At 45.6% G+C, this 144,179-nt stretch overlaps 1 protein-coding gene and 1 long non-coding RNA gene across 3 annotated transcripts; one reads left to right on the top strand and one right to left on the bottom strand.

The window, feature by feature from the left end:
• Positions 1-10,307: 10,307 nt before the first annotated feature.
• Positions 10,308-15,043, bottom strand: LOC138430210 (uncharacterized). Its single transcript, XR_011253065.1, has 2 exons — positions 14,487-15,043; positions 10,308-12,039 (listed from the first exon to the last, which is right to left on the bottom strand). It is a non-coding gene; the product is annotated as an uncharacterized lncRNA (long non-coding RNA).
• Positions 14,791-95,214, top strand: SH2D4B (SH2 domain containing 4B). Of its 2 annotated transcripts, XM_069572241.1 has the most exons (9): positions 15,880-15,968; positions 16,080-17,113; positions 37,399-37,558; positions 39,141-39,288; positions 52,977-53,124; positions 68,547-68,763; positions 72,326-72,450; positions 88,906-89,126; positions 92,360-95,214. In XM_069572241.1, exons 2-9 carry the CDS (start codon positions 16,834-16,836, stop codon positions 92,450-92,452), a joined length of 1,392 nt encoding a protein of 463 aa, XP_069428342.1. In that variant the 5' UTR covers positions 15,880-15,968; positions 16,080-16,833; the 3' UTR covers positions 92,453-95,214. The 2 variants fall into 2 exon arrangements, with proteins under 2 accessions (XP_069428343.1, XP_069428342.1); XM_069572242.1 differs by having other exon boundaries at positions 14,791-17,113; positions 88,906-88,973; positions 92,360-92,834.
• The last annotated feature ends 48,965 nt before the right edge of the window (positions 95,215-144,179 follow it).

The raw sequence follows: 144,179 nt of genomic DNA on the forward strand, positions 1-144,179 counted from the left end.
GGGTAGAAAAGAAATGCAGGCTAAGGAGTGCTGACATGGCATCTCCAACGCTCTGGACTCTCCGCAGAGCCACAGTGCAACCTCCCGACATAGGCCAGGCTGTGCCTCTGGGTGTCCCCTCCTGCACTCCCCTCCGCCCCCACCCCCCCGACTCTTGCTTGAAAGTTTCAAGGTCTTTGCTTATCCTTCCTGTGACTCTCCTGTCCACCTCCTCCTCCTGGAACTGCCACGCTATTATCTTTCCCACTTGCTGTCCTTCTTGTCCCATCCCACATATCCACCTCCCAGAAAGCTTGCCTACCAGCTCTGTGCTGCCCCGCTCCAGCTCTCCTTCCCAGGAAGCTGCTTGTCTGGCTCTGTCCACCTCCCGCCACTACCCACTGCTTTTCTCACTTGCCTGGAAGCCGCTCAGCCCAGTCACCAGACTCAGTGCCTCTCTCTTGGCCCCTGCGGCTCCTGATGCCCCGGACCACCCCATCCTCAAAGTCCTCTGCTTCTGCCGCCCAAGCTCCCAGGTGCCTGGCCCTCCTGCCCACCCTGTCCCACCTCTCAGCACCCGTCACACTCAGCAGTCTCCTTGGGCTCCTCCGACCCTCGGGCAGGGCGTGGGCGGGGCAGGAAAGCCATCTGTGCTGGTGCTTGGCTGGACTAGGTTTCCCCACATGAATAACAATAAAAATGAATGGATCCAGACCTTCCTGGAACAAAGGAAGTACTCAGAGTACCTAACAGTTAAAAGCTGATTGAGTCCCCAGATCAGCTCTGGAGGAGCCATTTTTGTGTCCAAAACACAAGAAAGGTAAGTTACCAGTTGACATTGGAAGAGGTGGATTGAAACTCTGGGAGCCTTGCCCTTGAAGGAGATTTGGTGCCTGTGAGCCTTGCTTCTGAACCACTGATTGGTGACTGCTGAGGAAAACCAGCACCAAGGGCAAGGCTGTGAGAAGTATCAGTTTCCTGACGATGATCCAGTTACTGAGCTCTGTGGCAGGTTGACAACCATCTGGAGAAAGTCAGTGAAGATCCCCAGCTCTGTACCTGGATCTGGGTGCCTGGTTGAGTTTGGGGGGCCTTTGGGAGAGCATGACATCATCCCAAAGGACCTCTGTCCCACCCTGGGCTAGAGGCCCTGGTTTTGAGCAGTAGCTCACTCCCTTTCATAACCAGAGCTGCCATCTGGGCAGCTTCCTTACCTTCTTGAGCAGCAGCCTCACTCCCCTCCATGACCAGAGCGAGCCTGGTGGGCAGTGAGGAATCGGGCATCGCTTTCTCTCCCAGAGATACTACTTGGGGCTGCTACTGGGGCAGTAATGGGCATGTCTGGGAGTGTAGGCCACTGCAATCTCAGGGACCCAGGAGGAGAGAGCTCCTCAGAACAGGAGACTGGGTCAGAGCCAGCGGAGGAGGGATTGAGTCTCAGCAGTGGGAACCACCTAATTGCCTCTTGGCTGGCAAGCTCAGTGTGGACTGCAAAAAAGGGGGAGGAGATATTGCAGTGGTCCCAGGACATCCTTCTGCCCAGGTGTCCGGAGCTCAGCCAGGTCACCTCTGGGTCCATTGCCCTCAGCTGTCCTGGGTGAGTGGAGTGGCTGTTTGACCTTGGGTGGGTGTTTTCTAGCTCTAGGGTCATCCACAGGGTTTGTAGGCTGTCTGCCCCCAAACTGGTAGCCTGTCCCCAGGGACCCACCTTGGTACAAGCCCTTGCATGTGCTCATCTGCCATCCAAGAGGATGCTGCCCAGCCTTCCACGGCAGACTGGGCCTCCTGCAGCACTGTTCTTTATCTGGGCGCTCTCTCCAAAGATTCAGAGAACTGTATACTGTTAGTGCCTGTAAACTCAGCAAGACCTGGTTTATCCTCCTCAGATTAAACCCAGGTCTCCTGCATTGTAGGTGGATTCTTTAACATCTGAGCCACCAGAGAAGCCTTCAAAGACTACAGTAAAGATATATTCATTCTCAGAATGCTTTTAGGGTCTCCAGGGCACCTCAGGACAACCTGACATGGGCAATATAATACAGCGACTGTGATACATCTTTGGGATTCAAATGGATACTGTTGTGATGACCTCGCCAGTTTTAGAGATTCCAGTTTTGGAGAAGGAGGAAGTCTGCCTCTCACAGGTCTCGGAGAGTTCTCTCTTCCTCTGTTTTCTTGCCATGCTCTGCATTTTGTATGTCAGCAGGGGCTTCAAAAGCATGGTTTAATAACTACCAAATTATCACCTAAGATTCTAATCCTATCACCTCAAATGACTTTTAAACTAATCTTTCTCTATTTTTTCAGTATAAGTCGAGACAGTCCAAGCATAAAGCAAGTGTGTGCTCTGTTCCCCAGTGACATCCACCATAAAGTACCCTCCTCAGAAATGTGCATGCATGTTCAAGTATCTTTTCCACACAAACGAGAATTGTGTTTTGCAATGAGTTCTACTTACTATATCTCAGAAATATTTCTCTGTGGCTGAGTACCCATCCGCAATGCATTATCACAGTCCACTGCAGGACTGCCATGAGTGAATGAACCTAGTTTTAGAATGGGGATTGTGTTTACAGTCACAGGTAACAGAAAACCCAATTCAAACTGACCGAAACAATGAAGGGAGGTTTTTGGCTCCTGAACCTGGAAAGTCCAGAGGCGGGTGAGTTTCAGGGTTAGGTCTGAGTGACTCAGTGATGCCAGCACTGAGGATCTTGTTTCCTTTCCTGTCTGCCCCACCTGTCACGGTGTTCCTATCACCCAAGGCAGAGGGAGGCAAGACCTCACCATGAACCACCTGGAGCCTCTGAAGAGGGTGGCATGGTGGTAAAGCCATTGAGGGGATCCCCCCCACCAGCCCCCTGTTTTTGTTCATCCCACTGAAGTGCCGTGGTGGGGGAACCAGACTCCTGTAGAGGAAACGGACATGGGAAAGGCTGCCAGTCACCCCTATTACACTCCTATGGATAAACATTTTGGTTACAGGGTGTTTTGTTCTTACAAGGGCTATTAAGAACCCCACTGTATCTTATTATTAGAATTACTTCCAAGAAGGTTTTTGTATGGAAAACATATTTTAAAGAAATTCTCCAGGGAGGTGGGCTGCTGTCGTAATGAGCGGCTACTCAGGGCTGGGGTGTGCCTGTGCTGCCTGGCTGTTGAGTGGTGCTGGTGGCCTGAGCACCTGGGATATACGGGCTAGTTCTGGAGTGAGGGCTGGTGGGCAGGGGATGGGTGATGTGTCCTCCAGGAGCCTGTGGCCTGCGACAGCACAGCTTCCACAGGGAGGCTGAGCAGGGTGGCCCTGCAATCCACCTTTGCCTTCGGAGACAGCTGGTCCTGTGAGAAAGCAGTGGTTTGAATGGCATCCTTGTGTACAGATGAGGACATGTGCGCTGGAGATCCAGGGCCGCCCTGAGGTTGCCAGGGAGGGAGCTGCAGAGCCCGGCAGACCAGCCTGCGATGGGGCTTTGGGGTCCAGGTGGCTCGCTGCCTGCCTGCTGGGTTGACCCCTCCTGGAGAAGAGCAGATCACCCTGATGGGCTCAGCCTATTGGTTTGGCCACTTCACCAGACAGGTAGCTATGTGCCAGAGGCAAAACTAGATAGTGAGCCCAGGGTAGGTGGGGAAGCGGGGGCGGTCTTGGCTCTGAGGGTGTATTCCCGCGGAGACCGAGTGGGGTCGCCATTGCTTGGCTTCCTTTGTATTACTAGGCTCTCTGCTCTAGATTAAGGCCTGTGCTTCAGTGAGCTCGGGCTTGAAAACAAACACCCCAAACACACACGTACATACAAACCCCAAACACCTCAGTGCCTCAGCTTCTTCATTTCTCAGGTGGAAATCATTTGAGGTCTTGATTTCACAAGGTTTCTGGGAGAAACTGATGAGTTTGTGTAGAGGAGAGAGCGAGGTAAACTTGAAGGGTGTTATCAGATGCCCAGCCACCTACTACTCATGAGCCTTGTAGCCTTTGGCCAGTTATTTAACCACTTTGGGTGTTTTTTGTGAAAAACACCTCCAACATGAGGTTGTTTCAAGGTTTAAATGAGATGAGGTGGTCATCTAAGCATTTTAACATAGGTTTAGATGGATTACTTAGTAGGCACCCCTCACAACTGCTAATGCAATCACTGAGTTATATCTAACTAGCAGTGTTCTTGCCTGGAGAATCCCAGGGACAGCAGAGCCTGGTGGGCTGCTGTCTATGGAGTCGCACAGTCGGACACGACTGACGTGACTTAGCAGCAGCAGTAGTCCCCACCAAGCTCAGCTGCCGGGTTATGGGAAACACAGCTCAAGCTCCCAGCCAGGCTGAAGTGACAAGCCCCACTTCCTTGTCCTTTTAAGAACAAGGCTTAGGTCTGTTGGGGGCTCGGCTGGTATTTGGGGTTCAAGGTCTGTTTGCTTTCTGTGTCATGGTGGTGGGGAGGCAGAAGACTGGGTTTCTTCTTGCCGGTAGTGTGGATCCTCCAGAAACCAACACAGCCTGAGACGTAGCTCCTGAAGCCCCCAGAGGAAGCAGTGTTCCTCTCAGGCCAAGGGGCCCAGCAGAGGGCCACAGCCTGCCTGCAAGAGCTCTTGAAGGGATGATCTGGGGGAGACCGGCGAAGGAGCCTGGGGTAAATGAGCTTGGACGAAAAAGAAGAACCTGAATAGATGCTCTGAAACTAGCAGGATGACATGTTTGGATAGGATGGGAAGGCTCCTGTGGTTGGAGACCGTATTTGGTTCCATTCCAGGCAGGGAGAACAGAGATGAGAGAAGTGTTGGGACCCACTCTAGGCCTCAGAGTGAGGGGCTGAGTCCAGCAGGGGGGCCTGGAGCAGGCCTGAAGCCAAGGCCAGGAGGTGGTCCGTGCACCTCCCACCTTGACAAGTGAGTGTGTCCAACCCAGACGCAGGATGGCCGCGGCAGGACTGGAGGCACTCGTGTGTGTGTGTGTGTGTGTGTGTGTGTGTGTGTGTGTGTAAGACATGCATGGAGTCCTGGAGGCATGTGTGTGTATGTGTGTAAGACATGTGCATGCAGTTCCTCTGTACTAGCCCAGGTCCCCAGGAGGAAATCTTCATTTCCAAGACCTTCTGGATTTTATTTATAGCCCTAAGGTCAGGAGGGCAGCCAGTTAACAGTGTCTTAAGACTGTTCTAAGGCACATGAGCCCAGCAGTCTCACCTTCGGGCTCCACCTCGTGGCGGCACCTTCTTCTGGGCCACACCATCCCCTCTCTCCTAGTCCTCACCGCCCAGCCATTTCAGCCTTACTGTGCCTTTGCAGGGAGCCCGGGGTTGCAAGCTTTGTTTGTAGGTGATTTTGAGGGTCCAAGCAGTCCTTATCAGCTGGGGCTGGGAGGAGGGCTGTGTTTTCTTTTTAGTTTTAGATCTGTTCTTGCTTTGTTCTACTTTTAAAAGTCAGCACAGCTATGATCATACATGTGGAGAACTGACCTTTGGGAGGGACTGAGCACCCTGTTGCTAGAGGTAGGCAAACCCAGGCTGGACACCTCCTGTTGGGGGTGATATGGGTGGGGCTGCCGGGGGGGTTGCCCTGCATGGCAACTCTTCTCATTCCTGAGAGGCCTTCTTTCCTGTGTATTTTGTCAGATTATTTTTTTTGAATGCGGCATCACTCATCTAAATGTTAAACATGCACGTGTGAAAGATTTAACTCATTAATTAATCGATGGATCTGGTAAGATTAACAAGCAATTCAAAGGAGAAATTGCAGTGGACTGTAAATCTATACAGAGTAAAGGAATGTTGAGACTGGCCTTTTTTCAGGGGGAAAATGTCAATGGTCATTCCCTTTTCCTGAAGGATCATTCAAATATACTATATGCATGTCCATAAACAAGAAGTATTTTGCATTAACTACAACTTAAAGAGTTGCAAAACAGCTCAAAGGCAGTGAAATTTGAGAATCAGGATCAGATAACTGAAGGCTGTGCTCTAAACCAGGCAGAGGTTTCCACCCACGATCTCCTGCTTATTCCAAATTTCCTTCCACTTCTTGTTTCTCTGGCAGAGTTCACTTTTTAAAAAATAGGACCCATTCAGGAAGTCCAAAGGAGCCAACTTCTCACTGTGAAGTGGAGCCAGGGGATGAGGGTGTCTCCTGGGTGCCCTTGGTCAGGGCCAGCCACTATCAGAGGGGTCCTAAGGGAACTGGCTGCCTTCTCAGTGGGGACTGGATGGCTCCGGTCGTCTGCTGCCCAGAGAGCCCACTGTCAGCAAAGCCGCTTTAGACCCATGGGGTCACCTACTCCTGCAGACATGTAGAATTTGTCTTCTGTTCCTCCAATTGTAAATCTCAGTCATATCCCAAGTTACCCCTTCCAGTCTCGCCCATCTAAGCTCAGGGGACCACTATTGCCCGTTGGCTAAATCCAGGCCACAGCCTGGATTTGAGGGCTCCTTGAGGGATGATCCAGGAGTGTGGGATCACCAGGGCCCTGAGAATGAAATTGGCTCCTCCACAGTCAACAGAACATCTGGTCACCTCTTCTAAAAGTTAGACATCTCACGTGCATCTGAATCTCTTTCCAAGCATAACTGCATTTTGAAGTGAGCTTACCTCCCCTCTCTGTGGATCTTAAAACCATTCTTGGAAGCTGCAGGGGGTGGGGGTGTCTTGCAGGATTCTCATATAAAAGAGAATCTATAAGGATGTTCTAAGAAACTGGGGAGTGGGGGCCCAGTCCCCGGCTGGTGAACTCCCCTCCTTCCTCCGGGCAACACAATTCTTACCCCTGGCCAAGGTGTGTGTTAAAAGTTTTCAACTGTGTTTTTGTCTCTTTCTATATCCCACCCCCCACCTTCCTCCACCCCAACACTGTACGGGGACAAATGTCAGTCACTGGCCTTGGAGGCAGCAATACCGGTGAACGTCCACGTGGTTCTCAGGAATGAGGCTGGAATGGGCTCATCTAGGACCAATATTCGTTCCTTCTGTTCCAAGTATCTGCTGCTCAAGGGCAACAGTCAGATAGCCTCACTAAAAGACCTACTTTGGGCAACACTGCTGGGCAGGTGAGGGTATGTTTGGCGTTAGAGGAAGCTGAACATGTGGGTGCCGCGCATGCTGAGTAGCAGAACTGGGTTGATAGCCCAGGATGTCTACTCCAAGGACTGTTCCCACCCTGGCTGAAGACCCCAACTCACAGGACACAATCTGTGAGCAGAGAAGGGGCAGATGTGGGGGGCCACACACGGATGTGGCCTAGTGTGGAGGCAGCACAGTGGCAGTGAAACAGACAGGGACTGGGGACCATTTCCTCTGTAAAGTGGCGATACGGATTATAACACTGCAGCTTCAGCAATGGTGCGATGATTCTCTACGTGTGACCCCCTAGACCAGCAGCTGTGGTGTCACTTGGGAACTCGTTAAACATGCAAATTTTGTGGTCCCGCTCTGGGCCTGTGGTATCAGAAACTCAGGAATAGAGCTCAGCAGTCACTGTTGTAACCAGCCCTTTGGTGGTTCTGGGGCATCCCCGATGACTCAGACGGTAAAGAATCTGCCTGCAATGCAGGAGACCCAGGTTTGATCCCTGAGTCAGGAAGATCCCCTGGAGAAGGGAATGGCTACCCACCCCAGTATTCTTGCCTGGAGAAATCCATGGACAGGGGGGTTGCAAAGAGTCGGACGTGACTGAGCAACTAACACTTTCACTTCCACTTGGTGATTCTAACACAGGTTCAAGTTAAAAGACCACTGCATTAGAGTCAGGATAGACTAACCATTATGGCAAATATCCCCTAAACCTTGATGGCTTTAAAAAATACATGTTTTTTGCTCATGTCACAGTCTCTGGTGGAGGGCCGAGGGGTTGGGGTGGCAAATACTCTGCTCCACACAGTCTTTCAGGGACCCGGACTCCTTCCATCTTGTGACCCCACCCTCCGATAGGGCTTTGAAGGCTCTAGTCTAGTCAGCTGGTGGCTGGAGAGGGGAAGAGGGTGAGGACCCAGTGAGGGAGAATCTTAGGAAAGAGGCCTGGATGCTTGCACATCACTCGTGCCCAAAGCCACGTTAAGCTGCCAGGTCAAGGTCTCTGTATGCCCAGGAAGAAGAGGCAAGGCTAGATATTGAAGGACACCAGCCATCTCTACTCTAAGTCCCACAGCTTGGGGAAGTGAGGATTGGGGCTGGAATCCCCCTTTGTAGGGAACTGAGGACCCAGCCTGTGGGAGGCTGTTTGCCTAGCTCACAGCCTCTGCTCAGCCTTCTCACTGCTCCCAAAAGCAGCCTGGAGGTGGCAGTCGCTTCTTCAAGCTGAATGGCATGTGGGATCCCACAGGGACAGATGTGGTCTGTGGGCAGATGGTGGCAAGGAGCAGGAGGCACATGTATTTTTGTCCATACCCAGCAGGAGTGACCACTGGGGAGGTGAGACACCACTGCATGGCCCCAGAAGGACTGTTCAGCTCAGAACAAGAACCCAGAGGGTGGAGGTGGAGGATGAAAGGGCAGAACCTGTTAGGGCTCACTAAGACTTAGGTTTAGGTCCTGGATCATTAGCAGCTGTCAACTTTGACAACAAAATTGACCTTTGAATAATAAAACTGTCTGCCTCATAATCTTATTCTAAAAATTAAAGAAGTTAGGAGAAGAAAGGCCTTATCACAGTGCCTGTGGCCTCATGGTGGGCATGCAGGAAGTATTGGGAGTGATCTCTGCTCGCTCTTCTGGGCCCAGATAGGAGCCCAGGGCTCCCTGGAGTTCTCAGGTACTTATAGGGTGGGGGCAGTGCTGCTCCTCTCCACTGGGCGGGACAGGCTAGGGGCCTGGTGGGGCCAGGCCTGTGGTTTGGAGGTGACTCTGCAGCTGAGAGAGGCAGCAGGCAGGCCTGGCCGACATGCGGTCTTTAGTCAGGGGACCTGGGGAGGGCTGTGTGGGCGACTGCCCATAGCACAAGCCTGTTTGCCATCTGCGGCCTCAGAGTCGCCTCCTGCCCTTTGAGTTAATAAGAATCAGTCCTGGACTGACACTGAGTCAATCTGTTATACTTGTGCTGAGTGGCCTGGTTCCAGGGGGATTTGGATGGAGTCAAGCGTTTTCTAATTAGCAGGACTAGGGCTCCTGGAGAGGTTTAGGGAGCGGGAGTGCAGATGAGCGTAGGTTGTCTGTGATGGAGAGGGGGCAGCCCGCTCAATATTCCCTCCACCTGAGGACCCAGAGCTCCCTGCTATACGAGCGGTGTGCAGCCCAAAGGACTCGGCATCCAGTGAGCCAAGGATCATTTCTGGAAACTACCTTTTTTTTGCTGTGTCACTGGCTTTCTGGGGGAGGTGATGGAAGGGGGGCTGGGCAGCAAGGAGGTGGGATGGCTGCCATCAAAGAGAGAGCAGATCCCAGGAGGGACCTCCAGTGGTAAATGGGCCATCAGAAACAGCCCTTAGAGAGGGTCTGGCCCAGGTCCTTGGTGTCATGTCCAGTCCACCCCTGTGGCATCCTTGGCAAGACAACTGCAGGACCAGCCAAGTAACTGGTCGTAATGACCTTAACGGAGAGGAGGTGAAGCGGAAGGGGACTCTGATAACAGGGAGGGTGGGGTAGTCTCAGAGAGGCATGGGGCCGTGGGGATATGACCAGACTTCACACTGCCCCGTGTTTTCTCTCCATCAGTGTCTCCACCTCTTGGAATGCTGGTGCATTCCTGGACTCCCCGAGTGCTGGCAGCCACAAGTTCAAACTGTAGTAGAAAATCAGCTGATTTCTGCTTGTTTCGTGTATCAGTCCCAGGCTCAGGAAACACGCCTGTGTAGGATTTAGGACTTCCTGTAAACCAGAAGGAACCTGGGGACATAGAATTAGCTCCCAACACCCACCACCCCCGCCTAGTATGTTGATTCACCAAGTTAGTGAGGAACTCAGTCCCATATTAAGGAGCAGGAAACAACTCCCCTTGCCACCTACTGTGAACCTGGCCACATGGCTCTGACATAACTTACCGCACCCACTGAACGCTGATCAAAGCCTTGTGCAGAGACCTGATTACCCAAGAAGCTCTGCGCCACTGGAAGGTCAGGTCTGGCTGGCTGCAACCCTGGGCTCTGAAGCTATAATCACAAATGTGTGTGCCTGTGCTTTTTATTTAACATCAGCATTGGTATTCTCAACCTGTACTCCACCGTGTACTCCGACCCCAGCAATTCCATGGTGGGGAAAGCCCCAGGCTCTGCTCATGAACTCTGCTAATACCTGGCACTCGCGCCCACATGCCTTCCACTACTATGTCCCTTAATGGTTCCTTTTTGTCCCTCCTCTGCCCTGGCAGAGTTAAAGTTCACTTTTTTTTTTTCTTTTTTAAATAAACCTCACAACAAGCGTTTTATGAGTTAAATCATTTTGATGAAGATCTGGGGCAGAGTGGCCCGCCGTCTCAGGTGTGTGGCCGTCGCTTTGCTTCTCCCCCTGCCTCCTGTGGGCTCAGAGATCCTGGTTTTCAGTCCTGGAGCAAGTCAGCTCACCACAGCTTGGCCTCCCAAATGTGCATATCTAAACCTAGCATGGTTTCCAGAAGTTCATGGGCCGCTCCTTTTTTTTTTTTTTTCAGGATTTACTTATTTATTTTTGTATGTGCAGGATTTTCGCTGCTGTGCGGGCACTTCCTCTAGCTGTGGAGAGCGGAAGCTGCTCTCTAGCTGTGGTCCCCGGGTTTCTCACTGCTTTCTTATTTCTCTTGTTGCAGAGCATAGGCTCTAGGCACGTCCGCTTCACTAGTTGTGGCTCATGTGCTTAGTTGCCTGCGGCATGTGGGATCCCAGTTTCTGGACCAGGGATCAAACCCATGTCCCCTGCATGGGCAGGTGAATTTTTAACAACGGGAGCACTAGGCAAGACTCTGTGCCTTTCCTTTTATTAGGACCTGTCTACTCTCTTTAGAAGGCACTGGGGGTTAAAATACTCTTTATCCTGATACAGTAGGCTGGGAGCACCCTACACATGATTTTCCTAGTAATATATCACGATTACCCTTTTATGCCAACAGATATGCTCAACGTCAGTTCTAATGTCTGTATAGGATTTCATTCTATAGACTCACCATGATTTATTAATCTAAGCTCCTTTTATTGAATCCACCTGTTATTTTGAAGTTTCCCACGATTATGACTAATTACGCAGTAGTTATTCTTTTGCATGTCACAGAAGCCCTAAGGTCATGACCCTTGAGGGCTATCCTGGTACAATCACAGGTACCAAGCAAGGATCTGGCTAATTGTCCCAGCTCTGTTTATTGAATAAATAGCCATCCTCTCCTTCACCCTGTTATTAGGTGTCAGTTGGGTCACATTCTAATTATATACGTATTTGGATCTGAGTATGGGCTGTCTCAGGTTTCCCTGCTGGCTCAGTGGTAAAGAATCCGCCTGCAATGCAGGAGACTGGTTTGATCCCTGGGTTGGGAAGACCCCCTGGAGAAGGAAATGGCAACCCAGTCTGGTATTCCTGCCTGGAAAATCCCATGGACAGAAGAACCTGGCAGGCTGCAGTTCATGGGGTTGCAAAAGAGTCAGACGCAGCTTAGTGATTAAACAGCAACAACTGGGCTTTCTTATTTCAATCTATCTGTTTTTGTGTGTGTGTGTCAGGACTGAAATGTTTGTTTTAGAAGTCTGAATACTGGCAGTAGAGAGTTCAACATTCCACTGTATTTTCTAGACCGTTCTCATCTGTTCATTCATTTGGCTAACTTGGGAAACACTTTACCAAAGTGTCTTGCCCACATACCAGTTAAATTTCAGGTTTGGCTTGAAACTGTAGAAATAGATGAATTATTTGGGATTGTATTAGTTATGCTTCGCTGCAGGACACATTATCCCAAAGTTCAGCAGCTTGAAATAGCACTTATCCATCTCACACCCTGTCTGAGGGTCAGGAAACTAGGAACAGCGTGGCTGGGGGATGCTAGCTCAGGATCTCTCGTTAGGTTGCAGTGAAACTGTTGGCTGCGGCTGCAGTCTTATCTGACCAGATCCTCCGCCACTCACGTAACTCTTGGCAGGAGACTTCAGTTCCTTGACATGTAGGTTTTGTAATGCGGTCTCCCCAGAGTGAATGCTGAGAGAGAGAAGAAAAGAGAGAGAGGAAGGGAGAGAACCCGAGGAGGAAGCAGAAAAATCTTTTATAACCTAATCTCAGAAGTGACAGATGGTCACTTCTGGTGCATGCCATTATTGATCACACAGACGACCCTGGTATGTGTGAGAGAGGCCACCCGAAGTCACGGATACCAGGTGTCCGGGATCATCAAGAACCATCTTGAGGTGAATACAGAGGTGAACTGAACATGCTACGCCACTGCAGCTGTTCAACTGTGAACGCGGTTTGTCCCTACACCAACTCGAATCCTCGGTGTGCTCTCAGCGAGGATTTTTACTTTTTTTCACATAGGTCCACACAATGTTTGTTAAATTTATTCGCAGTGTTTCATATCTGGTTCCTATTGTGAACTGGATGTCTTTCATATTGTATTTTCTAAGTGGCTGTTGCACTCATACAGGGACACTATTGATTTTTATGGCCATGATTTTTCAGGGGAGCTTAAGGGGTAACAAAGCAGAAACTCCTCTAGACTGTCACTGAGCCTTTGGATCACAAAACAGAGACCAGATAAGATCCTAAATGTGCTCTTGGGACCAGTTTCCCCAAGTGACTGCGTGCCAGGGAGGTGGGAGGAGAATGTAGGGAAGGTCCTCCTGCAGTCTGTCTTTACGTGGTGCTCAGGGCTGCCTGAAGTCAAGATGATGGGGTTCTCTGACCATGACTTGACTCTGCCTTTAAGGAAGCCCTGTGGTCAGGGCCTGGGGGGAAAGCCAGGGCAAGTGGCCAGTCCACCTAATGCCCCAGAGACTTAGCCCATCTGCCCACGACTTCCAGGTATGAATCTCCAATAGCATCTCCCCAGAGCCCTGTTCTGCAGCGTTTACACAGCCTCTGGTCAATTCCCACATGAATGTTCCATCATCCATTCTCATTTCTAGTAGCTACAGTGTTTATCCAGCACCTGCTGCACACCCAACAGACCTCTCAGCACTGGGGATCAGCAAAGCAAGTGCCCTTGTGATGCTTGTTACAAGTAGGGAGAGAGAGACAACACCAAACCAACTGTAAAATAGTCTTTAACAGAGTAAGTGATATGGGAATAGATAGAGCAGAATAAGGGAGGCTTCCCCGGTGGCTAAGCAGTAAAGTTTCCACCTGCAGTGGAGGAGATACAGTAGACACTGGTTCAGTCTTTGGGTTGGGAAGACCTCCTGGAGGAGGAAGTGGCAATCCACTCCAGTATTGTCAACTGGGAAATCTCATGGACAGAGGAGCCTGGTAGGCTACAGTCCACGGGGTCACAAAGAGTCGGACATGACTGAGCGTACGCGCAACCAAGGAAGGGTCGGGAATATAGACGAGCTGAAAGTTTGAGCAAAGACTTGAAGCGGGTGAAGGAGCTAGCTGGGGCCTGGGCAGAGGGAACAGCCAGTATAAGGGAGGGAGTGTGTATTTGCGGAAAGCTGAGAATGGGGGTGCTGGGTAACAGGGACTTTGGGAGGGGTGTAGCTGGGAGGAGGCAGATTCTGTAAGCCTTGGACTTCGAGTGAAACAGGAGCCACTGCAGGGTTTCAAGTAGAGGAATGATGTGATCTACATTTTAAAATGGTTTTAGATGTAAGCAGATGCCTGATAGGAAACTCTGGGCCCTTGGTCCCCACTGGCCATGCTGCTACAGTCCTCATCACCCCCCTCATAGCCTTTGGCCAGAGTCCGCTGACTTCTCCCAACCTCCTGCTCTTCTGTCTCAGAGAAATGTCTCCAAGCCCTTATGCAGTTCAGGAACCTCTGGTGACAGGAAGGATTATCCCTGCCAAGGTTCTGGCCTTCCTGCTAGGACGGTCTAGCTTTGTCAGCATGTCCCTCTTTGAGGGTGGGTGCCAGTGTGGGCAAGAGTGTGCATGTCCTGTCCTGTGTCCAGAGGCCAGTTTTCTTGGGGCACATTCCAGCACTTCTCAAATATATTTATTTCACTCATAGTTATTATATATCTTACTCACTGTATAAAGCAATACAGAACGGTCTAAAGTGGGCTTCCACCCCCTTCCAACAAGAAGGCAAGGAACCATGTGCGTCTTCTTTCATATTCTTCCTTTGTTTACACGAAAACAATCAAACATAGAATTTTAAACATGGATTGCACCATGCACAATAGTCTGAGTGTCACCTTTCCATTTTTCTGCCCTGGACATTTTCCTCGGCCAAAGCAGACATATAGACTCCATTCTTTGTGACAAGAGTCGGTGTTCCTCATTAGGCCACTCCCCACCCCACTGAGGGACATTCGGGTGGTTTCCAGTTACTTTCGTAAGAACATTGCCTACGTGCACCCTGCCCCCAGAGGGAACTGCGTTAGTATGCAAAGTTAAACACATCACATCAGCCGATGAAAAATGAAAACAAAATAAAACCAGTTGGAAGGCGGTAAAGGGCCAAGTGTAAATACCCCTGGGACTCCTCACCTGGTTCGTTTCCAGTCGCTGGGCGCTGTCTCGGCGGGAACTGCCACGGGCTCCTTTGGTCTGCGCTGCCGCCGCCTTAGCGTCCGGGCTCTGGACCGCCGTGGTGAACTAGAGCAGCGCGCCAGCGGCGGGAAGGGGTCCACCGGCGCGCAGACCCGGGGCCGTCCCGGCGCGCTTGGCCGGCGCTAGCTGCTTGCTCTCCTGTCTGGCTCTCCCACGGGCAGGCGCGCCCACTCCGACTGGCCGTCAGGGGGCGCTCCAGGCCGAGTCTAGTGGCCTCCTTCGCCCGGGGACCGCGACCGGCGGGCGGAAGCCAGGCCAGAGGTGGAGCGCGGAGCGGGGCCAGGCAACTCCCACCCGCGCGGGCCCTAGCACGTCTTTCCGGAAACCCGATCCAGCCCGCGCCCTGGCCGCGTTCCACGCTCGGCCTCCTGCCCCATTGACCTGGGATTGCCAGGGAGCTCTTTGCCCGCTGGGGCACAAAACGGGGCGCTAGCGTCGTCCTTCCCATTTGGCTACCACCCACCCGCTCTCAAACATATCACCACCACAAGGATGACACTATCACCGCTCTGGCCGGAGGACCAGACCGCATGCCGACGGCAACCGGCCCGTCCCAGCAGCCCTGTGCTGTGCCCACTCTCTGCCCTCCCTGAGTGGGGAGGAGAGAGAAGAGGGTGGGTGGCCTCCAGGACTGCAGCGCTGCATGGCAGGAGCCTCTGTGTGGGGCCTCCATGGTCTGGGTCACACTGGGACAGGCCAGCCAGACCTGGGGAGGGGCAGCCTGGCCCTCATACTTCTTGTGACGCCCTGGGCATAAAGAGCACCCGCTCACACCTGGGTGCCATCACTCTGGGGTGCCTGACCCACCTTTAGTCCTCTTGGGGAGCGAAGAGGATGTGAAGGTTACCATCCCTCCCAGGCCATAGTGTCAAACTCTGTTTTCTCCTGCTCAGGCTACAAACCATCAAAATCTTCATAGTATCTGCTGCTGCTGCTGCTGCTGCTAAGTCACTTCAGTCATGTCTGACTCTTTGCGACCCCATAGACGGCAGCCCACCAGGCTCGCCCATCCCTGGGATTCTCCAGGCAAGAACACTGGAGTGGGTTGCCATTTCCTTCTCCGATGCAGAGAAGTAAAAAGTGAAAGTGAAGTCGCTCAGTCGAGTCCGACTCTTCCAGACCCCATGGACTGCAGCCTACCAGGCTCCTCCGTCCATGGGATTTTCCAGGCAAGAGTACTGGAGTGGGGTGCCATTGCCTTCTCCGTCATAGTATCTGGTGGATGTCAAATTTGAAAATTAGATGAAGTCCCCAGATGGCAGCCTGTGGAGCGGGTAGCCAGAGGCAAGTATCTTACCTTCTCTGAACCCATTTCCTTGTCTAAATACAGGGGCAGCTGGGAGTAGCTCTGAGTGCCTTTTAGGGTGAACTTTTGATCTCAGCATGAGCAACATTACCCATCCTCATGGCCAAAGACAGGTGAGTTCCCTCCAAGCAGAAAGCAACATCCCCCCTCTGTCCAGGATGCTTCACATCAGGGCATGGCGAGGATGGAGAAAACACACTTGTATTGTTTGTGATCATGTCCAGATACTTGCAACAACAACAACAAAAAATGATCAGCAGCGACCACAATTGACCCCAGACTGAGCCAGCCCATTACAGGAGAAAGGGAGAGGATATCTGCTTCCTTCACGTCCTTGAATCCTGTGATCGAGCCCCACGGGTGTCCCTACTGATTCCATTTTGCTTTCTTCCTTAACTGCAAGCCAGAAAGAAGGGTAGATCTCTTTTCCTCCAAGGCAGAGTGTTAGAAGCTTTATCTCAGTCGGCCAACGTCCTGGAAAAGAGGTAGACTGCCAATGATGGAGCAACTAAAGCAAAAGACTGCGCAACCTAGAAGCTCCTGGCTGGCTCCTCTGGCCTGTTTGATGTTGACTCAGAAGACATGGAATTCATGGGCAAACCTGCCTCCTCCTCCTCCTCTTACCTTTGGAGGAAAGATCGGTTCCTGGTTGGCTGGGGCAGTGTCATTGATACAGCTGGTGTCATCGTTACCTTCCACTAACAGATCACTCGACACCTGCTGGGCCAGGCAGGGCCAGGCCTGGGCATTGCCTGCAGAGCTGGAGGCTTTGGCTCTTCCATCATCTGAGAGCCCAGGGGAGGCCACGACCCAGCCTCTTGGGGACCCAACAGAAGGACTAGACTGTTCCAGGTGCCGGATCGCCATTGCAGGTCTTGGCTGCCTCTTTCCTTCCAGCTGCCTGATCCCTGTTGTTGTCCCGAGCAGAGGAAATGAGTTCGTCGTCAGCTGGGAGCTGTGGCAGAGTAACAATGCTGCATGAAGAAGGGGCTCTGGGAGTGGCTGTGGCATGAGGAGCCCCGGGTGAGGAGTGGCCTGGGGTGTCCTGCTGGCGAGTGCATCCCAGGTGGCGCCATGCTTCAGCAGATCCTGCATGACATGTACATCGACCCCGAGCTCCTCGCTGAGCTCAGTGATGTGCAGAAGCACATCCTCTTCTACAAAATGCGCGAGGAGCAGCTGAGACGCTGGAGGGAGCGTGAGGCTTGGGAGGCCCTGGCCCAGGTCGAGGGCCTCAGGCCCCCCAAGGTCAAGCGAGGTAGGTGGCTGGGAGTAACCCAAGGCCTGAGCCCTGGCCTCCTGGGAGACGGAAAAGTTGAGAATATCAGGCTGCGTTCTTTAAACTGTGTACTGATGTGATGAGGGTCAGGGGCTTGAAACCCTTGTTCTGTGAGCATCCTATCCCATTAGCCTGGGAGTCTATCTTTTATGCAGGGCTCCAAGGCTGCACAGGGGACTGCCTGGGGACCCTGACGGCATGGACAGAGGGCAGGCTGCAATGGAGACACACCGTTCCTTGCTCCCTTGCAAGTGCAGCTCAGTGGCTCCAGCACGGTGCCCCGTGGCCCTCCTCCCTGTCCTTGTGTGAGAGGATGCCTTGGGTTGTGCTGGAGCCCCACTGGGCCTCTGGACCTGCATTAACAGTGAGTAGCCCCAAAGGTAGTAGCAACTGCAGATGAGAAGCAAGGCTTCATCCCACATCTCAGGTATTACCATGCAGTGAGGTGCCAGTCACGGCTATGGAGCCTGTGAGCGAGGGCTCATCTGAAGCAGGCAGGCTGCTGAGGTGTGCGGTACTCGAGACCCTGCTGGGGAGGGCCACTGCACGTGGCTGCTGCACTTTACCATTCACAAACCCGTTCGTCTTCGCTCTCATTGGCTGCCCACAGCAGCCCTCCTCTCAGCCTCTATACTGTTGACCAGAGTGAGGTGTAGACTCGATCAATTTGTGAGTTTTCAGTCTAGGATAAGGTTCTGCCTCTCGATAGACATACAGGCCCCTCGGTGACCTGGCTCCCTCTCTTCACTCCAGGCTCACCATTAGCCCCTGCCGTGTTCTGCAGGCCACACACACCTGCACCCATCTGGCCATCTTGCTGTGGCCTCTCTCTTTACACACTCGATTCTTCTCTTGGGGAATGTTCTCCTGCCTTTATCCTCCTGACAGACTCCTGCCTCTTGCAGTCTCTCGGGGATGCTCCTGGCACAGAGAAGTCCTTGCTCCTTGGTGACTGCTTGGACCCATCCCTGCCCTAGCACTGGCCACACTGTCAGTGTCTTTGGTGTTCTGCTTGCCTGGCTTTCCCAGGAGACTCAGAGCTCCGGGAGTGAGATCATTCTCCATTCAGTCTTCCACCCTTGGGTCTGACACAGAGTTGTCACAGGGTATGAAATCCCCATTTTGAGCAAGACATGGTAGGACCCCCAGGAGGCAAAGCTATGAATTGGCTGCCTGTGGCTCGTGCCAAGGCTGGGAATGCACTGGCAGCTTCATCACTGCTGGTGAAAAAGACAGGCCACCTTCCTGCCCCACCCGCCCAGAGCCCTGGGGTCGCATGTTATCGATACTGTGACTCTTCTGGGAGGAAGACAGATGCCTAAAACTTTAACTACAAAAATATTTTTACTACGATTTGTCACACGTTGACATCTACATTTTTGTGCATAAATTATACATTAAGCTCATTTGGTTTCTGGTGCAGAAGACTCTTTTCCAGATAGTTAATTTTCTGATTTATAAAGAATGGAGACAAGGAGGAGTGTGTGTATTCCAGGTCAAGATCCCACTCAGATCTCAGCTCTTTTCTGCAGTCCCAGAGCTATCTGGGAAAACCTCCGGGAAGCCCTGGGGGCAGGCTCAGCCCCAGAGGCTGAAGAGCTTCTTAGTCTGGGTCTGGGAGCACATTGTCTGCTTCTCGTCCTGGAATCTTGAAAAAGGGTTGCAACAACCACCCCACCTGTCCGAGACCTTTAGTATTTACCATGTGTTTGCCCTCACTGAATGCCCCCATAGCCCTGTGACCCAGTCTCAGATGAGGAAGCCACAGCCCAGTCCTCCAAAGTCACCTAGCTGCTAAGAATGGAGTCGGGATGAATATCCTGCGACTTTGACCTTGGTCCAGTGACTGATGTTTTCCTATTCATTCACTCCTGAACTCAGTGCTTCAATTCAATGGATGATCTGTGCATATATTCATTTGTTCATTCATACCTTTAGCCAGCATCACTAAGCTCTGATCTTGGTGAACGTGGATTCAGCTCTTGAATCCATGGGTAAACAGATCAGATCCAAGAGGGCATACCCACTGGAGTGTCAGGAGTGAGACTTGGGAAAGAAGCAGCCATGGGGTGGCTCAGGGCAGGGTGTGTGGGCACAGGCTCTATCAGCTGGATCTTTTCCTTCCTTTTACAGACACTTCCTTCCCAGCTGGTGCCTCCCTCCCTCCAGTCTGTCCTGAAGGAAGCACCTGCTGCGTCCTGCTGTGTGTGCCAGACTCTTGGGATTCCTGAGCACAGCTTAGTTCCCGTCAGCCTGGAATGACCTCGTACCTCCTCCTGCCCATTGATCCCCCAAGCCCCATTGGTCCCTGGAGAACTCCATCCCACCCTCTCTCTTCTGAAGACACTGCTCAGCTCCTAGCAGGCCTGACCTCACTGTCCCTAGGACTCAGGCAGGGCAAGGTGCATCCTGACCCTGAGAACGTCTCTGCTTTCCCATTGCGCCTGCAGAGGGTAGGGATAAACACTGGTGATATGGATTATTCCGGTTTACAGAAACTCGGTAGTTGTTCTGGTCCTGGGAGGGTCCACAGAAGTGAGCTGGGCTGGAAGAGGATGGTCATGGCTGGGCTCATCTCACCCCCCGATCATGCAGGTGTATCTTTTTGGTTTTGCTTTGTACTTTGCTGAGACACTTCTGGTATTCTGCCCTGTTGTAGAAGATATAGACCCTTAGCCTACGATGTTTTCCCATCTCCCATCATATTTACTAGTTTTTCACGTTTCTGGCAAAATTTGATGTCTGATGGAAATTTGTGTTGTTTGTTGAGACTCTGGGAAGGCATGTTATGACATTATATTCTTCTAGATTTAAGCCACGGCCATCAAGCATGATGGTGACTGCAGAGGCTCACATGTGATGTGGGTTCTTGCAGCTTTCACAACCTCATGTTCGCTTCTGGGTTTTCTTGGGGCTGGAGCTGTGTGTCACCTGGGACACAGGACTCGGGACACGTGTTCCTACCGCTGCAATCACACAGGAAGCCTCTCCACCTGGTCTTGCTGGTTCTGGCCACAGTTGGCAGTTCCTGTCAGTGTTAAATTGGTTCCTCCGTGACCATCTCCTTATCTGTCTGGACATCCTCTTCCTGGGGTCCAGACCTCTTCCCCCACTCTCCTCCCTGCTCTTTCCTTTCACATGGCTGACACTGGCCACACTGCAAGCCAGATCTGCGGCTTCACAGAAGTGCTTTATTCTCGCCCACACAGCCAGCCTCGTGCCTGCCCCTCAGTCCAGCCTATGGGAGACTGTAAGTCTGGCTGTCCAGCCCGTACTGCTTCCATTCCCCAAGGGTCAAGAGGCGACTCCCACCTCCCAGGCCCACCTCTCTCTGTCCTCCCATCCTATGCCACTTTTACAAGCAGCCCTGACCTGGGGCTAGAAGGAGACACCCGATCCAGCATCCCGTCTCAGCTCTCAGCCATTCCCACTGCGCATCTACCCTGGACTTGGTGCCCAGGTGGGCCTGGTCCATGCTCTAATGAAACCTGTGGGACACAGTCTTTCTCCCTGGGCATCCACCTTGTCTCTGTTTCCTGGGAACCTTCCAGTAACCATGGCAACCTCCCCTGCTGGGCCTAGACCCTCCTAGCTTCAGTGTGTCCCCTTTCCAGGCATGGGAACCTGTACTAGCCTGCAGACATTCCCAAAGCATCCGTCTTCTCAGTGGTCACCCTGTCTCAGGCTCATGCCCTATGACCTTTCTCTGCAGAGCAGCCAAAGTGCCCTTTCAACACATTAAGCTCAGTGATCTCCCTGCCCCAGTGGCTTCTACTGCACTCAAAGGAACACAAATGCTTCTTGAGGGCCTCTACTCATTCTCCAACCCAGTTTCTACCCCTTTTGTGTCCCTCTGCATGGAATGCTCTTTTCCCAAATCCTCATGAGCCTGGGTTCTCCTCTTCGTTCATCTCTCAGTTAAATGTTGAGCTCTTCACTGTCTCCTTGCCCTCAAGGAGCCCCACCCTTGTCTTTCTTAGAACATCCAGTCTGACTTCCCTTAAAGCACTTTACCTCATCTGAAAATACCGTTATTTTTTTTTTGGTGGTAAAATATACACAACATAACGGAGAAGGCAATGGCACCCCACTCCAGTACTCTTGCCTGGGAAATCCCATGGATGAAGGAACCTAGTGGGCTGTAGTCCATGGGGTCGCTAGGAGTCGGACACGACTGAGCAACTTCACTTCCACTTTTCAGTTTCATGCATTGCAGAAGGAAATGGCAACCCACTCCAGTGTTCTTGCCTGGAGAATCCCAGGAACGGTGGAGTCTGGTTGACTGCCATCTATGGGGTCACACAGAATCGGACATGACTGACGCGACTTAGCAGCAGCAGCAGCATACACAACATAAAGGTTACTGTTTTAACCATTTTAAAGTGTGCAGTTCAGTGACATTTAGAATATTGTGCATCACGTACATCACCCCAGAGGAAAGCCCGTATCCATTACTCGGTCATCCCCCATCCTTCCCTCCCACAGCCCCTGGCAAGCACCAGTCTGCTTTCTGTCCCTATGAATCCGCCTTTGTCGTCATCGTCTTCTTTTTCTCTCACGTCTGTTTGCTTGTGTGTGGTCTGTCTCCTCCATTAGCCTGCGTGCGCCGTGCCAGCATGGCTGTGGCTGCGTCGTGCCCGTCCTAGCGAGTGAAGCAAACCTGAGGCTCATGGTCGGGGCCAGCTGCGGGCGGGGGCTGCTGGGGCCCTGCTGTGCCTGGCGTGTCAGAGGGGCTTGACTGAGGAGACGGGTATTACAGGATTTCTCTTTTGAGTAGAAGGCTGTGAGCTGTGGGATTCCCAGGTGACTCACTGATAAAGAATCTGGCTGCCACACAGGAGGCATGGGCTTGATCCCTGGGTTGGGAAGATCGCCTGGAGAAGGAAATGGCACGCCATTCCAGGATTCTTGCCTAGGAAATCCCATGGACAGAGGAGCCTGGTGGACTATAGTCTGCGGGGTCACACAGAGTCGGACATAACTGAGCAACTGAGCAAGCACACCCACGTTGTGAGCTGTGCAGTGTGACCTCTTCCCTAGATGTTGAAAATCTTCAGTAAAAGTCCAACAGTCTCAGTGTACTTGTGTTTTGTGATATATATTGTAGAAGCTGAACCGCAGTCTGTAATATATGGAAAGTGTTAGTCACTCAGTCATGTCTGACTCTTTGTGACCCCGTGGACGGTAACCCATCAGGCTCCTCTGTTCCTGTAATTCTCCAGGCAAGAATGCTGGAGAGGGTAGCCATCCCCTTACCCAGGGATCTTCCCCGCCGAGGGACTGAAGCCCAGTCTCCTCCGTTACCTGTGAATCCTTTACCACCTGAGCCGCCCTTTTCACTCGTACTTACAACTCATTTCCTTCTCATTTCTTTTTTTTTTTTACCATACAATTCACCATTTTATTTTTTAAATTCCTTTTAGGCTCTACATTTTGGGTCTATGATCCATAATGAGTTAATTATGATTAATCTGAGTTAATCTTTGTGTGTGGTGCAAGATGTGACCGGTTGTTGTTGCTGTAATTTTGCATAGAGGTATTCAAGTTTTCTAGCCCCGTTGGTTGTTCTGTACCGCACACCTTGTGGGATCTTAGCTCGCCAACCGGGGGTCAAACCCACACCGCTTGCATTGGAAGGCGGAGTCTTAACCACTGGACGCTGGGTAAGTCCTTCCTTCTCATTTCTTTTATTAGGATTTTGACTTCGATTTTTAGGTTGACTGACTCTGCTTTTTTCTCTTGTATCTGCCTAATGTTCATTTCCTTGTATCTTTTCTTTCCCCCCTCCTTTGATATTATCACTTTTTTTAAAGGGGGTCGATTGAAAAGTGTATATTAAATAGCATATATTCATTTAAAGCTTTAAAAATATATATTTGAGCCCATTTTATCTTTATCAGGAATGAAATGTTATAGATTGAAGATGAGAAACAAGGATATTTTAATATCCCTCTCCATGGTTTTGTTGGTATAATCAAGAATTTTAGATTGATTTTGCTTAGTTGTCTTTCAAGACTCATTTTTTTATGCCAATAGTGGTTTTATAATCAAGTCATAACAACAATAATTACTTGGACACTAACTCCACTTTGTACTGCCAGTTCTCCACATTTTTTCCTCTGAGGGGAAAGTGATAAATATTTTATCCCCTCTCTGACCCCTTGTACAAATGATTTGGCCAACCCAGTAGCACACCACTCACTGTTTGGATTCTCAGCACGTCACACAGAAGTTATTAAACATCAAGGGAAATCCATGTTTGAAGCTGTCTCCTGCCCCATCCCTGTTCTTGCTGTCATATTGCAGTGGGCATGCTGATTTTCTTAAACTCCCTTTTAAAATTTCTCTATTAGTTCCAAAAGTTTTCCAGTAGCTCCACTTAGAGGACAGTGAGTATGTAGGAATGCTGGGAAATCAAGGGCAGGGAAGCCCTGGATTTGGAGACTGTAACTCTTTGGGGGTGTCATTCTGCTTCCCTTCATCTGGGGTGATGCAGGGGCTTTCTGGGTGGCGGTGGGGCTGAAGTGCGCAAAGCTCTCATGCTGGCCCTGGCCGGGGGCCTCTGGAGCCCCCTGGCTCTCTCCCTGTCCTCCTGGCCTTCCCTGAGCCCAGTCCAGGGTTCTGACTGAGGCAGCTCTGCCAGAGCCCTCGGCTCCCTGTCTCCAGCATTTGCAGAAGCTGCAAACCCACAGACTCGCCAGGTGGGGAGTGGGAGGAGCCAGGCAGAAGCTGCTGTGGGAAGATGTGGGGGCGCTGCCTTAATCACTTCTGGTGCCCAGCACGTGTGGGTGTCCCCATGGGTGAGGGTGCAGTCTTGTTGAATGTGGACAGAGATCAGCCTTAGACAGAGCCCTCAACTGTCAGCTCTGAGCGTCCTGGATCTGGCAGACAACTGAAGGTATGACCTTGTCCCATTGAAGGTTTTAGAGAAGGGGTCCTGAAGGGGTTTCTGGAATGGAGGCTCAGGTTCTGGAGGCTGAGGAGGAAGGGCCACGATTGCAGGAAGAATGAGGCCTCAGAGCAGCTGCTTTCTCTGGAATGAAGGTGAACTCACCCAGATGGAACGTCTCACCTGTCCTGGGCCCATGAAGTGCCTATTTATCTCACCCCCTTAGGGACCTGAGATTGGGTCCTTTGTGTTTCATGAAATCTAAGATGGGCAATTGAAGAGTTACAGCCCCCAAATCCAGGGCTTCCAAGCCCCTAATTCCCCAATGTTCCTACAAACTCATTGCCTTCGAAGTTGAACCTAACAGAGAAATCTAAAAAGGGAGTTGAAGAAAATCAGCATACCCACCTTAGATTCATGAAATCTAAGATGCCGGAGCTTGAAAGACACTATTTTTATATACTACTAAGAAAGCTGTAAGTGAAACCATGATACACCATTGTTTCTAAGACACATCCTGATTTCAGAAACTTTAAGATGTGTGTCATCAAATTAACAAAATAGGTTATTATCTCCGTTTGAGTTGAGGTAGAGTTAGAATCCAGGTCCAGGCTTGTTGGGGCTCCAGGTCCCCACACTTCAGTGCACAGCATCTTCCTCCTTCTCACAGCTACTCTTATGGTGAAATGACATATTCCAGGTGACTAAAGACCAATGCAGAAAAAGCAAAACAAAATTCTAGAAGTAATCAAAGGAAAAATGAGAGCATATTGGGGAGAGTGAAGGCTTTCTTAGAATAAGACACAGCAAGAAAAATAAGGAAAATAAAGATAAATATGACTAAATTTAAAAAAATCTTAATAAAAGGTACCAAACTGAGTTTAAAAAGAAAACAAAACAGGTGAGATAAATGAGAGGAAAATATTTGCAACATTTGTAACAGGCAAAAGACTTGTATCCAGAGATGAAAGAAACTTCCCCAATCAGCAAAAGAAAAATAGTAGAAAAATGGAGGAAAGATATGAACAAGCCATTCACAAGAGTGCAATTTCAAATCCACAATGACCATGTGGAAAGGTCTTCAGCCTCACTAGTAAAGTATGTCATTGCCAATTAAAACAATAATACTGGCAAAAGTTAAGAAGTTTGATAGTAGTAATGTTGATGGGGATCCTCCTACAAGGCTAAAGAGGGACATATAAAGAGGCAGAGAGCTTCTGCAAGTACCCAAAGAGCTTGGCCCATGGGGATGGGATTATCCTGCCTGCCTACCCCTCACCATTTTCCTGGATGCTGCCAAGCGTCCATGGGCTGTATATTTTTTTCTCTAGTTAAAAAAAATTTTTTTTTGGAGTGTAGATGATTTACAGTGCTGTGTTAATTTCAGGTGTACCACAAAGTGAATCAGTTACGCATACACATGTATCCACTTTTTTGTAAGATTCTTTTCCCAGATAGGGCATTACAGAGTGTTGAGTAGAGGTCCCTGTGCTATACGATAGATCCTTATTAGTTATCCATTTTATATGTAGTAATGTGTGTATGTCAATTCCAGTCTCCCAGTTTACCCCACCCCCTCTTTCCTCCCTGGTGACTGTAAGTTTGTTTCCTGCAGCCCAGGGACTGATTAAACAGATGGAGTTTTGCTCAACTCTGGCCTCTCCTGCCTGTTGCAGGACCCCAGCTGGGCATGCCAGGCTGAGCTGCTCGGGTTGTGTTTTCTCCCCTCGCTTGAGAGGTGTTCATGCCTGCCACCTCCCTTCTTCCCTATCCACCTCACTGCTTCCTCCTCTGCCTGGAGGTCAGCAGGGGCAGTTTCTGAGAAAGGCCACCACCTGGTTATCTCGTGACTCCCTGTAACCTGACGCCAGGTCTCAACTCTCCTTAGTGGAGTCATGCTGAAGTAGCAGGTTGCAGGCAGCTGCCGGCCCCTCTGTTATCTCTCGGAGTGGCTAGTAGCATCACTGCTTTCCAGGTTTTCTCACATTAAAAATTAGCAAAGCTTCCTAGGATTCTCTCATTTGAAACCAGATTTTGCATTTAGCTTTGGGGTTTAAATTCTTCAGGTGCATTTCCGCACCTGTTTCCCACCTGTCCTTTCAAAATGACATGATTTGGGGTCTCAGGGAGCATTTATTTTTATCTTATCATCGCATGGATATGCTTATTATCTGGCCACCATGGTTGGGTTCCCTATACATTCCATAAATGATTTCAAACGTTTAAAACTTGTTGTTTCTTTTATAATGGCGGAGAATGTAGTCTATCCAGGTGAGTGCTCTGTGAAAGAGCACTCACTCTTGGAAGAAAGTGTTCCAATATAGTGTGGACTGTTTTACAGATGTCGGTTAGGTTAAGTTTGTCCATATCTTGTTTAGACTTCTGTACCTTAACTAATTTTTAAAATTACCTTATCAAATAATTACCAGGAGAGTTTTTTCTTGTTGTTGTTGTCCAGAACAGCTTTACTGAGACATAACTCGTAAACCATACAAGTCGCCTGTTTAAAGTGTACACAAGTTTCCCATTTAATGTGTACAACTAAGTGGTTTTTAGTGTATTCACAGAGATGTGCAGCCCTCACCACAGTCAATTTTAGAATATTTTCATCCCTCAAGAAAACCCATAGACTTTAACTAGTACCCTCCAGGCCCCTCTCTCCCCGCTCCAGCCTTTAGTAACCACTAATCTTCTTTAGAATGGGCTTCCCTAGTGGCTCAGAGGATAAAGCGTCTGCCTGCAATGCAGGAGACCTGGGTTCGATCCCTGGGTTGGGAAGATCCCCTGGAGAAGGAAATGGCAACCCACTCCAGTATTCTTGCCTGGAGAATCCCATGGACAGGGGAGCCTGGCGGGCTTCCCAGGTGGTGCTAGCGGTAAAGAACTTGGCTGCCGGAGCAGGAGACATAAGACACACAGGTCCGATCCCTGGGTTGGGAAGATCCCCTGGAGGAGGGCATGGCAACCCACTCCAGTATTCTTGCCTGGAGAAGCCCATGGACAGAGGAGCCTGGCGGGCTACAATCTATAGGGCTGCAAAGAGTCGGACACGACTGAAGCGACTTAGCCTGCAGTCTTATTTAGGTCTCTGGATTTCCCTATTCTGGACTTTCATATGGATGGAATGATATAATATGTGGACTTTTGTAACTGGCTGCTTGCACTTAGCATAATGTTTTCAAGGTCCATCCACAATGTAGCGTATATCCGTATGTCATTCTTTTTATGGCTGAATAAAGATTCCGTTATATAAGATTCCATTATATGAATGTATCACATTTTGTTTATCCATTCATCTCTTAAAGGATATTTGGGTTTTCACTTTTGACTATTATGAATAATGCTTCTGTAAACACTCACGTGCCAGTTTTCGTGTGGAGGTATGTTTTTATTTCTCTTGGGTGTGTATCTATGAGTGGGGTTGCCAGATCTTTTGATAACTTTATGTTTAATAACTTGGGGAACTGGTAGATTGTTTTCCAAAACAGTTGCACCGTTTTAATTTTCCACAAGCAGTGGATAAGAGTTCCAGTTTCTCCACACCCTCACCAATACTCATTATCATTTATGTTTTTGGTTAAATCCATCCTGGGAGGTGTGAAGTGTTATGTCATTGTGGTTTTGATTTGTATTTTCCTGATGAGTAAAGATGTTGAGCATCTTTTCTTGTGCATGTTGGACAACTGTATATCTTCTTTAGAGAAATGTCTAGATCCTTTGCCCATTTTTTGACTGAATTGTCCTTTTATTATTGAGTTGTAAGAATTTTTATGTACTCCAGACACAAGTTCTTTATCAGATATATGATCTGCAAATATTTACTCCCACTCTTTGAGCTGCCTTTTTACTTTCTTGATGGCATCCTTTGAAACACAAAAGTTTTAAGTATCAAATTTTGATGAAGTCCAAATCGTATATATATCTTTTGTTGCTATGCTTTTGCTGTCGTATCTAAGAAACCATTGTCTAATTTAAGATTATGACGATTTATGCCTATATCTATATTTTCAAATTTGTTAATACAGAATAGTATATGATATTCTCTTTTATTTATTTATTTGGTTTGAGCTGTACTGGGTCTTTGTTGCTGCACGCCAGCTTTCTCTAGTTGCAGAGAGTGGGGCTCCTCCTTGTTGTGGTTGGCAGGCTCTCAATGTGGTGGTTTCTCTTGTTTCAGAGCACAGGCTCCAGGGTGTGGAGGCTCCATGGTACAGGGGCTTAATTGCTCCGTGGCATGTGGAATCTTCTGGGTCAGGGATCAAACCCCTGTCCCCCGCGCTGGCAGGCGAATTCTCACTCACTGTACCACCAGGGAAGTCCTTGAGACTCTCTTTTAATCCGTTCTTGTTTTACACTCTCTTTTTTAATTCCTAATTCCATATATATATTATATATACACATATATAATATATGTATAATATATATATTTATATATATATGTTTTAACTTAATTTAAGCATGCTGGGTGGTTTCCTAGCATATTACATTTTTGAAAGAACAAATGTTTGGTTGTATTTATAATATATATGCTGTATATTCACTAATATTAGTTTTTTCTTTGGTAATTCTTTTCTTTTTATTTTCTTTTATTAATGTCTTAGATTGAGAACTTAGTTTATTCATATTTCATCTTTTTTAAAAAAGGAAAGCCTTAAAAATTCTCACTGTAAAATATTTAAACATATAGACAAAAATAGTAAGTAGTGTAATATGTACTTATGGACCCATATTACTAATGGTTAACATGGTGCCTTCTTTGTTTAAAAAAAAATTCTTTATTTGGCTGTGCCGGGTCTTAGCTGCAGCATGTGACATAAATTTAGTTCCTTGAACAGGGGTCAAACCCAACCTTCTACTCTGGGAGTGCAGAGTCTTAGCTACAGGACCACTAGGGAAGTCCTACCTTCTTCGTTTTTGTTAAAATATATGTCACACTTTAATATCTTTCTAAAATTTCACTCCTCATCACTCTCCCCATATGCAAGTCTATTATAAATACAAAATGTATCATCCTTATATCTTTTCTGTACTTTAATATATATTTTGTAAGCAGTATGTTGCTTAATCATTATATGAATGACATTATATTATATGCAGTCTGAATTTAATTTATTGGTTCTGCATTTTTTTAAGAGATATGTCTGTGGTGTTCAAACCTATTTATTTTTCTTGCTATGGAGTACTGCATTATAAAAACATACCGAAATGTATTTATCTGTTTTTCTTTACTGGTCATTTATGTTGTTTCTGATTTTTAATATTTTGGACAATGTTTCCATGAACCTTCTTATTCAGGTTTTTCTGGGCACATGTTACTTGGAAGTGCTTTGTAATAATGTGTAGCATGTTTAACATTACTAAATATTTGCTGAATATCATCAAAGTGATTGTATCAGTACCTTCTACCATCAGCAATTTATAAGAATTATTGTTGTTCCATATCTTTTCCAACAAGCAGACTTTTTCATCAGACATTTTTATTCTTTCCAGTCTTGTAGGAGTGAAATGGTTGTATTTTTTCATCATCATATACTCACAGTAAAATTGATGGTGGTTTCACTCCTTGATGAAACAGTAAACCTTATTGTTTTATTGTGTGACAAACTGGAAGGCTGCATAAACCATTTCTGCTGCATACTGAAGTATGATGGCTGTCCTGAGGAAAAGCAGTATGTGATTTTTTGAGTTATGTGCTGAACTAGCCTCTTTTTTCATGGAATGCTATTTTTATTTGAAAGAAGAATGACAAACTATGTCTTTTTTCAAACTTGGATATTTGAAAATTAATAAGGTGACTCTGTCACTTCAAAGAAAACAACTGATAAAATTTAAGGCAGTGATAAAATTCCAGCTTTCAAGCAAAAATTAGAATTTTTGGAAAACTTATATCAGCCACAATGGGCTTATTAGATTTCCAATATGTAGAGGCTTTTCTTTGAGGTTTGAAGTGATATTAACAGACATGATTTTATGATATTGTAAAATAAAACAGGTCCACATATGGAAGATTTGCTTGACTCAGTGGATCAGTGTTTTCCAAATGAACAAAAAAGTTGCTAAATCACGCATGAGTGAAAAATCCTGTCAAAGTGCAACATAAACCAATAGATTTTAATTTTCTTTTGCTTAAAAAATTTTAATTTTTAATTTTGAAGTAACCTTAGACCTATAGAAGTTGTTCAGAGAATTTCCCTTATACTCTGCATCTAGCTTCCACTAATGGTGACAGCTTATGTCACCATGATACACTGACCAAAACTAGGAGATGAACATGACCTATGAATTTTAATAGGACAAAGTACAATAAATTTACTGATATTGTTTCAGGTTTCACATCACAACAAACATTTAAGAAACTACCACTTTAGTTTTGGTGTGGTATAATAAAAGATTATCTATAATAGATGAAAAGGCATGGATTTTTCTCTTTTCTTCTGTCTCCTATTATATATCTGTGTGAAGTCAATTATTTTTCATATGCTTCAACTAAAATTATGTATTACAACGGAGTTCAGCTGCTTTCTATTAAGCTGGACATTCAAAGGATTTGCAAAAATGGAAAATGAAACCGCTCTCCCAATTAAATATTTTTTATTTTAGAATATATAGCTATTTTTTAATAAAAAGTATTGTATATGTTATTAGGTAATGGATTTGCTATTATTTTATCTTTTTTTGATCATGCCCGGCAGCATGTGGGATCTTAGTTCCTAACCAGGGATTGAATCCCTGCTTCCTGCAGTGGAAGCACAGAGTTTTAACCACTGGACACTAAGGAAGTCCTGATATGTTATTATTTTAAACAAATATATATTACAATTTTCTGTTTTAATTTTGAATATGCTAAATATTGATAGGTATAAGCCACATAAACAAAAATTCTTTGAGATGCTCAATATTTTTAAAGAATATAAAGGGGTCTTGAGAGCAAATTATTTGACAATAGTTGCTTGAAAGGATGCATAGTATGTAATGAGTTGACTTTTCTACAATGCACCTAGACTGCTCCTATCTATATACCATTCTTAGGGAACTGAGAAAAAAATCACCATTCAAATTATGTTTTATAGGGCTTATTTCTCTCACAGGACTCTGGTAAAGAAAGATTGTTCTAGACATTAATAAGTTAATACATGTAAAATATGTTGAACTGTGAATAGCATATAAGCCTTCAGTATATGTTAACTGTTATTATTGCTTTTATTAATTGGTGCAGTTATTTGACAGTTGTGCACACTCCAGTATCTTCTCTCAGTTGGTTGCTGATTTTTAATTGTCTTTGCGGTATTTTTTTGCATGAGAAAATTTTAAGCCTGAATATGTATTCAAATACATCAACATTATCTCATATTCTTTTTATGTTTCATAGAAGAAATTCTTTCCTTCCCCAAAGTAATATTGATACACTTTTATATTTTCCTCTATAGGTTTCTAAATGTTCCCTTTCACAGAGTCGTGAAATCACCTTTGTCAAGGTCATTGGTGATCTCCATGTTGTTGAATCCAGTGGTCAGTTCTGTCTTCATCCTGATGACCCATCAGTAGCCTTTGACACACTTGACCTCTCTTTAATCCCCGAAATGCTTTCTCCTTTGGTTTCTGTGATACTGGGCTCTTTCTGTTGTTCTCCTGCCTCACAGGCTTCTTTGTCCTCATCTCCTTAGGGGTCCTTCTCCTACCTACATATTGGAATGTGCTGGACTTCTGCCTTCCACCTCTTCTAGTTCCTTCCTATACTCACTCTTTATCTGCTCTCATCCAGCCTTACGGCTTTAAATATCTATACAGTGATGCCTGTAAAAAATTATATTTTAGTTCTAGTCTCTCCTCTGAACTCTTTTGTTCGATTGCCTGTAGGATCTCTAATAGACATCTCAAACTTAACTTGGCCCAAACAGAAGTGTTGATTTATCCAAGCTATTTCTTTCATGTTGTTCCTCTCAGTAACACCACCTTTCACTCCATTACTTAAGTGGAAACATTGGAGGTTTCTCGTTCTCTTTCACAACTCATATCCCAAATTTAAGCAAATATTGCTCTTTGCTCCAGAATATATCCTAAATCTTAACCACATTATACTTCTTCCACCAGGATCATCTTAGTCCAAGAAATGATTACCTAGCCCCTGGACTATTACCGATGCTCACTGTGCTACCGGGTTTCCTTGTCCCCTGGCTTCCACATAACGGGGAGAGTAAGCATTTGAACTATCGATGAGATTATGTCAGTTTCCCCACTTTCCACTTGTCATGACTTCCCATCCCACTTAGCACAAAATCCAGAGTCCTTACCAGGGTCAACAGTGTCCAATGCGAGGGTCGCCGAATGAACTGAAGCTGATGCTTCTCCAACTGCATTTGCGATTTCCCTTCTTGCTCCCTCTGCTTGCAGCCATTGTCACCTCCTTGCTGCCCGTCGAGCTTGCCGAGCACATCACCAGCACCTGATTTGAATCCTCCTCCGGCCCCTGTCTCACCTGGAGAACTTTGATTCCCCTCTACCCTGTAGGAGTCACATTCCTGGTGACCACCATCTCCTTCCGGAACCACATGGGAGCTGAGGCTTCCACCCTGCAGACTGCTTCACTTCTGTTTAGTATGAGTCTATGGAGGTATCTCTTGTATTCCTATACATTTGTTCTCGTCATTTTGCTTCTATACTGTTATGTGTTTGGACAAGAGAGTTTTTTTCTTAAACTTTTTTTCAAATTTTAACTTTTATTATTTTGGTTGTACCACGTGGTTTGTAGGATCTTAGTTCCCAGACCAGGGATTAAATCTGGGCCCTCGGCAGTGAAAGGGCAGAGTCCTAACTATCGGACAGTGAAGGAATGTGTGGAGAAGAAAGTTTTATCTTCACTGGGACATCAAAAAGAAAAGGCTTTAAACCTATAATTTTTCTTTTGAGCTTACTGTTACTTGTACTCATTTTTTTTTTTGCTACAACTTTTCCCCTTGATAATGTATAATTTCAGTTTTCATTTGCCCTAAGATCCATGAGTTCTCTAGGAGTATTTTCTTGATGGCTATGTCCCCTCATTGATTTCTAAATTTTGTGTCATTATTAGAGAATATGGCCTATAACATTTTTCTCACAGATTGCAAGATCAGAAGAATAAAAGTGTATTCTTAAACTTTAAGGAGGTAAAGTTCTATAGTTGCTAAGTAGGATTTATTGACTATATTACTCAAAAACTTCATATTATTAATCTTTAAAAGCTATTTGACTTGCCAGCTTCTGAAATAAATATTGTAGAACTCTCCACTATGGCTATATACACATTTTCAAATTCTCTTTGAGTTGTTAGGAGTTTCTGTTTTATGCAGTCGTCTCCTATGTTGTTTGTTGTATAAAGTTTTATGACTGTTACAGCTTCTTTGTGGGTTGCCTCTTTTATTATCACATCATATTCTTTGCCTTGTCTGAATGTTTGTCCTTGAATTTGCTTTGTCTGACATTGGCACTTCTGCTTCCTTTTTGCTTGCCTTTGCACGGTCTATTGCTGACTATTTTTAACCTTTTTTTTTTTTTTACGTGTGTGTTATATTTAAATAGTACAGGATTGGATTTTACTGTTTTTTTTTTTTTTGCTTGGGAGAAGCAAGGATTTATTATTACTTGCAGCCAGTAAGGAGAATACTTGGCGTTTCCCAAAGCAGTGTCTGGATTTTACTTTTTATTTACATCTAACAGTCTCAGATTTTTATAGAGAGATTAATTCTGTTCCCCTTTTTGTGTTAATGAGTATACTTAGGGTTTAGGGCTTCTGTGTTATTTTTCATTGCTCTCTGTATCAGTTGGGAATGTGCTTGGCCGTAAGTAACAGAATGCACCATTAATAGTTGCCTGATTAAATAAATCTTTCATATTTGTATTACCACATTTCATTTAATAATTAAAGAACTTTATTGCTTGGAGTTCGTCATTTTTCCTAAACGATAAGAAGTCTGGAGGTGTACTGCAGTGGATAGATTAGTTTAGCTTTTCAGTCAGATCGTCAAGGCCTCATCTCCTCTCACATTTCTGCTTACTCATCTCTGGCATGTGGCTTTCTTCCTCATGGCTGAAAAAGCCCTCCAGCAGCTCCTGACATCACTTCTTCATTCCAGCCAGGAAGAAGGAGGGGAGGCAAATGAGCAAAGAGTGAACCCATTTCTCCTAAGAAGTCTTCACCTTTTGTTTAGAACAAGAAAGCCTTTCACTGGGACATCTGCCCACATCTTCTTGGTCAAAAGTGGGGATGACTGGTCACTCCTAGGTCGCCTACTTGCCAATGAGAATATTACATGATGGGTTTAGACCAGTTTCATTTGTCCTTTGAGGCTGGAGTAGAAACTTGCCTTTCCTGAAACGAAGGGATCTCTGTTACTTCCCAAACAAATTGGGGTTTTTCGTAAGGGAGGAAGGTGGCTGGGGTGGATGGTGAGGAGGAAACTGGTAGTGTCTGCTATGATAGCTACTCATTTTCTGCTGGTTTCTCTTTTCCTTGTAAGTATTTTTACAGGATCGACAGGCCTATTATCACGTACCTTTGCCCACGGTTAATTTGGAAGTTCTGCAGTTCTAGCCGTAGTTGCCTCCTTGCTTCTATCAGTCATAATTAAACTGGCATTCCTCTAGTACTGCACTGCTTTTAACATACTAAAAAGATAACAATGCCTTTATATATCAGCCAGGGGAATTAATGCTGCCGTCTGCAATAGATAAATTCTGAAATTTCAGTGAGTTACTATAATGGGGGTCTAGTTCTGATTACATCACAGCTTGATGTGGATTGGGTAGCTGTGGCATGGCTCGCCTTTGAGCACTGACTCATGGATCAGGCCGCTTTTCTCTCCACCATCTTGGAGTCGTCAGTTTCCTGCTGGGTGGGTGGGAAAGAGAATGTGGGAAAAGGCGCACTGACTGCAAACAGCCTTGGCCCGAAAGTGGCACAAGTTACTTCCCCTGACGTTTCATAGACTATAGCCATGTGGCCCCATGGAATTGAAGGGGACCTGAGGAAAGTGGTCACCTGCTGGGCTCAGGGAGAGGCGGTGGCGTGCTAGACACAGTGTGGTCACTGTCCCAGACTGTCATTCTAGTCATCCCTGCATTTGTTTTTCTCTGCATAGATACACTCACTGCCTCCGTAACAGGGGCGCCTGCAAGCCTCACCTGGTCACTGCATCAGCCCAGCGTCCACAGTCTGCATGTGTACGGCATTAAGCTCTCTAAGGTCCTGATGGGGCTCAAAAGGCACGTCATCCTCACACCCTCGAGACAGGATACACAGTGGGGAGAGCAGAGTCAGAATGTCCACTGTGGAAATGGCGGGAGTATAAGCCCCACTTAGTCACTAGCCTATAGCATCGTGAGGTCCTCCAGGTCAGACTCTGTGAGGACCCCCTGCCCTGGCAGTGAAGGGATGACCTTGAGTGGACACTGACGGTACTCTGGAGGCTCCTCCTTGTTCATTATTCCCCTTGGCTGCATCCGAAGTGAGTATAGGGGATCTCATCCTCCTTGGACCATATAGATGGTCCTTTGAAACCTGCCTCCTGGTCACCGAGGTTGGGTGCCCAAGGGTTGTTTAAGTCATTAAGTCCAGACTCAGAGACTTAGTAGGCTTCTGATCTCTTTGCTTCCATGTGTCAGGAGCAACAGCTAAGATTCTTCTCTGGACAAATTTCAAAAATTGCCTGTTTTCCTTTGCCTCTTTACCCTATGCCTCTACTTTTCAACTGAAGGTCATCTCCATTTAGGCTCTTTGAAAAATAAGTGTGAAAGACTGCACCCTTCGTGTCTTGTTTCAGCCTGGTTCCTCTCAGGAGCGGAGACAAGGGTGGGAGACAATCATACAAGAGTTTATTCAGGAAACACCTGTGAGGGAAAAAGGGCCGGGAGCTGGAGGAAGCTGGGAGAGCCATGGCGCTGTAGTCAGCGCAGGCATGACATTGAGTGAAGGAGAGGGGAGGGAAGGGTGGGTGGAGGTGTTCCAGGCTGTGTCCAGGGAAGGTTTGTTACGGCCTCTGAGGAGTTGTCCTTCACAGGAGTCTCATGTCTCCCAGGAACCAGCCTGCTGTGCTCAGCTGAAGGCTGGGAGCATGACCTTGGGCTCAATTCTTTCTGTTTTTTAAACACTTAAATAAAAAAAATTATTAAAAAAAAATTTTGGCTGCACCACCCAGCAGGTGGAATCTTAGTTCCCTGACCAGGGACTGAACCCGCGCCCCCTACAGTGGAGTCCCAACCACTGGATTGCCAGGGAAGTCTCCTCAATTCTTTCTTGAACTCATTTCTTTCCCTTAACATCTGGCCAAACACAGCACCTAGCAACTAACGCACACTCCCAGTGCTGTGTTTTCCAACCTCCCTTCTTAGAGGGACAAGTTCAGAAGGCATGAGGGTCTTCCTTTTAAGTTATAGTGTCTGACAGCTTTACCAGTTGCTTTGTTCCTGCATCACATGAATCTTCAGCCAACCACCCTGCTAAACACCACTACTAAAGCACTGATAATCAGTTGATATTCCTGTTGCAGCCAGTACCCCACTTAGGGGTAGATCTCCATTTTAGTCATGGTTACCAATGGAATCTATTAGAACTGGCAGACTGAAAAATCTCAGTGACTTAATCCAACACAAATTTATTTCTTGCTCAGGTTATGGGCTGGTCAGGGAGACTCAGAGGCTAGCTGCTTCCTTTTGCAACACCACCGTCTCCAATTTTTGCTTCCAGTCAACAGACAGGGAAGATGATAGATAGAGATGAGAAATGAGAGAGAGAGAAGACTCAGAAGATGCTTTGCTCCGAAGTGCCTTGGCTTGTATGAAAGTGTTAGTTGCTCAGAATTGTCCAACTCTTTGCAACTCCATGAACTGTGGCCCACCAGGCTCCTTTGTCCATGGAATTCTCCAGGCAAGAATACTGGAATGGGTAGCCATTCCCTTCTCCAGAGGGTCTTTCCCACTCAGGGATCAAATTCAGGTCTCCTGCATTGCAAGCAGCTTCTTTACCATCTGAGCCACCAGGGAAGCCTTGGCTTGGAAGTGACACAAGTCTTCCTTCAGTGAGTCACCTGATGTCCGCTCTGCTGAAGATTTCAGGGTCTCTGGGCTTTGGACACCAGTTCCAGCCCTGAACACCTGCACCAGCAGGCTGACCTGGCTTCCATATTGCTCCCTAGAAGGGATGGGAGGGGGAGATGGCTGTGGAGCTGCACTCAGGTCAATCTCTGTCTGGCATCCTCTTTGCAGATGACAAGGTTTTGTAGGGTGATGTGATGGTTGCGTACCCCTGGTCAGCCCAGGTCATTCCTCACTCATTACAACCCTGATCTTTTTTTTTTTTTTTTTCCTCCTCTTCCCTCTCCTTCTTCCTCCTGTTGTGAGGCAGCGAGTGACAAGCACATCCAGTGGCTGCTGGGTGCAGATGGTGAGGTCTGGGTCTGGATCATGGGAGAAGGTCCCGGCGACAAGCCCTATGAAGAGATCTCTGAGGAGCTGATTGCAGAGAGAGCGCGGCTGCAGGCGCAGCAGGAAGCCGAGGAACTCTGGTGAGAGGTGCCAGTGGGTGTTGAGGCGGAGGGGGGGTGGTGGTGCTGGTGCCTGAACACGGAGGCTTGGGGTGGGCTCAAATGAAGGATAATAGATTATGGGTGGGAAGGAGAAGGCAGTGCCAGGCAGCTGGCAGGCTGTTTGCAGCTGTGCTAAGATTAGGTGGCCGAAGAACCAGTCTTACATCAGGTCGATGTTGTGATTCAAGGAGGTGATTTGAGGCCTCAGTTTTCTACATCTATGGTTTGGGGACCACAACACCTTTCTTATATAGTTGGATTTATTGAGATAATACATTTGATATTCTTTCGCCTCTTCCCTCGCTGAGTTGTCCCTAGGACAGCAGGGCAATTTGAATATCACTCTTAAAGTCTGTTTGGTCCTCTTTGTGTTACCTCTGTTTTTCACACAAGATGGACACTGAAGCCTCTACTGATACTGGGAGGGTCAGACTTCTTTCATAAACAACCTAAGACGTATTTTTTGCTGAACTTGGATGTTTGTATGAGGTTGGTGCCAACATTTTCCCCACAAGTTTTAATCACGGTGTTTTTGTTGTTGGTTTTGACTGCACTGGGTCTTCTGTCCTGTATGCAAGATTTCTCTACTTGCGGCGAGAGGACTTCTCATTGCGGTGGCTTCTTTCATTGCGGAATGCAGGCTCCAGAGCCCAGGCTCCGCAGAAGGCAAGGGTCTCTGGGGTCGCACAGAGTCGGACACGACTGAAGCGACTTAGCAGCAGCAGCAGCAGCAGCAGAGCCCGGGCTCAGTGTTTGTGGCGCATGGGCTTAGCTGTCCCTTGCATGTGGGATCTGTCTGGACCAGGGATTGAACCCTAGTACCCTGCATTGACAGGCAGATTCCTAACCACTGGACCACCAGGGAACTCCAATGACAATGTTCTAATAATAAAATTGTGATGTATATTCATGTTGAGGTTTGACAGAAAACAGCAAAATTCTGTAAAGCAATTGTCCTTCAATAAAAATAAATTTAAAAATTGTGACATATGACCAATATTGAAAACTATAAAGAATTAATTAAAGAACTACTCAATACCTATCACCAAAGATAAGCATGATGAGTATCAGGGCAATACCTGCTCTGTAAAGTGCTTTATTCACACCTTGATAAACTGGTCACTGTAGGTCCATAGCATTATTCAAGGTAACTGTGTAGTATCCCATTACATGAGGAACCCAACTTATTGGTCCTGTTGAGGGACATTTGTGCTGTTTGCCATTTTTTTTTAAATGTTATAAAAATCCTCTGATGTACATCTCCCTACACCTTTGTAAACTCAAGCAAGAAATGGGATTCCTGAGATTCCGCCACCCCCCCACCCCCCCCCCACCCCCCCCCCCCCCCGCCCGCCCGGCTTCCAGAGCAGTTCTGCTGATTTACACTCCTCTACGGGAGAGGAACTGTTTTTTCCCACCTTTTCCAACATTTGTGAACCTCAGCTACTTGGCATTCTGATAGACCAAGAATGACTGGGCGTGGTTTTTGTTTGAAATGCTGTTGGCACGTGGTCCCTTCTTTTCCCATGCCTCCTGATATCTGCTGGTGTTCTCTTGAAAGGAGACAGAAGGAGGCGGAGATCACCAAAAAGTTCCGGGATGCTCTGGCCAATGAGAAAGCCCGGATCCTGGCAGAGAAGTGGAAGGTGGAGATGGAGGACCGCAAGGCTGCCAAAGTCCTGGAGGAGCGCATCCATGAGGAGTTCAAGGTGGGCCAGCGCCTGGGTGTCAGTGTGAGGCCACCTGTTGCAACCCCCAGGCTGATCTCTGGTTGGACCAGTCCTTGGCCAATGCGTGCTTTATAAGAATAGAAATCAGACATGTCTGAGTAGGAAGGAATTTGACATACCATCTTGGCTAATTCACTTCACCTTGTACAGATGAGGAAACTGAGGGTCAGATAGGGAAGAGATTGTGTGTAGTGGTGATTGGTTTGAGGACAGAGCCAGGATCAGAACTCAGCCCTCTGCATCCCAAACCAAGGGTCCTGAAATGGGGCCTGAAGAGAGCTGAATCTGTGGTCAGACCAGCCTGGGATCCAGCTCCAACTCTACTGCTCACTGCTGTGTGACCTTGGGAAGCTTGCTGAACTTCTCTGAGCTTCTTGTTTGTAATATTCATAATAACAACACTCTCCTTGAGATTTTTGGAGGATTCAAGGAGATGAAAAATGTAAATTTTTCTGCCCAGGGTAGGACATTGTTTGTAAGTTTGCATATCTGCTCATTCTGAGACTCAGAGTTTGGAGCTGGTAAAGGAGCTTTACAGTCCTGTAGCAAGAAACTTAAGTTTCCTAAAAATAAAACTTAGGTTAATATTTTTTCTTCTGGTTCCTATTTTGAGATTTTTTTTTTTTTGGCTATGTAGGAATAATATATTTTTGAGGGGGTAGAAAACTCAGAAAATACTGTAAACAAAAAGAAAAAAAAACAAGAATTATGCTGAATCTCAGCAGTTGTATATTTTTGTGAATTGTATATTAATGGCATTTGCCCATTTTTGAATTTTTAAAAAATGTTCCCCCATAATGGTTAGATAAAGGGGACATTGGCCTTTTAATATCATTTCTGTTGTAAATATTTTTTCTCAGTGTTGTTGCAGTTTTCTTAATTTTGGTTATAGTGGTTCATGATGTACAGAAGGTTAAAATTTTTATTAGCCAACTATATGAATCTTGTTCTCTATTAGTTGTTTTATGCATACAAAGGCCATCACAAGCTTATAAAAATACTAATCTACATTGCTTTATATGTCTTTCCAGAACTCATTTCTTTGAACTCAATTTTCCTTCACTTTACTGTGTGGTATGATATATGGTCCTCACTTTATTTTATTCCAAATGGCTAGCCCATTATGCTAGCATCATTTACTATGTAAATCATCCTCTCTCCTCTCATTGGATTTCCTGCCTTGATTCTTACTTCTTACTTACTTTTGGATCCTTTTGTGGATTTTTCTTCTTTGACTGATTATTCCTGAGCCAGATGTAATTGTTTAATTATATGTAACGTTAACATAAATTTTACCATCTATTAAAGTTAGAGTGTATCATTATTCTTCATTTCTAAAATGTCCTTGGCTAATCTCATCCATTTTTTCCCCATTAGAGCTACTTTTGAATTATTTTCTCAGTATCCTCTTCTCCCCTAATATCCAAAAAATCCATGTGGTGGTTTTCGTTGAATTGCATCAGTACTACTGCTGTATTGGTGGAAGATGAACATTTTTTATAATATTGAATCACTAAATCTTACTCAGGAATGTGGTAAGTTCTTCCTATTATCCAAAGTTTCTTTTTTTATCCTTGATATAGTTTTTTTTTTTTTTTTTAATACCTGTAAATGCACTGGCCACCCAATCCTAAACATTCTCAGTGACGTATGTTCTTGTGGGCTTCTATTTTTTGGACTTGGGTAAAATTTATTTTTTTCTTTAGGTGCTCTATGTTTCTTTTCTTTTAAATTTTATGTTTAATATTTTTATTGCTGTTGTGATTGTACTCATTACTTTTAAGCCTACTGCAACTGCTACCTGTATATTTACATTGTTATTGGTCTCCTTATTTAACTTTCCCATGAGTTGCCCTTTTTTTCCTAGGAGAATCTTTTGCATTTTTAAGTGAAGGAATATTTACTCTCAAGACACTTCATTTAAAAAAAAATTCAAACTTGGAGAAAAGTGGAGAGGAAATGACATGAGTACTCGTATATTAATATTATCCACCTACCTTTACCAATTGTTAATATTTTGCCTCGATTTCATGCTCTTTGCTTCTCTCTTTCTCCATCCATACACGCATACCCACAGGCGCACACACAGTCACATATACATACTTGCGCTTTCTTGTTGCTATCAAACAGTTTGAGAGAAAATTGCAGACATAGTGCTTTCTAACCCAGGAGCCGGCAAACTATTTTCTGTAGAGGAGCAGATAGTCAATATTTTAAACTCTGTGGGTCATGCTGTCTCTGTCACAACTACTCAACTAGGACACCATGGCACAAAAGCAGCCACCGACAACATGTGAACACAAGAGTGAGACTGTGGTCCCACAAGGTTTTCAAATAATGCCTGTCATTGGCCTGCGAGCTTCCTGATCAAACCTTAATCCTTAATCTCCCTGATCAAACCTTAATCCTTCAGTGTGCATGTCCCACAAAGAAGGACATTTCCTGTCATAGCCACAGTAATCACTGTCACATTGATTGAAATTAACAATGTAATTCCGTAGTAGTGACTCACATCCCATCCACACTGGAGAGATACTTAGTTTGTATTGCTGGATTTTGCATAGGAGCCTGGTGGGCCGTGGTCCATAGGGTCGCAAAAGAGTCCAATGTGACTTAGCAACTAAACAATAACAATTTAAGTCTGCTGGGGAAGAAAACCAGAACTTTTCACATGTCTCCAGCTGTGAGCATCACCTGTTCCAATCCCTAGCCTCCCTCCTCCCCAGAGGTGGGCTGAGTCCCAGATGCTGAGAGGGTAGCTTGGTGGAGCTGGAGTCTTGGGGCTCGGTTCCCAGCAGAGATTCTCTGATGTTCTCCTTGAGGACCTCAGTGATTGAGGGATAGAAATTGTATGCTGGCTCTGTGTTGGGGTTTATGGAGGAATCAGTAAAGCCATGTGGCCAGGCCCCATGTTCACTGAGGAACCCAAATGCAGGCTTTTGTGTTATTTCCAAAGGTTATCATTTGTGTGTGTGTGTGTGTGTGTTTTGTATGTGTTTTTTTCTGTGTGAACACATATAAATGTGTTATATGTGTTTAATATACCTAGTAAGTGTGTCTGCTTTGAGGAGTCTCAGCAGTGCAAGTAGCATCTTTGAGGCCTTGGAAGGCTCATTAAGGAACATCAGAGCACACATTGGGGCTGGACGGTCCTTGTTGATGAGCTGAGATATTTTCTGTCAGTGTGTCCATGCTTAGTTGCTAAATCATACCCGACTCTTTGCTACATGCCTGTAGCCTGCCAGGCTCCTCTGTCCATGGGATTCTCCAGGCAAGAATACTGGAGTGGGTTGCCATTTCCTTCTTCAGGGAATCTTCCCCACCCAGGGATAGAACCCGTGTCTCCTGCTTCTCCTGCCTCAGCAGGCAGATTCGTCACCACTGAGCCACCTGGGAGGCCCCATTTTCTGGCAGAGCTGTCTGTAAATGAGCTATCCTTGTATTGTGACAGGCTCTCCATGACAGGAAGTGGTTACGTGTAGGCTGAAACAGTACCTGAGAAGGTTTCATAGGTGGATTAAATATGCCTGGCAGCAAATTCTTGGCCTCTCCTCCCTTTGAGAGGAGGGGTCTGGTTCCCTACCCCTGAGCCTCTGTGACCTTGTGGCTAGCCTTGGTCTGTAGGGTGCAGGAGAAATGACTGTGTGTAAATTCTGAGGATGGATAAGAGCAGATTGCGCCCTCTGGCAAGGCTCACTTTTGGAAGCTGCCTCACAAGAAGCCTTCCTGCCCTAGGCTCCCAGGCTATCTGCAAGGGCACCCAGGCTAGCTAAAGAGAGGCTATGTGAAGGAGCACCTAGGCACCGCACATGTGAATGAAGCCTTTGTGGTTCTTCCAGTCAGTGACCTCAGCCAAGTAATCGACCATGACTGACATAATGTGGAGCTGAAAGGCCACCCAGCCAGGCCCGGCCCGAACTAGTATCTACAGAATCTCAAGCACATAAAACGTTTGTGTTTTAAGCCACTAAATTTTGCGGATAGCTTGTTGTTATAATACTTAGCAATAGATAACTGCAACAGCTTTGCCAAAGGGATTTACGCAACGGGTTAGAGATTGGTTTAGATAATTTTTATTGTGTCTTCCTACATCAAGATGCTAACATAATACGAGTCTTGCATGCAGCGAGGCACCGATAACATTCGTCTAATGTAATACTCTTTCCCCCTGAGACCAGAAGTGGAGGTTGTTTGGAGGAGGGTAGTGGTGGTAGTAATAAACTCCCTGTTCTCACAAAGCTTACAAGGTGCCAGGGAAGAGATAATTCTGAGCAGCCACTCAGCCCCAACTGTGACCGGAGGCACCTTAGAGGGCAGAGGTCCTTCTAGGAACCCTGCACAAACAAAGACAGAAAATGGAAAGGAGATAAATGGGGTGAGAAATGATCTGCTGGGGGAGAGAAAAAAAGGACATGATGGGTGGAGACAGACAAAAACCTGGAAAGACTGGCTGTGAAGCCCTTGAATGCTATGCTAAGGAGGTGGGCTATTTTCTGTGGACAAAGCAGACTCGCACGTATTCAGAGGGCCACGTTTGATCATGTTTTACAAGGAAACCTGGTGGTGTGATTCAAGTGATGAACATTTAGGGTGAGGGTGAGCCAATTAGGAGATCTTTGCAATGGTCAAAATAGGAAGTGACGAGGGTCTGGACAGAGTCTGGGACTATGAAGAGAAAGGGGATGGACAAAGAAACGCTGGTGGTGAAATCAACCATCAGTTAGATGTTGGTAGGTGGTGCTAGTGGTAAAGAGCCCACCTGCCAATGCAGGAGACCTAAGAGGCATTACTGACTCAATGGACCTGTGTTTGAGTAGAGACCCAGAGTAGGTGACGGACAGGGAGGCCTGATGTGCTGCAGTCCATGGGGTTGCAGAGTCAGACACAACTGAGGTTTGATCCCGGGGTCAGGAAGATGCCCTGGAGGAGGGCATGGCAACTCACTCCAGTTTTCTTGTCTGGGAAATCCTGTGGACAGAGGAGCCTGGCAGGAGGACAGAGGAGCCTACTGTCCATGGAATCGCGAAGAGTTGGGCATCACTGAAGCGCCTTAGCACACGAGGGAAAGCAGGGAGCAAGGCATCTGAGCCCCAGGTGGAGGGATGGCTAGATGGCACCAGCCTCTCGCGTGGGGAGCTGGGAAGGAGGCTCATGCTTGGAGGAGAGAGAATGTGCTTGAGATGGTCGTGCTGAGGTTGGTGTTACAAAAAGGACTATGCCTTCCAGAAAAAGCACGTGTCTTCGTGACATTTTCCGTTGGGGTGAGACGGACTGGGCATCTGTGGGTTCCTGTGGTGTGCTGTTACTGATGTGTTATCAGGAGAAAGAGGACTGAATCAGCTGGACAGCTCAGAGGGCTTTGGGCTTGCCAGAAAAAGGCAGTCGACTCCTAAGGTGGAAGGCGAGTGTTTGCCTATCTGCCATTTGGCTGTATTGGCCTTTTACTGCTAACCCAAAGAAAAATGGCCTTTTCTTCAGTGATCACAGATGGGCCAAAGGATTCTGAAAGTATCTTAAAGAGAGTTTTCAGGCAATTTCAGCTGTAAAGGTTGAGCATTTTTGCAAAACCAGGGTGAGGATGGTGCCATGCTCTTCTATTTGTGGTGGAAAATGTCTTCTTTTATCAGTTCATTTGTGTGAAGAGCTTACCTTTGCCACAGTAAGTGACTGGTCATGTTCCTTTGGAGGTTGATGCAGGTTTCTGGCTCTCTTTTTAAAGTATTTCTTTGTATCTTTCTTTACTTATTTGATCTTTAGTTATGGCATGGGAACTGTGAGTTGTGGCACATGAGATCTAATTCTCTGACCAAGGACGGAACCCAGTCCCCCTGCTTGGGAGCAGTGAGTCTTAGCCGCTGGACCACGAGGGAAGTCTGAGGTTTCTGGTGTTGTCCCATTCTCAGGAGAAAAGAATTGAATGAACTGTGGAACTACCATCCATTCATCTGTCTCTTTATTTATTTATTGGTAGTAAATCTTCCTCCATCTTTATTGAGGTGTGATTGACAAATCAAAATTGTATGAGTTTAAGGCGTACAACGTAACATTTTGATATACATATACATTACGAAATGGTGACGCAATCAAGCTGACTAACATATCCATCACCTCACCGGCTCTTTTTGTGTGATGAGAGCATTAGTTTGCTGAAACCCACGTCCATTAAGTACAGTAGTCATCTACAGTCTTCCTGCTGTACGTTAGATCTCCAGAACTTTCTCATTCTGTATAACCGAAGCTTTGTGCCTTTTCGCCACACGGCTAAAGTTTCTATAGATATATTTTTAAAAGTAGGTGGCGCATGTATGTGTGTATGCGGCGAAATATTATGCAGTCTTAGAAGGAAATCCTGACATTTGTGACAGCACAGATGAGCCTGGAGAACATTATGCTAAGTGAAATAAGCTAGCACAGAAGGCCAAATGCTGCATGACCTTACTTAAGTGTGGAGTCTAACAGAGTTGAGCTTGTAGAAGCACGGAGTGGAACGGAAGTCGTGGAGTTGGGGTAGGAGTGGGTGGGGAGGGAAGTGGGCACTGCCGTTGACCATGCTGCTTCCTGTTGCCGCAGCTGGTTGGAGTAGGAGCACTCTATTTAATTTGAGGTGGTTGGTCAAATGCCATTTACCTATGGTACGCCAGTCATAACCCTTTTCTAGGGGTGCTAAGCCTCCTTGTTATGGTAAATTATGTCCAGTTAAAATACATATGTTGAACTCCCAACCCTAGGGTCTCAGGATGTAACTGTATTTGGACCTAAACGTCTTAATAGAGGAAATTAAGTTAAAATGAGATTTTTAGGGCAGGCCCTAAATCAGTGGCTTCCCAGGTGGCTCAGATGGTAAAGAATCTGCCTGCAGTGCAGGAGACCTGGGTTTGATCCCTGGGTTGGGAAGATCTGGAGAAGGGAATGGCAGCCCTCTCTAATATTCTTGCTTTGAGAATTCCATGGACCGAGGAGCCTGGCGGGCTACAGTCCAAGCTAAATCAATATGATTGTTGCCCTTAAAAGAAGAGGAAATTTGGACAGAGACATGCGTGAACACAGAGGAAAGACCATGTGCTGCTTATAAGCCAAGGAGAGAGGGCTCAGAAAGAAATCGACCCTGCTGACACTTTGGTCTTGGACTTCTGGCCTCCAGAACTGCGAGGCAATAAATGTCTGTTGTTTAAGCCTACCTGCCCCCGTCTATGGTGCTCTGTTACGGCAGGCAGGAAAACTAGTATCCTCACAAGGAAGTAAGACTGGGGGGTTGCAAGCCCTCTGGCTCTGACGCGGCTCAACTGTCTGTGATTTCCCTGAGATCACTCCTGTTTGGAAGACTTCTGTGGGTGGATGATAGATCTATAGTCCCTGGTGGAAGCTCTCTTGGTTAGTGCGCTGTGTATTGAGCAATACGGTGACCACAATCTGATTAAGGATTCCTGGGGGAGGAATGGGAAACCCACTTTGTAAAGTGTGAAGTGCCGTGCCAGTGTGACGCTTCATTTTTATGCTCCTGAGATGCTAGTGACTGATGAAAGCGAAATACAACTTTGGGGTAAAATTCGGTTTTTTCTGCTTTGGAGGCAGACAGACTTTGGTTCCAGTTTTGCATCCGTCATTAACTCTCTGCTCTAGTACTTCGCAAGTTGAAAACAACCAACTCACCTTCCCTTTTCTGGCTTAACCCCACAGCCCCCTCTGGCTGCTGCTTCCTGTCTCTGCTCATTTTTAACAGGAAATGTCTTGAAAGGGGTTGTCTGTGGTCACTTCCTCTCTCTCCCCCATGCTGCCTGGATGGCTGCCCGTCCACTCCGCCAGGGCTGCTGTTGACAAGAGCTCACGTCACGTGGTCCCGAGACCACGTTCTGCGGCCCCTTGGTGCTTCTCTGTCATCTCTCGTGGTGTCTCAGCAGCCTGCAGCTCGGCTCACCACCCCCTTTTTCCTCTCAGCTTCTCCTACAGACATAGCCCCCTCTGGGTTTTTATCTTACCCCTTGGTCTCCCTTCTCAGTCTCACTTTCTGGCTCCAACTCTTTCTCTCAACTTATAAACGGCTCAGTGCCCCAAGGCATTCTGGCTGTTTTCTCTGATCTCCTTTCTTTCTCTCACTGATAACATCAAGTCTGCAGCTAAGAAACATCACCCCCATGCAGAGGGCCTCTCACTCAACCTCTGCAGCCTGAGCTTAAGTCCCTGGGACCCTTACGTCCCAGGTTTATGCATCCCACTACCCACAGCAGGTGTCTTGGATGTCAGATGGCATCTCAGACGCATTAAAGATACAATTTTGACTTGTTTTCCTTCCAGCTGTAGTGGATAATTCCCTACTCAAACATGCCAAACCCATTTCCAATGCTGGGGCCATTGTGCCCATGGTTCCCTCTCTCTAGAAGTTTCTTCTCCCTGAGACTCACTCACCAACCCTCTTATTATTTAGGTCGCAGAGCAGCCCCTTCTGAGACGATTCTGGTCACTCTGTCTAAAGTAGCTGCCTAGACTCTATCACTTACCCTGTTTTAATTCTCTGTATACTTTATTATATAATATGGCATGTTGTATAGTATGTTATATAAATATTATATGTAATATGATATATTACATAGTATGATATATAATATAATACTTCTGATATTCTGATATATTTTTTATTTTACCGGATGAGTGTTTTTCTGTCATTGGAAGGCAAGCTCTGAGAGAGTGGGGCTAAGTGGGGCCTTTTTCACGGCTATGTCCCCAGTGCCTGGAGCAGGCAGAGTCTCCTAGGTGCTCAATAAGGATTTGGTGAATGACTGGAGAAGCCACTTAACATCTTTATCCCTTAATTGCTAACTCCTACAGAGTGGGTCATTAAGAATTTGTCTTTTTTTTAGAATTTAAAAACGTGATTGTTGAATTGGAGAAAAATTCTCAATCTGTGTCATTGCAGAAGCGACAAAATCCTTGTTTTGTTTTTTTTTTAGACGAGGGGCTCAAAACTCAATTCCCATCTTCTTTGTTTTTTCTTCTTGATCCATTAAACTATCAGTGGACTGAAAAAATTATAAGCCGCAAAAACAGAAAATAAGAGGAGGGGAGAGCAGATGAAAATAATGCCCAAAGAAATTTGGTTTCTGGAAGACAGAGGGAGAGTGATGGGAGGTTAGCGGGGCACCTGCAGGAAGGGGCTGGTGGTCCTGAATCAGCTCAGCCGAGAGACCCCACAGGCTCGAGACTTGGGGACAGCGGGTTCAGTGAAGGACGGCGCTGAGAATGAGGGACTGGTGGCACACTCCTGCGTGGAGTGGCTGGACCTTTAGTTCCCTGCTTTCACCTATTTCTTCAGGCTACTTCATCCCTCCCTCTGCCCAGGACCTGAAAGGACACCACTGGGGCTCAGCGTATCAGGACAAGTGGAGAGAACAGGTCGGGGCAGGTCGGAATCAGGGGCAACAAGCACAGGTTTGAACTCTGAACCATGGAACCTACTGTCAGGTTGCCTGTAGGGTGTACAGAACTGGTAACATTTTTTTTTTTTTGGATGGTGTTTTTGTCTATAGCAAGTTAATTTGAACTACATAAACTCAGCCTATTAACTCTATTCTGGTGGCCCAATCTCAGGTGATCCTATGATAAAAATATTCTGTTGTCCAGGAACATTCATCTGCTTGCTGGGCTACCCTTCTGGAACCAGGGCTTGGCCACTGGACTTGTGAATGACTCGGTAGTTATGAATGCTGGAGCTCCATAGGGCACTTGGTTAACCCTTTGCATGGAGGAAAGGGTCAGAGAGTACTCTGAAGGGCTGAATGGAACCTGGTCTGGGTTTGGGGTATCTTACCTGAACCTACTGCTGCCCCTGCCTGTCCTGGGGTACTATTTCTGGGAAACTTGCAGGGACAATTTGCAAAAAGGTACCTCAAAGCATTGGTTTCTCATGAATCATGGGGCTCAGGTTCGGGGTCCTGCTTGCTTGAGTCTAAGGGCTGACCTACCTGTAGCCTGCCTCCTATGCAGACTCCTGGGATGTTGGTGGTCAGGCACCACACGGGTGGACACAGATGATGTCAAATAATTTCAGAGAAAGAACCTCCAGGTATTTCCACCTGAGGGTTCTCAGTGGCGTGGCTATCCCTCATCCAGTCTTCCCAGAGTGAAACCCAAGGAAACCCCAACTATACACTCTGAGTCTCTTGGGTCTTTAGTTATGACACGTGATGCTGTGCAGGCTCAGTAGTTGTGGTGTGTGGGCTTAGTTGCTGCAAGGCATGTGGGATCTTTGTTCCCCAACCAGGAATCAAACATGTGTCCCCTGGATTGCAAGGAGGATTCTTTTTTTTTTTTAATTTAAATTTATTTATTTTAATTGGAGGATAATTACTTTACAATACTGTATTGGTTTTGCCATACATCAACATGAATCTGCCACGGGTGTACATGTGTTCCCCATCCTGAACCCCCCTCCCACCTCCCTCCCCATACCATCCCTCTGGGTCATCCCAGTGCACCAGCCCCAATCATCCAGTATCATGCATTGAACCTGGACTGGTGATTCGTTTCTTATATGATATTATACATGTTTCAATGCCATTCTTCCAAATCATCCCACCTTCTCCCTCTCTCACAGAGTCCAAAAGACTGTTCTATACATCTGTGTCTCTTTTGCTATCTTGCATACAGGGTTATCGTTACCATCTTTCTAAATTCCATATATATGCATTGGTATCCTGTGTTGGTGTTTTTCTTTCTGGCTTACTTCACTCTGTATACTAGGCTCCAGTTTCATCCACCTCATTAGAACTGATTCAAAAGTATTCTTTTTAATGGCTGAGTGATACTCCATTGTGTATATGTACCACAGCTTTCTTATCCATTCATCTGCTGATGGACATCTAGGTTGCTTCCATGTCCTGGCTATTATAAATAGTGCTGTGATGAACATTGGGGTACACGTGTCTCTTTCAATTCTGGTTTTGCAAGGAGGATTCTTAACCACTGGACCATCAGGGAAGTCCCTCAGAAACACACTTAATTTCCTCTTTGAATTGTGAGCAGTCAGGGAACATCAGACATCAGAAGATAACCTCTGACACAAATGATAGGTACCAAATACAACAAACGTTAAAGAAAAGAACAAAACAAAACAAAAAACAGCAGAAACAGACCTACATCAGAACACGAGGGAGAAAAATCTCTAAAATCCTCAGAGATGAGTGTTGGCATTTATGAAAGAAGTACAGAATGCCACAAAGCAAAAAGGAAGAAGCAAAGAATGAAAGAGGGCTTGGGAATTATAAATGTACAGCTGAAATAAAGAATTCAGTGGAAGGCTTGGGGGATAAAGTCGGTGAGATCAACCAGGCAGTAGAACAAAAAGGCAGGAGGCAGGAACTAAGAGAAAAAGGATAAGGCACTTACAGTGTCAAATCAAGAAGTCCAGCAGTTGACACACAGGAGTTCTAAGAAGAAAAAAAGCAAAATCAGAGGAGAGAAATTATCAGAAAAATCCTAAGCAGAGAGGTAGTAGACTAGAAGGACCTGAAACTTCAACAATCAAAAGCACCCTGAGTGCCTAGTAATCAATGAAAGAAACTCCACACCAAGGCACATCTGTTAAAAAGTTTCAGAATTCACAGATAAAGAGGAAAATAGTGCCTTATGCAGAAAAATGAGAATCCGAGTGGCAGTACTGTATGCTGGAAGATAAGGAAGTGAAGTCCTTCAAGTTCGGCAGGAAAATGATTTTAATAAAATTCTATGCTTAGCTAGACTAGCAGTTACATGCGAAGGTAACATAGATATTTTCAGACATGACTCTATATGGATATATAAATAGTATACATATGATACAAAATATGTATATAGATCTAGCTATATATATGTTGCTGTTGTTTAGTTGCTAAATTGTGTCTGACTCTTTGTGACCAACTGGACTGTAGCCCACCAGGCTACGCTGTCCATAGGATTTTCCCAAGCAAGAATACTGGAGGGGGTTGCCGTTTCCTACTCCAGGGGGTCTTCCCAACTCAGGGATCCAATGTGCATCTCCTGCATTGGCAGGCAGGTTCTTTACCACCAGGGGAGCCCCTGATGGCTTTACAGTGAACTATATTTATTTAAAAAAGTTTATTTATTTATGGTTGCACCAGGTCTTCATAGCTGTGCCTGGGTTTTCTCTAGTTGCAGTGAGTAGGGGCTACTCTTTGTCCTGGTGTGTAGGCTTCTCATTACGGTGGCTTCTCTTGTTGCAGAGCCCAGGCTTCAAATCTTGGGCTCAGTAGCTGTGGCACGTGAGCACAGTTGTTTTGGGGCTTGTGGGATCCTCCTGGACCAGAGATCAAACCTGTGTCCCCTGTATTGGCAGGCAGATTCTTAACCCCTGGACCACCAGGGCAGTCCTGTGAACAATATTTAGTTATGTACCAATCTGTGATATAATTATGAATGGTGATGTAAATCTATTGTGAGGGTGATGAGAAGAAAAATATGGGTTTACACCAGTGTGGGAAATATAAGTGCTAAATATTCATGTACCAAAAAAAAGAAGTAGTAGTTAATGTCTAGAATCAATAAATCAATAATTAACAGCATTATTCAGACATGGATATAACCACATAAAGGAAAGCTAAAATAATTGAGAATGGTGACCTCTAGGCACTAGATGAGGGTGAGGAAGGTTGGGTAAAGTGGTTTAGAGAATTAATTATTTTCTTATAACAAGCCTTCTGGCATGATTGACATGTGTGTTCATGTTGCTTTGATAAAACAAAAGTAAAGGAAAATATACACAGCCTTTTTGGAGCTTGAAAGCAGGACAATATTTGGAGATTTGGGGCCCCCTAAACTGTTTTCTCTTTGAAATATCTTCTTTGGAAATAAGGTTAAGATATAATCACATCCTCCACTCTTCCCCAGTAGCATAGTGGACACCTTCAGACCTGAAGGACTCATCTATTGGTGTCATATCTTTGGGGCCTTTTATACAATTCATGAGGTCCTCACAGTAAGTATACTGGGCTGGTTTGCCGTTCCCTTTTCTAATGGATTAAGTTTTGTCAGAACTCTCTGCTATGACCTGTCCATCTTAGGTGGCCCTTCATGGCATGACTTCACTGAGTTATACAAGGCCCTTTGCCACGACCAGGTGGTTGACGTGAACAGGCGACTCATTGGAAAAGTCCTTGATGCTGGGAGAGATTGAGGGCAGAAGGAGAAGAGGGTGTCAGAGGATGAGATGGCTGGCTGGCATGACTGATGCAATGAACATGAACTTGGGCAGACTCCGGGAGACGGTGAGGGACAGGGAGGCCAGGTGTGCTGCAGTCCATGGGTTTGCAAAGGATTAGACATGACTGGGTGACTGAACAGCAACAAGAATAGTCATATCCTGCTTGACTTGCCTCCAAGAAGACCAGGCTCCCCTCCTCATGCCCACTTCCCTCTTCCCCCAGAATGAAGGTGTGACCAAGGGTGGCCCAGAGTTCTCTTATTATTGCAGAAAGCTTCACATATTTGGTTCACATATTTCAAGTCATTTGATCTTTACCATGGCCTGATTAGATATAACTGTTACCAACTTTGTGTGTGTAGAGACAGAGTCTGGGGTGGCCTCCTCTGGCCACCTTTCCACGTGACAGCTCAGCCCTGCCCTGCCTGTTTCCTGTTACTATCACCTAATGTCATTCTGTCTCCATGATGTGTTTTAGAGGAAAGAGGAAGAGGAGAGGAAGCGAGGAGAGGAGCAGATTCGCCTCCAGGAAGAGCAGAGGGCAAAGGAGCTTTACTGGACCTTGAAGCAGGCCCAGCTGCAAAGCCTCCCCAGCGAGAAGGAGGAACGTGAGTGGGAAGAGCAGTGTGAGTAGCACTTGAGTGTTTTAAAAAATTAGTTCAGTTCAGTCCAGTTCAGTCTCTCTGTCAAGTCCGACTCTGCGACCCCATGGACTGCAGCATGCCTGGCCTCCCTGTCCATCACCAACTCCCGGAGTTCACCCAAATGCGTGTCCATTGAGTCGGTGATGCCATCCAACCATCTCATCCTCTGTCGTCCCCTTCTCCTCCTGCCCTCAATCTTTCCCAGCATCAGGGTCTTTTTAAATGAGTCAGCTCTTCGCATCAGGTGGCCAAAGTATTGGAGTTTCAGCTTCAGCATCAGTCTTTGCAGTGAACACTCAGGACTGATCTCCTTTAGGATGGACTGGTTGGATCTCCTTGCAGTCCAAGGGACTGTCAAGAGTCGAGTCTTCTCCAACACCACAGTTCAAAAGCATCAATTCTTTGGTGCTCAGCTTTCTTTATAGTCTAACTGTCACATCCATACATGACCACTGGAAAAACCATAGACTTGACTTTTTGTTGGCAAAGTAATGTCTCTGCTTTTGAATATGCTGTCTAGGTTGGTCATAACTTCCCTTCCAAGGAGTGAGCGTCTTTTAATTTCGTGGCTGCAGTCCCCATCTGCAGGGATTAAATAGGTCGCTGGATCTCCCTTTCAGCATGCAGACTCTTAGTTGAGGCATATAGGATCTAGTTCCCTGACTCAGGCCTCCTGCTTTGGGAGCTCAAAGTCTTAGCCCCTGGAACACCAGGAAGGTCCTAAGCTCTCTTATTGGGGACTGGGAGGCTAGCTTGCTTTCTCGGCCACTTTCCTCCCACCTGTCTACTTCCTCAGTCATCATTCCAGTTCATCTGCTTAGCCCAGAAGCCTTTAACCTGTGTCAACCATGTATATGGTCCTGGCTAAGGACCCAGAGGGTAAGAGCTCCATCCTCAAGGAACTTACTTGCCTGTTGGGGAGATTTCTTATACTAAAGAGTAAAACCCTACATTTACTGGGTTACCAATAATTTTATGGCTGTGTGCTAAGCCCTGGAGATCCAGAGATGAGGGATCGTGGTCTGTATCTTGGGGGAACTCGCCGGCCAGGCAGGAGCTAGGCACACAGGCTAAGGGCTTTGAGGGAAAAGGTACACGTTCTGTTGGAGCACATGGTGGCTATTCTGGCAGCATTCCAGATGAGAAGGTATAAAGTGAGGCTGCTGGGAGCATGGGGATATCAAACGAAGAGGCTGGAGAAGGTGGTCAGGATGGAGAGCCCAGAATATGATAAAGGGATGTGGTGTACTTAGGAAGTTAAAGATGTATGTGAAAAAGTGAAAATCACCTGGTCATATCTGACTCTTTGCGACCCTATGGACTGTAGCCTGACAGGCTCTTCTAGCCATGGAATTCTCCAGGCAAGACTACTGGAGTGGGTTGACATTCCCTTCTCCAGGGGATCTTCCTGACCCAGGGATCAAGTCAAGGTTTCCTGTATTGCAGGCAGGTTCTTTACCGTCTGAGCCATTAGAGATGTATACTACTACGGCTAAGTCACTTCAGTCATATGCGACTCTGTGCGACCCCATAGACGGCAGCCCACCAGGCTCCCCCGTCCCTACGATTCTCCAGGCAAGAGCACTGGAGTGGGTTGCCATTTCCTTCTCCAGTGCATGAAAGTGAAAAGTGAAACTGAAGTCGCTCAGTCGTGTCCGACCCTCAGCGACCCCATGGACTGCAGCCTTCCAGGCTCCTCAGTCCATGGGATTTTCCAGGCAAGAGTACTGGAGTGGGGTGCCATAGGTGGCTCTTAATCTTGGAGAGTGTCGGGTGTGGTAAGAAGTTAGGTAGGAAAGAGGAAGTGGAACTAAGCTTGAAGGTGGTATTTTAATATGTACTTGAGACTTGCTTTAACCAGGTATGGATAGGCATGCTGATGTGGAAATGACTGCTGCAAGATGTTTTTGCTCACAGATTCCTAGAAATGGAGAGCATGGCATGCCATGCAGGGCCGCACAAGAAGCACCAGGGTGAGTCAAAAGGTAGAGGAAACAAGTAGAAAAAGTGGGCAAGAGCCTTCACTATGGTGTCACTGGGAAAGGTAAGGCTTGCGTGTATGCGAGCTCAGTTGCTTCAGTGGTGTTCGACTCTTTGTGACCCTATGGACTACAGCCTGTCGGGCTCCTCTGTCCATGGGATTCTCCAGGCAAGAATACTTGCGTGGTTGCTGTGTCCTCTCCAGGGGATCTTCCTAACCCAGGGATTGAACCGGTGACTCTTAAGTCTCCTACATTGGCAGGCGGGTTCTTTACCACTAGTGCCACCTGGGAAGCCTCAAAGGTAAGACAGGACAGGGTAAACCAACTTGGTTTGAATAATTTCAGCAGGCTCTGGGGTATAGGAGCTATCTCTAGTTCTCTATACCTGGCACTGGGGTGATTAGGGCAGATGGACAGATTGAGGAGTATAAGAACCAGATAAACGAGGTGGTTGCGTATGGGCTTTGCATTGGTTGGTTTGCATTTGAAAGGTGCACTTGCATCTGGGTCCTTTGCTAGCTTTAGGAAATCGCTAGATCTTGGAGGGGCAGTATTTGAAGGACCAGCAAGGTCCCAGATGTCAAAACTTCAAAACATACAGGAAATAAAAAGGCATGACTTGTATGAGTGGACAGAGGAAACTTCTAAAGTCCAGTGACATAATTCAGGCTGGTTTTGGGGGTGAGAGAAAGGAGGAGACTGTGGCATGATTGACTTTGGCGATGATGAGGGCCACAGCAGGGAGAGCAGAGATATGCGTGCCTTCTGCCGGCCAGCATTCTGTTCCTCAGCGTTTCACAACCACCTGCCCCAGTCATTAGACAGACTTAAAAAAAATTGAGATACAATTCACATGCCGCAATGCAAGAGACTGGGTTCAGTTCCTGGGTCGGAAAGATCCCCTGGAGAAGGAAATGGCAATCCACTCCAGTATTCTTGCCTGGAAAATCCCACGGACAGAGGAGCCTGGCGGGCTACAGTCCATGGGGTCACGAGAGACGGACACGACTGAGCGACTAAACCACCCCCATAAAATTCATCCTTTCAAAGCATGCAGTTCCGTGGTTTCTAGTATGCTCACAAAGTCATCTCACCATTACCACTCTCCAATTATAGAACATTTTCATCCCCAGAGAAAGAGACTCTCTGCCCACTGGCAGTTACTCACCCCCTCCCACTATACCCATGGAAATAATCTAATGTCTGTCTCTATGGATTTGCCTGTTACGGGCAATTCATATAAATAGAGTCATATCTTACGTGGTCTTTTGTGTCTGACTTCTTTCATTTAGTGTATCTTCAAGGTCCATCTGTGTTGTAGTGTGAGTCGGTCATTTATTCTTTTTTATGACAATAAAATTCTAATGTGTGTGTATACCACACTTTTGTTTATCTGTTTATCAGTTGATGGCCATTTGGGTGGTTTCTATTTTTTGACTATTACAGATAATGTTGCTCTGAGCATTTGTGTTTTTGTGAATATGTATTTTCAATTCTCTTGGCTATGTATCCAGGAGTGGAATTTCTGAGTCTTAACATAACTGTACGTTTAACACTTTGAGAAACTGCCATACTGTTTTCCAAACTGGCCATACCATTCTACATTTCTAGAAGCAATGTGTAAGGGCGCCAGTGTCTTCACATCCTTGTTAGCGCTCGTTTTTGGTGTTTTGCTTAATGTCCATCCTAATGAAATGCTAGCTCATTGTGATTTTGATTTGCATCTAGCTAACACTTGCCATGAGAATACTGAGGATTGTAAGAAGCTACTGTGAACAATTATAGTCCAACAAATGAGATAACCTAGAAGAAATGAATCACTTTCAAAGACGTACAACCTACAAAGACGGAATCATGAAGAAATAGAAAATCTGAACAGACCAGTTACTAATAAGAATGCTGAATCAGTAATAAAAAAAATCTGCCGACATAGAAGAGTCCAGGACTCGATGGCTTCACTGATGGATTCTCCTGAACATCTAAAAAAGAATTAACACAAATCCTTCTCAGAATAGTCCGGAACATTGAAGAGGAGGGAATACTTCCAAACTCATTTTAAGAGGCCAGCATCATCCTCATCCCAAAGCCAGACAGAGACAGTATAAGCAAAGAGAGTTACGAGCCACTATCCTTGAGACACATAAGTGCACAAGAATCCTGTAATATTTTGCTACGAAATATTTGAACATTTGGAAAGGCCCCGTGGAGGAAATGGCATTTGGTTTGGGAAAGTTGAGTAGGAAGTGTGAAGGTGGAGAAGGGTGTCCCAGCAGAGGGAACAGCACTGAGCAAAAGTGAGGGCCTTGTGTGCATGGAACATGGCATGTAGTTTTGAAAAAAATTATTTATGGCTGCGCTGGGCCTCATGGCTGTGTGTGGGCTTCTTCTAGTTGTGGTGAGAGGGGCTGCTCTAAGTTGTGGTGCTCAGGCTTCCTGTGGTGGCTTTTCTTGTGGAGCACGGGCTCTGGACACACGGGCTTCAACAGCTGCAGCCCACGGGCTCAGTAGCTGTGGCTTGCGGGATCTAGAGTGAAGGCTGGGTAACTGGCGCCTGGGCTTGGTTGCTCTGTGGCCCGTGGAATCCTCCCGGACCAGAGCTCAAACCTGTGTCTCCTGCATTGGCAGATGGACTCTTAACCACTGGACCACCAGGGAGGCCAGCACACGTTTTGACGTGGCTGCAGCCTGGGCTTCATGTTGGGTCATGATGGAAATAAGGCTAAACAGGTAAAGCCTTAGGCAAGACCTAAGAAGAATTTGTTCATATAAATTTGGAATGCATGGAGAGGGAGGTGGAAAAAGAAGGCAGGACAAAAGTTTATAGTGAAAAAAGAAGTGAACAATCACAGAGTGAAGTCACACGAGCCCGCTGTGTTCCGGGGAAGGAGCACCGGGCTGGGAGCCCAGTCCTAGCTTTCCTGATTCCTAGTGCATGATGTCAAGCAAGTTCTCGTTCTGCTCTGTGCTCAGTCTCTTCATTTGTAAAAGGGAGGGTGATCCTGGAGAGTTGAGGCTTGTTGGGAGGGTGAAATGAGAGAGAGGAACCCAGGTGCTCTCTAAGCTGTGAAGGGCTGTCACTCACGGGGCATTCCTTTTTTTTGTACCTACACCCTGAGATGGAAAGTTACGGGCTGGGCTAGTGTTTAGCTGGGGATAGAGGATGGAAATCATTTGGTGCAAGTGCTGTCTGTTTGCTAATTGATGGCCTGTGTGGCACCAGAAAATGGAAAAACCTACCCTAAACAGAGAAAAGATGTGATAATTCAGGCCCATGATTTCGGTTCCCTCATTTTATGCTTTCTTAAAGAATGATGAGCTTAACTCTGAAGCTGTCATTCAAATCCAGCAAAGCCATTCTGCACTCAATTAACTTAATATGAAAGCTATAGTGGGCCATTAATCTACTGGGAGCAGCAGTTTTTGATAAAACAGCTAAATTAAATTCTCCAAGTTAGGAAAAAAAGAGGGAATTGTTCCCTTTAGTATCACTTGAATACAGAGTTAGTTATTCAGTTCAAACAGCAGAGCAGGCTCTGACTTCTAAGAAGCTCTGAATATATCAGGCAGAAATTCGCTTAATAATTTCTCAGCAGGAATTTGTAGGACTGTGAGTTAGGTAACATCTAGTCGCCCAGAGATTTTGAGATGAGCCAGTCTGACTTGGCTAATGGTATCACTTGTAAAAATTGGGACAGTGTTACAGTTAACCCCTCCCCTTCCTCTTTGAGCTTTAATGATCCCAGTTGTGGCCCTGAACCCACAATCTACATCCTCGTGTCAACCCTTTGTGGGGTTGTGGTCAGAGCTGACTGAGAAAATGTGTTCTCAAGTCTACTGAGTCCAGTTGTCTTGGTTCTGTTCTCTTCCCTCATAGAAGGGCATGTGCTCTGGAGTCTGGGTTTAAACACAGTGATTCTAGCGGACTCCCCAGTGATTCAATGGCTAAGACTTTAAGCTTCCAGTGCAGGGGGCCCGGGTTCGATCAGGGAACTCGATCCCACAGGCTGCAGCTTAGAATTTGCATTGCCACAACTAAAGATCTTGCATATTACAATGAAGATCAATAACTCCATGTGCTGCAACTAAGCTCCGGTGCAGCCAGAGAAAGAAAGTGCGTGATTCTAAACTGCTGTGTACTTGACCCAGGTAAAGCTCGGGGCCTTGTGGAAAGGGGATATGGTCTGGAGATGGGATGGGGCAGAGAATTTGGGGTTTGAAGGACAGCTGAAGAATAACACAGAAGTTTTTTTTTCTCTCCACTGATGGAATGGGAAACTGTAGAGTTGCTCCTTGGGCAACTGCTCCCCAAACTCCAGGTGCATCTATTTTTGATTTTACAGCTCAGAATAATGCCAACCCGAGCCCCCCACATGCCCGATTCACGTCCTGCCTAGGGTTCTCTCTCCTCTTGATTGCTCAAAAATCCCTGGGGAGCACTCTAGTCTTAAGGAACCCCTGATGTTGCCCCTGATGGCCAGACGGGGGGGGGGGTCACTGTTGGCAGCCATCAGGATTGTAAGCCAAACAAGGATGGTTGACAGCTGACCTCAGAAGTCTCTGAGTCCAGGTAGAGAGAGCCATAGACAGAGAGGTCTTGTTTAGCTGTGGGTGGACCTCACTGGATTTCCCTGAGGCTCATCAGGGTTCATCGCCTTGGTGACAAACCCATTCTTCCCCAGGTGATGGCTGTTCCCCAGGCTACCAGAGGCCTGAATGTATATCCTCCAACATCTGGACCACATGTTTCTCTTTCTTTGGGGTCAGGAAACATCCCCTTCTCACAAAGCTTCATTTCCCCATTTTTTGACAAGGGCTCCTGACTCTATGCAGTGCCCCCCATCTTACACGACTTCCCCACCTCCACCCCTCTGTGCCTTAATGAGACTGGACCCTTTCTAAAGGTTGTATTCCAGTCCCCCTATTTGTGACACAAATATTATTGTGTCACAGCAAACACAATAATATTTAATGAACTCTTGCCATGTGCCAGGAACTGTCCAAGCCCCATCTATGTACACTCTCATTGATGTCTCAAAGCAACCCTGTGAGGCCCTCATTTTACAAATGAGGAAATAAAGTAGAGACAAGGTAATTCAAGTTGCCTAAGGTTCCCATGAAGCAGAAGATGGAGCCGAATTTAAACACATCTACATACATACACAACCTGAATATTTATTGGTGCCTTTTCCTGTATGTAGGATTATTCACTAATTTTCAGAGACATTATGCTATTTACCCAAGGGCTTAGTACAAATTGATAATGCTTTGAAGCATTTGGTTTCTCTGCAGGCTCTGAGTGGCTCATCTGAATTCTATTCAGCACGGAGTCTTTTCTGTCTGGGCAGAAGTAGGGAGACCAGTAGTTAAGTTCTCTAGAAATAGGTTTCATGATGAGCGGCAACTGGTGATCTTCCACGACCTCATGCTCCCTGGACCTTCCCCCCTGAATCCCATAGGCACCTCTACCTCCACTTGCTCAAAACCCAATGCTCCTCTTCCCCACCTGCTTCTTCACCTGGCTGTCGAAGGTGGAAACTTGGCTGTCATCCTGGTCTCTTTTCTGCTCACTACTAATTCCCAAACCTACCAAGTTATAAAGATTCAACCTCCTCAATATTCTTGGAATTTACACCCCTTCTCCTCCTCATCCTGACCATGTCTTAACTTTGACCCTACTTCTCTTTGTCTAGCTTTCTGTTTTGCAAAGGTTCATTCTTCTTCCTGTCAACTTCATTCCCAACAATGTAGCTAAGTCAATCTTTGAAAAGTTCCAACAGTATCCTGCTTTCCTGCTTAAAGCCTTTCAGTAGCTTTCATCACTCTTTGGTAAAGTACTGAAATTGATTAGCCAGTGTTTTTGGGTTTCTTAAATGGCCTTTTCTGTTTCTGCATTTTTATCTCTTGCCCCTTCCCCACAAGGGCTTCCTTCCAGCCATTCTGTGAGAAATGTTCCAACTCCTTTTTGCCTCTGGGCCTCTGCCCCTGAGCTCCCTCCGCTAGAACAGCCCCTCCTTGGCCTCTCTTGTTTGAATCCCTTGAGTCCACCGGGCATCAACTTAGATGTCCTCCAGAGGATTTCTCTGCCTGGATAAGGTATACCCCCTCTTTCTGGCTCCCCAGCACCCTGTTCATATCGCACAGCTCCATGCACCATTAGCTGTTGTATTCCCCCTTCAAGGCAGCGAACTCTCCGAGGATGGGCACTGTGTCTTGCTCGTTGCTGTTTTTACATCCCCTAGCAGCAGCAGCAGCCAGGCTGCCAGCCGATAGGGTGACCTTGTGAAAAATTAGGAAAAGGTGCCCGCTTTTCAAGTTGCTGCACTGCCATCTACCAGGAAACTGTCACAACATCTGTACATACTGATGGTGATCATGGGTGACTGTGCCCCCTGGAGTTGTGCAATGCACAGCTCCTGCCTGCACAACGTTGAGCTGGCACAAGGGAGGCACTATACACGTGTGCTAAATAAATGTGTTTTTTGTGCCCGAATGTGTTACTTAAAGTGTTGAAAATCCTGCCTCTTGCAGTGACTAGCCTGGCCACGTTTCTGGAGCTGTGTAACTGCTCACAGATATGCTGCCAAGAGGAAACTCAGCTCCTGCCATTTCTCTTCAGCGTGGGAGAACTGAGCAGGAGTCTTGAGCAGAGGTTCGGACGTGATTCCAGAGCAGCCTGGCAGTTCGATCCCTGGATTGGGAAGATCCGCTGGAGAAGGTCACAGCAACCCACTCCAATATTCCTGTCTGGAGAAGCCCATGGACAGTGGAGCCTGGCGGGCTACGGTCCATGGGGTTGCAAAGAGTCGGACACGACTAAATGATTAGTAAACACACACATGGCCTGAAAGAGTGGGTGGCCTCTATTTTCCACGGAGGGAAAACTAAGACCTAGGAAGGTGAAAACTTGTCATGGACTAGACAGAGAGTCAGGAGCAGAGCCAAGCAGAATGCTCAGCTTCCCTCCCGGCCTGGGGCAGCTGAAACTCCCAGGTCCAACAAGAGTGAGGCTGGACTCCTAAGACTGGGGGTCTTGGTGCCTTTTGAGCATGAGGGTTGCAGGCCGGCAGTCCTGGAAAGTGGTGTCTCAGTTCTGGGAGGTGGCCCCAGGCCGGGCAGGTGTGGGTGCATCCTTGTGATAGGAGGGCAAAACTGGAAGGGGCCTTTCCCTCTGATCTGCAGGTGAGAGAACTAAGGGATGGCTGGGGACACACACAGCTGGGTACATTTCTAGCTAATGGCAACATCTGCTGTGCTCTGGCCTCTTCATTCTAAGCCCAGTGCTCTCTAAGCCAGAATGTTTCAGAATGGCTTTTTTTTTTTTTTAAGTTTTATATTGTGGTAGGGGCCTTCCCTGGTGGTCCAGTGGGTAAGACTCTGAGCTCCCAATGTAGGGGGCACGGGTTTGACCCCTGATGGGGAACTAAGATCCTGCATCCTACAGGCCACATGGTGTGGCCAGTAAAAGGGTAAAAAAACCCCAACAAAGGCATTGTGGTTTTGAACTGTGGTGTTGGAAAAGACTCTTGAGAGTCCCTTGGACTGCAAGGAGATCCAACCTGTCAATCCTAAAGGAAATCAGTCCTGATTATTCATTGGAAGGACTGACGCTGAAGCTGAAACTCCAATACTTTGGCCACCTGATGCGAAGAACCGATTCACTGGAAAAGACTCTGGTGCTGGGAAAAATTGAAGGCAGGAGAAGAAGGCAGAGGATGAAATGATTGGATGGCATCACCTACGTGATGGACGTGAGTTTGACAAAAGGCTCTGGGAGTTGGTGAAGGACAGGGAGGCCTGGCGTGCTGAAGTCCATGGGGTTGCAAAGAGTCAGACACGACTGAGCAACTGAACTGAACTGACACAGCTTCAGATTGACCATTTTAACTGCTTGTAAGTGTACAGTTTAGTGACACTGAGCACACTCTTGGTGCTTTGCCACCATCACCACTGCCCACCTCCAGAAATTTGCTTTCTTCCAACATTGAAACTCTGGCCCATGAAACAATAACCCCTCATTTCACCCTGCCTCTAGCCCCTGGTGGCCACCACTTTCTACTCTATGAATTTAGCTACTCTAAGTGCAATGCGTGGAGTATAAGTGAAATCATACAACACTTTTCCTTTTGTGTCTGGCTTATTCACTTAGCATTAACATCTTTAAGTTTCAACCATGTTGTAGTTTGTGTCAGAATTTTCTCCCTTTTTAAGACTGAATAATATTCCTTTTATGTATATACTGTGTGTTGTTTATCTGCCTATCCATTGATGGGCATTTGTGTTATTTCCATGTTTTGGCTATTGTGAATCATGCCGTTATGAACATGGGTGTACAAATATTTATTTGAATTCCTGCTTTCAATTCTTTTGGGTATATGTCTAGAGTTGGCATTGCGGGACCATGTGTAATTGTGCGTTTAGTTTTTTTATGGAATTGTTGTACTGTTTTCCACAGCAGCTGCACCATTTCACAGTCCCACCAACATTGCATAAGGGTTCCAGTTTCTCCATATCCTTGCCAGCACTTGTTATTATCATGTTTCTTTTAATTTAAAAACAATAGCTATACGGATAGGTGTGAAGAGGTATCTCTGTGGTTGGTCCATTTTTCAGTCTATGAATTCAGCTTTTCTTCTGGTCTTCAGTGTTTTCCTGCTGTTCAGCTGTCTTTACATTATTTCTGAGAGACGAAGTTCATTCTCCCCTTTACCAGATGGAGAGAGGAGACCTTGGAAGCAACCTTAGAAGTGGGAATGGCTCTGATCCCCTTTTGTTCTGCGTGCAGTGCAGGCCCTTGCTGTGCCTACTGAGCAGGCCCCTGGGAAGTCGTCCTGGACTGGAACTCGGGCCGTAGGAGAAAGCGAAGTTGACTTGGTTGGGGCCCCACCTCTGCAGTGGGGTCCTCTGGAGTATAAGACAGTATGATACTTGCTGCCTCAAGGCCAAAGGTGCTTGTGGTTGTTTTTACTGGGATAGAAGAAAAAAGCTTTGAGTTCTGGCTGAGAGTTTCCGTGGCAGATTCCCATGATTACACTTTGAATCTATCCCAGATTCAGAGAAGGAACAGAAGCAACCTTTGATGATTTCAAACTTACTTTAGGGTAAGCTGGGAGTTCCCTGGCGGTCCAGTGGTTAGGACGTGGTGCTTTCACTACCCTGGCTGGAGAACTAAGGTCCCACAAGCTGCTTGTAAACAGACCCGGAATCCATGCCACTGAGCGTCAAGGGTGCCCCCTCCTGGATTGACTGAGAACTGCTTATGTTTGCATCTTGACAGTGCTAACGCCACCCACTCCAGTATTCTTGCCTGGAGAATTCCACGGAAGGAGGAGACGGATAGGCTACCGTCCATGGGACGGCAAAAGTCGCAGACATGACTGAGCGCGGAGAACTTTCACCTTTTTCACTTCCGATGAAAATAAAAGCTTTAGCTAACACCATGGTGCTCAAAATGTACCCGGCACAGTTGTAAGTGATTTATATTAGTTTCATAGTAACTTCATGACAACTTTATGAGGTAGGGACCATTATTATGTCCGTTTTACTTTTGACAAAATGGAGGCCCAGGGTGATTAACTAACTTGTCCACTGTTACACAGCTGGTAAATGAAGTTGAGATCTGAACCCAGGCAGCTTGGCTCCAGAATTAGGCTTTGAGAAATTTGAAGAAAAGATCAAGGTCAGAGGCCGGATTTAGTAAGACATTGCTTTTCCAAAGCACTTCATCATTTATAGTGTTTTATATGTTTCATTTAATCTTTATAATAACTCAATGAGGCGGACACTCACATCATTCTTATTTTGACAGAGGTAAACACTGAGGCCTGGAGGCATTCAGGGACTTTCAAAAGAAAGCTGGCATAGAGTGTTGATGAAGGCTGGAGAAAAGGGATCCTGGGCACTGTTGGTGAGAGTATAAATTGATGCAGCCACTATGGCAAACGCTATGGAGTTTCCTCAAAAAAATTAAAAATAAAGCTACCGTATGACCCAGCAATCTCCCTTCTGGATATATATTAAAAGGAAATAAGATCAGGCTCTTAAAGCGGTATCTGTACTCTCATGTTTACTGCAGCAGTTGCAGTAGCCTAGCTACAGAAACAACATAAGGCATATGTCAACGGATGAATGAAGACCACACACACACACACACACACACACACACCACACACACACAACACACACACACACAACACACACAACACACACACAACACACACACAACACAACACACACACAACACACACACACAACGCACACACATACCACACAACACACACACACAACACACACACAACACACACACAACACACACACAACACACACATGCACACACAACACACACACAACACACACACACACACACAACACACACAACACACACACACCACACACACACAACACACACACAACACACACACACAACACACACACCACACACATACACACACCACACACACAACACACACACCACACACACACACACCACACACACACACAACAGAGACTGTAGTCAACAATAATGTGTTATATACTTCTAAGTTGCCTAGAATGAAAGTGGAAAAGTGAGTCACTCGGTGGTGTCTGACTCTTTGGAATCCCATGGACTGTAGCTCACCATGCTCTTCTGTCCATGGAATTCTCCAGGCCAGAATACTGGAGTGGGTAGCCATTCCCTTCTCCAGGGGATCTTCCCAACCCAGGGATCCAACCCGGGTCTCCCACATTGCAGGCAGGTTCCTTACCATCTGAGCCACCAGGGAAGCTCAAGTTGCCAAGAGACTAGATCTTAAATGTTCTCGCCACAAAAAAGAAAAGGTAACTATGTGACTGATGAATGAGTTAGCTAATGCTAGGGTGATCATCATTTTGCAATATATTAAGTATCTCAACATCAGCACATAGAACATGTTAAGCTTATTTATGTATATCAATTATGTGTCAAAAAAAAAAAAAAAAGAAAGAAACACAAGAAGAGAAAAAGACCCAAGAAGCCCTCCTGGAGCTGCCACTGACCGTGACTCCATATCAGTCTCTCTCCATAATCGAGGCTGGGCGGCAGGGATGGCTTCCTGCTTGCAGCCTCGGCCATGTCGTCACCTCTGAGTACCCTTTGTACTGCTGCCTGGCATTTCTGAGCTGATCTGGCTGCACGTGCGTCACAGCTGGTTTGAGTTGGTGGACACAGCTGCACAGAGAGGGGAGTTTGCAGAACGGTGGAGAGCTTGGTGGCACTTGAACAACGGGCAGGGAGAAGCTCAGAGGCCCACTGGGCTGGAAAAGAAAGTGGGTGGAAGGGATATTTCTTAAGGGCCGAGGGATTTGCCTTTTGTCCTGCACATACTGGGAGCCACTTAAGGCTTCTGAGGAAGACAATGGCAAAACCAGGGCTGGACTTTGGGAGGCTGGATTTAGTCCCCGTGTGACCCACAGCCTGTGCCCTCCCCTAGCTGAGTTCCCAAAGCCTGTCTTCCTACTTTGCATGTGACGTCCCTCTATCACTGACTGGGGCTGTCTCTCAAGGCTGTCAACTCTCAAAGGTCACTGGCCCCTGAAGAGATTTTGTTGTTTAATCTCCAAGTCATGTCTGACTCTTTTGTGACCTATGGACTGTGGCCCACCAGGCTCCTCTGTCCATGGGATTTCCCAGACAAGAATAGTGGAGTGCGTTGCCATTTCCTTCTCCAGGGGATCTTCCCGACCCAGGATAGAACCCGGGTCTCCTGTGTTGGCAGGTGGATTCTTTACCACTAAGCCACCAGGGAAGCCCTTCTGGTGGGGCAGACGCTTCTGTGTTCTGTCTGTAGTCTTGTGACTGGAAAGCCCACGCTGGGAAACTGTGGTGGCAGGTATTGTGGTGTTCCTAGTACCAGGAACTGAAATTAGGTTTTTCCTCCCCCACCGACCCTGCCCCCTGCCTCTTCTGGATTCCTCCCTCTTCCTTCCCTGGAAAAGCTCCTGTTGACCTTTCCAGGCCCAGTGGGGTGCTCAGTCTCCTGACCCCCTCACAGAACCTGAGTGCTGCAGCCCCTAAACTCCGACAAGACTTGTTGGGTTCCTATTCTCCTTATGCTACAGATATTTATTTGTCTTATTCTCCCAGCTACGCTCTGAGTGTCCTGAGGGAACGGTCTCGTCTTTGCTATCTCTATATTCAGCTCAGAGCCTGGCAGGGTTAAATACTTAATGGGGTGCAGCCATTCAAGCATATGTATCACCTGCTGACGGATGCATATGTATGCCAGGCACTGGAATGCAGCAATGAATAGACCAAAGAAAATCCCCCTCCCGCCACCCTGGCACTCTCAGTCTAGGTGACCTCCACTTCTATAAATACTTTCTGAGGGACAGACTTCCCACTGCCTTCCTCAGATCTGGGAGATGGTGTGTTTTGAGAATGGACTTTGACCGCTTGAAGAGGAGAAGCTCTTTCTTTAAGGATGAGGACCATTTGCCTTGTATCCTGCAAGCGCCAAAAGAACCCAGGTCCCTGGCATCGGTAGGTTGCAGTTGCGTGCCCCACAGGTGTTGGATGAACTTTGGATCAGACTTGGACTTTGGGTAAGATTTTTCTTAAGGCTTGGGCCAAGGCAATCCCTGGACCTGTGCAATGAGGACACTGCCAGCTCCAAGAGTTCTCTACAAAAGGCCTGGATTGTAGGGGCAGATGGGGCCTGATTTGATGCAGTCAGACTACAAAATAATTGGTTTTAATTCGAGACCGTGCTTCAGAGGTCTTCCTCGCTCTGTGCACTTTCCCGGCTCCAGGACTTCCTTTTGAGTTTTAGAAGCAGAAACTTGCAGATGTCCAACCTGCCTCGAGAGACACAAAAAGACATGCTGGTGAGGGGGCGTCACGGCAGACACGGCAGCTCTGTGGCTACAGAGTCACTGAAGCACCTCTTCCCTGCCTCCAGCACACTCACCCGCCAGCTTCAAGGCCTCAGGGAACCAAAGAGAAAGGGAGCCGGAGCCGGGACTCCTCCTCTGGTAGCGGGGAGTATGGGTCCCTGCCAGGCTTGCCCACTGACCCAGCTTCTTTGGCACTCAGTTTCCACATGAGTAACGTGAGGAGGGATGATCTTAAGGGCTCTTGTGGCTTTTTGTAGGAAATAGCAGGGGCTCTGGTATCAGACACACCTGATTTTATTTATATTTTTGTTGATTTATTTTTTAAAATTTTGGCTCCACTGAATCTTCACTGTGGCATGCAGACCTTTTCTCTAGCTGGGGTGTGGGCTTAGTTGCCCCATGGCAGGAGGGATCTTAGTTCCCTGACTGGGGATCGGACTCCCATCTCCTGCACTGGAAGGCAGATTCTTAACCACGGGACCACCAGGGAAGTCCCTGGAAATACCTGACTTTAAAAGGAAGAAAGCTTGGGAAGTGGGTACAGTGGTGAACGTGCTCTCACTTCCTTTCCAGTGTGTCGATCCAAGGCGGCTGACGAGGAGAGGAGCCGCCGAGCCCAGCGTGCCCGGGATGAGTACCAGCGTCACTCGCTCCGCGCCATCCAGAAGGGCACCGTTGCCGGACTCAGCTCCAGGTTCCGAGAGCTCGGCCAGAGCCACGACCAGGAGGCGAGACTCTACCACCACCTCCCAGGCCCGGGGCCGCTTTCACCCCTGGCTGTGCCTGGCAGGTGGGTCGTGGTGTTGTTTGAGACCTTTGGTTATTGCCAACAATGCCCTTAGTAAGTAACCTTGTAGACATTAATTTTATACTCGGGCAACTACTATCTACAACAGAGATTCCCCAAAGTGGGACCACTGGATTAAGGGCTACATGCATGTATAGTACTGATAGCTAAGGCCAATTGTCCTCCACAGAGATGGTGCCAGTCAGCACTCACATTCTTTAGCCTTGCCAGCAGTATGTTGTCAGATTTTTTTGTGTGTTTTTTTTTGTGTGTGTGTGAGAAATAATATCTCAGTGAAAGTTTAAATCTGCATTTCATGAGGTGAAGTATTTTGTATATGTTTAAGGGTTTTTGATATTTCCATACCTGTCTCTTCCTTTCCTGCCTCTTCATTGTATTATTGGTCTTTTTGTCATCTATTTTTTTGTTTATTGTTATTCAGTTGCTAAGTCGTGTCCAACTCTTTGCAGCCCCATGGACTATGGCACACCAGGTTCCTCCGTCCTCCACTATCTCCTGAGTTTGCTCAAATTCATGTCCACCGAGTCAGTGATGCTGTCTAACCATCTCATCGTCTGCCATTCCCTTCTTCTTTTGCCTTCTATCTTTCCCAGCATTAGGATCACTTCCAATGAATCAGCTCCCCACATCAGGTGGCCAAAATATTGGAGTTTCAGTCTCAGTAACAGCCCTTCCAATGAATATTCAGGGCTGATCTATTTTTAGGAACTCATAAAATATAGGGGAAAAGATTCTCTTCTTTGTGATAAAACATTTCCCCCCCTCAACCTGTCATTTGTCTTTTGACTTTTACGATCACGTTTCCTGTCATGCAGGAATTCTTGATTTTTATGAGATCAGAGTTTCTTTTATGTTTACTGGATTTAGAGACATAGTTAGAAATCTTCTTCCTCTTGTGCTTTTTTTTTTTTTTTTTTTTTAAGGAGACAAATAATTTGTCCTTCAGGCCCAGAAGATAGAGCTGCATGGACTGTTGCAGTCTGGCTCCAGGCTGTCTGGGTGTAGCTGTCAGTAGGGGAGAAGTGACAGCCACAGGGAGCCCCCTTGCGTGGGGTGGGGGATCCGGGGACCAGGCAGATGGAATGGCAGACCCAGGCACCAGAAGCTGTGCATCAGCCTTTTTCCTGTGGCTGCCCTGTGGCACAGGTCCCTGTGGCCTCACTGCCCTCAGCACTGCGGTGCCAGCACATGCTTGCCTGGCTCTACTGGGGGCAGACACAGGGTTGATGGGAGAGAGCTGCAGGGGCAGGAGCAAGGCTTCTGGCCAGGTGGCCTCTTGGAGCATCTCCCCCTAGCATTTACATTCTGGGGAATCAGATTCTCTACTTGGAAACAGAGGGACAAGAATGAATGAATTGTCCTTGCTGTCATGTATAACCTCCTCTTGCCTTCTGAGGACAATGAGTCTTAGAAACCAGAGGATTTTTTCTCCCCAAGCATAATTATTTACGGGGGAATGCAAGTGTGAAGGAAAAGGCTGGTGGCAGGATGGTTGTTTCATAAAGAGAAAGGGACTCTGAGGTTCCTGAGAAGCGGAAAATGCTGAAGGGTGGATACAGGGTGGCAAAGCTGGTTAGAGGCGCTCTGCCTGTGGGGAGGAAGGGATTTGGAGAACAGCCCCACTGATCATGCCTCTGAGCTGTTCAGTGGAACCTCACCCCCTGTCTTGTGTGTTAGTTGCTCGGTCGTGTCTGACTCTTTCCGACCTCATGGACTGTAGCCCACCAGGCTCCTCTGTCCATGGGGATTCTCCAGGCAAGAATACCGGAGTGGGTTGCCATGCCCTCCTCCAGGGGATCTTCTCAACTCAGGGATTGAACCCAGGTCTCCTGCATTGCAGGAGGATTCTTTACTGTCTGAGCCTCCAGGGAAACCCTGTCTTTCTTATGCAATCATTTAAAAAATCTGCAGTGTTCACTACCACGCGTGAGTACAGGGATTCATTTTAGGGCAGGAAAAATAGGAGCTCATTCTGGGGTTTGCCAGGAAGTCCTGGGCTCATCGTCCGTTTTTGTTGGTGCAGAGGAAATGCAGTGACTGCATAAGGGGACAGCTGATGTTTATTGTATAAGAGATGCTGATAGTGGTGGTGAATTCTAAATGCCAGTGCTATTAGGTGGACCAGACAGCAATGACCGTGAGAATTTGCCAGGTTTCTGTCACTCAGGTGGAAAGGTGAAAAAGTTGCAGTTGTTTAAGGTGGGCCCAAAGTCTGCTCTGCTTTAATGGAATTTTTGAGCTTCCCTGGTGGTTGAGTGGTAAAGGATCTCCCTGCCATTGCAGGAGGCGTGAGTTTGATCTCTGGGTGGGGAAGATCCCCTGAAGAAGGAAATGGCAGCCCACTCCAGTATTCTCGCCTGGGAAATCCCATGGACAGAGAAGCCTGGCAGGCTGCAGTTCATGGGGTCACAAAACAGCTGAGCATGACTTAGCGACTAAACAAGAACAAACCTTGCTCTGCAGACAGTGGTGATGCTGTTATGGGGCATATGCTGTCCAACCCTTACTGGGCTTCCTGTTAGTATGGCTCCAAGGAAACAGAATTTCTGTGTACATCCAGGAGCCACAACACAGACACAAAGACAAGTAAAATCTGGGCTTTTGTGGGAGAATATCAGAAAGCAGGGGGGTAGTGCCCCTGTTCATCTCACTCTAGGGATCTTCAGACCCGCACCAGATCTCCGGTCAAAAGTCAGCCAGCGTAGTGCCTTGCTCCTGCCCCTCTCTCGTTCCTCTGTCCTTTCCCTTTTTACTTTTTGGAGGTGAAGCTCAGCCATTTTCAGAGCAGACTGAGGCTGTTCCCTGTCCTGACACTGTGTCATAAATCATGAAACCTAGTTGGCCAAGACAGGTGTCCCCTTAGACGGCAGGGGCAGGGGAGATGAGTGGGAGATGGGGTGAGGCAAAACCAGCATCCTCTTCGGTGGGGGTTTGGGGAGGGTGGAGGACACGCACATATAATGATTTTGCTGGTATTACATTAGGATCCTTCTTCTTAGATTCTGCTGTTTATGCCCTGGCCTTTTCTCCCGCTCAGACATCCCCTCCTGTCCTATTTCCTGCTTGCACTTGTGTAACATTTTCTTTTTCTTTTTTTTACATTAAAAGAAATATCGGCCTTACCAGGCAACTGGTGGGATCCCAGTTCCCATACCAGGGACTGAACCTGAGGGACCCCTCCCCTCTCCTGGATTGGAAGCATGGAGTCTTAACCACTGAATCACTGGGCTGCCGGGAAAGTCCCCCTCCTTTAAAAAAAATTTTTTTTATTGGAATATAGTAGCTTTACGATGTTATGCTAGTATGCTTTTTTTCCCCAAAACAAGTGATAACAGTTTTCTTTTGGGGAAAAATACGAACAGCTGGTACATTATAATCTGCAGAGAGCCGTCAAGTACTTGGATTTATTTAATCCTTTCCTCAAGCGTGCGTGTGGGCACCGGGTGTTCGCGGTGGTCTGCCCGGCCCCCTCCGCCTCCCTCCTGCCCCGCCCCCTGCCCCTCCCTCCTGACTCTCCCACACTCCGTGGTGTCTGTCTCAGCAGGACCTGGGAGCGGCCCCTGCGCCCCGTCTCCAGAGAAGTCATAGTCCGCTGGTTTAAGGAGGAGCAGCTGCCTCGCCGAGCAGGCTTCGAGAGGAACACCAAAGCCATCGCGCCCTGGTTCCACGGTAGGCTGACCTTCCAGATCCCTGGGGCAGGTTTCCACATCTCAGCCTCCCTCTGGGGTTGGGGCAGAGTCTGAAGGGCCGCTGCAATCAGGGGAGTGAGGGCGTTAGACTCTGCTGATTCTGCTCTGGCTGGCGGTCTCCTGGGGCTGAGGCTGTGTTCCTGGTTGCCTGCGGAGAGCGCAGTGGAGAGAGGCCTGGTGTCTGCCCTTTCTGTGCTCACTGAATGTGCTGAGCTTGAGGCACAGGCTTTGATGTCCCCATGGTGTGTGCTGGAACACTGAGGGGCCTTCACAGAGACCCTTAGAGACCACGGCTTAGCATCTCTGTGCGGGAGCCGGCAGGCCCCCAGGGCTCCGGACGAGCACTGCCCTCTCTGCTGGGAAGGGATGAACAGAACTCTTGTGCACCACCCTCACTGCACAGCCTGCTTGGCCATCAAGAGTCCCTCAGAGGCATTTCTCTCTGGGCATTGTGACCCCCTTCCTTCTCCTGGGACTCCATATACCCAACAGGGTGGAGGGGCTCCTTATGGCTCAGAAAGAAGACAGTCAATGTTTATGCGTGGCCTCACTGTGTGTCCCTGGAGCTGGTCCCAGGGATTCCCTGCCTGGAACCTCTGTCTCAGTTATGTGTCCCTGTAGCCCTGGGAGAGCTTCCATTGGGATCACTGCTTTCCTTTCTGTTCGCACATTATTGTAATCATGAAAGCACAAACTAGCATCTTAGGTGCTTGCATAGTGTGTGACTCATAGTGTTGAGGAGGGTGTTTGTCAGGGCTATTGGCTGCTCTGCCAGGGGAGAAGGCATGGCAGAGGTCCTCAAATTTATCTTTAGCTTTATTTTTTATCCCAGTTTTAAAAATGTAATTTTTATATTATCACAGAGCAAACAGAAATGTGATTTAAGTCTTGCAATTCACACAAGTGATAAAGCATGCAGAAACGCTGCTAATACATGGACCAGCGCTATTTAGTGACAAAGTTTTCATTGATCTGTGACAAGAGGAAAGAAAAAGGCTCATGTATGGAGGGTGGCCAGCTATCTTTGCTTGGAAAGGGCTGTGTCATATTCAAAGATAATATCCTCTCCTCAGTTTTAGTGTTAACATGTCCTGTCTCTTATGAAGTGATGGTGACAGTAAGCAATGGTTATTTTTTATATATTGCCTTTGCTCAGAAAAAGGGAGGAATCCCGTGTTGGTTTCCACAATTTTGGTTTGATTTGTTGTTGTTTTTTAGTAGCTAAGTTGTGTCCTGCTATTTGCGATGCTACGGACTGTAGCCTGCCAGGCTCCTCTGTCCATGGGATTCTCCAGGCAAGAATACTGGAGCGGGTTGCCATTTCCTTCTCCAGAGGCTTTTTACTGATACTTATACTTAAAATCCCAAAGTCTGAAAGTCCTGGTATGGTCCAACTTCTTTCCCATTGTAGCAATTCCCTATAGCATCCTCAGTGGGACTCCCCCTTGCTAATCTGTACTAGAGAAGAAGCCTCCTGCCGCACAGTCAGTGTTAGGGAGTCACTGCTGCAGGTTGGCTGAGGCTCTGCTCTTGGCTGATCTTGGCTGGGCATCATCACTGGGGCGGTGGGGACTCTGCTCTGTGTGGCTCTCATGCTGCTCTTGGGACCGGCAGGCCAGCCTGGGCATGCTCTTCTCAGGAGCCAGAAAGCAAGTGGCACCATGCCAGGCTTTGGAAGCCCAGCCTCCACGCCAGCGTGCCATCACTTTCACCTCATGCCGTTGGCCACAGTGTGTCACAGAGTTGAGAAGGTGGGAAAAATACTCTGCCCCTTTCAAGTGAGGAACTGCAAAGCCATGTGTCAAAGAGTGTGAAGATGGGGAGGGGAGGAGAATTTGAGCCCATAATGCAATCTATCACAATCCTAATGTAAATCTTTTCTTTCCCCGGGGTAAGCAGTCATCATTAATTTAGTTGAATTTTAGGTGCAAAATTCAGGTGTAAAAAGGACTCTTGTGACTTTGTATTTTCTTCCCTACTGTCAAACACATGTGGATGTGTTGTTGAACCATAATTCAAAGAACAATGTGGACCGGGAGTCTGAAGATCTGCGGCCCTCTCTAGAACCTAGCAGCTCTGTGAGCTTGGGTGTGTCCTTTCAATTCCTCATCCTGACCCTAAAATTGACTCCGTGGGATATGTATGAAGATCAAGCCAACAAATGTGCTCTGTCCATGAGCACGTGAGCGTGGGTGCTGACGCCTCCCGGAGGCTGAGACTCCTCTCCAGAGACAGTCTGGGAAAGTGGACTCGGAGCACAGAGGGGGAGGGGAGGAGGAGGTGCCTCCCCACTGGGGCCGCGGGGTTCTTGATAAAAGTCTCCTCTGTTAAAAAGAGAAAAAATGTTAAGGCATTCCTCCTTTTCCTGTGTTCATTGATATGTTCCAGGGGTTCTAAGAGAGATTTCTGGTTATATAAAAATACTCATGAGAAAAGCTATTGCATGTAAGCTTGGCTTTGGGGGGAAAATATCTATTTTTGGACTTCAACATGTATCTGAAACTATTAAGAATATCCTCTGTCTAAATATTGCCTCAGTCAGAACCCATTTCTCCTCCTGAGCTTTACTTCTGAAAATCAGTCACACCTGGTTCATGGCTTATTGTCTTGGCAGCAGCCCACCGGCTGTCTCCAGAAGACTTGCCCTGAGGGCTTGGCAGGGACTGCCGGTGCGCAGTGAATAGCGGAGTTTGGGCTTGGGTGCTGGAGTGGGCCTCCCGATGGCTTGTCCTGCACTTAGGTGGGGTGTTCGTCTCTTAACTTTTTCTGACTATCACCAGGGCAGGGCACTCCCCATGCATGTAGTCGGTGCAGCTTGTAGGGACCCAGCAGTTGAGGTTGGCTTTCTGTGCAAAGCAGAAAGCCAAATATGTGTGTGGCAGGGGAACAAAGCCACCAGTCCTCAATCTCCGGAGTCCCATCTGGAAAAAGGGAGATCGTTGAGCGGATTCAGGGCTGGGAGTTCTAAAGAGACACATTTCACTTCAACAGAAGAAAGATGGTTGCAGCTGCTGTTGGGCAGAGGGGCGGCTAGAGGACTCTGGAGATGGGTGACCAGAGGGCCTTTAAGAATGTCTGTTCTCAGCGCCTGGTATGCACTGTGATTCTGCTGGTGCTGCCCCAGGACCACCGGTCTTACTCGCCGCTCAAGCTTCCAAAGTTTTCTCAGGTTGTTGGGCACATGGGAAAGGTTGGCTAGGGTGTGGGGTTAGCCACAGAGCGGGCACCTGGGTGGGAGTCTGTGGGCTAAGGAGTGAGGATGTTTTCTTCCTAAAAATGACTGTTGAGCGCCTTTGTTCTTATTTGTGTCTCTATTACTGGTACTGTCTTCAGTCCAGGAACTGAGGCTCAGGCAGTGGACACCCCCTCCTGCATGGCCCTTCCAGGAGTCCTGTGGGAGGTGGGGGAGCAGACACACCAGGCTGTCCTGCAGAAAGGCAGCCCCCAAGGAGGTGGGAAGGATTGTGCCCGTGGAGGCAGAGGGTGAGAGGCAACGTGGACTCCCCCAACTGCATGCGCTGGGAGGGTCACATCCTCTCCGAGCCGCACGGAACAGAAAGAGCTTGGCTGGCTGATCAGTACTACCCATTGGTGATCCTCCTGGCAGGCTGCTGCCCTGAGGTCTTGTGTGTTTGCCTGGCTGTGTAGATGTGCAGAGTGGTTGGATGTGCACTGTTTCAGAGGGACTCTCAACTTCTTGAGTTAGGCATGGTTAGCCCTCTACAGATAGCATCACTGATGCGCAGAAAAGCTTGAGAAATCACCCTTATTTACCCAGTAGTTAATATGGGAGCTGGGGTCGGCTCTGGCTCCCAGTGTTTGTTCCTCCATCCTGGTGGCTCCTTGAATATACAGCTGGCCAGGGAGGGAGACTGGGGCAAAAAAGTGCCTCCTCTGGATTCACAATCCTTTTACTGTGAACTTCTTTCATGCATAGCTCGAGTCCTTTTATTTTATTTAGTTTTTGGCTACACTGGGTCTTTGTTGAGGCATTTGGGGTTATTTGCTCCGAGGAAGGTGGGATCTTATTAATAGTTCCCCGACCAGGGATTGAACCTGCGTCCTCTGCATTAGAAGGCAGATTCTTAACCACTGGACCACCAGGGAAGCCCCTTTGAGTTCTTTATTTTAAATCTCACCCCTTCTCATTCCTTGGACTTTCCAGAGCAGAGCTGCCTCTAGTTCCTAACCTTGCTTGATGGGAAATCAGGGAATGCCTTGTACAGTCTTTGGGATCAATCTCGGAAGCTAGAGTGTCTGGGGCTGAGAAGGAGAGAGTGAGCCAGGCTTTTGTCCTCAGCCCCCAAGAACAATAGAAAGATAGGAAACTATGGTGAGACTTTGGAACCTGTTGAGAGGTGGCAGCCAGAATCGGGAGGGTGGGGCGGGTAGTGAGACCTGAGCACCAAATCCATGCAAAGCAAGAACTAGCTGAAGAAACCAGCGGTTGTGAAAGTAACGGTGGTGTTATGAAGATTAAGTGTGTCATATTTATAAAGTGTTTAGAACTTGCAGTAAATGCTTCTACTTGTTATATGGAATAAATAAACACGGTAGCCTTTGGAGATGCATATCAGGATTTGAAGCATGTGAATGGTGGCCTTATACCCTTAGGGTACACCACTCCTGTCACTTGGAAGTAAAGAAAAAGATGACATCAAACAACTCTTCACAAAAGGAACGTGGTATGTATTCAGCCTTCCCCACAAAAAAGTAAAAGTCTGAATTTTCTTTCATTATGAATATGACACCCATCTTGAAATCTTTTTAAAAAAGCTGTGAGGGATAACACATGGGTCATTTGGAAGCGATGGTTAGCATGTTACCATCTATCATGTCAAGTCAGATGGCTGATTTTCCTCTCTGGAGCAGAATTTGGAATGGAAAATTTCCACCAACTCTTATCCTAAATGCAAACATTTCTAAAGAAGAAAAAAAGTAGGTCGGTTGACCTACTTTCTTCATAAGTTCTTGCTTAAGCTGTTCCAACTAAGAAATAAAGGAACCTTCTTCCTTCTTTTCTTTTTTTTTAAATTGTGCACTGGCTATAGGGTCTCAAAAAAAGGTCACAAAGAAGAGTGGAATTATTTTTTGCTTTAGAAAAGCCTCGATTGTAATGGTGTTCTCAAGATTTTAACTCTTTCTTTTCCCCTAGTTCCATGTTTCTGATTTCAGGCCCTTTGTGTCTTGTCTACCTAACACTTTTTCATTTTCAGTGTTTTGCTGAGATGCACAGGTGTGGGTAACTAAAGTGTGTGGAAAGGGACAGATGTTGGAGGATCTAGATGGCTTGGATTTGATAGAACTGATTTTTTATTTTCTATTGGGATTAAATAAAAGCACAAAGTAACAATATACTGTGATTTCTGTTGTTATTGATTTAATATACTTCTGATGGTCTCATCATATTTCTGGTGGTTGCAAGAGATTCTTCCTAATTTGCTGACACTGGGGAGTTTCTATCATCGGTTAGACCCGGGAAACTGCCTTTAGGTTTTCTGTGCTCCAGGACCTGCAGTCTAGTTTCCCATGGATGCCCAGTTCCAAGCTTGTCCCATCCCTGGGATGAAGGGCTCCAGCTCATGCCAGAACCTTTTCATGGCCTCACATTTTTATGATGACAGGCATGAGATGGAAGCCTTGGGGTGTGAGGCATAGCTGCTGTCTTCCAGTCACTAATGTCTTCTAGGTCAGGGGCCTCAAGAAATGGAACACTTATGAAAATCACGGGGTGTTAACTTTGATTCAGTTTGACCATCTTTTTTAGCAGCTAGTTGTCCTGAGATGGAATAAACTACGTCCAGGAGCCCTGAGCACACCTACAGCTGAGATGTGTAAACAGAGGCCAGACGGCCCTTCAGTCAAGACAGTGAAGGCATGGCTTGTCCAGGCTGATAGGGATTAGGTCAAATCACATGACTTTTCTCCCCTACCTTCCCACCGTGAGCTCTTCTTTCTTTGCTTATCTAGAAACAAATATGGTGGCTTTGACATTTGCTAGAGAATGAAGTTTGGTTGCTATAGTATTGAGAAGCTTCCTGGAAATGACTTTTATAATGCTTATGCTTAAGTATTAAAAGTCTGTTATACTCAAATTACCTTGTTTAGTAATTAAGTTCTTTATAGAGTCGCATGTCAGAGCCATTTGCCTGTGTGTGTGCATGCTCAGTTGCTCTGAAGCTTTGCGACCCTATGGACCATAGCCTGCCAGGCTCCTCCGTCCATGGGATTCTCCAGGCAAGTATACTGGAATGGGTTGCCATTCCCTTTTCCAGGGGAGAAGGTTTGATCCCAACCCAGGGATCAAACCCAAGTCTCCTGTGTCTCTTGCATTGACAGACAAATTCTTTACTGCTGAGCCATCAGGGAAGCCCCATTTGCCTACAGCTTTCATTTAAAATAGAGAGGATGCTTTTACCTGTTGAGGTCACACTCCTCATCAGCCCACAGGAATGCACAAGGCAGGAAGGTGTCACTTGCTCTAGGTTGCAGCCTCCTAGAAACACTTCCTGCAGGCGATCAATGTGGCTAGCGTGGCTTGCAATTCATCACGAATAGACTGTCTGCCCCCCATGCAGAGCTCACAGTGCGACCAACATTTGTACAGCCACATTTCAAGCTTATTTAAATGTACAGTGAAAATGCAGTGTACTTTTCTATAATTTCTCTGATCTCATGAAGTTATCACCAACCCCTTTCACCCCTCTGGGTAGTAGGGAAAAAATAAACTCTCATCCGTTCTGTTTAGTGTCATTTTTTTCAATGTGGTCATCTTTAGTTAACTTGGTCCTTTTGGGGAGAATAGGCTTTGGGTTTGCGGTTGTCTCACCCCATTCCCTGCTTCTCTCCAAAGGGCATCTGAGTGTCAGAGTCTTCTCTGCACTTGTGGGGAGATGGACAGGGGCAGGACTGCCATGCATGTTGTCTAGACTTTGCATGAGGATGTGCAGCTGAGGGTATGAGAGAGGCCAAGATCTGGGTCCCTGATCTGCTTCCAAGTCCTGTCCCCTGCTTGGGGCCCTGTCTGTCTGGAGGAGCTCAGAGGTACCACTTGGATTGGTGGCATCCCTGGCATCAGGTGTTGCCTGATCTGCTACCATTCCTCGGGTGTACACTGGTCTGTATTCATGGGGTTTGGTTGGTTTGCCTCATGTGTGGGATCACACTGGCTTTTATGTATTAACTGGTAATTTAGTGAAAATTTCTCTTGTGCTTTGTGTCTGGTAAATATCAAACATCCAGTATTTCATTTATCCCTTGCACAATTCTCTGTGCTGTGCTGTGCTTAGTTGCTCAGTCATGTCTGACTGTGACCCCATGGATTGTAGCCTGCCAGGCTCCTCTGTCCATGGGGATTCTCCAGGCAAGAACACTGGAGTGGGTTGCCATGCACTCCTTCAGGAGATCTTCCCAACCCAGGGATTGAACCCAGGTCTCCTGCAATGCAGAAGGATTCTTTACTAGCCGAGCTACCAGGGAAGCCTGCACAGTTCTCCGGAAGAGGTAATAATAGCACTTGTTAGAGTTTGAGGTTGTTGACTTGTCTGGGCAGGGGCACTAGGGAGCAGGCTCCTGTGTAAGATATTTAAATCATTTGTTGATTACCAACATTAAGCTTCCGTTTTATGTGAGACACTGTGCTAAGCACAGGGCATATGGTGGTGAGCAAAACTGACAATTTCCTTCCCCTTGTGGCACTTACATTCACTTGCAATTGGCAGAAAGCTACCAAACCGATACACTCAAAAGAGATTAGTACAGCTACAGGCTTGCTTGATTCAGGGAGCTTGTTTTCAGCAACTGGCCTCTCTCCATCTCTCAGCTCTGTCACTCTCAAACAAGGCATCAGCCTGAGGTAGCATGCCTGCACTTGCTTTCCTAGTTTCAAATCTAGCTGAAGAGGGGACATACTTTTCTCTCAAATAATTTGTAGAGTCACTCCCAATATTCTGCCTTGTTGACTCTGGTGTGGTCACATGCCCACTCTTGAGCTAGTCATCATGGCCAAATGGTTGAGCTGTCTGATTGGCTAGGCTTGAGTCACATGACCACTCCTGGAGTAGGAAGGAGTCCATCCCATTGCAACTGGATAGACTGAGTGGGAAGGTGTGGCTCCCCCAAAGAAGCTCACCATTCCCTTGCCAGAAGATGCACAGATGGTCCTGAGTGGGCAAGACCAATGGAGGGCCACCATATTGAGGAAAGTAACTGTCCTAGTGAAACTCACAATCCAGTCAATGAGACTGGCATGCATCAAATAATGATTTTTTACTTCCAGCTGAGGTTAGTGCTACGCAAGATCCTTGTGTAGCCAGTTTCAGAAGTCATTTTGCTGGGTGGTTGTAACCCTGTCATGAATAGTGGCATCCATAATTTGAACCTGGCATGTCAGCTTAGAACAGGCAGGCAGTCATGGTATGGAATGGTGTCCCTTGTGCATAATATATCTGAAACCAAGAAGCTTGTCCAGTGAAGCCCTTGTCTCAGCACTTAGCTGTGGCTAAATTTCATTTGGAGTTATAAAAAATGAAGGCATTGGAACTCATTCATCACAATCTCTGTGGCTTCAGGATGCTCTGAGAAACTGTTGAGAAGGAAGAGCTTAATAATTCCAATCCCCTTAATGTTATCGTCTGGAAAGTGTGGCAATAAGAAAGGAAAGTCACAGAAATGAATGAGAAATAGCGGAATGGTAATGGAGGTGTTGTTGGCTGGCCGGTGAGGCGTAGCTTTGGTGAAAGCTTTAAGAAATATGCATGTCAGATAAATTGAGACCCATAAAAAGTAAAATGTCATGTCTGGCCTGCCTGCCTTTCTTCCTTTTTGGGGAGAAGCCCTAACAGAGAAATAAAAGGAGCTCATTTGGTTACTCAAGTTCGATTTGAGCTAATGATTTCAGGGACCAGAATGGAAGTGGTGGAGGGAATGGGAACTGAATCCTGGGTCTGCTCTAGGATTTGCTAAGGTGTGGATTTATGGGTCCATGAGAGCAGAGTGTCTTTGCAAGTGTGCTTGAAGTGCCTCTCCTTTCCCGGGGCTGCTGTCGATTAGTACAGAGGGAGCAAATATTTTGATAGTGAACACTGAGTTTTGGTGGTGTTTGAGAGGAATCCAGGGAAATGATTAGGGGAGGCGTCAGGAAGAATGCTCGGGGATTTGTGCCTGAGGTGCAATCATAGAGCTGAGTGGGGAGCAACAGCTGCCCCGCCTCACCGGAGCATTGGCTGCAAACTCCCACCCGTGCTGTTGACGTGCAGGTGCCAGGAGCCTGAAAGTCATCCTGGACTCCGTTGCTGTGCTGGGGTACATGTTCCCTGCGGCCTTCCCCGCCTTCTCACCCTCACCTGATGCACCCACAGGAAGCGGGGCTGCTGCCCTGAAGGGCCTCTGTCCCCTTACCTTGGCCCTGTCTTTTCTGGGCAGAGGCCCCACAGAGGGCGTTGTAGTGAGTCAGATTGCCTCTGACCCCCAGAGAAGCCTTGGGCACCTGTGGGACCTGTGGGTCAGGTCAGGTCCAACACCCTGTTCCCGTTAGTCCCCATCAAGGGCCTCCAGCTGTAGCTGGGCTTCTGCCTCAGCTTCCAGATTACAGCTCTGCTTCCTTGTGCCATTGACCCTGGTGAAAAGCAAGGCATAAAGTCATTGGAGGCCCCTGCATAGCTTTCTTCTCACCCATGTATCCCTCTTCCTTTCATCAGATATGATCCCTATTCTGAGTATTTTGTCCATCATTTCTTTGCTTCATATATTGTTTATATATTGATCTCCAAACATGAGTGTTAAGCTTTGTAAGTCTTCAGTTTAATATAAATGGAACTACACTGTATTTATTTTTCAGTTATTAGCTTGTTTTACACTTCATTGAAAAATAATGTTTTTTTTTTCATCGCATCTTCCCACTTCTGTTGTTTGGAGGTTATACCACTCTCAATGCCTGTCTTTTAGTGGTTAATTCAGATGATTTCACATGCATGCTTTGTTAATATATGTCTTTAACCTCTTCCTAAACAAATTCTAATCATCCTACTCTCAAATGATATTATCCAGTAGTTTAGTTTTATCTTTTTGAAACCCTCAAATTACCCATGATTATCGTTACTTTGTAAGTCAATATATTTTAAAAATTGACTTAAAATAGCCATGCTCATCATTTCTTCTAGCATCTCAGATTCTCTGTCTAGGATTATATTTTTTCTAAATGAGATATATCCTCTAAAATTTTCTTAGTAGTCAAACTCTCAAATTTTTTCTGAAGATATCTTTACATTTCTTTTCACCTTGAAAGAGTTTCAATCCTTTTTTCTCAGCACCCTGAAAATATTACTAACCCATTGTCCTCTGGCTTCTGTGACTGCAACTCAAGAGTCAGCCACCAGTGTGTTTATTCTCTGTAGGTAATCTGCTTTTTCTCTCTGGTTGACAAACTCCGACCCTGAGTAGTTTTGTGCCATTTCACTATTGTGTGCTGATTAATTCTCAGCATTCATGCTTCTTCTATAATTTTGACTTCTTTTTTAAACATTGTTTATGTATTTCTGGCTCTGCTAGGGCTTCATTTCTTCCCGTGGCTTTCTCTGGCTGTGGCAGGCGGGGACTATCTTCCGGGTGTGGTGCACAGGCTTCGGTACGGCTCTTGGCTTCAGCAGTTGTGGCGCTCGGGCTTCAGAGCAATCAACATTCACTCTTGAGATGTTCCCACCTCTTCAATCTCCTCTCTGATTCGGGGTGTTCAGGTTATTCATGTATTAGACCTTTCATTCCATTCTCCATGTCTCTTAATCTCTTGTGAGGTAGATTAAATTCATGCCGCATCATGTAGATGTCCCATGGGTGTGCCATTCTTGGTCTTCACTGTGACGTCTCACTCACTCACCTCTTCTTCTCTCTCACCTCATCACCACTCCTTTCCGCTCACACAGCATCTACCCCGTGTTCAAGGCGCACTTCCCATCCCTCTTCATTGCCTCTGGAAATCTTGCCCTGACTTCCAGAGGTCCCATTAATCTCCTCCTTCTTGCGTCTTTCGCAGTACTTACTGTCTCTGCAGGAGATGACATGGTGTAGAGCAAAGAGCACTGGACTTGGAGTCCGAGGCCCCAAGTTCAAATTCTGACTCTACCACTTAATGGCTCTGTGACCTTGGGTAAGTCAATTGTCTTGCTAAACTTGTGTCCTCAGCTATGAACTGACGATGGTAGGGTTGTTAGGAGACTAAACGCGATTGGGGGCCACCGAGTCCCCAGGGTACTGCCCAGTGCTGGCTTCAATATCAGGCTTCTCATGTGGCCCTTGGCCCTCCGCCTCACAATGGAAACTCTTCCTGGCTGACTAGTGGCTTGGGAGCTGGATACCAAGGTTGCAACTGTGGAAATGTAGCTGTGAAGCAACGCTTACGTGAGAAAGCCATCACTGAGTTGAAATCCCTGGCTTGTATGTCTCTAATCCGTACCCTTCCATCGATTTTCCACTCTTGAAGATTCTAGTGTCATTCCTCTGTTTAGGGAAGATCAGTAGCTCCCCCTGCCCTCAGAATGAAGTCCACAATCCTTTTAATGGTGTTGAGAGTGCTTTGGGGCCTGACCCCTTCCAACCTCTACACGTCTTTCCACTGCCCAGCTCCTACTTCAGCTCTCCCTCCAGCCATAAAGAATCATGTTCTCTTTCCTTTTGCAAACTGCCCCCTTCTCCTTGCCACTCTGTCCTAAGCTTGCTGTTCTCAGTCTAACTGGCACTTCCATCCCTGGGCTCCAGAGCTGGTGGGTTACCTCTCTGAGCCCATATTCTATGATCTTTATCACTACCAGTTAGAGTGAGCTCCTCTCACACTACATCCCCCCTACCCCCCATAAAAAATTCTGCTAATCTTGATTTTAGTCCAGAATCAAAGATTCTGGAAGGCAGGGATTATTTCTCATTCAGTGGTGACTCTCAGATGCCCAGCTTGGGGCCTGGCTCTTAGAGAGTGGTTGATAAATGTTTATTGGAGGAAATAAAAGGGAAGAAAGGAAAAGAAGGTGTTTTTGGAAATTACAGGAAAAACTACATTTCCTGTTGTCTGAGGGTGAGAACTGGCTCAGATAGAATCTGTAGCTGTATTCTCCAATAATTGTCAACAACCCTGGAGCATTGTCTGGTAAAGCTGTATCCCTTAGCAGAAGATCTTGGTTATTAGCAGAGTTAGAAAGTTTCTGTGGTCCTGATGGTGAGCTCAGTCCCTAGCCAGAAGCTGGGAGGTATGCCCTGCCATTTCCTCATCCAGGAGGTTATAGAGTGTATCAAAGGAGATGGGATGGGATGGGATATGATTAATGCTGATTCCCAGTACATGTAGCTTAAGGGTGATCTGGGAAGAGAGAGATGGAGAGCGAAGTAATGGAGAAGAAAAGCAACTGCTTTTTTCCCCAAGCAACTGTCACATCCCACAGCCACCGACTAATGCTCTTAAGGGTTGGTTTTCTGTAAAACTGTCTTTGCCATCCTGAACTATGAGGCCATATTACCTTTGGTCTTGGGACAGATTACAATTTTGAGTCATAGGAAGGTATCAAAGAGGTATCAAAGAGTTCACTGATGCTTTTTATTTGAGCTACCTGGTGAGTCCCCCATGTAGAATAGCCCAGGCTGGGGCCCAGGGACCCAAGTGGTCCCCTTCAGAGAAGGTCACCCTCAGCAGCCTCTGTGAGAGGACTGGGTGTGTGTGGTGTGGGTAGCATGGCCCAGCGGTGCTATGATCATTGCTGCCATCAGCGTGAGGTAGCATCCAGCGTAGCATGTAGGTCGTGTACTCGGTGTATCTGGTACAGATAAGTTGCATGGTATTGGGGAGTCATTACTTCTCAGATGCATTCACACGTGTGATAAACGTATTAATACATTACTGTAATGAAGTCTCAAACAATCTGAAGGCATAGGTGCTATAATCAGTACCATTTAATACACAAGGACACTGAACTGGGTTTCAGAGGGGCTTAAGTGACCTGCCCAAGGCCACCTGTTGATCAAGCCCCTGAGCTGGGATTTTATATTCACTGCTCTAAAGTAAACAAGACCCCTCCCCCCAACATCCCTGGCACTTGGAATGTAAAGATAAGGTTGCTTTTCTGTTCAGGTCATCCAAAAGCAGAAGTCCAAGAACTTTGTTGGAGGAAATGCCTTTGAAGGATGAAGGGGAGACGGAATGGGACAGGTGCGGAGAGTCTTAAGCACATGGTGCGGGTCTGACACCTGTAAACGGGCAGAGGGAAGGAAGGACGGATGATCGAGAGGAAGAGCCTGACACGGGAGTGCAGCTCAGAGGAACACCTTGGTCAGGCTGAGGGGAAGCCCCCGAGAAAAGACTGCCCAGGAGAGGAGTCCCACATAGGAGACTGTCATCCCCCATGTAGGGTCATCAGGAGGAGAGGGGGATGACAGAGGACGAGATGGTTGGATGGCATCACTGACTCAATGGACATGAGTTTGAGCAAACTCTGGGAGATGGTGAAGGACAGGGAAGCCTGGTGTGCTGCAGTCCATGGAGTTGCAAGAGTCGGACAGGACTTCCCGACTGAACAGCATCGGCATAGGATAGGCATGGTGGCTCCGGTACCCCGGACTCAGTTATAATACCCTTTGCCCTGAATCAGGCATGTGGTGTCTCCTGGGCATGGTGGATCCTGCAGGGGCAACAGCTACAGCTGCTGCTGCTTGAAGCAGCGTCTCTCTGGGAGGGAGGCTGAGCAGAGCTCATGGCTGCCAGTCTCCATCCTTGAGCTGGTTCCATCTGGTTTACTACTGTAGAGTCTGGGCAGAAGGTCATGAAAGCCCAAAGGTGAGCTGTCCCAGCACCTCCTGGGATAAAATGATTTCCGGATGGGTCAGGCAGAATGTGCAATGAATAAAGAGAAGCCAGTGGGGATAATTTGGGCTTTTCTTGTGGCTCAGCTGGTAAAGAATCTTCCTGCAATGCAGGAGACCTGGGTTCAATCCCTGGATTGGGAGGATCCCTTGGAGAAGGGAAAGGCTACCCACTCCAGTATTCTGGCTTGGAGAATTCCATGGACTGTATTGTCCATGGGTCACAAAGAGTCGGACACGACTGAGCAATTTCACTTTCAATGGGGGCTGGTTTAGGGGAGAAAGAATTGAAGGGCAGAAATGTAAGCTTAGTCTTTTTGGCTCAGAGAGGCACCTTTTTCCAGTTCAGCCACCTTGAAGGATGTTTTCTAATCCACACAAAGGTAGAGTATAGGCAACCGGCAGCCTGCGATTCCTGGGAGAGAAGAGAAATCCTTCAGTGGGGGTTCCAGGTCAGCTGGGAGAAAGCGGGCATTCGGAGCCTGGTGTCCACTGTTCTTGAGCCAGGCTTTGCCAGATGGAGGTCAGTGGAAAGATCTTTCAGGGTTTTAGATGGCAGAGAGGAGGAGAAGGGGACGACAGAGGATGAGATGGTTGGATGGCATCACTGACACAATGGACATGGGTTTGGGTGGACTCCGGGAGTTGGTGATGGACAGGGAGGCCTGGTGTACTGTGGTTCATGGGGTCGCAAAGAGTCGGACACGACTGAGCAACTGAACTGAACTGAGACGTGGCATTGTCATTTTGGTGTTACTGGTCACTTTTGCTTATTAAAAAAATCAAGTCACATCAAGTGTGTCCACCCATTTTAACTCTCCTCTACCGCCAGTCGATACTGGGCTTCAGCTTGAGGTGCTTCGAGCTGGGACAGAGGATGTCTTCTGGTTCTTCTTCTTCATAGGCCTTGGCTTCGTCTCTGTCTCCCTTTACTGACCCCTCCGCCCAGCCACCTTTGGGATCTAAGTCCTCTGGTATTGGGCAGGGAGGTGGCTGAGGGACACTGCTGAGTCTTTCGACAAATCCTTGGGATGCCCTTTTGGTTGGTCTTCTTATGGCTGCTGCTGCTTCTCCAGCTGAACCCAGCAAGGCCGTTGGGGGCATCTACCCTCCTGCATGGATGTGTGTGCCATCCTCCGGGTGCCCTGTGGTGGGGCACCCACTTCTCTCCCTCTCTCTTCCTCGTTTTCTGCTTATCCCGCCTGGCTGGAGTTGGGGTTGTTGGCTCGATTGCCTCCTGGTAAGTCCTCGGCCCCAGGAGGAAAGAGGTGGCCCACACTTGTGCTGTTGGCTCTTAGCAGGGGACCTGTGACAGTGTGGTGGCTTCTGTGTCCTCTGCTTTGGGCACAAGGAAGTCCTGCCACAACTCCTGTGAAGCAGGAAAGATCGGGGAAGGGAGAGTCCCTGCATGGATCATGGCAGAGGCCCTGGGGGTGCGGTGGTGGCGGGTTGAGTGACAGTGTGCAGTGCCCTCAGGGTCAGCGTGATGAGCAGCCCAGCCACCTTCTGCCCTCTGCTGTGTGACTGTCAGAACCCTGCTGAATGTATGTAGATGGTAAATAAGTGGGTGTGGAAGGGGACATTGTGTTGCAAATTGACCTTTCCCCCAAATAACAGAGAGAGCAGGAGCCCACATTCCCACAGCTCTTCTGTTTATGAAATGAGTTTTCAACTCTTGGTCTCACTTGAAAGTCATAACATGCCCTTGAAATAGATAGGTTAAGACAGTCATTTAAATGTTAAGAGGCATTGGAGAGGTTGAGGGCTTGGCTGAAGGTCCCGTAGGCTCGTGCTGGCAGGAGTGCACAGGCAGACTAAGTCTCTCTCTCCTCTTCCCACCACCCTGCCCTCCAAAGCCTGACCCACCAGACACATGGCCCCTCCGGTACTCCCCAGAGGAGAGCAGCTCCTGAAAAGCCTTTCAGGGGATTGACACTGATGCACAAATACCTCTGAGGCCAGACCTGACTGTCATGCTCTGGTGAAACCACATTGTGTAAAACTGCAGAACCTGAGAATGTTTTGTTCTTTGAGCTGAAGTGGTGCTTAATTCTGTGCCCCTATTAAGAAACTGTTTGCCTTGTGTCCATAGATAGACAGAGGGAGTCTTTTTACTTCCCAAGAGGAGCTGTTGTTTTCAGGCGCTCACTCACAGGTACCAGAGAGATAGCCAGGGTAGTAACCATAAGCCATTCTGGCCTGTTCATTAAAGCAGGGCTCTCAAGGATCTCCACAGGGCAGTGTTTGTTGACTTGTATTTGTAATCCATAGACGCTAAAATTCCGGCTCATTGCTAGTTCTTTGCTTGCCCGATTTTACCCAGTTAATCCAAATTAGTGTGGCTTAATTTGGAGGAAAACATGCTAAACTGGGTTCTTAGTAGAAACTCTGACCCCAAGCTCACCGCCGCTAGTTGCTCTGGGCCAAGAGGTCCCCTCACTGGAATAAGGGAAGTGCTGGACAGCTCCTGAGGCTCCCCTTTTCTCTAGACCTTTCACAGAGGCTGAGCGGCAAGGATGAGAGGGGAAGCGTGGCGGGATGAGAAAGGGGTTGCAGAATCCGCAGACATTTTTTTCTTTTCTTTTCTTTTTTAAACCAGGAATTATCAGCCGAGAAGATGCCGAAGATCTCCTTGAGAATATGACCGAGGGTGCATTTCTGGTCCGGGTCAGTGAGAAAATCTGGGGTTATACCCTCTCCTACCGCCTGCAGAAAGGGTTCAAGCATTTTCTTGTGGATGCCTCTGGGGATTTTTACAGCTTCCTGGGAGTGGACCCCAATCGCCATGCGACACTCACAGATCTCATTGATTTCCACAAGGTATTCCTCTTAGGGTTGCTGATGTGGGGGAGGGCAGGAAATGCCAGGCTGTGGGCTTTCTAAGAGATGAGGATGCAGGGTGAGCAGGCAGCCCCAGAAAGTCTTTAGGATCACAGGGATCTAGACCATCCTGATGGGAGAGACCAGAGATTGTCTAGACTAGGCTCTGGAATTGCTGCTCTTCTCTGGGCAACTCTCTACTCATGTGGCCATCTCCAACCCTGGTCCGCAGGCGTGTTCTCACCTTGAGTACCTGAGTGAGAAGGGGGCTGGCTGGTTGACTTGTCTTCTGTCCAGGCCCATGTCTCACCCCCTGCTTGTTCCAGGATGTCCCTCTTGAGCGTGTTCTAGACAAGCCTCTGGCAGCTTCGTAGGTTTAGCTGAGGTTGAGCAGGCAACCTTGCAGTTAGGGAAGCTTTTCTGGTGCCTCTTGTTCCAAATACAGCCTTACCACTTAGTGTGTGACCTCAGGCAGTTTCGTTATTCATGCTGAGCTGAAGTCCCCTAACTAGGCAAACAAATGTCTTATAAATAATACTTAGCTTGGCCCCTGCGAGTCTTCCATGGGGACTGTATGTAACAGAGCCCTATGACTGTGAAGCGGTATGCACAGTTTTGTTTCCCACAACTCTATTTGTTATTTGTTCGCCTGCCGGGGACCTCACATTAAAAAAGATGTTGCCTTCCAAACAGTGTGTATAAAAAGAAACAACTTTTGTGTTAACGTGGCTTCAGTACTACCTGTGGGAAAGCCAGCAGTGGAGCTCAGTGACCCAGAAAGGTGGGGCTGTGACAACACCGGGGTCCCCATCTCCCTGAGCTTCCCAGGTGTAGAAATGTTCACAGAATTCCATGGCCATCTCACTGGGTTTTTGCTATAAAAGGGACTCTGGAATTCGTATTACTGTTTCTTCACAATGTCCCCAGGTCTCTAGGGCAGCTCTTAACTTCAAGCAAAGCGTGTAGAAAACTATCCAATTACAAATAGCTAGATGCTGGGAGGAGAGAACTGCCTGGAAAACTCGGTTAACCAGACTTTCTCCTTACATTTCAGCCCCAGGACAGAGGAAGGAGGGGTGTGTGGATGTTGGCACCGTCTCTGTTTTGAGCACGTGCCTGTGGCGCTCATCCGTGATCCACGTTGTATTTAACTTTCATCGTGGCGCTGGCTCCCCAGGTAGTGCAGTTGTGAAGAATCTGCCTGCCAGTGCAGGAGACGCAAGAGACGTGGGTTCAGTCTCTGGGTCAGGAAGATCCCCTGGAGAAGGAAATGGCAGCCCACTCCAGTATTCTTGCCTGGAGAATTCCATGGACCGAGGAGCCTGGTGGGTTATAGTCCGTGGGGTCACAAAGAGTTGGACATGACTGAGCGACTAACACTTTCACAGTGTATCCTGAATGGGTGTTTTGAAAGCATAGTCCCTGAAATCAAGCTACAAGTTTTAAACCCCAGCTTCGTTACTGTGTGTCACTTTGGGCAACTATTCAAATTTGGGACCTTAGTTTCTTCCTCATTGTTGTTTAGTCGCTAAGTCATGTCTGACTCTTAGTGACCCCATGGACTGTAGCCTGCCAGGCTTCTCTGTCCACGGGGATTCTCCAGGCAAGAATACTAAAGTGGGTTGCCATGCCCTCCTCCAGGGGATCTTCCCCACCCAGGAATTGAACTTGCGTCTCCTTCACTGGCAGGTGGATTCTTTACCACTGAACCACCACGGAAGCCCTTCCTCCTCAGTAAGATAGGGTTAATAATAGTCCTCACCTCTTCAAGGCCAGGAAGGTTTCAATGAGACATCACTGTGTAAAGCACGAAAACACTATGCCTTACATTTGTATATTATCAGGACATGCTGGTTGTTGCTGACATGTGTCTGTGGGATCTTTTGATGTCCAGGCATGCACCGCATCCTTGGTGTGGATGTATCTTACAGTTTCGTCCTCCACCCTCCTTTTGCTGGTCGCTTTTGTAGCTTCCAGGTTTTTATGATCACACACAGTGCTGTTTGTGTCACTTTGGGCACACGGGCAAATCTTTTTCTGGGATGGATCCCTCAAACTGGAATTGCTGCCTTCAAGACTATGCACATTTTACTCTGTAAAGATCTGCCAGACTACCCTCCTAAAATGTAGCGCCAATTCATGCTTCTTCCAAAACTGTATGAGGCTGTTCCCCCACACTGCTGCCAGTACTGGGGATTATCAGTCACTTTAATTTTTTCCCACCAGATGGGCAGACAATGTATCTCACTGTTGTTGAGCTTGCATTTCTCTCATTACCACTGATGCTGAGGATTTGTTCACATGTTTAATGGCCACTTGGATTTCTTCTGTGAATTATCTGTTTCTATCCTTTGTCCATTTCTCTACTCAGGTGTCTTTTTCTTACTGATATTTGATGTGTCAGTTCTCCTGGCGACTAAATTGCTCTTTAGTTACGTCCCTTCCGCTCTCCAGGTCTTCTATGGAAAAAAAGTGTTGAATTAAATGGGCGTCCCTTTCATTTCCAGGTTCTTTAATGGTTCTTTTATTTCATAATAGTCCATTCTCGTTTCATGGGTGATTTATCTTCTTATTTCACTGAGGAATTTAATACATATCTCTGAAAGACTCTTTGTTTTATAAACCTGATATTTTCTTGGGACTCATTTCGATTGTTTGAGTTTGGCATCTTTCTTTTATGGTTATGATTTTCCTTAAATGTTTATAAGTTTTGGGCTTTGAGGGGAATCTTTGAACTTTGAAATTCCTATTTGTTCATCTGTGGATACAGTTCCTGCTTCTCAAATCCAGCCTCTTCATGTGGTGAAGGTTGGAGTTGACAGTGAGTAGCTCATCTTTGGGAGTGGAATTGTCTGAACTGTTTGGATTGCTTCGGCTTCCTCTCCTCACGTCCTCACCTGCCTGAGGCACAGACTTCTGCCATCTGGGGTTCCCCCAACCTGCCCACTGACAACTTGTTCTCCCCCCTGCCCTACATTCACTCCTCTGACAATCTCATCACATATTGATTTTGGTCTTGCTTTGTTGGTGGGCTTCCTTCTTATTTTCCCATGCTTTTATAGGTTTATTTCTTTTTAAGAGCACTTTTTCTGTCATTTCTATAAATTTGAATGAGGAGGAGGGAGATACATATTCTTAGTCTTTCTATCTTGAACCAGTCTCTCTCTGGTGGACATTTATTTCCTTTTTCTAATTAAAAGTGAATTTTCCTTTTTTTTTTTTTTCCTTTTTAGGAGGAAATTATCACTGTTTCAGGGGGAGAGTTGCTGCAGGAACCCTGTGGACAGAGGGACAGCCCACCAGACTACCATCTGTTGTTTGAATGATTTTTTTTCCCCCTTCTCAATTGGACTTCATTGGGCATCCTGTTTTTGAACTCAAGAACTTCCCAGCTCAAATCCTTATGGCCTTCTGGAAGATCCACTAACACCCAGAGGAACAAGTGGATTAGTGTATTCCAACAAATATGAACTATATGGCGTACGTGTTGGTGGTTCCTGACCCAGGACAGAAATTGCTAATAGCTGATGCAGCTCTTTCCTGAAAAATTTAGATACAACCTCAGAAAATAAAGCCATTTTGTCAGGGCTGCCCTAAACTGAGCTCCTAGAGTACACGGTCATGTTTTAATTAACCAAATAATTCCAGTGCCGAACTCTGAATTTAACCTATGGTAGATGTTCAATAAATGTTTGTTGAATGAATGCACTTCTTTTGAAAGTTTTCCAACACTTGTTAGCAATGATTTCTAGTAAGTTCTGTTTGTCGCTGTTTATAAAGTCATGGAGATTAGGGAAGAAATATTGTAAAGGATTTATATGGAAGGCATAGGTACTGTATTTTAAATGATATTCATTCTCATTGATATTATCATTGGAATTACCTAAGGCTTCTGAGCCCCAGCTTCCGGAACAGATGACTTTGCCCTGCCTTTGTATTCCTTCTTCTTCTGCAACCTCTCCTTTTTCTTGGAATCATATCTTGGCCTCAGTTTTGCAATATTGAGGCAGTGGTTTCATGTATTTCTACAGATGTGCCTAAGCCCCAAGGAGAATTAAAAATCCAAGGATGGTTTGTAGACCTCTGATATGGCCTTTGCTTTCTAGCATGTGGTCCTGTTTATGCAGGTTACTCAAATAATTAGCTCTATCCTCACAGTCCTTTTGATTTTGATTTTACTCTCCATTTATACTGGGCTTCCCAGGTGGCATTGGTGGTAAAGAACCTGCCTGCCAATGCAGGAGACATAAGAGACATGGGTTGTATCCCTGGCTCAGGAAGATCCCCTGGAGAAGGAAATGGGAACCACTCCAATATTCTTGCTTGGAGAATCCCATGATAGAGGAGCCTTGTGGGCTATAGTCTATAGGGTCACAAAGAGTCAGACTCAACTGAAGCGACCAGTATGCATGCTCGCATGCCTGTTTGTACTGAGTATGTTCTATTTATACTATGTTTATACTGAGCACATTCTTCTTATTAACAAGAAGACTCTCCAGTAACTCCTCAGTAACTTTCAGCATCGGTGTCTTTGTATGCTCATGCTTCACATTTATGGATTATATGTATTTGTATATGACATGTTATCATGGGAATTTTATAGGCTGTAGAATCAAGCAGACTTGGGTTCAAATCACACCCTGAACCTGACTAGTATTATAATGCTGGCAGTATTGTATTTGGTGGGAGTAAAAGGATGAATGGACTCTGGCCATCGGTGAACTGGTCACCTTACTTGATAGCCGTATCAATTATCTCTCATGCTCTATTCCACCACTGACCTCAGCTGTTCCTCAGATCACCTTGGCTACTTGCTACTTGTTTTGCTCCAGTCTCCACCACTAAAACCAGTTCTGGGTGGGCTCTGCTCTTCCCCACCATGTTGATCAGCTTTACGTGAGCTTTGGCCAATGGCGTGTGGCGCTATGGGCTGTTCTTCTGTTACTGCAGAGGCATTGAGACACCATGTGACCAAGGAGAGCTGGGAAGTTAATTCCCCATGCAGGGAATCCTGGATCAATAGGAGACAGAGGCTGCTGATCAGCTCTTCTCCCTTCCTCCTCCCTTCTGCATGGACTGTACCACGAGGCAGTTCTCCTTATGCAAGACATATTAAGACAGTCTGATAAGACCAAGCAGCTGGTCATGACTAAACAAGCAGTAGCTGGATCAGTACCATCCCCTCCATCTCTGCCTCACTTCTGCTTTTTGTTTTTTTATTCTCTCCTGGTCCCTCAGGACTTTGTTCCCATGTGAAACAGCAGCACATAAGCATGTGCCGCAGGCTTAGCATTTTGGGGAAGCCAGAGTAAGGATCCATCATACAAATGTGTTTTATAATATAAAATCTGCATCCTGACTCCATGGCCTCCCTCGTATTTCACTGCATTGCAGGGGCCCTGAATGGATGCAGGAAAGTGATTGAGAGAATCGGCTTTCTGAACTTCAAAGTGCTTTAAAACCTGATTGTTATTATTATTATAATTACCTTCTTTCTATTAGACTCTGAGGAATCAAATTAGAGTTTTGGCTGCCATTTAACTAATCATATGACGCTGTTCATGTCATTTAACCTCACTAAAGTTCAGTGTAACTGAGAAGAGAATTTCCTATATGGCTGTCACTAGGCCTCTTGGCAGGTCAGTCAAATGATAAGTATAAGAGTTCTGTGAAATGGAAGGTATTGCTGGTGACAGCTTGGTTTAACAGTGACAATAATTTCAAGTGTCGAGGGGATAGGATGTGATGATTTGCGAGGTGTTAGAAGGAACTAACAGGAAGAAACTTCTATTCAGCAGCAGCTTTGAAAGCAGATCAGGATGGGCTGAGAACTCGATTCCCTAAGCTGTTGTTCCTGTCACCCCTAATTAACTTGTGAGAGACAACAGCTGAGTTTCCCATGCCCAGCACATTTATTTCCTTTTATTTGGGGCCCGCATTTTCTGCATGTCTCATAGATTTTAGGTTTTACCTGGCCTTAAAATAAATTCCTTGTAAGTTGTCCTGCAAATGAAATTACTGTCTGGAAAACTGCAATCTCATCTTGAGAGTTTTATTATGCTAATAAATGTCAGGATTCTCAAATAAAGGAATTGCCTATTTTTTTCCCTGAGGCCTACAAATATAATGAAAAACAGTCAGCCAGCTACAGGACTCAGCAGAAGGGAAATTTACAATCCACAACTAGAAAGAGAAGTTGTAAAAAAACACTGTGCAACTTAATGGAGGATAAATTTCAAAGGATGAAAGAGGAACTTGGGGTAAAGATTTGGGGGAAGGTCCCTGTGTGTGGAGTTGGAGCTGCACACTGTCGGGGGAGGGGATATGTAAGGAACAAGGGCTGCGAAGAGCCACTGAGGGGGAATCCTTAGATGGGGCATGTGTTTGGATTTCCCTGGTGGTCCAGTGGTGAAGACTCCATCTTCCAATGCAGGAGGTGTGGGTTGGATCCCTGGCTGGAGATTGCAAATGCCTTACAGCTAAAAACCTAAAACATAAAACAGAAACAATATTGTAACAAATTCAATAAGATTTTAAAAATGGTCTACGTGTAAAAAAAATCTTGAAAAGATAAAAAAAACAAGAAAGGACACGTTGAATAGGAAGATCTGAGTCCCTGGGGAGCATGCCCCCTTCTGTACCCTTAAATCCTTCATTATCCTCAGGATAAATTTGGAGGCAGAAAGACCTTTGTTTCGTGACTCTAAACAAGTGTCTCCAACTCTTGGGGCCACAGTTTCTCCACAATGGCTGGTCTCAGAGCAGTCAGTCGCTGGGAAAAAAACACACGATTCTGTAACAGTGATGACAGACTCTGAGTTCTGTGTGTGAGTGTAATTCTCACAACCATGCTGAGGGAGACCGTGCTATCATCCTTATCTTGTGCGTGGGGAAACTGAGGCAAAGAGAAGCTCAGAACTTTCCCGGAGCACTTGTCAGAGGAGTTGTCTTAAAGCACTGGGGTTCACCAATCTGGCTTTGGAGACTGTGTAGACCTCACACCAGTGCTTTTCAGTCTCAGATGTGTAAATAAACACCGGTGTATGGATGTGAGAGCTGGACTGTGAAGAAAGCTGAGCGCCGAAGAATTGATGCCTTTGAACTGTGGTGCTGGAGAAGACTCTTGAGAGTCCCTTGGACTGCAAGGAGATCCAACCAGTCCATTCTAAAGGAGATCAGCCCTGGGATTTCTTTGGAAGGAATGATGCTGAAGCTGAAACTCCAGTACTTTGGGCACCTCATGCAAAGAGTTGACTCATTGGAAAAGACCCTGATGCTGGGAGGGATTGGGGGCAGGAGGAGAAGGGGACGACAGAGGATGAGATGGCTGAGTGAACTCCAGGAGTTGGTGAGGGACAGGGAGGCCTGGCGTGCTGCGATTCATGGGGTCGCAAAGAGTCGGACACGACTGAGCGACTGAACTGAACTGAACTGAACTGAACCGACGTTCTTAAAACATCCTGCAGTGGCTGCGGGGTGGGGCCTGAAGGTGTGCATTTCTAACAAGTTTTCAGGTGCTGTCAATGTTGCTGGACCTTCACCACAATTGGAGAAGCAAGCCTTGCAAATTAAAGCTGCAGGCCAAATTCGGCCTCTCTACTGTTTCTACAGCCTGAGCCAAGAGTGGGTTTTATATTTTCAGTTGGCTGGAAAAAATTAAAAAGAAGAATAATATTTTATGACCTGTGAAAATTACATTAAATCCAAATTTCAGTGTCCATCAATAAAGTTTTATTGGACTACAGCTTTGCTAGTTTGCTTACCCAGTCTTTGGCTGCCTATGGTCTGTAAAGCCTAAAATATTTTCTATCTAGCCCTTTATGGAAAAATTTGCTCACCCCAGCATTAAGTTTTGGTGTGTATGTGAGAAATTACTTTTACTTTCTTCTTCTGCTTTATCTAAATTCTACTCCTTAGGAAAGATGCTAATACCGTTGTTTATATGTCTGAGAAACCTAAGTAAATGTGTCACATGTTTCCATTTTAAATTTGAAACTCATCTCTAGTAATCAAAGATGACGCCTGTTTCTTTGTCAAAGGATTTTAACCAAATGTAAGCAAGCACTATCACAGTTATATAGATACTTTACAAGGGCACAGGGTCATTTGCTTTCTCGAATGAATCATCCTTCCCTACAGTTCTGTTTGTTTTGTCCTTCAGTCTGTGAGGTCCTGGAGGCCAAGTGATGCCATATACCTGTATGTTTTATGGTGCCTGGAATAGTCGCTGTTGCAAATTGCATTTGTTATGGATTGGGGACAAATGGGCTGTGTGGATTTCAAAAGGCTGCTTTTACATTTAGGGGAGCCCTGTGGTTGAAAAGCCCAAGCTGAGCATTGCAGCTGCCTTGGGTTGGAATCCTGAATCCACTGCTTTCATCTGTTAAGAGGAACAAACAAGCAAGACGGATAAGCTCAAAAACAGCTCTCCTCACAGCTAGTCTGAACTGGGGGAACTGAGAATTCAAACAAAAATCACATCTTGGCAAAACTGTTCTGTGATTTGCAAAACAGATAAACAGAACCAATTAAATAGTAACTCCCCGTTCTCCCTTTCTTCCAGCCCCTGGCAACCACCTTTCTACTCTCTGCCTGAATTAATGCGATGACTCCAGGTACCTCATGAAGGTGGAATCACTGTATTGGCCTTTTTGCCACCGGCTTGTTTCACTCGGCATAATTTCTTCAAGGTTCATCCATACTGTGTCATGTATCAGGATTTTTCCTCTTTAAGGCTGAGTAATGTCCCATCGTACGTGTATACGTTTTGCTTATCCGTTCTTCTGTTGATAGACATCTGTGTTGCTTCAACCTTTTGGCTGTTGTGATTAATGCTGCTATGAACTTGGGTGAGTATTTACATGACTCGTGTGTTCTAAAGATCTCTTGGGTGTTTCAGCAACTCCCTAGTTTATAGATTCTGACCAATCCCTGCCAAGGTTATACTCTGATCAACTTCAGCTCCAACAAGTTATCCTATCTAACTCCCACAGTTCTTCTGGTATGTGCTCCCCCTTGCTGCAACCAGCTGATCAATCTAACTTTGGTTACACATGTATTCCAGGAGGGCTTTTGCTGGTGGGCTTTATTAAGGTGATATCTGTAAAGTATGGGATCCATGATAAACAGTTGATAACAGCTGAATGTCCCTTTTTTGTTGACCATGCTAAGATCAGCTGTGAGAGTTGCCATGGTGGGCAGTAGTCCATGTCCATTTCTAACATCATCTCACAGGATGAGCTCATGGACTTGCTGGGCTATGAGCATATACTCTAGGAAACTGTATAATGTGGACAATGGTGAGGTTTCAGAGCCAGAGACTGACTCAAAAATGGTTATGCCAGGGACTTCCCTGGTGGTCCAGTGGCTAAGAGTCTGTGTTCCCAATGTGGGGAGCCTGGGCTCGATCCCTGGCGAGGGAATTGGATCCCATATGCGGCAATGAGGATCAAAGATCCCACGTGCTGCAGCTAAGACCTGGCACAGCCAAACTGACATATATACACTACCATGTGCCAAATAGATAGCTGGTCAGGAGTTGCTGCATTGACCCCAGCCTGGCAGTCTGTAATGACCTGGAGGGGTGGGATGGGAGGAGGGGACAGAGGCTTAAGAGGGAGGGGACATATGGCTGATTTGCATTGTTGTATGGCAGAAACCAGTACAACATTGTAAAGCAATTTTTCTTCAATTAAAAAATAAATTAAAGAAAAATCTTAAAAACAACCCCTCTTCAAAAAATGGTTATTCTAGATACTCTTCTGAAGGAAAATTTGTTACCCTAGAGGCATCGCATGTTAGAGGCCCAGCAATCACAGTGACCCCACTCTAGGGGAGCTGAAGGAGAGAAGGCCTCGGGAGCATCCATGTTCTGTAGAAGAGGGAGGTAGCAAGCTTGTCTATGGTGGACCCTCAGCCTATTCACCAAAGGGCTTCTCCCTTCCATGGACATCTCATCTTGCATCCCCCACGTAGGCAGGAGGAAGAAGCAGAGTAGAGGGAAGAGTAATTCATTGAGGGTCACCAACATGCATCCAAATCTGAATGGCTGAAGAATAAAAGAGGCTTCTAGAAACAGGGAAAAACTGGCGTAAGTAAGGGTATGGCAGTATAAAAGTGCATGAGTGTATGTAGGCCTATATTCTAGGAGAAAGGCTTTGAAAGCCCCTGTGATCTACAAGTTCCTTCAGAACCAAACTTGGGCTACATATACGTGTGTGTGTGTGGGGGGGGCCCTCTTTAGCATCTGTAATCTACTCCTCCCTTATCACACAGACTGAATATCTGTACAACTAAACTCATCATAAGGGACTCATTCTGCGTAGATTCTCACTCATCAGCCAAGTGTCCTGGGCACTTCTGCAAGCAATTTGTACCCCTAACTTGGGTGTCGGCCAAAAACTCAGCCTAGCCCTTCCATAACTTGGTTTTTTCCTCATCTATCCTTTCTTGACTCTAATTGATGTTTCATACTGCTATTTATGCCGGTATGACTCTGGTTAATTTCTTTTTTATTCTCACGTTGTCATGGGGTTTTGGTGGGGTTTTCCCATTTGGCTTGTTCTGATTGGCTGAAATTATTGCTTGTCATTTCGCCTTTCTTTAGTGATTCCCCTCCCCCTGTGCAGCTGCTGGGCAATTTAATAAGCTGGGGGCCCACCCCCTTCCATGTTGCACGTGTGTTGTTTTCAGCCTATTTTCTACTAGTGGTTGTTGAACAGAACTACGGAAAGTTCTCTGAGCTAATTAATGAGGCCTCTCTCCTCATTTCCAGTTTCTAAGGCTTCTTGAAAAGTAAAGAACACTTGTGGCTACAAGCAAATAAAAACACACAGCACAACCAAAAGAGTATGCTGAAATACAAAAATTAGTATTTGAACAAATAACTAAACTCATACGAACATCCATGATCTAGCAACCCAGGGCCCTACTCTAAAACGTTGTCTTAGGAATAAATCAGACACTTTCCCCAGTCTGCCTAACAAAATATCGTTTTCCATTAACCGCTTAGCAATTTGTTCAGGAGGCATGGAATCCCTGAACACAAGGGCCATGGAGAAACTAATTAATGACACTCTGCATTAGAAACATTCTTAACCCTAAAAAACAGAGGCTAACTCACGGCTGAAACAGAAATACAAAAATCATTTTAGTAACAACTTAACTTTTATTACTTAGTACATACCCAGGGAGGAATACTTTGTGTTAAAAGCACTTACCTGTCGCGTCTATAAAACAATGGAGCCCAGGCTGGTAGGTGTCGCATACAGAGCCGTTAAAGAGAAGCCGTCAATATTCGCAACAGAGATTTATGTTCTCAATTAAGCAATTCAATGATTGGTTTAAGGGAGGAACCATTTCTCCCAACAATTTTAAAAGCCTCTGAACACTAATTTTTAACCAATTATACCAAAAGTACAATGGTGACTCAAAAAGGAGAAAAAGTTAGGAGACACATTTCATAGGCTTTTATAAGCTTTTTGTCTTGTCTCAATTTTTTCTTCAAATGGAATCATTTTCTCCCCCATTGCATATGTGATTTGGGTTTTTTTTTTCTTCAGTGATAGCTGAGAATAGCCAGGAAAAGATCTAGGGGCTGTTGGTGTCTATGTCAGTTGGGGCCCCAGTAGGAAGGATGAGGGGGCCTCAACAAGGGTCACCAGATGAGGTTTTATTCACAAAGGTGGGGGCGTAGGGCACCCATGGTGGAAAGGGCAGTGGCTTAGTGGCATCACGCCTGGTACCCCAGGCCCTCATGTTGTGAGGAGGGGAGAGCAGTTATAGCATGTGGAGGGAGGGACATGTACAGCCGGCCATTCTGAGCAGGTCAGGACTGTGTCCGGGGACAGAACCAGCTGACGTGACCTGGCAGGGAGGCAGCTGGGGCAAGAAATAAATAGCCTGCCTTCACCCTGCTCCCTGTTTCTAACCTCTGCTGGGTGCCCCAGTGGCTGAACCTGCCTGTGGCCAGAGGGTCTGAAACTTGGTGAACTCTCCAGAGGACAGCCACCAAAGGTGGAGGAGTCAAGAGTGTATCTGGGTACGGGGGCAACGTTAGTCTGAAGGTGTCCTGGCTTTTCCTGCCAACCTTGAGTCCTTGTACGTATTCAGAGACAGTGTCTCTGCCTGCTGTCCTGTTCCACCCACCGCAGTCACCTTTCTAGGTCCACTCGTGAAGTCCGTTAACAGATCTTTTTATTTTGCTTTGAAGGCAGAGGTCATATCCTATCACCCAACCTCCGGCTTTGAAACTTGGCTGTAGTGTTTCAGCATCTCCACCACAAGGACCCTCACCTTTCCCCCCCGTAGCTGAGGAGACAGACTGCCTGGCGGTGGTCACCGGACCCGGGGATGGCAGACCACCATATCCTCTGCACTCTGACATTCTTCAGTTTATGCTGCTTTTCATGGATTTTCCAGTATCATAATTTTTAGCACGGAGCCCATTCTTCATGCATTTCTGGCAGGGATCATTTGAACAATCTCTAGTTAAAGGTTTATTCCACTTCTAACTTTCTCCACTTTTCCCGTGGTATAGATTTTCTCCTTTTTTGAATCTCCAAAGACAAAGCAATAATAGGAGACAAGGGAAATTCATCAGAGAAGCACACACTTGGAGTCAGTATAGTCTGAGCATCACGAGGGTTTTTTTCCCCTGAGCCTGTGGCTCAGTGTCCCTGCCCAGGAAGCCAGAGCTCTGCTGCTGGGACGCTGTGGAGACTTTGGGTGCCCCCTACCAGGCGACTCTGTCCATTTCTGTTGAGTAGTTGCTTTATGGTTTTGGCAGAACAAGGGGACGGCCATTTAAAATGGTTGTCATCTCCTCACTGGTTAATCTGAGCATGGAATGAAATTTCTAGTGTAAATCCTGCAGATTAGAAGGGAGAAGTGAAGCTCAACCACAGTTTGGACTGGAGGCAGAGTCTAACTGGACTCTACTTGAAACTTTGCACAATAAAAGGGAAACAAACCAGCAAAGAGGGGAAGGGACCACAGTTCTGTTTTTGTGCCCAGCCAGGAAATTGTCCATTCACAGGGTTACAGGATGGGCATGAACAGGATGATCTAAAGCAGTTTCCAGGGATCCTGAAAACAAAACAAAACAAAAAAACCCCAAACAGACAGTAATGTTCCTACTCTAGAGATGCTCAACCCTTGGTCTGGGCGGGACCTCAGCATCAGTCTATTCTAAGTAAGTGGAGACTGTGTTTCTGAGGTGAAGTGTCCCCTCTGTGGGGCACAGGACAGCGTGGGCATGCTGTCGTTGTGACGATGATGACATGTACTATCTTCATGATTTAGGCAACTGTGTGAGAGATGCCACTTTAATTTTTGGCAGTTAAAGCTACTTTATATCAAGTCCCCATTTTCTGAATAAAATTTGGTTATTTCAGGTTAAAGTAAGTGAATTCCCAGTCTCTTCTTCCCAGGATGGATTTACCAATATCATGGAGAGCAAGCAGCTTTATCCAAAGTCCACCAACTTAAATGTTTATCACATCCAAAAACACCCTTGCAAAAATCCTTGGCCACATTATCTGGGCGCTGTGGCACAGCCAAGTTGGCTCATAAAATTAACCGTCACAGTGGCCCTTAACTCCAGAGGCTGATGATGGTGTTCCACACTGGCCTGCCGATGACGTGACCTGGGCCACGGCGACCCTTAATCAGTGGTCCCTTCTCTTGGGGGTTTGCCACACTCACAGAGCTACCATTTGGGCCTCAGACTGGAGGAACACAGATCTCTTTGGCATTCCAAATCAAGCCTGTGCTAAAACACTCTGCCTTCTTCTTGATTCTAAAGTGGAAGGGGGAGATTGCCCGCACCCCACCAGCTCTGTTCTTTCTCTAAGGTTGGCCAATCCAAAGGCACAGGATTAAAAATAACTCTCTCTCCAGAGTCAGCCAGGGTGAATTCCTTTGGGAGCTCTACTGTGAAAGCACATTCGTCAGGGGCTTACAAGCCTGTCCAGTCCCGCCTTCCACCTGCTAGTAGGCGACAAGAAGTGAGCTGCTGCAGCAAATCACCTGTGGCCTCTGGGCATTGTATGTGATTTCAGAAGCCATCCACATCAGCTCCAGCTTCTAGGCGCTTCCTGAGGGGGTGGGTAGCTGTGGGCCAGCTGTGCCTGGAGAACTCCAAATGCTCTTTCACCTTCCAGAGACAGGGGTTCATGTCATAATAGACCCTTTCCAAAGACAAGTCCCTTCTGACCTTGGGAACTCCACAAATTCTTCCCTTTGTCAGGGATGGTGTGGCCAGGACTCGCACGATAATGAAGAGAATATAAATCCCAGGTTGGGATTCCCTGACCCTTGCCTGCTCGCCTCCCGTCAGGGTCTGCATTCATCTTTTTGCTTTGTTTTGCACCCCAGAAGCAATAAGCCCCTTACAGACAGCATTTATTCACTTTTCCAACATTTCCTCAGTGCCTTCTAAGCTCCTGCCCTGCGCTGGGTGCTGGGAATGTAAGGCTAAATCAGCACCAGGCAGTGATCTTGAGGGGGCTCCAGTGTAATGAGGCCACTGGAGCAGACAGACTCAGAGCCCCGTCCATCCCCTCGGGCCCATTTCATCTTTGCCACAGTCAACACTGCGCTTTCAGTGTTTTCACGGTGGCACCTGCCAGTCTTCCTGGAGCCTGGTGCTAGGGCGACTGGAGCCACTGGGCAAGGATGTGTCTTGGACTCATACCTTCCTTCTCCAACCCCGGCTGCCATTAACCAGTGCCCATTGGGTACTGAGTGTGGGAACCCCACCCCTCACCTTGAGTTGAGCTGATTCTGAGGCATAGTTTACCCTCCTGAGGTCCCCTGTGGAGTCAGCTTGAAGCCACCCTGTTTTGCTTTTGCCCAAGATCGCCTCCTTGCTGGCCTTCTCTTCTTCCTGTCCTGTTGTCCCACTCCCTCGTGTATCTTTCCTGGAGAATTTCCTTCATAAATCATTTGCATGAGATTTCTCCTCCCGAGGTCTGTTTTTGGGGAGTCTGTCCTAAGGCAGTCAGAGAAACCTAGTTAGAAAAATATAAAACCACATGATCAGATTTAAGGGGTGCTGGGAACACAGCTCCAGGACACAGAGAAAAGTAGAGCAGGGAAGTTCTGGCGCATCGTGAGGCTAGGCTTGTGGACATGCATCTGTTATCTATCTGGCTGCCTGGTTTCAGAGCCCTTTATCTGAGTGGGTCTGGCTGGAATGCAGGATTCTACCACAGAAGTTGAGAAGCGCAATTTCCCAATTTTCTGCCTTCCTGGTAAGAAGGGCAAAGTCCCCCAGACTTGCCCACCCCCACAGTCTGCCCGGTCTCTGCAGCTGCCCAGTCTCATTTCCTGGATTGGTGATGGGGGTGCGGGGGTGTGAGGGTAGGGCCAGCCTTTGCTGGGGGGTGGGGTATTGGTTGAACACACACCTATGGCTTCCTGTGCTGGGTAGTGGCAGCAGAAGGGTGGTCCCTGGGCTGTTTTGCACTGAAGTCTTGGCCGTGGTTCTGACTGTGATTTCCTACATCGCCCTCCACCTGCCCGGCTACTCTCTCCAGCCTTCTAGGCGATTCTCTCAGCTCCCTGATATCCTCTGATATGCCATTCTACTGCTTATGCCACTGAGGGACAGACTCTGTTGAAACCAAAAGCACTGACTGGTCCTTGAGTCAGAAGTTTGGGGGGTACTGAGGGAGAGGAAGGCAGGGGCATGTGGAAAGGTGCAGAGGGGTAAAAGGGCACTAGGACTTGGCAGTCTGGAGTTACTGGGGATGAAGTCAGCGATGGGCTGGAGAGGGTCATGGTGGAAGGCTCTTACAGGCTCTGCTGTGGAAATGGGATTACTGTGTTTCAATCACTCCCTGCTTCAAAATGTAACCCAAATTGGGTGGGGGCGGGGATGGACTTTTGCCACTCTATAACCTAAACTCTGATGTAAAATAAACCGCATTATATTTCATTCACAAACAAATATTTCTGCAACATCTGCTGCCTCTAAACTCCCGGGTTCTTGGGTTCAGAACTACTATGGAGAAAGGATCCCTCCCCATTTATCTTAAATTCTAACCCTTCTCACACAAGGGGAGCCAAGGTGATGGGGATGATGCTTTTAAAAGCAGTTCACGTTCTAATTTGGCTGCATTATTTTCATCATCTCATTTTACAGATGAGGAAATTGAGGTTCAGATAACTTAGAGGGTTCTTTGAGGTGGCTCCGTGACACGGCACTGAACCCAGGCCTTCCAGCTCACAGAACTGAGTCTCTTTTTACATGCTCCTCTGAAGATTTTCTGTGCAGGTCACGTTCCAGTGTCTGCCTGGAGCACATGTGAAATACGGCTCACCTCCAGCGTGGCGATGAGGCATCAATCTTACTTCTTCTGTGTCTTTCCAGTTTGGGTGTGAGAGAAGATGTACATTCATCAGGGCCACCTGAGACCGCTGTTAAGGACCCAACTCTAACTGATCCACAGCCTCGGGGTTTACAATTATAGGTGGATCTAACCTTGGCCGTGAGGGGCTAATAAAATCAAACTGTGATGTCCATAAATTTGAGATGCTATGATTTACATGTTTGTGTAAATCACAGCATTTTACCAGTATCTACGAGCAGTAACCTGCTAAGGACACAGAACCTATGGGGAGAAAATTCATGTAACAGTGATAGACCCTACGTACTGAATGTCTATTACATACTGGATACCATCCTAGGTAGAAGTATGTGGTATCTACATCATCCACGAAAAATGCAGTCGGTGTGTGCATGCTCATTTTATAGACCTAGAATTCAAGGTTCAAGATGATTTAACCACTTTTGTCTGAGGTCATATGGCTGGTGAGTGAAAGAAAGGGGTTCAGACCATTCTATCTGACTTCAGAGTACATGCATTTTCATCTACAGTCTCATTACTCAAAGTGTGGTCCTTGGACTAGCAGCATAGGCATGACCTGGAGCCTTGTTAGTAACGCAGCACCCCAAGCTCAAACCTAGAACCAGCTAATCAGACTCTGTGTTTGAACAAGATTCCCAGGAAATGTCTGTTCATGTTAAATTTCAAGGCCCCTCCCTAGGCTCCACAACGAGGCTTCATAGTTTCAGGATCTTGAGGATGGAATTGCCGTAGTCTCAACTGAGCATGTACAAGACAAAGTCTCATGGAACACTTTCCTTCCCCTCTGTGTGTAGGAAGTTCTACTTTAGTTCTACTAAATGTCTCCTTTAGCCCCAAATCTTTTGTACAGGTTCTAAACTGCTGGAGAGGAGCCAGAATCTCTTAAAGGGAGGGTAACCTGGGCTGTGATATTCGGTTTGGCCAGCAGGGGGCACCTGCAGCATCTGCTGAGGCAGCCTCTCCTGCAGCAGGAAAAGACAGGTGGGAGTCTCAGACCATGGCAATAGAAAGGGTGTAATGTAGGAAGTCATACTACTTGTATGATCCACAGCTTCGGGGTTTACAATTGTAGGTGAATCTAGCCTTGGCCGTGAGGGGCTAATAAAATCAAACTGTGATGTCCATAAGTTTGAGATGCTATGATTTACATGATTGTGTAAATCACAGCATTTTACCGGTATCTACGAGCAGTAAGCTGCTGAGGACACAGAACCTACGGGGAGAAAATTCACGTAACAGTAACAGACGCTATGTGATGAACGTCTATTACATACTGGATACCATCCTAGGTAGATGTATATGGTATCTACATCACCCACGAAAAATGCAGTCAGGTGAAAAAGCCCTGCCCTCCGCTTGCTTAGCTTGGGGAACTTAGAGCTGTGGCCCAGAGGTGTAGGGGTTTTTTGCTAATATGTGTGTTTCAGGGTAAATGATAGTTTTAAGTTAAGTGTTAGTTGTTCAGTCATGTCTGACTCTTTGCGACCCCATAGACTGTAGCCCGCCAGGCTACTCTGTTCAAGGAATTCTCCAGGCAAGAATACTGGAATGGGTTGTTACTCCCTTCTCTAAGGGATCTTCCTGACCCAGGGAATGAACCCAGGTCTCCTGCATTGCAGGCAGAGTCTTTATTGTCTGAGCCACCCAGAAAAGCCCATGCACCTTTCCACAGCCTGTAAACCTGTGGATGCAGGAGCATGTGGACAGGGGACGGGGGTCCTGGGTTCTAATTCTGCCTTTGCAGACTCCCAGCATCATTCTGGACCTGGGGTCCTTTTCTCAGCTATCTGAGGAATCAGCTGCCTAAGATCACCTCAGGTCTATTCACCTCTATAATATTTTGTGAAGTCATAATTAAAATGTCCCAAGAGAACATTGTCTGTTTAAAAGAATTATTTTGTTAAATCAAACTGTGCAAAGCTAATTATCACTTCTTAATTCATCTATTTTATAACTTTCACTTTTTTTCTGCCTAAGTCTTTTTTTGTTTTTGTTTTTGGTACAAAAATGAATATGTAAAATATGAAAAGAAATAACAATAAAACACAAATTTAAATAAGTTGCCAAATACCACAAACACCCTCAAGTTCAAAAAGATGGTATAATGTTTTCACTAAATAGTTATTTTTAACACACCTCTATGGTACTTTCAACTTCCTATATATCTTGGCTTCATACTCTTTGATTATATCTCTGTAAAATTGTCATTTTATAATATTTTGCAAATAAATTAAAAAGATAAGCTATTGCTTCCTCCAACAGAGTTGATCAAAATGTATGTTTTAATCTTGATATTTGGGATGTATAAACATCAGACGGGCTTCCCTGATGGCACAGTGGTAAAGAATCCACCAGCCAATGCAGGAGACACAGATTTGATTCATGGGTTGGGAAGATCCCCTGGAGTAGAAAATGGCAACTCACTCCAGTATTCTTGCCTATAAAAACATCCTGTGGACAAAGGAGTCTGGCAGAGTACAGTCCATGGGGTCACAAAACAGTTGGACACAGCTTAGCAACCAAACAACAACAAGCATCAGACACAGACACAGTGTAGTATCACTACAGGATTGTGTTGTACAAACAGAAAAATGGAAGCAATCATATTTTAGCCAATTCCCATTACCCCAAAGAAAATATATAGTGCATTTATAACTTTATACCCAGTCTTCTTAAGTGTTTTCTTGAGAGGAGAGAACTTCCATTTGAACTAATGTCAATGAGAATGCTGGCCTCCACCATCAATTGTATATATCTGATGATTTGAAGACTTTTTCACTGATTGACTTCTGGCTCAGGACATTTTAAACCTTGTTTCTCCTCTAACGAGTCAGCACACACAGTATGGAAGCTGTTCCTACACTCCTGCTTTCTCCAAAGCTCTGAAGGAAATCCCAGCTGAGATTTCATCGCTGGTGTTGAAGGAGTTTCACCTGCAGGAGGCAATGTGGGTCCCTGTCTATGGCTGAACAAGGCTTTGATCTCTTCTGGCCCTAAAAGGTGTCCGCAGAGGATGGGACCACTTGAAATACTTCTTTCACAGCTGGGATTCTTCTGCACCTCTTCTGAGCTGGTTCAAACCTCAGGGCCATTTCCCTCCTAGCTCATGTGTCCTTTCTTTCCATTAACTGTTTTTCTCAATAAGTTGCCAAAGTTTGGAACTATGAGTAGGCTTGGGAAGGAAAGAGCTTCATTCTACTTTTCCCTCTCAGGGACTAACATAAATGGAAGCTAATGGTTCGGTTATTCTCTTTTTCTAGAGAATATTTCTAAGGCAGTCTTCCCTGCCTCTTCCCTGTCCTGATGATTCTCTGCCTGTTTTTGTTTGTTTATGCTTTTAAATTACACCTCAAATGAGGAAGTAGAGAGCTAACTTCAGAATGAGGGAAATGCTATGGGACAAATGACCTGACTTCTTTGAAAAAGAAATGACATAAGAAAAATATCAGGGGTGGGGAAGTAACTTCTGGTTGAAAAGAAACTTAAGAGACACATCAGCTGAGTGCGATATATGGACACTGTTTGGATCTCCATTTGAACCAATAGCCTATAAAAAGGACATTTGTGAAATACGGTGGTCTGGAAATCAGCTGATACTAAGGAATTTTTGTTAATTGGCTGGGTGTGAGCGATAGTTTGGATTATGGTTCAGCAAATTCTCCTCCTACCACCTGTATCCCTCCCAGTGGCAGGGCCCCTACAGATAAGGACGAGGCAGGTGCAAAGTTCTAGAGAGGCGACGGTAGTGGCCTCAGTTCACGGGGCTGTGATAGGTTAGTGGGGTTAGATGCGGTTTTCTCTGCCTGATTTCTCCCATCATCTCCTCCCATTGTTACGCGTTTTCCTGCCCTTGGGCTGTCCTTTCTCTTTCGCCTTTCCTTAGGAAGCTCTCCTTTTGGCCTTACTGCTCTCTATTCTCCACCCTACTTTTGACCTGCCTCCTCCAGGCAGCTGTCTCTACTGCAGCACCTGTTGTTGCCCCTTCCCTGGAAGTCCACTGTACACCTGAATTTATATGCATTAGCATACAGGTCAGCCTTTGATCACCTGCTCATCCCCCCAGTTGGATATGAGGCTCTTTGAGGAAGGGAAAGAGCTGGCTATTATGTATGCTGTACCTGTCTTAGTCTACATGCTCAGAGAGGGTTTGCTGATTGAAAAGTATATCAAGTAAAGATATTTTACCCTGGAACATATATTTGCATAGAGATGGGGTGGCCGCAGCCATCCCTATACCAACTGGAGGTGAGTTTGGAGGCAGTGAGAGCACCAGATGGGAACCTGCAGACCCCCTGGAGGATGAGTGATGTAGCTTTATTTCATCAAGTTGCATCCCTGATCATGGCACTTCAGAGATGCTCCCTGGGCAGACAAGGCATTTGTCAGTGCCACTGCAGGGGTTCTCCACCTGGGGCACCCTGCAGACTCACATGGAGTGCTGAGAAGTCAGTTCTCTCGTACAGCCCTTCCAGCCCCTCACAGACTCATTAAAACAAAATCTATGGAGGTAAGCTGTGGACCTAGGCATCTTATTTTTAAAAATTCATCTAGATGATTCCAACTGCAGCCGAGGTTGAGAAGCACTGGGCTGTGGAAATCTTTGCCCCACTACAAAGATGGGATTTAATGGAGTCATTTACAAAGCTGCCAGCTGTTCCTTGTAGGCTGTGCCAACAGAGAGAACAAGCTTATAGTTTTTTTATTTCTATGAAATATGGTGAATAATCCTAACAGTAAGCAAGGGAAGGTTCTTAGAGCCACATGCTGCAGGAGAAATTCAGAGGGGTGGGAAAATTCCCTTTTTGCAGAAGGGAAAGGGGCTGGTCAAATATTTCAGACACTTTTATCTTCTTTGTTTGGGAAGGAAGCTGGAGCGTGCAGTGGGAAGAGGGTACAGCGGGCAACAGAGTAGGAGGAAGGGGACCTAAGGAAGAGCATCCCCCCTTGAAATTTGTAGTTAAAGGAAGAATTAAGTCTTAGGGGGACTTGGCTACTTGGAGCCCAGTGTTCCCAAACTACCACTTCTCTCTGCTTTGGAGTTAAAGTGCTCAGAGGATGTGACCCAGTGGGATGTGGCTGGGAGCCGAGGCAGGTGAGGTTGGCTGGTGGGTGCTGGTAAAAAGAGAGAGTACCAGCCAGCTTGTGACCCTCTTTTACCACAACCAAGGGTCTGTCTCCTTCTTAGCCCTTGCTACCCTAGCTGATCACTGAGTGGGTAAAAAGGATGAATTACTTACAGGATACTTGAGGTACAAAAAGGGACACATGTCCTAAACTTCCTAGATAATATAAAACCCAGCCCTGAGGTTCTGCCCACGAGGTCTTGCCATTCCTGGGCTCTCCTCAGACACGTGCCCTGGGGCTTCCATGAACCATGGTGGCCGCCTGTGTCTCTTGCTCTGCTCCTTCTGCTAATGACATCACTGCTTCCCTGGGAAGGACCCTGTGATGATGATCTGGCTCCCATTAGGAACGGAACCCCAAACGCTCCCTTTCTGCAGCCCATCTTAAAGGGCTGAAATAATTCTTTCAACCCTCAGCGTTTAAAGCCGCCAGCTCTTCTGCTAAGACTAGCTGTTCTCATTGGATGCCTCTGGGGAACTTTAAAAACTGATGCTTGGCTCTCACCTCCAGCTTCTCTGATTTAATTGGTCTGGATGCAGTCTGGGCATAGTGATTTTTAAAAGTTCCAGGTGACTAACTTGCAGCCAAGGTTGAGAACTTCTGCCAGCCCAATTTCTCTTCACTGTGTATATAGAGAACATTCACAAACTCAGCTGCCTGTAGAGGGTGAGTGGTTAACATCAGGATTATTTGGGGTCTCTCACCTGCCCACATCCAGTGTCTTTAAAAGCCTTGTGTAGGCTGAAAACAGTGGCTGCAGGGTGACCCTCAGTGGACAGTGAGGAACCATTCACTCAAAAATTTTAAAACAAAAACTTATTCATGTACATATCCACTAGGTAAAAGAAATCCAAGACTTCACGAATGAATGCCCTAAATATCTCTTTAGGGGAATAAGACACAGTTATAGTATATTTAAGCTAAACAAAATTATAGTATATTTCTAGCAAATATATAGTTTATTTCTAAATAAGGGCTTCCCAGGAGGCTCAGTGGTAAAGAATCCACCTGCAAAGCAGGAGATGTGAGTTCAGGCCCTGGGTCGAGACGATCCTCTGGAGAAGGAAATGGCTACCCACTCCTGTATTGTTGTCTGGGAAATATCATGGACAGAGGAGCCTGGTAGGTTATATAGTCCATTGGGTCACAGAGTCGAACACGACTTAGTGACTGGACAACAACAACAGCATTTCTAAATGAGGTTATAGTGTATTTATAACAAACCATCCTGCTACACTGGTTTACTAGTTCACCTACCTTCAATACCAGTTCCGCAAGACCAGGGACCACCACCATGAATTTCCTGCTATACTGATACTGTATAGGCCAGAGGCTGGCACTCAGCCAATGGTTGTTGCAAGAACAGATGAATGCCTGGATGGGTGGATGGATGGGTGGATATATGATGAGTATATGGATGGATGAAGCAGAATTGCTGCCTCCTGAGAGGTTCTGGAAAACCAGCCTCTCACTTGGGGTTTATGGTTCTTTTCACAAGCCAGAACTGGCAAGGGACATCTGAAAGCAGAGTAACCTATAAATTCAATTTTTTAAAAGGCCAGAACTTCAGAGCCCCAGAAAGCTTTATTTTAGCTATTCACATGGTTGCAATTTAAGATTTTAGAAGAGTAGCCATCTCGTCAGGTTCTCTGTCTTGTGATGTGCAGGCCCCACGACTGAGGAGTGGAAAGCAAATGTATTCCAATGAAAGCCATCAGCCTCAAAGAGTGACCTTTCCGATACAATGATTCATAAGAAAAAAATGCCGCAATGAAAAGAATAAGATTCCTTTCATTTTTTTACCAGCTACTTTTATTCCTAGAAGAAATACCTTTCAGCTGCCCTCTCTTCCCCTACTGTGTTGGTCTTTTCTCTGCAACTGGTACAGAAGGGAATCTCCCAGGACAAAGACACCTCGAGCTGGTGAGGGGAGATGGAGGATGTGAGGTGGCTATTGTCGACTCCCGTCCTGATCTGGTTTTGCCCTGGCTATACCTGATCTGTTGGCAGACCTGCAGGCTTCTCACCTCTCTTCCTAGTCAGTGAGAAGAAAGTGGCCCGTGTCCAGCGTCACAGGCCCCCTCCAATAGGGATGGTGCATCCCAGGATGGGCCATTGGTAGAACCGTGTCTCAGATGACTGAAGGGTTCTTCTGTTTGCTCTATGAGAGCTTTCAGAACTTGATATTGGTCAAGGCTTTAAGATAGGGGTGGGTGAAGAGGTCATAGGAACTCCTGGGTCAACAGTCTGTTGACCCTGATCCTTTCCCAGGAAAGGGACTGAGGCCCCCTGAACCCTGTTTTTAGGCAACATCATGAATGATAAAGCCATGCCTGGTGGGGCATCAGTGCTCTGCCCCTGTCTACAGTAGTGAGTGCACCAGATGATGGCTGAGGGATGCCCAACGTGGAAACATTCCTAAGGAAAGGGGCATCAACTCTCCTTTGTCAACACCTGCAGGGCTGGATGTGAGGACCTAAAGGATCTGGTGAACCCACAGGCGTATCCTCTTTTTTCTGTTAGAGCTCTGCTCTGTGCTGGGCTCTGTGCTTTACACATTTTATTTTCTTTAATCCTCACAACAGCCCCTCAAATGAGAATGGTCACCTCTTAGAGAAGAGGACACAGAGGCTCAGAATCATACAGCTAGTAAGTGAATGAACCATGCTTAAAATCATGGCATGTTTAATGAAAAACCTAGTGACTGACACCCAAGGGCCCTGTAGAAATTCCAGAGGCTCTGCAGGGCACGAGTAGGAGAGGTGGGAGGAGGAACACGTGGGCAGGACAGCGACCTTGGCAGGCTGTGTCAGGAAGAACAAAGCTCCTGAGAGCCTGAGACTCAAGATTAATAAGGACAGGTTGGGCTCAAGGGCCTATTAATTTTGTCTGGAGTTAGTTGAACAAGGACAGTATCTGAAATGTTAAGTTTGGGGCAAGGGTAACAGCCAGAGTCAAAAGAACACTGTTTTGCTTCCCATTCCCTGTGGGGTGCACCCATTTATGTACTGACTCAATTTGGATGGAAGAACCAATACAAAGGGATCATTAAAGACTCTCAGAGACAAGCTGTATCATTTATATAAAATGAAGAGTTTTTTTTTTTTTTTTTTTTAATTTTTATTTTTTTTTTTTTATTTTTATTTTTTAAATTTTAAAATCTTTAATTCTTACATGCATTCCCAAACAAAATGAAGAGTTTTAACACAAATAAATTCTGAGATTACCACTAGGACAGTAACAGCAGATAGAAAGGTACAAGTAAGAAGGATCAGAGCTTTAGAACCTACCTCAGAAGGCTCAAGGGTTTTGGTCCCAGTGCTCCTGACAGTATGGGGCCTACCAGAAGAAGCAGTGGAACCACGAAATGATGTGTGTTTTTGTGCTATGGAAATCTCATCTGGGGGTTGCATGGTTCAGATGCTGCTGCTGCTGCTAAGTCGCTTCAGTCGTGTCTGACTCTGTGTGACCCCATAGACAGCAGCCCACCAGGCTCCCCTGTCCCTGGGATTCTCCAGGCAAGAATACTGGAGTGGGTTGCCATTTCCTTCTCCAATGCATGGATGCATGCTAAGTTGCTTCAGTCGTCTCCGACTCTGGGCAACCCTATGGACAGCAGCCCTTCAGGCCCCTCTGTCCACAGGATTCTCCAGGCAAGAATACTGGAGTGGGGTGCCATTTCCTTCTCCATGGTTCAGATGATGTTTGGTGAATCGGCAAATGCATAGAGAAGGATTCATTCATTCTTTCTCTCAAAAATACTAGTGTGTCAGAGCCAGGCTCAGGCACTCATAGATTTCCTAATGAAAAGTGAAAGTATTAGTTGCTCAGTCATGTCTAACTCTTTGTGACCCCATCGGCTATAGCCCACGAGGCTCCTCTGTCCATAGAATTCTCCAGGCAAGAATACTGGAGTGGGTTGCCATTCCCTTCTCCCCAGGGCATCTTCCCGACCCAGGGATTGAACCTGAGTATCCCACGTTGCAGGCAGATTCTTTACCACCCACCCAACAAGAAAACCCTTTCTTAATGTACAGACTGATAAACAAGTACAGGAATAACAAGACCGATTCAGATCCTAACATAAGTGCATGACAAAATTTGAACAGGGGGAATGTCAGAAAGTAACTGGTGAGTGGAGGTTACTTTTGATTGGGTGTCCAGGAAAGCCCTGTTTGAGGAGGTAACATCTGAGCTGATGTATGATTGATGAGAAGGAGCCAGTCATGTGGAAGTCCAGGCAAAGGTAACAGCAGTGGTGGACAGCCTGATGCAGGAATCAGCCTAGTGAAGAGCAAAAATAAAGGAGTGAGCTTCAGTCCTCTGTTGATGGGGAGTATGGCAGCGATGGCTAACTACTCAACAGGCTTTTTTCTTCTGCTGAGCACCCAAGTCTTGTATATTTTCTAGCCACCTAATATTAGGTGTGTGACTGTCGGGTTATGTTTCAGCCAATGGAATGCAAGTACAAGTAAGAGATGTGCCTCTAGTCTTGGCTTCTGAAACCCACCCCCGCCATGCCTACTCCATGTATGTTTTCCTCCTGCTGGTTTCATGGTGATGAGCAAAGTGTTATTAAGAGCCTTGTTTTTGAAGGTTTTTGAAAATTTTATTGTTAGTTTACTTTTTGGAAGATCAGATCAAGGCTTCTGTTTGGGATACACTAGGTTTGAGAGGCCATTAGACATCCACAAGAATTTCCCTACCAAGAGGTTAGAAGGCACGGTCTATAAGATCACTTTCACTCCAACACCAATTGCAAGTTCAGGGGCTTTAAAAACTGCCTTGATATTTAATAATTCACTAGAAAGATTCACAGAATTCACTGAAAGCCATTCTATCCATATGTATGGTTTGCTACGAGGAAAGAATACTGATTGAAATCAGCCAACAGAAGAAGCTCGTAGCAGAGTCCAGAAATATAACATGGAACTTACATTGTCCTCTCCCCGTGGAGTCAGGACAGCATTGTTCTACTGGTGTTAATGAGAACAATATGCGTGGAATACTAATGACTGGGGAAGCTCATCTGAGCCTCAGTATTTGGAGTTTTTATTGGCATCAGTTGTGTAGGCACGATCGATTGCTCACGTGACTGATCCTAACTTCCATTCTCGGTGGCTCACCAATACCACATAACTCAAATTCCCTAACCCTAAATCTCGTTGCTAGACTATTTTGCATGATCCAAGGCTCTTAGGCAAATAAAGATACTCCTTTCAGGAGTGACATTTTCAAAGGCTTAAAGGTAACCTCTCAGAAGCCAAGGGCAGAGGCTAGACTTCTTTCGGGGCAAGGTTAAATTCTTTACTGCACAACATCCAAAAGGAAATGTGAGGTGAACAGTTGGGTATATGAATTTGGAGCTCAATAGAAACATCTGAGCTAGACTTAAAATGGTTGGGGGTGGTCTTAGGCATAGGGATGCTATTAACAGCCAGGGGTAGATAGAGGAAATTTGAGGGCCTTGAACAAATCCTGAGCACCCACCATTTGGAGGTATCCAAAGAGCCTGAATCAACAGAGGACACCAGTTAGTATCAGCCAGTGAGGTAGGAGAAAACTAGACACTTTCAGAGAGCTTCTGGTATATCTATCTGTCTATCTACCTATTTACCTATCTATCTACTTACTTATCTACCTATGAAAACGGTTAAAGGTGTCAGAAAACTCAAATACAACAGAGTTTAAAGGAAGAATAATTTATTAGTATTTAATGGAATGTTTAATATGCATTAAAACTTCTGCTTGCATTGTGCACAATCTCTTTGAGCTATCTTCTCCTGTAAATCCCCCATTTTATGAAAATGACTAACATTTAGTAAGTGCTTAATATGAGTTAAGGTGGGTGTTCAATTATGCACAAGACTCTATGAGGTATCTTCTCTATTAAATCCTCCATATTACAGAAGAGGCATTATGGCTTAAGAGAGTAAAATAACTGGACCAGGGCCAAACTAGATTCTCTCCACACCTGCCTGACTTCAGAGGTCTTGTGATTAAGCACAAGGCTACACAGCTTCAGTCTGGCCACTAGGGACTGAGGATGGAATGAGGAGGGAGGGTGAAAGTGCTTCCTGCAAGGCTGCCATTTATAAGCAGATAGATGGCTCAGCAGGTAAAGAATCGCCTGCAATGAAGGAGACTTGGGAGACAAGGGTTCGATCCCTGGGTCGGGAAGATTCCTTGGAGGAGAAAAATGGCAACCCACTCCAATATTCTTGCCTGAAAAATCCCATGGGCAGAGGAGCTTGGAGGGCTACAGTCCAAAGGGTGGCAAAGAGCCAGGCACGAAAGAGTGACTAAGAATCACAGAACTGTTCTACGTAGCAGCAGACGGCAGAGAAGGGCCCAGCCTGGTCTGCTGAGAAGATTTCATTTCACACAGAGAAGACTTGTTGGGGTCTAGGGCTCTCTGAGTCAGGCTCAGGGGGTGTGGGAGGTGCACAGGCTTGGTGAGCCATGATCACAGAGGGTAGACATGCATCCTCTCTCCAGCTGACCTGCTGTTCCTTTTGTGTGGACCCCATGCTTTCTGAATCATTACATGTAACCCAAATACCACAATCCCCACTCCTCTAAAGTTTTTCTTCTGAGGCCTTCACTGCCGTTGGGGACATACCTGTGTTGTTGCCATATAAAGCTATACTGAACACTAATTATATGCCAGGTGCTGCGTTAGAAGTGTCTCAACAACCCAGTGAGGTTGATATTATTCCCATTTAAAGGTGGGAGGAGAAAAAAATGAAGCCTGAAGCTACTGTGTTTCTCTATGAGAAACATTCTACAAAATGTGATTATCCCCAGCTCCAAACCAAGCGTGGCATCTAGGCTAGTACCTAATTCTTAGGCTTGCCCATGCATGGAGGAAAATGGGATATTGAATACTTAAAAGACATTATTGTCACATTAATGCAGAAACTTGGAGTGATCACAATGTGAAATTTACCTGGTAGCTCAGCAGTGAAATTGCAGCTAATTAATTTTGCCTGACTTGATAGAATCCTCCTCAGTCTTTAATCTTCTGTCTGCATTTTGCCAAAAGACGAGTAGGGGGATATGGATGGAAATGCAGTCTGTAACCTGCAAAGTAGCTTCTGTGTGTGGCCACTTGGCATTTCCTCTGTAGGCCACTGGGTATTCAAGCACAGACATTCTCTTCTCGTGGGGGTCTGGGTGGAAAGAAAGCTGGAGGCTCTTAGGACTGTAGAGTAATTGAAAATAAGGAATCTGGAGAAGGAAGGACAAGGGGATTTAAGAGTCTAGGTGTACAGATTTGGTGGAGAAATTCAGAGAATATTTTTCAAGCTGGAAAGATTATTCGAAATCATCAATTATATTCCACACCTCCCTTATAAAATTGAGATTGTCTTTAAGTTAATTTGGACTGACCCTGGGAACTTGACCCGGGAGGATCAAGTTTGGACAAGAACCCCTGAGCCTACCATCCAGGGCTTGGTAAAGCCCAAGGGTTGAGGGTAACATCTAAAAATAATCTGTGGCTGCAACCATGAGGAACAGCATCTGATCCATTTAGATCTGAGTGAACTGTGCCTGACCACATCTAGATGCATTGGCTGGTGGAGGGACCCCTGTTAAGCCAGGGTTGGGGTTCCAGCCTGGGCTGCTGAACCAACTTAGGTCTCAAGCTAAGGGAGCACAGCAGCAGGGGTCCCTCAAGCCATGACTACAAGTCCCCAAAGCATGCCAAAGCTCCTTTTGGGGAACCTTGTAGAATGTTTGCTGTTTTGCTGGTCAAAACCAGGGCCCTTCCTAAACTTAAGCCATTTCTCAGAATTCTCTCTCTCTCTCTCTCTTTTTTTTTTTTTTGCTGTGGACTATTTTAAAGTCTTTATTGAATTTGTTACACCATTGCTTCTGTTTTTTATGTTTTAGTTTATTTTTTTTGGCCATGAGGCATGTGGGGTTTTTAGTTCCCTGACCAGGGACTGAACACACACCCCTTGTGTTGGAAGGTGAAGTCTTAATCACTGAACCACCAGGGATGTCCCTCAGAATTCTCTTTTCTTCCTTTGCTTGACCCTGTCTTTTTTAATGTTCCCATTAGCCATCCTGTTCTACAGCCTGATAAGAAGCAGTCTTCCCATCTCTCTCCATTCTTGCTGGTTCTACCAGTTGGTCTCTAGCCCCCTGGGAGCACCAGTTCATGAAGGGCTGAGCTTCCCAAGAAAAGGAATTTGAGTTTAGAAGTGTTGGAGAACCCCTGAAGGTTCCTTCCCCTTTGTTAGATTCTTTGTAACTCAATAACATTTATTTTTATAATGGTGGTTAGATTTACAGAAAAAATTGCGAAGACAGAACAGAGAATTGCTGTGCACATCCCACCCAATTCCCCCTATTATTAACATTGGGTATTAGTGCAGTGATTTTGCCACAGTGCATGCATGCTCAGTTGCTCAGTCATGTTTAACTCTTTGAGACCCCATGGACTACAGCCTGCCAAGCTCCTGTGTCCATGGAATTTTTCTAGGCAAGAATACTGGGGTGGGTTGCTATTGCCTTCTCTAGGGGATCTTCCTCACCCAGGGTTCAAAGCTGTGGCTTCTGTGTCTCCCATATTAGCAATGGGATTCTTTACCACTGAGCCACCTGAGAAGCCCTGTCACAGTGAATGAATCAATATTGATATATCATTATTAACTACAGTTTGTACCTCATTCAGTCTTCCTGAGTTTTTATCTAATGTCCCTGGTCTGCTTCAGGATCCCATCAGGGAATCAGATTTCATTTCATTGCCATGTCTCCCTTGGCTGCCCTTGGCAGTGACAATTTCTTGGACCCACCAAAGTCTTTTAAATAGGGGTGATATCTGGTCAGGTTTGTGCTTTGGAAAACTCTGGCTCTAGAGTGACAGAAGGTAGGTATCCTCTTAGAGGTGGGTCTCAGGGTGTCTGCTGGCATCTAGGCTCAGATCACTAATCTGCGGGGCAGAGGTCTGGAGCGGGGGCTATGCTGCTCACTGGGCAGGGTCATGCTCTGTCCCTGCCAGAAGCATTGTCAAGAAATCTACTCTTTTTATCCAGGTTTTTAGATTTTTAGTGTATAATTATTCAATTTATTATTATTTCATTTATATTGTGTCTGTTGCTAGTTCCTATTTCATTCTGTTGTTTATTTTAATATTTCCCCCTTTTATTTAGATAGGTTTTGTCAAAGTTCTATGCTGTTAATTTATCAAACATCTAGCTTTTGGCTTTGTTAAATGTCTATTTTTTGATTATTAATTTCATTTATTTTTGCCTTTATCTGTATTATTTTCTGCTTTTTTGTTTTATTTGCTGTTAAATTTTCTGCAACTTCTTGAATTGACTATTTGCTTTCAATTTTTGTTTTAATTTTCCCTGATGAACTTATAAATATCTGAAAAGTTTGGCTTCTGCTATTCCTACAGATTTTGAAATGAGGTGTCTTAATTGTTACTGAGTTTTTAAGTATTTATTAACTTTACTTATGATTTTTTAGCCACCAGTTTATTAGTAATATGTAATCCTGTTTCCTGATACAGAAGGTTTTGAACTTAAATTTTTGTTGTTAATTTCTAATGTTATAGAGAACATTCCTCTGTGATACTGAATCCTTAGAATTTTCTGACACCCCCATGGCTTAGCACATGCTCATTTCTTGGTGCATATTAAGAGCTCAATTAAAAAATTTCATTCTGTATTTATTGGGTGTGAAGTCCTCTATATTCAATACCTGTGTTATTCAGATACTCTATATTTTTGCTCAATTTTATTGTTATATTTATCAGTTTCTGGGAGTGAGTATTAATTTCTCAGCTGTAACTGTTAATTTATACATTTATTCCCACAGTTCTGTCAGTTATTTCTTTATATATTTTGAAATTATATTGTAAAGTGCATGAATAGTCCTAATTATTAATATATTTTCTTACTCTGCTATTCTCTTTGGTCAATATATAGTGTTGTTACTCTTTTTGTTTTGAATTCCATTCATTCAAGTGTTAAGATTGCTCTCCCGGCTTTCTTTGGCTTTATATTTGCCCAGTCTATCTTTCCTGCATTAAAAACTTTTTAAGGTTTTCTCTATTTTTTTGGTTTGAAAGGTGTCTAAGACAAGATATTGGTGGATACTTTTAGTGAATCCATTGTGTATGGGGGTCTCATTTTAAACTGTTGTTTGATCCATTTGAATTTTTTATTATTAGATTATGTTCTTTATTTTGATTTCGCATTTGGTCTGGGAAGCTGGTCTTTAGTCAGATTTGAATTTGAATTCTAGTTTTGTCATTTATTAGCATGAAACTAGGAATATTTTCTATTTTAACCTAATTTCTTTTATTTCTTTTGCAAATGGCTAATAACATGCATCTTGCATAACCGTTGTGAGATTAAATGTTTACAAAGCACTTAACAAAATAGTTGTCATATAATAGCCATTTGATTCATCTCCCTAGTCACTTTCCTCTTTATTGAGGAAGCATGTCTTACTCTTTAGAATAATATCAAAGATATTTCCCATAAAATTTGTCATATTTTGGCACTGAGTGACTCACCCCATGATTTCTGCCCCGCTCAAAAGCTTCTCTTCTTTTCTTATTTTTGTTAGTCTCAGGATACTTTGCACCGTTTGCCAATATCCAGGATGGGAGTAATTTATTTTGCCTTAACTCAAACTACCGCACAACTGCACTCATCTCACATGCTAGTAAAGTAATGCTCAAAATTCTCCAAGCCAGACTTCAGCAATACGTGAACCATGAACTCCCTGATATTCAAGCTGGTTTTAGAAAAGGCAGAGGAACCAGAGATCGAATTGCCAACATCCACTGGATCATGGGAAAAGCAAGAGAGTTCCAGAAAAACATCTATTTCTGATTTATTGACTATGCCAAAGCCTTTGACTGTGTGGATCACAATAAACTGTGGAAAATTCTGAAAGAGATGGGAATACCAGACCACCTAACCTGCCTCTTGAGAAATCTGTATGCAGGCCAGGAAGCAACAGTTAGAACTGGACATGGAACAACAGACTGGTTCCAAATAGGAAAAGGAGTGCGTCGAGGCTGTATATTGTCACCCTGCTTATTTAACTTCTATGCAGAGTACATCATGAGAAACGCTGGGCTGGAAGAAACACAAGCTGGAATCAAGATTGCTGGGAGAAATATCAAGAACCTCAGATATGCAGATGACACCACCCTTATGGCAGAAAGTGAAGAGGAACTAAAAAGCCTCTTGATGAAAGTGAAAGAGGAGAGTAAAAAAGTTGGCTTAAAGCTCAACATTCAGAAAACGAAGATCGTGGCATCTGGTCCAATCCCTTCATGGGAAATAGATGGGGAAACAGTGGAAACAGTGGCAGACTTTATTTTTTGGGGCTCCAAAATCACTGCAGATGGTGACTGCAGCCATGAAATTAAAAGACACTTACTCCTTGGAAGAAAAGTTATGACCAACCTAGATAGCATATTCAAAAGCAGAGACATTACTTTGTCGACTAAAGTCCGCCTAGTCAAGGCTAAGGTTTTTCCAGTGGTCATGTATGGATGTGAGAGTTGGACTGTGAAGAAGGCTGAGTGCTGAAGAATTGATGCGTTTGAACTGTGGTGCTGGAGAAGACTCTTGAGGGTCCCTTGGATTGCAAGGAGATCTAACCAGTCCATTCTGAAGGAGATCAGCCCTGGGATTTCTTTGGAAGGAATGATGCTAAAGCTGAAGCTCCAGTACTTTGGCCACCTCATGCGAAGAGTTAACTCATTGGAAAAGACTCTGATGCTGGGAGGGATTGAGGGCAGGAGGAGAAGGGGACGACCCAGGATGAGATGGCTGGATGGCATCACGGACTCGATGGACGTGAGTCTGAGTGAACTCTGGGAGTTGGTGATGGACAGGGAGGCCTGGCATGCTGCGATTCATGGGGTCACAAATAGTCGGACATGACTGAGTGACTGAACTGAACTGAACTGAACTAACTTAAAGTATGTCATGATTTATTACCTTTAATATCATTTTTCAGGGAAGATAGAAAAATACATACTCAAACTCTTTAAACCAAGGGGTGAACTTCAGTCTTTGCAGTGAATTAATTTGGTGGAATTTCGTTCTGTTCATTCAGTGGGGCCAGCCCTCAAGAATTTTTACTTTTACTTGAGGATAAATTTGGGAACATTCTCTGTTTGAAAAAAGAAGCTTGCTGTACTGTCACAGGAAACCTTTTTTTTTTTTTTGAAATTAATTTTTATTTATTTTATTTGGAGGCTAATTGCTTTACAATATTATGGTGGTTTTTGCCATACATTGACATGAATCTGCCACGGGTGTACATGTGTCCCCCATCCTGAACCTCCCTCCCACCTCCCTCCCATCGCATCCCTCAACGTCTTCCCAGCACACTGGCCCTGAGTGCCCTGTCTCATGCATTGAACCTGGACTGGTGATCTATTTCACATATGATAATATCCATGTTTCAATGCTGTTCTCTCAAATCATCCCACCCTTGCCTTCTCCCACAGAGTACAAATGTCTGTTGTTTATATCTGTGTCTCTTTTACTGTCTCGCATATAGGGTCATTGTTACCATCTTTCTAAATTCCATATGTATGTGTTAATATACTGTGTTGGTGTTTTTCTTTCTGACTTACTTCACTCTGTATAAGGGGCTCCAGTTTCATCCATCTCATTAAAACTGATTCAAATGCATTCTTTTTAATAGCTGAGTAATATTCTATTGTGTATATGTACAACAGCTCTCTTATCCATTCATCTGCTTATGGATATCTAGGTTGCTTCCATGTCCTAGCTATTGTAAACAGTGCTGCAATGAACATTGGGGGTACATGTGTCTCTTTCAATTCAGGTTTCCTCGGTGTGTATGCCCAGCAGTGGGATTGCTGGGTCATATGGCAGTTCTATTTCCAGTTTTTTAAGGAATCTCCACACTGTTCTCCATAGTGGCTGGACTAGTTTGCATTCCCACCAACAGTGTAAGAGGGTTCCCTTTTCTCCACACCCTCTCCAGCATTTATTGTTTGTAGACTTTTTGATAGCAGCCATTGTGGCCAGCAAGACATAGTATCTCATTGTGGTTTTGATTTGCATTTCTCTGATAATGAGTGATGTTGAGCATCTTTTCATGTGTTTGTTAGCCATCTGTATGTCTTCTTTGGAGAAATGTCTGTTTGGTTCTTTGGCCCATTTTTTGATTGGGTCATTCATTTTTCTGGAATTGAGTTGCAGGAGCTGCTTGTATATTTTTGAGATTAATTCTTTGTTGGTTGCTTCATTTGCTATTATTTTCTCCCATTCTGAAGACTGTCTTTCCACCTTGCTTATAGTTTCCTTCATTGTGCAGAAGCTTTTAAGTTTAATTAAGTCCCATTTGTTTATTTTTTCTACTCTGGGAGGTCGGTCATAAAGGATCCTGCTGTGATTTATGTCAGAGAGTGTTTTGCCTATGTTTTCCTCTAGGAGTTTTATAGTTTCTGGTCTTACATTAAGATCATTAATACATTTTGAGTTTATTTTTGTGTATGGTGTTAGAAAGTGTTCTAGTTTCATTCTTTTACAAGTGGTTGACAAGTTTTCCCAGCACCACTTGTTAAAGAGATTGTCTTTTCTCCATTGTACATTCTTGCCTCCTTTGTCAAAGATAAGGTGTCCATAGGTGTGTGGATTTACCTCTGGGCTTTCTATTTTGTTCCATTGACCTATATTTCTGGTTTTTGTGCCAGTACCATACTGTCTTGATGACTATAGCTTTGTAGTATAGTTTGAGATCAGGCAGGTTGATTCCTCCAGTTCCATTCTTCTTTCTCAAGATTGCTTTGGCTATTCGAAGTTTTTTTGTATTTCCATACAAATTGTGAAATTATTTGTTCTAGCTCTGTGAAAAATAACATTGGTAGCTTGATAGGGATTGCATTGAATCTATAGATTGCTTTGGGTATTATACTCATTTTCACTTTACTGATTCTTCCGATTCATGAACATGGTACATTTCTCCATCTATTTGTGTCATCTTTGATTTCTTTCATCAGTGTTTTATAGTTTTCTACATATAAGTCTTTTGTTACTTTAGGTAGCTTTATTCCTAAGTATTTAACAAACAAAAGCCCAGGACGAGATGGCTTCACAGGTGAATTCTACCAAAAATTTAGAGAAGAGCTAACACCTATCCTACTCAAACTCTTCCAGGAAGGTAAACTGTCAAACTCATTCTATGAGGTCATCATCACCCCAATACCAAAGTCAGAAAAAGATGCCACAAAAAAGAAACTACAGGCCAATATCACTGATGAACATAGATGCAAGTCTTCAACAAAATACTAGCAAACAGAATCCAACAACATATTAAAAAGATCATACATCATGACCAAGTGGGCTTTATCTCAGGGATGCAAGGATTCTTCAATATTTGCAAATCAATCAATGTGATACACCATATTAACAAATTTAAAGATGAAAACCATATGATTATCTTGATAGATACAGAGAAAGACTCTGACAAAATTCAACATTCATTTATGATAAAAACCCTCCAGAAAGCAGACACAGAAGGAACATAATAAAAGTCATATATGATAAACACACAGCAAGCACTATCCTCAATGGTGAAAAATTGAAAGCATTTCCCCTAAAATCAGGAACAAGACAAGAATGCTCACTCTCACCACTACTATTCAACATAGTTTTGGAAGTTTTAGCCACAGCAATCAGAAAAGAAAAAGCAATAAAGGGAATCCAGATTGAAAAAGAAGAAGTAAAACTCTCACTGTTTCCAGATGACATAATCCTCTGCATAGAAAACCCTAAAGACACCACCAGAAAATTTCTAGAGCCAATCAATGAATATAGTAAAGTTGCAGGGTACAAAATTAACACACAGAAATCCCTTGCATTCCTACACACTAATAGTGAGAAAAAAGAAAGAGAAATTAAGGAAACAATTCCATTCACAAGAAACATTTTAAAAGTGAATCTGTAATAGAAAACTGGAGGTGGACTTTACAGCAGCTAGAAAGTGTTTTGACTTGATTGAAGTAAAACCAATGCATTGTCAGAAAATTAAATTGAGTAAACAAGTTTGCCAAAGTGTATAGAACAGACACAGTAAGACTAATGAGTGCTAAGGGGAGACTGGAAGTATTAGGTGATCGTTGGAACAACAGACAGTACCTGAGAAGGAATTTGAGGAGGTGTAGAAGGTTGGAGACAGTCTAGGCAGACTGGGGAAGGGGCATTTAGATGGAGAGGATAGTATATACACTGAGGAGTTTAGGTGTGGAACAGCACAGCTGTCTGTGCACCTATAAGTGGCTCTAAATTGGTCCTGGAGGGGCAGGAAAATGGTTACTGCTTGTGCATTTCTGGCTGCACTCAGATGGACTGAAAGTAGCAGGTGGTGCTAACAAGCACAGTGTTTTCAGAGGTTAGTCTGCATTTCCTGAAGACCTCCGAGGCATCAAGTTAAGGGAGGATTGGTTGTTTGGGGGAAGGCCACAGACAGGCAGACAAGTTGGGAAATTATGGCAATCATCCACATAACAGACAGCAAAGACTGGAATCTTGTCATGTCATCTGGGAGTGGAGAGAAGGGGATATGTTTGCGTCAGATCAAGAAGATAAATTGGCAGCACTTGGCTATTGATTGGATATCGGACTTCAGGACTGACTCCCACTTTCTAGAGTGAGTGACTGAACAGATGAGAAAGCCAGTCATCAGGACAGAGCCTCTACAAAGAGCAGACAGTGGGGAAGACAAGGAGCTCAATTAGGGACCTGTTGAGGTGAGGCTGCCTTTTCAGAAACCTTCCCCTCATCACTCAAATCTTGTCCTCATTTTTATAGGGTGCTTGTTGAAACCACCTGCCATTTACCTGCCTCTGTTCTTGGCACATCATAGCAGCTCAGTTTCAAACACGTGGCAATTTAGGAAAATTATTTCATACATTAGAAGAGAGCCTAGAGCTAGAGCAATCTTGGAGAGATGGCGCAGGAGTTGAAGACAGACTCAGTGTACCATGAGTTTTGGCTACTCAGATCCTCAGGAAACTCCTTACAGTGGACAAAACCTCCTGAATCTCTGAAGTATGGTAAGCCGGTCGGGCCAGGTGGAGGGAAGAAACCATGGCCAAAACTCATGCAGGAGATGGCTGTGAAATGGTGGGAGTCCTCTGGCCAGTATTCGACCCCAGTGGAGGCTGACGCTGGGAGCAGAAAGAGAGTGATTTCTCCCTTAAGGGCAGCCAACTGGGCTGGTGTCCTCAGTGCCTTCTCACTGCCCTACTTGGCCTACAGGACAATGATGGGGGTATTTGCCCCAAGGGGGGAGAGTGAGAGGTGGAAACATGAGGAAAAGGGCAAGCCAGGCTTGTTAGGGACCACCCAGGAGTTCTGTCATCCCCAAGTGAGGTGGCTCCTTCTCCTGCCCTGCAGCCCAGCCACTCTGCACCTCACACTCATCTCCAGTCAGGCTCTCCTGACACCTTCCCTGGCCCCGATCCTCTTTCCATGGGAAAGTCACTACATTGGTGGGGGAAAGGAGCACTGCAGAAGGAAGATCCAGGGAAGTCTGTATCACTGCCTACCTGAAAAATGAGCTAAAGTCCTAATTTGTAGTGGGTATCATTTATGTTTTAATAGAGGTTCTATAGATACTATCTCATACCCCAGCCAAATTCCTAGAATTTTGGAGATTTTAGGTCTTCTTGTGGAAGGGCATTCAGTCCTGTGACAAGATGTCGTTGTTCGGGCTAATGCACATGTTGACTTTTTCAGTTTTGTGGTTGTTCAGCTGGGGGTTTGTGTGACATGACGCAGGCAGCACAGACCAGTGACACATAGTGCTTTACTCCGCTGGTTGGAAGTCTGGGAATTAAAACACCCTTTGCTGCTCATCATTTGATGGATTAGGGAGGTAATTTATTTATGAAGGTTGCTTTCGCTGCAGTAGCATGGGGGCTGGTTTGCTAATGAGACAGTCACAGGACATGGAGTTTTTTACACGAGGGGGCTGTGTCATGGGGGCCAAATGCATGGGTTTTAGATCCAAGTGATGTGAGGTAGAATCCTGCCCCCATTATTTATTCATTGGGTGATCTTGACTTCCCTGTATCTCAGTTACCACACTTATAAAATGGGGACAATGACATGTGCCTCAAGGGGCCATTGCAATGATTGGATGAGATAAAGCAAAGAAGGTACCTGCAATGCAGTAGGTACTTCATCAAGGTGACTTTTCCTACCCTCTAGAGAAGGTGGATTGGAAGAAAGATAGCAACTAGATAGAAGCAGATAACCTGGAACCAAGTGCCATGGCAAATCCTTCCAGCTCTGAAAAGCTCTTAGTCTCTAAGACACTTACCTCATCTGTATGAGAGGATTAATATTGTTCTCTCTGATGATTTCTGACAGACGCTATGAGGTCCTCAACTTATAGTGTTGAAAATCCTTTAAGAGCCGTGAAGCCTTCTTAGTTACTGTGATGCAGGAGGATGTGTGTGAAGGGTCAGGATGGAGAGTGGAGGGTGTGAGTCTGACTAGATAGGATTTGTAGGTGGAAAATATTCACTCAGTATCCGACAGATATTTGTTAGTATGGGTTTGCTGCTGCTGCTGCTAAGTCGCTTCAGTCATGTCTGACTCTGTGTGACCCCATAGATGGCTGCCCCCCCGGGCTCCCCCATCCCTGGGTTTAAGCTACGTCAATTCTAGGAGTTAACATGGTTTGTAGGAGTGTATGGAGGTGGGATTGATCCTGATGTTAATTCAAAGGAAGGCAGTGGGATCCCTCTTGACATGAAGTACCCCTGAGAGGAAGACAACATCATGGTGCAAATGCCTGGCTGCTGGTCAAGAGGCCACTATGGGAAGGGTGAGGTGAGATTGCCAGGAAGTCTGTCCTTCACTCCAGACCCTTGGGACAGATGTCTGAGCCTTAAAATAAGTGAATCTGAAGGGACTATATACTACTGACCTTCTACAACCCAGCAGTGATCCCGGTACCAACCAGACCTACAGTAATATACTTTGAATGAACAAATGTGTTGAGCATGTCTGTGGGACACAGAAAAGACAAGGCACTGATTTATTTGGAATTGAGGATGGCAGTGGCATTGACTTTAGTGCTCTTGGCGCTGAGCTTTGGCATCTAATGAGCATCTGGGCCTGGTTGGGCACTGGGTCGTGGGCCTCACTTCTTGAGTGGGTGAAGGAAGGAGAAATTCCCATAAAAGGTGCTAGAGGACAAGAGGCAAATTGCAGATACCTAGTGGTAGCTCTGAGGTCTCATTCTTAACACTCATGTGTAAAACCTCTTGGCCACTTTGAGAACTGGAAGGAACTTGAGAGGGATCAATATTTCCATGGAACACATTGTAGTTGTAGTTAGAGAAGTATTTTTGAGAACCAGGCTATTGTATATGTGTAGGGAATGTTGGATAGAAACAAAGATGCATGAAGCAGAGTCCTCATTCCTAATAGAATTTATAGTCTAGTGCTGAAGTGGACATGTACACCCCTGATGTAGGAAGGAGGGAAGTAATTAGGGTCAGAAGAGAGGTCAAGGACAGGTGACATGAGTACTCAATGGAGGGTGAAGTGTCATCTGGCCAGAAAATCAGTGTAGGGGTGGGCTTTGATCTGGGCAGTTGCCTCTACCAACGTCACGTGTGTATCCTGTTCCTCTCAACTGTGGCCAGGGAAGTAGGCTCATGAGAGGAAGACATGGCTGTGGGATCTTTGCTTCTTGTCCCTCCAGTCCGATCTTAGAGATACCATGTCTCCCTCATCAGAACTCTCTGCATCTTGACCCTGATAGCCTGGCTTCCATGTGCGTGCTCAGTCACCTCAGCTGTGTCCGACTCTCTGTGACCCCATGGACCATGGCCAGCCAGGCTCCTCTGTCCATGGGATCTTCCAGACAAGAACACTGGAGTGGGTTGCCATTTCCCTCTCCAGTGATAAAGTATGAAGTTACTGAAGTGAGTGAAATGAAGTCACTCAGTCGTGTCCAACTCTTTGCGACCCATGGACTGTAGCCTACCAGGCTCCTCCGTCCATGGGATTCTCCAGGCAAGAGTACTGGAGTGGGGTGCCATTGCCTTCTCCACTGGCTTCCATGGGGCCACCTAATTAATCTCTCTAAAGCGTGACCATTTATGTCACGACTCTGCTCTCAAACCTTTTCAGTGCTTCCCAATTGCCTCTGCAAAGATTTTTCAAACTTCTCTGATGATAAGACTCTCTCACTGGAATATCAGGACTTTCCCCTGGAAATTCTAAATCAGGCTGTTTAGGTTGTTCCCTAGCAATCCATTTCCAAAATAAGCACTTCAGATGATTCTTAACCTCAAGTAAACTTGAGAAACCTGCAGAATAAATTCTAAACTCGTAAACCTAAGACTCTGGAGAATGCAATAAAGTAGTCTGCAGAAAGAGAGAATGGACGATATTCTGGGAGAGGTGAGGATGAAAGAGATGGAGCTTTTCACTTTTTATAAGACACCCTGTGTTCTGACAATAAAGACCTTTATTTTGCCTAAAAATGCATGAGCAACCAAAGGATCTTGCTAATATATGAAAGATATTGAGAGGTACACAGACTGGTGAAAACACTGTCACCTCCTCTGACTCCACCTGGAAAAGGTAGCTCAGCTCTGTTACCCTCTCTTACTTTTTCTTTCCCTTTCCCCCTTTGAATCCCAGGGAAAGGAAAGTAGAGTTTATTAGATGACGGAATATCCTTGATCTACTTCAAACTTCTCTTTGTTACCCAAATTCATTCTAGAGCACACTCAGTAAGTCCTCTGGTGTCTCCCTGAGGAGACATCTCTGCTTGGATACGTGGAATGATTGGGGAGCTCACTATCTTCCATAATAATCTTCATATTTTAAGAATTTCAGTGGTTAAAATTCATTTTTATCTTTCAGCACTGAATCAAGCTTGATTCTCTAAAATGAGCCAGAACAATTCTGTTCTCTTTTTCACATTATTTTTCAGCTATTTGAGATCTGATACATGTTTAATCTTCTCTTTTGTAACTAAACTTCTCCTTGGCTTTTACACATAATTCCTCACATTATTATTATTATTTTGAGTTAGCCTGGCTTCTTGGTAGCTTTTCTTTGGGAATGCTTCAGTTTATCAGTTTTCCTCTTAAAAACACAGCCTTCTATGTGGGGTTCGGTTAGGAAAGCTGATCATGTCCCTTACTCTGGCAGTGAAAGTTTGTTAAACTAAATGTAGTGTGTGTGTGTGGTACTTATGTAACATATGTGTAACATATGTGTCACATTAGCTAGGGTATAAATATTTTGGTAATTCACTTGTTGGTTACTTTATAGCTGATTTATCACTGCAATGACTCAGAGATTCTTCCAGGCAATCACACCCCCTAACCCTTTTCACAAATACTACTGTCAAGCCAGGTCTCCCAGCTAACATTCTCCATTTTTCCAGGCATGCCCAAGTCTTTAGAGGAACGTCAGGATATTGAGTTTTCTTTTGCAAGAGTAAAGTCTAGAATTACCATAGCACTGGGTTCAAAATTTGACTCCTGGATCTGGTTCCAGCTCTACTGTTGACTCACACTGTGATGACTCCACTTTCTTCTCACTGGGTCTCAGTTTTTCTTTTCTATAATCCAGGAGGCCGGGATCATAATATGGGTTTCCAGCCAACCTCTGGTTTTGGCAAGGTTCTGTGGAAAGGGCAGAGATGAGCTCATAAAAATGTATCCATACCTCTAAACCCCGTTCTTGTTGGAGAGAGGGAGGCTCAGGGAGAAGTTGGAAATGTAGGATGCTGGGAAAGGTCCATGTGCTGAACCTCAGGTGGGACCCATACCTGCTCTAGGTTCAGTGGAGCACAGTTCTGTGGCATGGGTGAGGCTGGTTGGTTTAAGGCCGTAGTTTCTGGATGGATAAATAAGGCTACACATGGAATCTCTATAGCCAAAGGCAGGGGCTTCCACAAGCTTCATGGCACAGGCAATTCAGGGTATAGGCAACTAAGATCTGCTGAGGATGTCAGTGGATCCCTTAGATAACGTCAGGCATGGGTGCTGGGGAAGGAGCTTAGGGAACGTGGCCAGGAGGCAGGCCACTGTGCTCCGCGACCCCATCCTTCCCAGTGCCTACTCCCCACTCCCTGCCCAGGGCCAGTGATCCTTGGAATCTGAGGCGTGTGCTGTCATCCTGGTGCAGGCACAGATGGAGGGGTAGTGAAGCAGCACTGTTTGTTTGGGGAAGCAACAAAACAGAAAACCTTGTGTCATTTTAACAAAGAAAAAATGAAACAGCAGGCAATTAGGCAGGGGTGTATCAATTAGTGAGCCAGAAAAAAGCTTTACAGTATTTTGATGATTCAACACTGTCAAATAAAAATGACATAAAAAAACAAACCCCAAAACAAATACCAGAAAACCCACAGAAATCATTAAATAATCAACTTCATTTAAAGGCATTTAAAATACATGGAAACAGAAAAAAAAAATCGAGAGATCCATTAGTAGGGAACAGAGTTACTATGATGTAATTGAGCCCCCTACTTGCACCAATTCTCTTCTTCTGTGCTCTTTTCAACACGGTCTCCTTTTGGCCAACAAACTACTGTGACCTTCCATCCACACCCAGCCTGGAAAATGTAGCTTAGTCTCTGTGCATGGCAGCCAGGGACAGAGAAAGCACCTTACGCACATCCCCTTTCGGGTCTGACGCCGCAGGCTCCTCCTCAGCCAGATCAAGAATCATATGGCATAAGTCGTGCAAGTTGGAAGTTATAAGGGAGAAGAGTGTATTTTGTCATGACCTGGTCTTTGGATTGAATTGAACTGCAGCGACTTAGCATGCACACCCCAGCTTTGATACTCACTAGCTATGTGACCTCAAGGAAGATACGTTAGCTCTGGGAAGTCCAGTTTCTTCATTTGTAAATCAGGGTAATGATTCCTGCATCAGAAGTTTATTGTTGGGATTACCTGAGAAAATACATAAAAAGCAGGTGACCTATTGTAGGTCCTAAATACATGCTATTTCTCTCCCTCCTCAGAGCTTCAGTCTCAAGGATAATCACATTTTCTATCCCGACTTGCCTTAGGAGTAAAAGGAAGGGCCATTTGCCTGTGTGGTGGCCACATGTAGACTTGCTGGGTACCGGGCTCTGGAAGATTTTCTGGAAGATTTGTAGAAAGTTACTTTCTATCTATCTAATGCTTCTCTCATTTTCAAAATAGTTTTACCTCTAGAGGAAGCCTGTACAAGGAATTGAATGTCTTTTTCACCATCATTTCCCTCTTCTCTCTAAGTGGAGTGTGCAGGTCAGTTTCCATTTGCTTTTTATCTTCTCATTGAAGTAAGTCCTTCAGTTCTGGAGTATTTTTTTTGTTGTTCAGTCACTAAATTGCGTCTGACTCTTTGTGACCCCATGGACTGCAATAGGCCAGGCTCCTCTGTCCTCGGCTATCTCCAGGAGTTTGCGTAGATTCATGTCCATTGAGTCAGTGACGCTATTTAACCATCTCATCCTCTCCAGCCCTCTTCTCCTTTTGCCTTCTATCTTTCCCAATATCAGGGTCTTTTTCAATGAGTTGGCTTTTCACGTCAGGTGGCCAAAGGTCTTGGAGCTTCAGCTTCAGCATCAGCATCAGCCCTTCCAATGAATATTTAGGATTGACTTCCTTTAGAATTTGATCATCTTGCAGTCTGGAGTACACAAAAGTCTCTTGGTGGTGGTGGAATGTGGCATATGGGGGAGAGGAGGTCAAAGGGAGTGCTGGGTGAAGTAGAGAGGAGGTTGCAGAGATAAGATGGATCCTGCTGGGATGATTGTCAGTATGTGCAACAGAGTTGTGGTCCAGTGACTCCAGAGGAGCTTTCCCGTGGCTGGCCCCTCAGCCTGGGAGCAGGTGGGCAGAGTTTCCTTTGGCTGAATTGGGGAAGGGCTGAGGCTGTCCTGGGTAGACAGTACTCCTGTGAGAGTTTGAGCGCCAGTCTGAGATGCACCCTGCAGCTGGTCTGGCCCAGAAATGTGCAACACTCAGGTTATTATGACCATAAAAATGCATTTATTCTCACACCCAGTACCCACAGTGCATCCATTCACATAAAGCCATGTGCTTTTAAACCCACACTTCTAGAACCCCATACCCCAGAGTGGGGCAGCCAATAGAGATCACTTACACAGCTCCATCATGATTCAAACAGGGAAACTGAGTACCAGAGTTCACCTGTCCAAGATGACCCATAGGCCTGGAGGCAGGACCCAGCATGCCCCCTGGTCCCCCTTCTCCTGTTTCACTCACTGCTGCTCCTTAGACACAACATTCCTCAATTCTTTAGCTATTTTTTTTCCAGTATTTTTCTTTATTTTTCTGAATTATGAGATTGGGCTGCTGTTGTCTTCCTTCCAGTTTTAGTCAATTACCCACTGACTTCTCATCAGCAGATGCAGAGTCAGCTCTCCTGACTTTTGCACACCCACCCCTGTTTAGTCTCTTCATCCGCCCAAGTCCTCTCAGTTTAATGAAAAACACTGTTCACTAAAGGTCAAGTTGGTCCTATGATTACATGTTCTCTCTTGTACAACTTTTCATTTTCCTGGAATTAAAAGTCATACATTAGTTTTCTACTTGCATAATTTGTGGTGTACCTGTCATCATTTTTTCTCCATCAGATATGTGATAAACTTGACAAACAGGTTTTGCCAGATGGAAGCTGCATTTTCAGCCATGTCTTGGATCAGCCCAGTTCCTTACTAGTCTGGCTGGAAGAACAAAGAGGGGCATACTAACAGGAGGCATCTGATTTCAGGGGACCTGCTCCATCTGCTCACCCAGGGCCTGGGCTCTCCCTCTGTTACCGAGTCCAAGCACGCTCTGCTCGCTGCATAATAAGCTGATGAATCCAATGAATCAGAGGTGAGGGGCTGAGGCAAGGAATATGACTTTATTCGGGGAGCCAGCTGACAGAGAAGATGGCAGACTAGCATCTCAAAATAACCATCTTACTTGGGTCTGGATGCCAGGTTCTTTTTATGGATCAGAGATGAGGGAGTGGGGGAGAGGTGAGGAAACAAAGTAAAAAGGCCATTAATCTTGCAAATATCTCCTAGAAATGGCAAGCCTCAGGCAGGGGGATGTGTTAGTTTCTTCCTTTCTTCCTGCCATCTACAGGTGAACAGGGTTCTGAGTAAAGGCACTTTAGTTTAGCAGTCAGGCAGGATTCTCTGAGGCAGACCATTATGTATGATTATTATAACAAAAGCAAGAAAGCAAGTCAAAGAAACAGGCTGAATAATGGTCAGAACTGACTTCTCCCTGCAATACTTCCTTGATCTAAGGGCTGTTGGAGTTCTGGGTACTCACGAATGGCTCTCACTCTGGCCGTTTTCTGTCAGACCTTTCTGCCTCTCTGCTCCCTCCAGCTCTCACCATAGCATCTCCCACTGGGGGCTGTTGACTTCTGCTAGATGCCAAACTTAGTACTCTGAAGTTCCCGTGCTACAGTACCTGTGACAGGATGGGACTGGCGCTCCTCTGGCCTCTAGGTTACCAGGCGCTAGACGATATTGTCATGGCATCGTCAGACCAGGGCTGTGCCCACCACTGTGCTGGGCCCTTCAAACATTCCCTGGTGGTCGTGTGAAGGTTTTCTCTTTGTGCTCTGCTCTAGCTTTGCCCAAGGCCCACATTACCTGTTCACGGGAGTCCAGGCTCTCATCCACAGGCTGGGTCAATGAGGGACTGCCAGGGCCCTTTCGGTTGGCTCCCCGATCTTTTGCTTGTTGGTATTTCTTTTCCTTCTGACGGATGCTCCTTCCCCACATTTCTCTACTATCCTTGTCACTGTCAGCCACTCCCTTCCTTCTCTCCAGCCTTAAATAAATTCAGGGAGCAAAAATCCAAGCTCTTGCTTTGGGAAAAAACATGTTGGAGCTGGAGCGTTGTTTTATTTTTTAATGTTTTTAATTGAAGGATAATTGCTTTGCAGAATTTTGTGGCTTTCTGTCATACATCAATAAGAATCAGCCATAGGTACACCCATGTCCCCTCCCTTCCAGACTTCCCTCCCATCTCCCTCCCCATTCCACCCTTCAGTCTGTCAAAGAGCCCCTGTTTGAGTTCCCTGAGTCACACAACAAATTCCCATTGGCTATTTTCACCAAGATCAGTGTCTGTGTCTTGGAGACTTTGTTTCAGCTTGGGGTGCCCCTGGGGGAACTAGGGGAGGGGAGGAAAGTATACAGAAAACAAATCCATTAATGCTTTGAATCTAATCTGCCTGGGGAGCAATGTAGATGCTGCCCACGCCTGGATCTTCAGCATTTTTAAGGGAAAAGCTGCTTTCTGATTTGATTTTTGTTCCCTTTAGGAGCTAGCAAGCTCCCGGGACTGGCCTGTGAGCAGATTCGGCAACATATGTGCATCATTCCTTCCGTGTCCCTGGGCCACTCTCTGTTTCTGGGTCAAGCCTGTCCTGGCCCATTTCACCTTTGCTGAGCAGGAAGCCCCCAGTCCTCTTCACCAGCCTCTTTTGAACAGATCCAGATCCAGCTTGGGGCTTCCCTGGTGGTTCAGCGGTAAAGAATCTGCCTGCAATACAGGAGACGTGGAAGACACAGATTCAGTCTCTAGGTCTGGAAGATCTCCTGGAGGAGGTAATGGCAACCCACTCTAGTATTCTTGCCGGGAACTCCCCTGGACAGAGGAACCTGGCACGCTACAGTCCAAAGGGTCGCAAAGAGTTGAACATGACTGAGCGCTTGAACACACACATAGATCCAGCTTAGGCTCAAGCTGAAACCTGACACTCTTGATTTAAATGATATAAGCTTTTCAACTATACTATTTTCAATATAAATTTTTAAATTTTATTTTTTATTGAAGGATAATTGCTTTACAGAATTTTGTTGTTTTCTGTCAAACCTCAACATGAATCAGCCATAAGTAAGTAAAGTCACTCAGTCATGTCTGACTCTTTGTGACCCCGTGTACTGCAGCCCACCAGGCTCCTCAGTCCATGGGATTCTCCAGGCAAGAATACTGGAGTGGGTTGCCATTTCTTTCTCCAGGAATCAGCCATAGGTATACATATATCCCCTTCTTTTTAAAAATCCCTCCTATCTCCCTCCCCACCCCAGCCCTCTAGGTTGATACGGAGCCCCTGTTTGAGTTTCCTGAGCCATACAGCAAATTCCCGTTGGTTATCTACTTTACATATGGTAATGTAAGTTTTCACATTACTCTTTCCATACACCTCACCCTCTCCTCCCCTCTCTCCATGTCCATAAGTCTGTTTCTCCATTGTTGCCCTGTAAATAAATTCTTCAGTACCATTTTTCTAGATTCCGTATATATGCATTAGAATACGGTATTTATCTTTCTCTTTCTGACTCACTTCACTCTGTATAATAGGCTCTAGGTTGATCCACCTCATTAGAACTGACTCAAATGCATTCCTTTCTATGGCTGAGTAATATTCCATTGTGTATATATACCACTTCTTTATCCATTCATCTGTCGATGGACAGCTAGGTTGCTTCCATGTTCTAGCTATTGTAAATAGTGCTGCAGTGAACAATGGGCTACATGTGTCTTTTTCAATTTTCGTTTCCTCGGGGTATATGCCTAGGAGTGGGATTGCTGGGTCATATAGTGGTTTTATTCCTAGTTTTTTAAGGAGTCTCCATACCATCTTCCATAGTGGCTGTATCAATTTACATTCCCACCAACAGGGCAAGAGCATTCCCTTTTCTCCACACCCTCTCCAGCATTTATTATTTGTATACTTTTTGATGATGGCCATTCTGACTGGTGTGGGGTGGTATCTCATTGTAGTTTTGATGTGTATTTCTCTACTAGTGAGCAATGTTGAGCATCTTTTCATGTGTTTGTTAGCCACCTGCATGTCTTCTTTGGAGAAATGTCTGTTTAGGTCTTTTTCCCACTTTTTGATTGGGTTGTTTGTTTTTCAGGCATTGAGTTGTATGAGCTGCTTGTATATTTTGAAAATTAATCCTTTGTCAGTTGTTTCATTTGCTATTATTTTCTCCCATTCTGAGGGTTGTCTTTTCAACTTGCTTATAGTTTCCTTTGCTGTGCAAAAGTTTTTAAGTTTAATTAGGTCCCACTTGTTTACTTTTGTTTTTATTTCCATTGCTCTAGGAGGTTGGTCATAGAGGATCTTGCTCTGATTTATATCATCGAGTGTTCTGCCTATGTTTTCCTCTAAGAGTTTTTATAGTTTCTGGTCTATATTTCTTACATTTAGGTCTTTAATCCATTTCAAGTTTATTTTCTGTAATGTGTATGGTGTTAGGAAGTGTTCTAATTTCATTCTTTTACATGTAGCTGTCCTGTTTTCCCAGCACCATTTATTGAAGAGACTGTCTTTGCCCTATTGTATATTCTTGCCTCCTTTGTCAAAAATAAGGTACCCATAGGTGTATTTGTTTATTTCTGGGCTTTCTATCTTGTTCCATTGGTCTATATTTCTGTTTTTGTGCCAGTACCAGACTGTCTTGATTTGTAGTATAATCTGAAGTTAGGAAGGCTGATTCCTCCAGAAAGAAAAATGGAGTTCTTTATCAAGTCTGCTTTGGCTATTCGAGGTCTTTTGTGTTTCCATATGAATTGTGAAATATTTTTGTTTTAGTTCTATGAAAAAATGCCACTCGTAATTTGATAGGGATCACATTGAATCTGTAGATTGCATTTGGTAGTATAGTCATTTTAACAATATTGATTCTTCCTACCCAGGAACATGGTATACCTCTCCATCTTTTTATGCCATCTTTGATTTCTTTCATTAGTGTCTTATAATTTTCTGTGTACAATTCTTTTGTCTCCTTAGGTAGGTTTATTCCTAGATATTAAATTCTTTTTGTTGCAATGGTGAATGGGATTGATTCCTTAATTCCTCTTTCTGATTTTTCATTGTTAGTATATAGAAATACAAGTGATTTCTGTGTATTGATTTTGTATCATGCAACTTTGCTAAATTCACTGATTAACTGTAGTAGTTTTCTGATACTATCTTTATGGTTTTCTATGTACAGTATCATGTCATCTGCAAACAGTGAGAGCTTTACTTATTCTTTTCTGATCTGGATTCTTTTTATTACTTTTTCTTCTCTGATCTGGATTCTTTTCATTTCTTTTTCTTCTCTGATTGCTGTAGCTACGACTTCCAGAACGATGTTGAATAATAGTGGTGAAAGTGGACCCCCTTGTCTTGTTCCTGATCTTAGGGGGAATACTTTCAGTTTTTCACCACTGAGAATAATGTGTGCTGTGGGCTTATCATATATGGCCTTTACTATGTTGAGGCAGGTTCCTTCTATGCCTACTTTTGAAGAATTTTAATCATAAATGGGTGCTGAATTTTGTTAAAGGCTTTTTCTGCATCTATTGAGATTATCATGTGGTTTTTATCTTTCAATTTGTTAATATGGTGTATTGCATTGATTGATTTGCGTATATTGAAGAATACTTGCATCCCTAGAATAAACCCAACTTGGTCATGGTGTATGAGCTTTTTGATGTGTTGCTGAATTCTGTCTGCTAAAATTTTGTTGAGGATTTTTGCATCTGTTCATCAGTGACATTGGCCTGTGAGTTTTCTTTTTGTGTGTTGTCTTTGTCTGGTTTTGGTATTAGGGTGATGGTGGCCTCATAGAATCAGTTTGGAAGTGTTCCTTCCTCTGCAATGTTTTGAGAGTTTTAGGATAGACATTAGCTCTTCTCTAAATGTTTGATAGAATTCTCCTGTGAAGCCATCTGGTCCTGGGCTTTTGTATTTTGGGAGATTTTTGATCACAACTTCAATTTCAGTGCTTGTAATTGAGTTGTTCATAATTTCTATTTCTTCCTGGTTCAGTCTTGGAAGATTGAACTTCTCTAAGAATCTGTCCATTTCTTCCAGGTTATCAATTTTATTGATATAGATATTGATATATAAGAGACTCATAAGAGTCTGTTATAATCCTTTGCATTTCTGCATTGTCTGTTTTAACCTCTGCTTTTTCATTTTGAGTTTTGTTGATTTGATTCTTCTCTCATTTTTTCTTGATGAGTATGACTAAGGACTTGTCAATTTTGTTTATCTTCTCAAGAAACTAGCTTTTAATTTTATTAATCTTTACTATTGTTTCTTTCTTTTTCATTTATTTCTGCTTGGATCTTTATGATTTCTTTCCTTTTGCTAATTTTTTTTGTTCTTCTTTTTCCAGTTGTTTTAGGTGTAAAGTTAGGTTGTCTATTCAATGTTTTTATTGTTTCTTGAGGTATGATTGTATTGCTATAAACTTCCCTCTTAGAACTGCTTTTGCTGGGTCCCATAGGTTTTGAGTTGCCATGTTTTTATTGTCATTTGTTTCTAGAAATTTTTTGATTTCCCTTTTGATTTCTTCAGTAACCTGTTGGTCATTTAGAAACATGTTGTTTAATCGCTATGTGTTTGTGTTTCTTATAGTTTTTTTTTTCTTGTAATTGATATCTAGTCTCATAGTGTTGTGGTAGGAGAAGATGCCTGATACGATTTCAGTTTCTTTTAATTTACTGAGGTTTGACTTGTGACCCAAGATGTGTCTCTCCTGGAGAATGTTTCATGTCCACTTGAGAAGAAGGTGTATTTTTCTGCATTTGGATGGAATGTCCTGAAGATATTGATGAGATCCATCTCATCTAATGTATCATTTAAGACTTGTGTTTCCTTATTAATTTTCTGTTTTGATGATCTGTCCATTGGTGTGAGTGGGGTGATAAAGTCTCCTACTATTATTGTGTTCTGTCAACTTCTTTTATGTCTGTTAGTATTTGTCTTATGTATTGAGGCGCCACTATGTTGGGTGCATAGATATTTACAATTGTTATGTCTTCTTCTCGGATTGATCCTTTGATCATTATGTAGTGTCCTTCCTTATTTCTTGGAATCTTTATTTTAAGGTCTATTTTGTCTGATATGAGGATTTTCTACTCCAGCTTTCTTTTGCTTCCCATTTGCATGGAATATATTTTTCACCCTCTCATTTTCAGTCTATATGTGTCTTTAGGTCTGACTGAAGTGGGTTTCTTATAGACACCATATATTTGGGTCTTGTTTTTGTATCCATTCAGCCAGTCTGTGTCTTTTGGTTGGAGCATTTAATCTGTTTACATTTAAAGTAATTATTGATATGAATGTTCCTATTGCCTTTTTCTTAATTGTTTGGGGTTGATTTTGTAGATCTTTTTTCTTCTCTTGTATTTCTTGACTATATATGTCCCTTTAACATTTGTTGTAAAGCTAGTTTGGTGGTACTGAATTCTTTTGCTTGTCTGAAAAGCTTTTATTTTTCCATCAATTTTGAATAAGATCCTTGCTGGGGACAGTTGTAGATTTTTCCCTTTCAGTGCTTTAAATATATCCTGCCATTCCCTTCTGGCCTGCAGAGTTTCTGCTGAAAGATCAGCTGTTAAGCCTATGGACTATCCCTTGTATGTTACTGGTTGCTTCCCCCTTGCTGCTTTTAATATTCTTTGTGTTTAGTCTTTAGTATGTGTTTTGGGAAGTTTCTCCTTGGGTTTATCCTGTATGGGACTCTGTGCCTCTTGGATCTGATAATTTCCTTTTCCATGTTGGGGAAATTTTCAACTACAATCACTTCAAAAATTTTCTCATACCCTTTCTTTTTCTCTTCTTCTTCTGGGACCCCTATAATTCGAAGGTTGGTGCGTTTGATATTGTCCCAGAGGTCTCTGAGACTATCCTCAGTTCTTTCCTTTTTTTTTTTATTTTTTACTTTATTCTGGTCTTCAGAAGTTCTTTCCACCATATTATCCTCCAGCTCACTGATTCACTCTTCTGCTTCAGATATTCTGCTATTGATTCCTTCTGGAGTATTTTTAATGTTAGTAATTGTGTTGTTTGTCTCTGTATGTTTATTTTTAATTCTTCTAGGTCCTTGTTAATTGATTCTTGCATTTTCTCCATTTTGTTTTCAAGGTTTCTGATCATCTTTACTACCATTATTCTGAATTCTTTTTCAGGTAGTTTGCCTATTTCCCCTTCATTTAGTTGGACTTCTGTGTTTCTAGTTTGTTCCTTCATTTTTGTAGTATTTCTCTGACTTTTCATTTTTTTCTAAACTTATTGTGTTTGAGGTCTCCTTTTCCCAGGCTTCAAGCACAGTTGAAGTCTTTCCTTGAAGGTTGAATTCTTTCTCCTTTTGGTTTCTACCCTCCTAAGGTTTGCCCAGTGGTTAGTGTAAGCTTTGTATAGGGTGAGATTTGTGCTGAGTGGTTTTGTTGTTGTTGTTGTTGTTGATTTTTTCATTTGTTTTTCCTCTGATGGGCAAGGCTGAGTGAGGTGGTGATCCTGTCTGCTTATGATTGGGTTTGTATTTTTGTTTTGTTTGTTGTTTAGATGTGGCATCCTGCACAGGGTGCTACTTGCGGTTGGATGATGCCAGGTCTTGTATTCAAGTGGTTTCCTTTGTGTGAGTTCTCACTATTGATTCTCCCTAGGGTTAGTTCTCTGGTAGTCTAGGGTCTTGGAGCCAGTGCTCCCACTCCAAAGGCTCAGGGCTTGATCTCTGGTCAGGAACAGATTCCAGAAGTGGTTTGTTATGACATTAAGTGAGATTAAAATAAATATCCCAAAATGAGAAACCGAAGATGAACCCCAGATAAATTGTGGTTACAAAATCAAACAAATAATTATTAAAATAATGGAATATATATACCCACGAGCAAAGTCAAAACAGTCCAACAAAAATAAAGTAGGGTAGATTGACCCAGCAAACAAAGGAAATTTAAAAAATTATATCAACCAGTTAAGAACAAAACTAACTAAAGCACAAACTGGAAAACAAAACTGAAACAAGGCGCCAATTGGGGAATAAAGCAATGAAAACAAAACTAACAAATATGTTGAGAGGAAAGGAAAGAAAGAATAGATATGCAAAGTTAAATAGAGGTAGATGAAGATTTATATACAGTGAAGATTAACTGCAAGGGAAGAACAGTAGGAATGGCAAACAAAGAATAAATGTAGAAAAAATATAATAGGTTTAAAAAATTAAAAATCAAAATTAAAAAAAGAGAAAGTAAAAAAATGGAAGAAGAAAAAAAAAGGAAAAAAGGAAAACGCTGTAGGACTGCAAAAGCCCAACACAGAGGCAGAGGTTTATAACAACAATAAAAAGTGTGACTGGATATACACACGTGCATATACACCCATAGGCAAAATCAAAACAGTGAAGCAAAAATAAAGTACAATAGATTGATCTAGCAAACAAAAGAAACAAAAATTGTACCTACCAGAACAAAACTAACTAAGTCACAAACTGAAAAACAAAACTAAAGCAAGGTGCCAACTGGGGAATAAAGCAATGAAAATAAAACTAACAAATATATCGAGAGGAAAGGAGAGAAAGAAAAGAAATAAAGAATAGGTATACAAAGTTGAATAGAGGTAGATAAAGATGATTTATATGCACTAAAGATCGACTGCAAGGGGAAAATAACAGTAGGAAAAGAAAACAAAGGAATAGATGTAGAAAAGATAATAAGTTAAAAAAAATTTAAATTAAAGTTTAAAAAAGAGAAAAGAAAAAAATGAGGAAAACTCAATAGAACTACAAAGCCCAACGCAGAGGCAGAGGTTGATAACAACAATAGAAATGTGACTGAGGAAAAAAAGTTCAAAAGCTTAATTGGATTTCAGAGTGCCAATAAAATCGACAACTACAACAGAGAGGGGGATAAAAGAAAAAAAAATCCAAACGAATCTATAGAACAAGTTAAAACATAAGAATAACAAATGTTTTTCTTGAGTCACTGCTGTCAGAGTCCTTTCCCTCGCTGGGAGTCATAGTCCACCTCACCTCCCTAGGATGCCCTCCAACAGCGTGCTGATCTCTGGACCTGCTGTGTGGGCAGCTCAGATTCTAATCTGGTTCTACTCCTGTGTGTTCTTGCCTCCAATATCCACAGCTATCAGAACTAGTGTGTTTCCTTTTGTGGGAGCTCTCAATGACCTTTTATATATTCCATAGACACAGAGTCTGCCTAGTTGGTCATGTGGATTTAATCTGCAGCTTGTACAGCTGGTGGGAAGATTTTGAGTCTTCTTCCTTAGCCACACTTCCCCTGGGTTTCAATTGTGGTTTTATTTCCATCTCTGCATGTGGGTCGTCCACTGAGGTTTGCTCCTGAGGCTGCCCTGGAGGACTTGGGTTCGCCCCTGTGAGGGCCAGGTGTGGAGGTGGTCCGCTGCTTGGGTTGCAGGGGTTCTGGCAGCACCAGGTACTCAGGGGAGTTGGCAGCTAGCGCAGCAGGAAATACAGTGCTCTAGAAGGGTATGGCAACCAGTATTGGCCAATACGCTCCAGTGCTCTTGCTTGGAGAACCCCTCTCCCTGGCAGAGGGGCCTGGCAGGCCATAGTCTACAGGGTTGCAAAGAGTTGGACATGACCTAAGCATCCCCTGCCTGCACAGATGCAAGATTTTTTTGCCTGTGGCAGCTCTGCCCCAGTGAGAGTTGAGCATGAAGGTGGCGCAGCTGCTTGGCTTATGGGGACTCTGGCAGTGCCA

The sequence above is a fragment of the Ovis canadensis genome, chromosome 25, assembly GCF_042477335.2.
Source record: "Ovis canadensis isolate MfBH-ARS-UI-01 breed Bighorn chromosome 25, ARS-UI_OviCan_v2, whole genome shotgun sequence".
Classification (NCBI taxonomy): Eukaryota; Metazoa; Chordata; class Mammalia; order Artiodactyla; family Bovidae; genus Ovis; species Ovis canadensis.

What these genes read in the sequence shown, in the direction of transcription:
- SH2D4B (XM_069572241.1), top strand. Translation starts at nt 16,834, where the DNA reads ATGAAGAAGGGGCTCTGGGAGTGGCTGTGGCATGAGGAGCCCCGGGTG. An exon ending in ACGTGAGTGGGAAGAGCAGT is followed by an intron (nt 53,125 to 68,546) that starts GTGAGTAGCACT and finishes CTTCCTTTCCAG; the next exon opens with TGTGTCGATCCAAGGCGGCT. An exon ending in CATCGCGCCCTGGTTCCACG is followed by an intron (nt 72,451 to 88,905) that starts GTAGGCTGACCT and finishes TTTTTAAACCAG; the next exon opens with GAATTATCAGCCGAGAAGAT.